The sequence below is a fragment of the Tasmannia lanceolata genome, unplaced genomic scaffold (assembly GCF_043159265.1).
Source record: "Tasmannia lanceolata isolate RefF3 unplaced genomic scaffold, GAP_Taslan_0.1 ptg000023l, whole genome shotgun sequence".
Lineage (NCBI taxonomy): Eukaryota > Viridiplantae > Streptophyta > Magnoliopsida > Canellales > Winteraceae > Tasmannia > Tasmannia lanceolata.
Window position 1 is genome coordinate 18872852 of NW_027518700.1, and position 144179 is coordinate 19017030.

General features: G+C 40.1%; 3 protein-coding genes across 7 annotated transcripts; 1 reads left to right on the forward strand and 2 right to left on the reverse strand.

Moving 5' to 3' along the window:
- Positions 1-7452: 7452 nt before the first annotated feature.
- On the reverse strand, positions 7453-42024 carry LOC143856224 (uncharacterized). The gene is made up of 10 exons (XM_077366371.1): positions 41218-42024; positions 40077-40118; positions 9986-10615; positions 9762-9914; positions 8711-9672; positions 8493-8580; positions 8296-8391; positions 7996-8214; positions 7808-7905; positions 7453-7724 (listed from the first exon to the last, which is right to left on the reverse strand). The coding sequence occupies exons 3-10, from the start codon at positions 10445-10447 to the stop codon at positions 7577-7579; spliced, it is 2226 nt and encodes a 741-aa protein (XP_077222486.1). The 5' UTR covers positions 10448-10615; positions 40077-40118; positions 41218-42024; the 3' UTR covers positions 7453-7576.
- A 1486-nt stretch (positions 42025-43510) lies between these two features.
- LOC143856225 (uncharacterized) lies at positions 43511-105738 on the reverse strand. Of its 5 annotated transcripts, none has more exons than XM_077366372.1 (3): positions 105174-105738; positions 104034-104075; positions 43511-44211 (listed from the first exon to the last, which is right to left on the reverse strand). In XM_077366372.1, the coding sequence occupies exon 3, from the start codon at positions 44194-44196 to the stop codon at positions 43783-43785; it is 414 nt and encodes a 137-aa protein (XP_077222487.1). In that variant the 5' UTR covers positions 44197-44211; positions 104034-104075; positions 105174-105738; the 3' UTR covers positions 43511-43782. The 5 variants fall into 5 exon arrangements, 1 of the variants encoding a protein (XP_077222487.1); XR_013238134.1 differs by lacking the exon at positions 43511-44211 and adding an exon at positions 47097-47306; XR_013238135.1 differs by lacking the exon at positions 43511-44211 and adding an exon at positions 47097-47330.
- Positions 105739-112250: 6512 nt separating this feature from the next.
- Positions 112251-112595, forward strand: LOC143855911 (uncharacterized). The gene has a single exon (XM_077365961.1). It carries the CDS (start codon positions 112251-112253, stop codon positions 112593-112595), a length of 345 nt encoding a protein of 114 aa, XP_077222076.1.
- Positions 112596-144179: the final 31584 nt, after the last annotated feature.

Here is a 144179-nt window from a genome sequence, read left to right on the forward strand (position 1 = left end):
AAAATGTGGTTCCCTAGTGGTCCCGATGTATAAAATGTGGTTCCGTTGTGGGTCCAGGGTAGAAAATATGGTTCCCTAGTGGTTCCGAGGTATAAAATGTGTTTCCGTAGTGGTTCTGGGGTATAAAATGTGGTTCCCGAGTGGTCATGAGGTAAAAAATGTGGTTCCGAAGTGGTTGCGGGTTATAAAATGTGGTTCCCTAGTGGTTCCGGTGTATGAAATGTGGTTCCCTAGTGCTTCCGGGGTAGAAAATGTGGTTCCGTAGTGGTTCTGATGTATAAAATGTGGTTCTGTAGTGGTTGCGGGGTATAAAATGTGGTTCCCTAGTGGTTCCGAGCTATAAAATGTGGTTCCATGGTGGTTGCGGGTTGTAAAATATGGTTCCGTAGTGGTTCCGGTGTATGAAATGTGGTTCCGTAGTGGTTCCGGGGTAGAAAATGTGGTTCCGTAGTGGTTCTGAGGTATAAATGTGGTGCCGTAGTCGTTCCGGGGTATAAAATATAGTTCCCTAGTGGTTCCGGTGTATGAAATGTGGTGCTCTAGTGGTTCCGGCGTATAAAATGTTGTTTTGAAGTGGTTCTAGGAAATAAGATGTGGTTCCCAAGTGGTTCCGGTGTATAAAATGTGGTTCCGTAGTGGTTCCAGCGTAGAGAATATGGATCCCTAGTGGTTCCGGGGTAGAAAATGTGGTTCCCTAGTGGTTCCGGGGTATAAAATGTGGTTTCGTAGTGGTTCCGGGTTATAAAATGTGGTTCCCTAGTCGTTCTTGTGTATGAAATGTGGTTTCGTAGTGGTTGCGAGGTATAAAATATGGTTCCGTAGTGGTTGCGGGTTATAAAATGTGGTTCCCTAGTCGTTCTTGTGTATGAAATGTGGTTCCGTAGTGCTTCCGGGGTAGAAAATGTGGTTCCGCAGTGGGTCCGAGGTATAGAATGTGGTTCCGTAGTGCTTCCAGGGTAGAAAATGTGGTTCCGTAGTGGTTCCGATGTATAAAATGTGGTTCTGTAGTGGTTGCGGGGTATAAAATGTGGTTCCCTAGTGGTTCCGAGGTATAAAATGTGGTTCCCTAGTGGTTCCGAGGTATAAAATGTGGTTCCGTGGTGGTTGCGGGTTGTAAAATGTGGTTCCCTAGTGGTTCCGGTTTATGAAATGTGGTTCCGTAGTGGTTCCGGGGTAGAAAATGTGGTTCCGTAGTGGTTCTGAGGTATAAAATGTGGTGCCGTAGTCGTTCCGGGGTGTAAAATATGGTTCCCTAGCTGTTCCGGTGTATGAAATGTGGTGCCCTAGTGGTTCCGGCGTAGAAAATGTTGTTTTGAAGTGGTTCCAGAAAATAAGATGTGGTTCCCAAGTGGTTCCGGTGTATAAAATATGGTTCGGTAGTGGTTCCAGGGTAGAGAATATAGATCCCTAGTGGTTCCGGGGTAGAAAATGTGGTTCCCTAGTGGTTCTGAGGTATAAATGTGGTTCCGTAGTGGTTGCGGGTTATAAAATGTGGTTCCCTAGTCATTCTTGTGTATGAAATGTGGTTCCGTAGTGGTTCCGGGGTAGAAAATGTGGTTCCGTAGTGGTTCCGAGGTATAAAATGTGGTTTCGTAGTGGTTGCGGGTTGTAAAATGTGGTTCCCTAGTGGTTCCGGTGTATGAAATGTGGTTCCCTAATGGCTCCGGGGTAGAAAATGTGGTTCCCTAGTGGTTCTTGTGTATGAAATGTGGTTCTGTAGTGGTTCCGGGGTAGAAAATGTGGTTCCATAGTGGTTCCGAGTTAGAAAATGTGGTTCCGTAGTGGTTCTGAGGTATAAAATGTGGTGCCGTAGTCGTTCCGGGGTATAAAATATGGTTCCTTAGTGGTTCCGGTGTATGAAATGTGGTGCCCTAGTGGTTCCGGCGTATAAAATGTTGTTTTGAAGTGGTTCCGGGAAATAAGATGTGGTTCCCAAGTGGTTCCGGTGTATAAAATGTGGTTTTGTAGTGGTTCCAGGGTAGAGAATATGTATCCCTAGTGGTTCCGGGGTAGAAAATGTGGTTCCCTAGTGGTTCCGAGGTATAAAATGTGGTTCCATAGTGGTTGTGGGGTATAAAATGTGGTTCACTACTGGTTCGGAGGTATAAAATGTGGTTCCGAGATATAAAATGTGGTTCCGTAGTGGTTCCAGGGTAGAGAATATGGATCCCTAGTGGTTCTGGGATATGAAATGTGGTTCCCTATTGGTTCCAGAGTATAAAATCTGGTCCCGAAGTGGTTCCAGGGTTGAAAATGTGGTTCCCTAGAGGTTCCGGGGTAGAAAATGTGGTTCCGTAGTGGTTTCGAGGTATAAAATGTGGTTCCGGAGTGGTTGCGGGGTAGAAAATGTGATCCCGTACTGGTTACGTGGTATAAAATGTGGTTCTATAGTGGTTGTGGGGTATAAAATGTGGTTCCGTAGTGGTTGTGGGGTATAAAATGTGGTTCCGTAGTGGTTCGGAGGTATAAAATGTGAATCCGAAATGGTTTCAGGGTATAAAATGTGGTTCCGAGGTATAAAATGTGGATCCGCTGTGGTTCGAAGGAATAAAATGTGCTTCCAAGAGTGTAACTTATTGTTCCAATTGTGGTTGTATCATTGTAAATGGTTGTTCATATATTACTTTGTATTCTAATTTTATGAGGGTTTAATATTGGTTCTTATCCTAATAGGGTTTGCGAAAATGGTGGAAAGAATGGCTTCTTTTATGTTACACGTTGATGGGTACTTGAAGGATAAAGTATCATTTGAGTATATTGGCGGGACGAAGATGTCTTTAATTGTGAATCGGAATATAAAATTTGCAGAATTTGAGTCTCTAGTTTACCAAAAAATTCATACCACAGCAACCGGTATCTCACAATCTATAAAATGTCGATATGTCGTGGATCCATATCAAATCGTGTTGTACGACATTCGAAATGACGATGACCTAGCTATGGTGATGATGCTTTTTGAGAATAGCCTCTTCAATTGTATGAGCCTGTACATAACCAAAGAGTACAGAGTAGGAGGAATTAGTTCTGCACCGATCCCCATCCGGAGGTAAAATATTCAGTAAAGTGAAAATTTTTATTCTTTGAACTCTCATTCCATTACACTATTAGGTGATGTGAAATTTGTCATTGCTCAGAAATATGAGGGATCGAATTCAACATTATGAAAATCCTATTTTAAATGGAAATATTTGTGAACCTTCTTCTCCTCCTCTCGAACCGCCATTGAACCTCATAAATAAATCCATCCGTGCAGCGTCAGCAACACCTAATCGAAATGACGTTGGTGCTCCAAAGAAGATACAAATATTGGGCAGAAACCGAGAAGATACCAATATTCCTCGGAATCCGAAAAGATATTCACTGGATTTGAACCAAGACTATGAGGACCCTATTTTTAATGTGACAGAGGAAAATACAACTCAACATATGAGCACTGCCATGTAATCTTGTAATTACTAATTACATTTACTTCGTCAGTTTTATGTTTCTCTCATACAATATGCATTGTAACGTACTCCCTACTGTGCAGGCACGATGCAGAGTTCAGCACGGATTTCCATAGTGATATGCATGTTAGTGATGCCATTGAATGCGAGGATGGTAACAGTATAAAGGGTGATGATTCATTTGGTGATGATGACTTCGTTGAGGACAGTGAAAGCGAAGGTGACTTTGGTAAGGAAGATGAGTGCGAAGCTGTACGCTCCCTCGTTGGTCTACAGAACGTTGTGGGCGACCCGTTGTGTAATACATATAGAAGGGAGCGGTTGGAAGTAGATGAGATGGTTGTAGATGAATTAAATGAGGGACGTATAGGACTTGAGGAGATGAAGGTGGGGGGAATCTTCCCGAATTTGAAAGTATTTAAGAACAAAGTGAAAGAGTACGCAATTGAACGGAAGTTTGTATTCGTCCCAGTAGATTCAAAGCCTACAAAGTATGCTGTTAGATGCAAGGATAAAAGTTGCCCCTTAAGAATCAGTGGGAGAATTTGTTTGGATCATGTTATGGTAAAACGATTTGTGCCAGAGCATACATGCTCAGGTACTATGAGGGGTAATGACCATCCCCTTGTCACAGCAGCTTGGGCAGCAGACACCTGTCTTGGGTTATTTCCCTGCCCAAGAGACGTGAGGCCTACTTTGATAAGAGCATACATCAAGGATAAGTGGGGTATAACCATAAGCTATGTCAAGGCTTTCAATGCGAAGGTCATTATACACGAAAAAATGTGTGGAAATGCCGAAGCGTCTTACCGCATCCTTCCTGCATATGCTGAAGAGATGGAGAGATGCAATCCTGGCACCATTATGTGTGTATATCGAAGTCGTCAGCTATGGACGGGTGGAGATAATACATTTTGTCGTTTATTTTGGTCATTTGGCCCTAGCATTCGCGCCTTCAGTCGAACAATTAGACCACTGATACTAATTGATGGGACACATTTGCGAGGCAAGTATAAAGGAATTTTATTAGCTGCCACTGCAGTAGATGGTGACGGTGGATTATTTCCGTTAGCATATGCAGTGGTTGAGAATGAGATGTATGAGAGCTGGCTATGGTTTCTTCATTTACTCCGCCAAAGGGTGATACCAGCAGAAAAAACAACAACGAATTCACTATTTCCTCTGATAGGATGAAGGGTTTGCCTAGAGCTATAGACGAAGCATTGCTGGGATCATATCATAGCTACTGTATTCATCACCTCAATGCCAATTTCCTGAAGACCTTTAAGAGCCAAATACTTTGCAAACTTTTTTCCAGAGCCGCATATGCTTTAAGGGAAAGAGACTATAAGGAGACGATAGAATGTATTAAAGCGAAGAACGCAAAAGCAGAGAAATGGATATCTGAGATTCCTAAAGAAAAGTGGGCTAATGTATACTTTAAAGGGTCTAGGTGGAAAATGTTGACAACTAATGCAGTGGAGTCCTTCAACAACGTATTAAAGGGCGCACGGGAGTTACCGATCGCGGCTCTAGTCGATCACACTAGATGGAAAGTACAAGAGTACTTCCACCTTCGCCGCAAGGCTGCTTCTGAATGGAAAACGCATTTGACCCATAATGCAGAAAAATGGTTAGCCAGATCATGTCTGTATGGCAGTAAGTTTACACCCCGGCCGTGTAGTTGGAATGAATATGAAGTGATATCGTCAACTACTACAGATCGTGTGGACTTAGAGCAGAGAACGTGTACGTGTGATCTTTTCCAAATTATGGGATTGCCGTGTGGGCATGCCATAGCAGCCATGGGAGTCAACAAGCTGGACAAATATAGGTACTGCCAGGATTGGTTTTTGGCTTCAACTTATCGGACTACATATGACGACGTGATTCACCCTACTTTAGATCGCACACAATGGCCGGAGCCATTCCATGTTTTAGAAGTAGTGTTGCCACCACGAGTAAGAAGACAGCCTGGACGACCCAAAAAAATACGAATGGAAAGAGGCCTACAATTTGGACAACATCACAACTGCAAATCATGTGGGGAACCTGGACACAACAAAAGAACGTGCAAAAATCCCCCCTTGTAAATCTTAAGTTAAATATGACGCCCATCGGTCCATCCGCACCTACCGAAAATACGTATGTTCCATTATTACTCACTCGATATGATTTCTCTATCAAACCCATAATTTTATTGATTGTTGCATGTTTTTCTTGTAGGTCCGGTGTCTCATTCGCACCTCCTTTCTTTGCTTAGGGATGGAGTTGTTGGTTTGTTTGTACAAAGTGACATTGATTTTGGGACTCTTCATACTGCACATAAATATTTACTCACACAGAATTTGTATAAATTAAAGGTTATTATATTTACTCACACAGAATTTGTATAAATTAAACGTTATTATAGACTTGTAGTATTACATTGGTTGTACAGCTGACCGTGACTGTTGTAAAAGTGATCATTAATGTATCATTGGTGTTGGCAATATCATTGGTTTTTACTCACTACCGAAACGTCAGTTGGCCCACATTGTTTGGATCCTCTAAATCGTTCATTTGATGCGCCGTCACATATATAGGGTGTGCTCAAATAATCAGGTCCATCGAATCATCGTAATCCTTCCATCTGTGGACGAACAAAGTGTACGTATGATTACTCGAAAGTCCGAACCCAGCGTTGGACTTCTGAATGATGAGAGCAGAAGTGCAATATCACTTGTCTCCCGTCGGAAGTCCGATAACGTGTTCGGACGTTCGACGGGAGACAAATGAAAGCACACATTGTTCTGGACTTTCTTCGGAAGTCCGAACCTTTGTTCGGATGTCCGACTCGGAAATCCGACCAACCGTCCGGAAATCCGAAGGAACTCCAGTATAGTTGCCATGGTACTGGGCTTCCTTCGGAATTCCGACTCGGAAATCCGAACCAACGTCCGAACTTCCGACGGAAGTCCAGTAGAGTTGACATTGTTCTGGACTTCTTTCGGAAGACCGAAACTATGTTCGGAATTCTGAGACGGAATTCCGAATTTTAGTTCGGCATTCCGAAGGAAGTCCAGTACCATGGCAACTACACTGGAGTTCCTTCGGATTTCCGGACAGTTGGTCGGATTTCCGAGTCGGACATCCGAACAAAGGTTCGGACTTCCGAAGAAAGTCCACTACAACAGCGAATATGGTGGAATTCGCCCTAATATTTTTCTGGGAGTTGATCATATACAAGGCCGAGTGTGCATGTGGTGTACGACCGGGTTCATGTAGGTTATTTCACGAGGATCTACCAATTCAATGGTCTTCATCACATGTGTACATCATTTGTGGCTCAAGATCATAAGTGTAATACATATTAATGATGATCATTTGGGTGGTAAACTCGTGATGTGAAGAACTTAATCTTAAAAGCACATATCTTTTGTGTCGGACTACCTTATAGAAAATGAAACTTTTAAGAGGAGTTCGCCCTAATATCAAAACATTGTACTGCCAATATCAGCAAAAATAATAAATTGCAGATTACATTTATGGACCCATGAGAGACCAATGGCGGGGGGGAAAATTAGCACCTGCCTCTTGCTTTCATTGAACATAGGGACTGAAACAAAAAGTCCCAGCTGTGTCAGTTATGGGTTCAAAATAAAGATACAATCAACATGTAGAAGTTAAAAGAAAAAAAAAAATTTCAGTGTCAACAATGAGTACTACTACTAAAAAATCATATGAGACAATCTCTTCTGTAACATCCACGACTTCTTCAACTTCCACTTCTTTGGCTTCATATTCTTCCTCGTCATCACTACCTTCGCCATCTCATGCAACTGTCTCCAGTGCTTCTCCCATCTCCCCCATTCTTCCTACAACTTCTTCCGCTTCTCCCGATCCTGGTCACTTAGAAGCTTGCTATTGAAGGAGCAGATGTTGAAGCCATTCCTCATCCACGACTTCTTCAAGTTGGCACTAACGTTGAAGAGAGCCAGGATTTGGAACAAGCCTTACCTGCAAACAAGCACAATTATCATAATGAATAACTAGAACATTTTGATGTTTCCCAAGCAAGCCGCCAAGCAATTGAAGTCTAATGCATGTACAACCAACAACAATGACTCCCAGGTAAGAATGTGAACAACTTATAGGGATACTTTCCCATAGACCCCATTCAACATTTCCGAAAGTAGGGAAGCTCGCATAGTCGTAATATCTTTCTGGGTGAAATCGAGGCTAGCGTCACGGGTAATGTATTCCATCTCTTTCAAAACGAACAGCCCACAGTCGTGGCTGCAAAACATGAAGCAAAACCGAGAAGATGAATTAATCGTTTACGGAGGTATCGTAAACTGAAGTAATTGCACGTAACATACCTGTTACCTTGTAGGGACCGATCGACCACTACATCAATGGGGAATGCACTTATATCAATGTCTTTGACCATTCTGAACCATTTAACAAGGTAATCGACCTACAAATCAAGAATTCCGTACATTAGGGCAGTAGTAATAAAAAATTAATTAATAAATGTCATACGAATCACGTAAAGAGTAGTACTCACAAGGGGTTGCACCTTCCTAGAATCCGTGCGACTGTAAAGAGAATCGTAAAGAAGGAAGGTACGATGCCCCATATCCAACACGAGAAGTACCCAATGAACCATATCAATGTTAATTGGAATGAGTACTTTTCGTATCTCTTGAAGAGGGGTGTTCTCTACACGAGTTACGAATTTGGAACATGCATCGGGACGTTCACATCTTTCGTCAAGAATAAGTTGCTGCAACCAGAAAAAGAAATGTTAGAATTGCCCGCAGCTTCAAAAACAAAAACCATTACTTATAAGTGAATTTAACCTCACAGGTAGATGGGTAGCAAGGCAAATGCATGATCCCTTTTCTGTTGTTCGCAAACATTCGTCCCGTAAGTTCAAGTAATCCGTATATACATTAACAATCTACAGAACAGAGCATAGGTCAACGAGAAGGAATTTAAGAAGATGTGTACCAACGCATTATTCACGCTTTACGTTACTAATTGAACCATATAACATCTTACCGGAGATGATATCCACCCTCTACGATCGGTTAGTATAAGCAAGTCTTCTTTACACATGTGGTACCCATCACTGTGAATGACTCTCTCACTGCAAATCGAGTAAAAAGTCACCTACCTCTATGAACCTTTGGTCATATAATTGTACTGAATCAACCTATGTATGAAATTAATTGAAGAAATTAGAATTCCAAAACAATGTAGGTTGTACGAAAATTTACCTAGGTTCTAGTGCCCCCAATGCATCCACCTTCATCGCTGCAGGCCCGGTGATATTGCGAAGAACATACATGCTTTTCCGGTTGCTTATGACATACGGTGAACTGACTGCTCTACTAGGTTGTAACTTCCTTCGACGTTGCTTCACATTTTTTTCAATGCTCCCAATCACTTTTTCATCTTCTTTCTTGTTTGATTTCTTACTCTTACTGAGGTTCAAATCAGGACTGTCAAGCAAGATAACCATTTTAGCTGCAGCATCCCTGACATCCCTAGTAATTAGGCTATCAATAGAGATATGTTCTACGCTATCATCAACTATGTGTTTCCCCATATCATCTACAAAAACACCATCCCCTACTTCCCCCTTCGCAGTCACTATCTCGGCTTCCCCATCCATATTGTCGGCCTCTCGTTCCCTCTTTCTCGTTATTTTCGTTGGGATATTATTCCCTGACTTCAAACCTTCCCTCTTTCTGGAATCTCTCCCGAACAAATGAGTTTTTACCTCCCTCATTTCACGTTCAACTCTGCTTAACCTCTCCAACAATGAACTCTTTATAACAGATTCATCTACTTCGGACTTCTCATGTGCCCCACTTCCTCTGCTGCTACTCCTCCTTTCCATCCCCTGCTCTGCTGCAGTTGGCGCCATTGAATCCCCCACTACACGCACAATTGGACCCATGCCATCCCCCACTGACCTCTTTGTAACGGAGTCATGTACCTCAGACTTCCCATGTTCCCCTCTTCCTCTCCTACTTCTCCTCCTTCGTTCCCTCCTCTGATATGTCACAATTGGCCTCATTGGATCCCTCAGTACAGGCAGAGTTTGACCCATGCAATCCCCCACTGCGACCACAATTGAACCGACTGAATCGCAAGGAATACTACCATCGTCGTGTTGATCATCGAATCGAAGTAGAGATTCTTCCCTTGCCGTAGCTTCGACCCTCCTAACCACCTGGAATACATTCCATATTATTAATTACAAATACGACTGTAAAAATAACACGAAAGACATACAACGACCAACATGAATTATACTCTCACCTCTGAGGCTTTCACCGTCCCATGAAGAATACAGTTAATCAACTGTTGATGCTCCATCTTCTTTGTATTCATCTGAGCGGTCCACTTAAATAGACGCGGATACGCATGAGGAGAATTAGGTGCCCATAACGTGGTATGCTCAAATAGCCATACCTGATATGAAACTAGATTAGATCCGCATAAGATAGAAAGAAAAAAACTATATGCAATGAATGGAAAATTACCTGTAAAAGGATAGAGCAACCCAATATATGTCCCTTTCCACGGAGTGCAGCATGTGAATCTAATGATCTGACGAAGAACTCATGAACGGGATAAGCCCATGCAACATTTCCTATAGTCTGCAGATCAATATACGGGAAGAGGCAAGAACATGCCTTCTGGTCCCTCTGCGCAAACAAGACAGTGCTGCAGAATAACAATATCAAATGCTTCACAGTCGACTTCACGAAGTCTTCTTCGTCTGAATCCATATCGGCATGAATAACCTTGACCACCTCGTCAAAGGTGGCGGTTGGACCCCCAAACCTCCAACCATCCACAGTATCCCTGCTAGAGCAATCAAATTGCGGCCTTTCCCCAATCATACTTAAACCTAATATTTTCGCTACATCACTAACTAGAAATGGGAGTACGGTGCCGCCCAAACAAAAAGCTTTCCGTTTGGGATCCCATTTATTTACCATTGTCGTCAAAATCTTCTTCCGCAACTCGACATCTTCGAGGCCCTCATGCAGAATCAAATATGTAAATGGGGTATCCTTTATGAAATCCCTATGCACATCCCGTAACCGAATATTTTGCAAGGACTCGTGAAAGCGTGACGGACAGCATCTAGATAAGACATATTTCGCCTGCAAAAAATGGCACTATTAAACAGTTGAGCTAGAAACAGGAGGAGATGCAGACGGAAAATCTGTCGAAAGAATTGATGGGAAAGATCAACAATTTTGTTAACTTCGTCTGTATCTGTCGAAAGCAGCAACAATCACTTGAAACACAATATTAGTCTATTCAAACACAGTATTACTCCATTGAAACAACAAGGATAGAGAAACCATATGTAATCACTTTAAACAACACAGGACTCCCCAAGTAACTTGAAACAACTAGACGTAAAGATCATCAACACCATATATGACAACCGTAGCTAATCCCTTCAAATTTAAACAATCAAACATCGGTTCAAACAACATATGGCTCCCCAACTAATAGCAACCATAACAAACCGTACGAGACAAGCAAGACACAGAAATATAACGATAATAACATTTCATCCATCCATCCATAATAACATATGAAACCCGTATATAACATAACATCCATCAACCATTTATAATTAAAAAAAATAAAAATATAACATCCATCTATCCATAAATCAACCACAGCAACAGTCTAATGATCTGGGGGCAATAGACGGCGGACCAAGTTGGTGAGTGAAGAAACCTGCTCCGTGAGTGAGGTGACCGCTGTGCCGAAGTCCTGGCGGAGGGTGGAGACCTCAGTGCGTACCCCAGTCAAAGCTTACTGAGTCGCCAATTGCTCGTGATGATGGGATTGTAGAAGCTGATGAACCGCGGTAAACTGCCCGTCAAGGTACTGACGATGCGCACGAAGCTCTTGCGCAACAAACTCCTGTGATGCAAAACGCTGAGCCGGCTGACGAGGAGGGGGAGCAGGGCCCTGTATATCAAGCCGCATGGCCTTATAGTTTTAGTATTGAACACAGTAGAGGGACTAAGGCGTTCTTCACCACCTTGTATCAACTTCTCATGGTTGAAGACATGCGTGAGAAGCATCCCGAATGGTAGACTAGCCAAGGCCTTCGTCCTCGTGTCCTCCATGAACCTGAGGATATAGCCAAGGTGAAGGGGCGTGCCGCGAAGAAGTCGGTGCATAATAAAAGCCTCAAAAGGCCGGACCATGTCAGCATTGCCTCCGCGAGGCGTGATATTGCTCGTCAGAATCTTGTGTAGGACTTTGCACATAGGGCTGAGGGAATTGTAGGATACGTTGGTTGACCCGTCAGTAGGTGGGCCTTAGCAACCAAGGTCCCCATAGGCGGCGACCGGATCATGTATACAGGCACTAATGTCATCCATGGTTCCGGGCCAAAAGTAGATTTCGTCGCCTGTGGTGGGAAGAGAGACAACTTCACAAAACTTTTGAACTGTCATATGGATGGTTTTATTGTTTACTCTGGATTGGAACACCTTCAAATCTCTGTCGAATCTGTAATTAGCATAGAATTGCTTGACGAGAGTCGGGTACGAGTCACAGTGAATTTCGAGAAAATTGACCCATCTTAAGGCCAGAAATAAGGGTTTCACATTAAAAACTTCGACATCTTTAAAAATGACTTTCCTACCTCGGAGTATGCCCTTCCTTTCTATACGACCGAGGGACCCAACCTCTACATCCGCATCCTCATTGCCCATATCCTCGTCAGAGGCAGGAGGACTAGGGGAGGGCTCACGGATAGCCTTCCCACGCCGTTTGCGGGTGGAAGACCCTTCATCTACATTCACATTCTTCTTTCTTTGCTTCGCGCGCTGCATGACTATAGGGGTTTTGGGTTAGGTCCCTAGTGGGGTTCACAAAGTAAAAGGGGAGCCGCTTTCGGTCCTTATCTGCAGATACCAGGAGAATAAACTTGGAGGGGAAGATACTTCAAGTATAAGATAGTTGAAAAGTTAAAATTAAAGATACTTCGAAGAAAACCATGTTTCAGAAAGTTCGTACAAAACACACTATTTAGAGACTTCGAACCACTTGAAACCAATGTTAGGATAGAGGAACTACGGAACCACATATTAGAAAGTTCACAAATACGATTAGTGGAACCACATATTAGAAAGTTCAAACCACAATAACTGGATAGAGGAAGTACGGAACCACAAATTACACAGTTTGAACCAGTAATACTGGATACAGGGTCCATGGAATACTGGTTCCAACTTGGGCAGAATATGTGGTTTCATGGATCCAACTTCAATGGAATAACAGTTCTAACTTTCAAACCCCTAATTGAAACCCTTCAAACAAATTCAAAACAATGCAACCATTGAAAAGCATTGAAAGCCATGGAAACCCCAAATGAAACCCTTGCAAGCTTAACAACTTCAAGGGAAACTTAAGAGAGAAGCTTCAAGGGTGAAGGCTTAAGGGAGAACAAGTGTAGAAATCTTTTGTAAGTTGTTTTGATATATATAAAGAGTTCTTATTTTGGTGTTACATTTCTTGTTTTTCGTGAAGCTCTACACGTCCCCTTTGCACGTGTATCTCCAAGCCCCCTTACCTTTCTCTTTTGACCTCAACACAATATAATCGATCCATGTTTATTGGGGCCAACAAGTGGTATCAGAGCATAGGGCGTGTTATCGTCAATCGGAATTTCTTACAAAGAGTTATTGTCAATAGAGCACACATATGTGAAAGTTGACTGTTGTTCAAGATCTGAATGTTCCTTCAAGTGTTTGGGTTGAAAGGATTATGGCCCATTTAAAGGTTTAACGAGGAGGTTTTGTTGAAGGTTTTTTTTTTTTGGTTACAATAGAGAACGACTCTCTTCTCTATATCTATTTGTGGTATTTTCATTTCATTGGGTGGTGCAAAATTTATGGTGTGAGAAAGAGAACGATACTCTTCTCTTATTCTCAAGATTGGAAGGAGAAGTGTCCTCTTTTCTGTTTCGGGAAAGAGAACGATTTTCTCTTATTGGCCTGATGAGTGTTGGGAAAAGAACAATTTTCTTCTTTATACCGTTGGTGTTGCAAAAAGGCAACGGTTATGATGTTTGATGCACCATGATGGAAACCATTATTGTGCAAGTTTTGTTCAAAGCATTTCTAATGGAAGCTTCAGAAAAGTTTAAGTTAAAACCTCCCATTTACAGTGTTTGGAAAGAAGGAGCGGACCTCAAACTTTTTTTTTCAAAGCCTCGGTTGAAGTTGAAGAAAGAGATCGTGTGGCGGATTTGAAGAATCGGATCAAGTTGCTTGATGGCGAAATTGTTATGTTCAAAATGAAGATTTCATCAAGCTCAGATGAAGATTATGTTGATGAACACTAGAAACATTTTGGGATTTTCATTTAAGGAGGGGTGTTGGAAATAGTAAATCAAAATTAATATTAGTATGGTTTTGTGGAAAGTCTATGTAGTCTTCTAGGTTATTTATTGTGCATGGAAAATGTAAGTCTTTTTGTGTAGCTAATTTATCATAGAGACAAATGTGGATTTCCTATGTAGTTGCTTACACTTCCTAGATGACTCATGGGAACTACAACTATGGTTTAATGTATTTACTATTTTTAGGAGTCTTTTCAGTCTACAAATATGGAGTAGTGTTGTAGAGATTGCAAGCTTAAGAACTTCAAGGGAAAGTTAAGAGAGAAGCTTCAAGGGTGAAGGCTTAAGGGAGAACAAGTGTAGAAATCTTTTGTAACTTGTTTTGATATATATATATATATATATATATATATATATATATATATATATATATATATATATATATATAAAGAGTTCTTATTTTGGTGTTACATTTCTTGTTTTTGGTGGAGTTAAGAGAGAAGCCTGTGTTTTGGCCATTTTCCACTTTTAACCTCGTGCTTTGGAAGTTACCAACGACACCCCCTCAACTTTCCATGGGTTTTTTTAACGTGATTGAGTGGATGGAGAGGGGGAAATGGCTATACTGCCCCCATCTTCCCCAACTAAAAATTAGGGTTTTCAACTCATTTATTTATCAACACAAACCCTCGATTTAGGGGTTTTATTTCTCTTCATTCACATCATTATCATGATTTGCACAAAAACCCTAATATTTTAGGGCTTTTTTTTGTTTTTATCAATATTTTTTTTTCTCAAAATGTGGGTTTAATGTACCCATGGGGTGGGGTTTCATTGTCTGTGGTGGAGGTGACGGCGGTGGCGGTGGGAAATGGCGTAACCCTAATCCCTCTACTAAAAAATCTCATAAAGTTGAGGGGGTGTCATTGGTAACTTCCAAACCACGGGGTTAAAAGTGGAAAATGGCCAAACAACAAGGGGTGTATATGTATTTTTCCCTTTTTTAAAAAAAATACATTAACTACATGAAAGTTTCATTACAGATGTTGAAGAACAAAAGGGACAAGAAATATTCATCACAATGGCAATTAGAACTTGAAATCATCAAGTTTGTTCGAGGCTAGCATTACCTTAACCAACAAAAAGAAATTCAAGAACAGGAGGGAATCTTAAAAGGGAAAAAATACAGGCAAAGTTGCTCCATGATTAACAGGTTGTTCTGTAACTCAGTATGGATCAGTTTTTCAAAATGCCAATGGGGTGAAAATGCAGCGAAAGTGAATCCTAGTCGACTTGGTTGATGCGGCTGAGTAGTTGGTTGATGCGACTGAGTAATCGGTTGACGGGGTCATAAATCAGGAGAATCAGAGGAGCTTTGATGGACTTTGTAGGACAAAACGCGGACTCGGACAAGAACACAGCCAAGTTAAAAAGAGTTGACTTGGGTGAGTCCATGATGATGTGGGGGAGTTTTGAAACTATGGCATTGATTAAACATTTTATGGAATTGAAGGGGGTAATACAGAACAAGTTTGAGAGGGGGTAATATAGAACGAGTTTCAGATGGTTCTTGTCTACTTCAGTTTCCATTTGCTAGAGTGCTAAATTGTTGCATAGGTTGTCATAACTTTCAGATGGAAAATATTCCTTTTTTTCTTATATTTACTTGAAGGGTAAGCTAATCTTGGAACTGATATTAAGTGAAGACATCTCTCTTAAGAAAGTTTTGGTAAATGCTTCTAAAAGTAAGTAGGTCTGGGAAAGTTGTATTGACTTATAAATCCCTACAATAAAATATTTTCATGATTTAACATTTTAAAAAAAACATGTCCAATATGAAACTCTAAAAGCAAAATTTCTTTTGCATGTATGTGCTTGTGTAGAGAACCTTAAACCATCCCAACTTACAGAAGATCAGATAGCAACTGGGTAGAAATAATAGAAAAACCAGAACCCATTGCAAATACATACATATCTGTGTATTTGCATGTAGGTGCTTTGTAGATAACTAGTGTTGAGTTCATTCAGCAAAAGAGAAGGAACATACAAGGACACAGATTCAAAATGCAATTGCTTCTCAAAAATACTCCCAAATCGTTAGCGAAGGAAAAATGGCGGAAGATTGGCAATGCCCCTTGGGATTTAGATCTCCTCTGATTTTCCTACTCATTATTCCCATTTAAAGCCCTCAACGAAACCCTTTCACACAAAATCAAAGCCCAACCATTCAAACCGTATAAACCCTATATCAAAATATTTTGTTTCTAACAATTAATGGTTCCACCCCATTAAAACCCAAAAATTTCTAAATCCATACAAATGAAACCCCTTGCAAAGCATTTCAAATGCTTCAAAACTACATACTCATGCATATCCCTCTCACAAACTACCAAAGAGGTACTTAAAACAGCTTCAGATACGTGAGATCCAACCCATCACGAAAAAAACCCAATTTAACAAAACCCTACATGAAATGTTTCAAAATTACCTTTGAATAGTTGACGGAGCAGATTTCCGGCGAGAGGTGATGCTTTCCGGCGAGTAGGTGGTGCGTCACCGAGATTCACGCGGACGTACGACGTTGACAACGGTCGTTTCTCCACCGGCGGTGAGAGCTCTCGTCGGAGAAGACGAAGGTAAAAAAAAGTGTGAAAAGTTAAAAACGAAAGTAATATAACAGTTAAAAGGTTAAAACCTAGACTAAGGGTATTTTTGTCTTTATACATTTTCTCTCTCACCTCACACCCCTTTTTAATAATTTCTAGATTACTACCCTTTAATAACAATTTCGAATAAAGTTCGCATTTTTTTCATCATTTGCCCAAGAAGAAAAGAGAAAATATCATTTTTTTTTAAAAAAGAAAAGAAATGAAAAAAGTCAAAATACAATGTGGTTAATCATGTTTGGTCTTGGGGTAAGTCATGTTATGCCTCAATGCAAGTCATGTTAATTTTCAAGATAATAGGAAAAAAAGGGAAGTGATTTCAACATAAACATGTTTTGATACATGCTCGCACCTAGCTTGTTTTTTAGTATTTAAAGAGCTATAAAAAGGTTATTATGATTCCCAAAAAGCAAGAGGGTGAGCCTTGGTGCAATCGTAAGGTTGCTCCATTGTGACCTGATGGTCAGGGGTTCGAGTCACGGAAACAGCCTCTCTGCAAAGCAGGGGTAAGGCTGCGTACATCTAGCCCTCCCCAGACCCCGCAATGGCAGGAGCCTTGTGCACTGGGCCATCCTTTTATGATTCCCAAAAAGCACTTACAAGCCAATTAAATACTAAACAAAAAGGTAGCGTGCACGTATCAAAAATACAATGTGGTCAATCATGTTTGGTCTTGGGATAAGTCATGTTTGTACTGGTATGTCATGATATGCCTGAATGCAAGTCATGTTAATTTTCAAGATAATAGGGAAAAAAAATAGAAAAATAATACAAATTATAAAAAGGGAAGTGATTTCAGCATAAAAATGTTTTGATACACGCGCGCACCTAGCTTGTCTTTTAGTATTAAAGAGCTGTAAAAAGGTTATTATGATTCCCAAAAAGCAAGAGGGCGAGCCTTGGCGCAATGGTAAGGTTGCTCCATTGTGACCTGATGGTCATGGGTTCGAGTCACGGAAACAAAAACAGCCTCTCTGCAAAGCAAGGGTAAGGCTGCGTGCATCTAGCCCTCCCCAGACCCCGCAATGGCAGGAGCCTCGTGCACTGGGCCGCCCTTTTTATGATTCCCAAAAAGCACTTACAGTCCAATTAAATACTAAACGACAAGCTAGGAGCACGCATGTATCAAAACATGGTTGTGATGAAATCATTTCCCTTTTTTAATTTGTATGATTTTTCTATTTTTCCTTTTTTTTCCTATTATCTTGAAATTAACTCTGGCTCTTGATTGTAATCTAGTCTTAGCCCATGCCTTTACTCCTTTGCAGTCATAATTGGGTACACTGATGGTTCTGAGGTCGAGGATCGTGCTCTCCATCGAGGATTGAATCATCTTCCTTAATCAGATGGAGGGGAGTTTTGAAGTGGAAAGCGACTCTTTCAATACAATGTCCGCGGAGATCAACCAAATTCATTGATGAGATTGGAGCTGTTTTTGGGTAGGGTTATCTCCATTTTGCTCATTCCTAGAACCGCTAACTGTTTTGATGATCTTATTGTCTTCAAAAAAAAAAAAACATAATCATTTCAAACCCCCCGAGTCAATCATTGACTAGCTCCATTTTGGCCCTATTGACTCAATCAGAATCTCCTTTGACTCACCTAAGCAAACAAAAACTCGTCCCATCAATCAATGACTCCCCTTAATTGACTCTATTACCTTGGGCAATTTTTTGTATGGGTGCAAGTTATAAACATTGCATAAATCCTCTAAAAGAATTATTTAAGACTAAACAGACCTAGAGGCTTAATCCTAGCTCTTGACTGTAATCTACTTTTACCCCCTTGAAATGTACCAAACAAATCTTCTCTCTAAACCAAAATAACCAAATCCTGCAAAATCTATAAAGATACTTCTACCCCAAAAGACCAATGCCCCACAGCTCTGATGTTTTGGCGTTGCCTTGTACATTGGGTAGAACTACTAGAAAGTTAGAAGCATTAAAGAATTCTTTTTCTGATCAGTTTCTCCATTAAAACAACCTATCAAAATTTTTTGAGAATCCCACTTTGTCGATCTTTTTGTTGAAGAGCAGTCCTCCATCAAATTCCATTGTGCATGATACTAATCATAGATTAGATCACTTAACTACTCAATTCTTCCTTCTCCGTCACACGCTGGTTCATTAATCATAAGCATGAATTCACGTAATATTCGTGTTATCTTCCTAGCAATACATCTTAGACTCCTTAAAGTGACCTTCCCACCAGACTCTGGTTTTCTTCATCATAAAATCCCAGTTCTTTTGCAAGAAAATCAAATTTCATGTAGATACTTTGTATTTCTCCATCCTTCGAATGTGAGGACTCCACTTGGATTATTTCTCTAGCATTCAAGGAGACCAACGTCCGAGCCTCCAATGATCAGAACTTTGATATCAAATCAGCACAAAAAGATTGTAGGAACAAAATTTGAACAAGAACTCATGATATATTCCACCTGCTGTTATTGCACTCGTTCCGAGAGCTTTAGCTGATGCCTCAGTATACATCCCATACAATACTTGCTTATGTAGACCAAAATAATAGTACCACATGGTTTACAAGTGCACAGGACCAAAAATACTGAACTAGGTCCAAAACAAAAACCAAAGTGAGAGGTACCTAAAGATAATCCAGAGAGCAAATAACACCAGGAAGAAGTAGCTATCAAGTGCAAGTGTTAGCGTCGTTCGGTCTAAAACACGATGAGTGTATGAGCACGTGCGCGCGCTTGTGTAAGTATATGTGCGGGCGTGCCAGCCTCTCTCTCGAGGCAAAAGCTCAGAAACTCAATTCGAGGGAGGTCAAAGACCAAAACGTTTTTGGCCACTGGGACTGGATTTTAGGTGATCGAGAAGAAGGGGGGAACGACACCTTCTTCCTTGGGCCCCTCTGCCTTTGCACATGTGGAAAGGACTCTTTAGGTGCAATGCGTGACGCTAAAGGCTAAAAAGAAAAGAGAGGGGGGGGGGGGGGGGGGGGGCGCTACACGCGCATGGTGCGGACAACACTTAGGCTCGAAAGACCGTTTGACTCAATCTACACAGCAAAACAGACACAGATCAGATGCCGGTAAGAAGGATAAACGAATTAAAGAGACAGACTCTATGAACTCTTCCTTAATCCGGGTACAAGCTATAGCTACGGAAAGTAAAAGGATACAGGTACCGGAAAAGTAAAGATAAAGTGCTAATACACGCTTACACTCTTTATAAAATTGTTTGCAACGATCTTGAATTAAATCATTTCAAGTCATTTGAATCGAAAACAAGCCTACAAGGGAGTCGTCCGTTTCAACATCTAAGAATTGATCCTACTAATCCCTTAAGATCATAAATCTGGCAAAGAACACGTTTATGCGATTTATAAGAGACTTAAATGAATTGGTATTTCGGGATTTCAACTGTTCTTTTAAGTGTTTCAATTTGTTTTTTTTAATGGCAAGAGAAAATTCATTGAAAGCGAGACTGAGGAGGTCCCAGAGAGTACAAAATAAAGAAAGGAACAAGATCCGGAAAAAATTACAGAAAACAAAGCAACTAGGGAGGAAGAAAATCAAAAAGCTCAATACAATCCCTAAAGACACCCTCTCTCTTGCTAGCTTGTCAGCCTCTCCATTCGCTGACCGCCTGAAGTGAATGAAGGAAATCAAGGATGATCCAATTCGATCCTAAATCTCATAAAAAAGAGCGTCGAATCTCCAAGGAGCAGAACAAGATCCTTTTAGCCACGTAATAACATTGAGTGAATCCCCTTCCACAACCACTTTATTAAGATCTGTATTATGAAGTAACTTGATGCCATGATGGATAGCACGAACTTCCGTCTCATTAGTGTCAGCCACACCAATAGGACCACTGAAAGCCCAGATTACAACTCCTTCATTCCTCAAAAGACCTCCAATACTCGTTGGCCCCAGATTCCCCAAACTTGAGCCATCAAAGTTAAGTTTGAGAATCCCATGGGAAGGAGGGGCCCAAACTTGGATAACTTTGGGATTGCTACTAGATGCCCAACAGATCTCTTTCCAACCATGCCACAATTCATATGCCGATACAAATCTGAAACCTTTTATGCTCCGTTTGGTTGCCGGGTTTTTTTTGTTCCTGGGAGTTTTGTGGGAGAGTAAGTTAAATTTTGGTCCCATCCCATGTTTGGTTGCCTTTTAGCACTAGGTTTATTTTAATCCCACTCTTGTAATGATTACTTGTGGGGTGAATTTTTTAATCCCACTTTTGTAATGATTGCCTTTTCATCCCATCCCAAGATAACCCCAGGAACAAAAATAAACTCAGGAACCAAAAATATGCTTGAGAAGAATTTTTTTCTACCCAACAGTTCAAGTAACCAAACAAAGGTTTTTTGTTTTCCCACCATATCTCCCAGGGTATTTTTTTCTCCCACATAACCAAACATGGGATTTTTATTTTACCAGGATACTTCCAGGACTTTTTTTTTCCCACCTATCTCCCAGGGTATTTTTTTCTCCCACATAACTCCCGGGAACAAAAAAAACCTGGCAACCATACAGAGCATTAAAGTTTTCACCCAAGTTATGGTTAAGGCAACCACCTAATTGAAAAAAATTTGTGCTCCCTTCTTAAATCCCTTAAAGACCCTAGCATTTCGTTCCTTCCAAAGTACCCAAACTGTAGCTCAAAAGGACACACTCCACAGAGTTTTACCTTTCCTCTTCCATGGACTCTTCCATGGAGCCGCTGCCCAACAATCAAACAGGTCTACGAAAGAATTTGGGAACACCCATGCAATCCCAAAAGTGCTCAATAAACTACGCCAAACCTCCCTGGCCACCTTACAGTGAACTAGGAGGTGGTCCACTGATTCCCCCGCCTCGATGCATAGGGCACAATGATGTATAAGTAACATGTTCCTCTTTCTGAGGAAGTCAATGGTCTGAATTCTGCCGAGGATCGCCATCCACCCAAATAAACAAACCCTCAGCGGAGCTTTTATGTTACACACTTGGGCTACTTTGGAGGGACTGAGGCAAGGTAGAAGTTGGTGGTAAAATGATTTTACCGAGAATTCCCCACCTGAGATCCAAACCCAAATTCTTTTGTCTACACCATCCAACCTAATATAACACCTTTCTAGAATCTGCAGAAGCCTCCCCACCACTTCTAGCTCCCTATCAAAGAAATTCCTTCTAAAAGGAGGGCACCAAACCACACTATTATCAGTTCTACTAAAACAGTCTTTTACCATTACCTCCTTACCTGGTGCTAGAGCGAATAGCTGCAGAAATGACTCCTTCAACGGAACATCAGAACACCACTTGTCCTCCCAAAATCTAACTCTATCCCCAATGTATACTTTGAACTTTACTCCTTCCATAAACGTTTCTTTGAAGCACATCACATCTAGCCATATAATTCTCCTTGGCTTCCTAAACTTGTCCTCCGATTCCCAATGGCCTTTGCATGATCCATATTTGATTTCAATCACTTTCGCCAACAAATTATGTCCCTCCTCCCCAAATCTCCATAACCACTTCCCTAGAAGAGCTTGGTTGGTTTCCTTAATGCCTATAATTACAAGGCCATCAGCCTTGATGGGTTTACATACTTCCTCCCAACTTACAAACGGAATCCCTTTTTTATCATTCACCCCTCCCAAAGGAAACGCCTCTGAATTTTTTCAAGTCTCAGGATGATGCTCATAGGGCATTTGAAAATTGAAAGCTGATAGATGGGTATGTTAGCCAATACTGCCTTAATCAAGGTGAGTCTCCCCCCTGCCCTAGAAACCAAGTTTCTCTTCCAAGTTTCAAGCCTCTTCTCCACTCTATCAACGAGAGGTTCACAACTTTCTTTCTTAGGTTTAGCAACTCCCAAAGGCAACCCAAGATATGTCGACGGTAGAGAGTCAATCGAGCACCCCATAACACCTGCCAATACCCTTAAAGTCTCATCCTGAATGTTAATGCCAAAAACCCCTGACTTGTGGAAGTTCATTCTTTGACCCGTGATCATTTCGTAGCATCTAATGATGGCTTTTAAATTCACCACTTTGAGGAGATCCAGGGAACTAAATAGCAAAGTGTCATCCGCGAATTGTAGATGAGAAACCTCAAGTTGACCATCACCAATATCAAAGCCCTTGATTAGACCTCCCTCTTTGACCTTGTGTAATAATCTAGTCAAAGTGTCTGCTACAATCACAAATAGAAAGGGAGATAGAGGATCGCCTTGTCTCAACCCTCTGGAAGACTTAAAGAACCCTTTTGGTGATCCATTGACAATCACGGAGAACCAACCAAGCTGAGAGGAGATACACTTTCTAATCCAAACCCTCCATTTCGAACCAAAACCCATACGCCCAAGCAAGTAGTTAAGACAGTCCCATTCCACCCCATCATAGGCTTTTTCCATGTCTAGCTTGCACACAATTCCTTCCTTACCCATTTTAGAAAAGAAATCAATAATCTCATTACCAATCAATGAACAATCCATAATCTGCCTCTCATTTATAAATGCACAATGAGAAGGTGATACGATTTCCGGCAACACCTTTTGTAATCTCCCAGCTAGAACCTTGGCTAACACCTTGGTATAAGCAACCAACCAAGCTAATTGGCCTGAAATCGGATATCTTCAGACCACCCTTAACTTTGGGTACCAAGGTTATAACGTGGCTCCTGTGCCCTTATCCAATTCAATCCCCTGATAAAATTGTTGAAAAAAGACATTAAATCCTCTTTTACAAAGTCCCAACACTCCTGAAAAAGCCAAGCTAAAACCATCAGGCCAGGAGCTTTATTTCTTCCCAACAAAAAAACCCCTCTCTGCACTTCCTCCTCTGAAAATGGACGTTCTAGCAATTGTCTACCTTCTTCCAATAGACAAGCAATTGTCTACCTTCTTCCGATAGACAAGCAAACCCCATCCCCTCCAGGACACGACTGTGAAACAACCAATTACTCCAAAAGCTTAACCTGTTGGAGAAGGTGTTATTTAATCTTTTATACTTTAACACTCCCCCTCACGTGTGGCCCCTCGTTTAGGCCTACACGTGGCACATGTGGCCCCTCTTTTGGGTTTGGCCATTGAATGTGGATTTTTGACAACAAGGGGGCTTGAACCTAGGCATTTGCTCTGATACCATGTGAAACAACCAATAATTCCAAAAGCTTAAGCTGTTGGAGAAACTGTTATTTAATCTTTTATACTTTAACAACCACGAATCCTCCTTTCAGAAGCATATAATTCCTGGTAATAGTCAATGATTTATTTGGAATTCTCTCCTTATTGTCAGCCATCTCTTCATTCACTTGCAATGCTTCGATGTGGTTGCCTCTTCTCCTAGCTCTCGCCATGGCATGAAAATAGGCCGTGTTTTTATCACCCTCTTTTAACCATTTCACCCTAGATTTTTGCCTCCAAGATATCCCCTCTTGAAGGACCAATCGATTATGCTCTTCTTTTAAATGACCAACTTCCTCTTCTGCACTAGCTTCAGCAACTTCCTCCTTCTCAACTAACACTTTAATTCGAATTAGAAGTCACTCCTTTCTCATAGATGACTCCTCTCTTTCCAACACTTTCTTAGTTTTTTCTTCACATACCGAAGTTTAGACCCGATGATCACATATGCCGACCAAGATACCAACCCTGTCTTCCTTTAAATGACCAACTTCCTCCTTCTCAACTAACACTTTAATTCGAATTAGAAGCCACTCCTTTCTCACAGATGACTCCTCTCTTTCCAACACTTTCTTAGTTTTTTCTTCACATACCGAAGTTTAGACCCGATGATCACATCTGCCGACCGAGATACCAACCCTGTGTTCCACCCACCAAGCACCCAATTTTTCATCCATTTTGGGATACTCAACCAAGCAAGTATTTCAATTTGTTCATGGAGTAATTTTTGTAACAATCAATGATGCACTCTTTCCACATGTCATCAATTTCAGCCTTAATTCCATCAATTTCGCACCAAGCCAAGTTAAATCCAAATGGTTTAGTCTTGAAGTTTTAATCCTCTTAAAATAATAGAGGGTAATAGCAGAAAACAATTCTAGGGGAGCCATCATTCTGAACTCCAAGAATTCATCCTCCCAGGGGCGGAGCTACATGTACCATAAGCGGGGCAGCTGCCCCCCTTGAGTTGGCCAAACTCCTAAATAAGCCCAGCTCAATTGGTCCAGCCCCATTTAATGTCTATAAGTCTGCCCCCACCCCCTCTTTGAAATGTCTATAAGCCTGCCCCCCCCCCCCCCCCCCCCCCCTTATATATAAATCCTGGCTCCGCCACTGCATCCTCCCAATCCTTTGAGATCATATATCTGTCCAAACCTGGCTCTATTTGGTTGCCAAAACGCTGGCTACACAAGGGGAGGGTTCGGGACTTGCCCGAGGGTTTTCAATAAGTGGTGGGTTCGGGACGGGCGGTTTGGGCTGGGTGGATGGGGCTAGGTGATGAGGACCCGGTCCCACAAGATCCGGCTAGCGAAAAAGAGGAAGAGTACCTATCCAAGGTGGAGTATCCAAAGACACTAAGAAGATCTGAGAGATTAAAGAACAAGAATCAAGTGAAAGCAAAGTGAGGGCTAGTGGCATCCTTGTAAATATAAGAGTCGTGATTGTGGTAGAAATGTAGTAGTTTGAGGTTAATTGTAGGGTTGTTGTTGTAATAAGGGGACCACTTGACATGTGGCGATCATTGATGAACCTCCAAGGGGACCAAATGCCATGTGTCAACTCATGGAGAACCTCCAAGGGACCACATGACATGTGTCATCCCATAAAGAACTTCCAAGAGGACCACATGACATGTGTCATCCCATAAAGAACTTCCAAGAGGACCACATGCCAAGTGTCACTCCATGAAAAACTACCTAATTTGGACCACCATTGGACATATCCTTTTGGCGACACGTAGCATTACAGCTCATCAGGGCTAGCTGTCACTGTGAAGGTTCTAGACACCTCCCTCCATCTATAAATAGAGGAGATGTCTCCCATTTTCGGAAGCTTTGGAGTGGGAGAAAACGAGGAGAGAGAGTAGTTCTCTGATTCCTAATGAGTCTTTGAGAGGGTTAAGAGAAGAGTACTCAAGTGAAGGTGGGAGAAAAGTCTTTGAGAGGCTTAAGAGAAGAGTACTAAAGTGAAGGTAGGAGAGAAGTCCCTTGGAAGATTCAGGTCCTTTTCTCCTCCTCCTTTCTCAGTTGTATGACCTGCTGGGATGAGTCTCTTTCTTTGATTGTCAGTCATTCTTGCTACACAGTTATAGATCTATTCCATTTTTTTGTCTTCTTCTTACATCTTAAAAAGGTATACCAGAACCTAATTCCTATAGCATTTCATTTTTTTACTCGGTGGAATAACCAGATCAGAGACTATGTTTTGTTCTACTTCTAATATCCTAGACAATTGCTTCCTGTTCATTGATTCCAAAGCTGGATTACATCAATTCTAACTAGAATCATCCTAGATCTCCATACATCAGAGCCATTCACTCTCTTGATCATTGCCTTTGAATACTTGTGCCACTTCGAATGTGAGAACTTGAGGCATACTCCGAACCAGCAATAGTGGACTCTGCAACACTTACTGGCTGCGGAAATTGGTCTCTTTCCTGGATGGAAATACGGTTGAAGGGTACTGGCTGCGGAAATTGGTCTCTTTCCTGGATGGAAATACGGTTGAAGGGGGACATTCCAGCTATTGTTCTCTATATGAGAACAAAATTTCTTTAACATTAAAACTGGCAGCTACCACATTTAGCAGTTGAGCTACTCTCACACATATGGCACCACGGAGCGCTCCTGTGGCCGAGTTAGATGAAGAATTACCTAACTCATCTGTTTCAGCTTTGATGGAGCAACTCCAAAGATTGACAGAACAACAAGCTGAACAGTTCCGAACATTAACAGATAACCAAAATCAACAAGCCGAGCAACTCCGGGTGATGGCAGCTCACCAAGAGGAGTTGTCAGCAAGGCTTGACAGGATGAGCGTGCAGGGACATTCTCGCCATTACCCTTGGGGTATGAGGATGGCCGATGGTGGAGACGATGAGGAAGAAATTAAGACTCCTATGAGACGTGGCAGAACGGGTACAATCCCCCAAGGCGGCATCCGCCTCATTTTGACCCTCCATTTGTCCGCCATGATAACCAGTGGGAACACGGTTTAAAAATAGAGATCCCGGAGTTCGATCGTGGGAGAGAACCCGAGGATTTATTGGACTGGGAATCCATAGTGGAGGATACATTAGAACTCAAAGAGGAACGACCGATAAGGTCGTTCTCTTATTTGCGACACGCTTGAGAGGGCGCGCTTTGGCTTGGTGGCAAGCTGAGAAGTTCCGACGGCGCCAACTTGGAGAACCACCCATTTCTACATGGGAAATGATGCAGACGGAACTACGACGGGAATTTTTGCCGTATAATTTTGGCCACGAATTATATCAGCGCCTGCATAAGCTTGTGCAAGGACCAAAGTCTATGAGCGAGTACACCAATGAGTTCCGACAATTGGTTGCCCGTAATAAATTACTTGAGATGGAGGAACAATTGGTATCTAGTTATATTAGTGGCTTGAGGTTATCCATATATGATTCTTTAGTGGCACACTCCTTGCCAAGTGTCACCGAGGCCCAAAGTAACGCACAGGCTATTGAAGAGTCTCAACGATGAAACTCTTATAGTCGTTCATCTTATGGCGGACCCACAGTTTTGCCTAGGGCCAACTGTACTGCTAGCACTACTCTCCCACGAATGGTTCCCACCTCGGCCTCCACTAGTGCTTCACAACGGCCTATTACTAGAGCTCAGACTAGTGGCCCAGCAGCCCCAAATATAATAGTATCCAAGGCGACATTATATCTGAAGGCAACATAGTATCCAAAGTGACAGTGTTGCCGAAGGCAACATAGTATCCGAGGCGACATTGTATCCAAGGCGACAAAGAAAAAAGTATCTGAGGCAACATTGTATCTAAGGCGACATTATATCCGAAGGCAACGTAGTATCCAATGCGACCTTATTGTCGAAGGCAACATACTATCCGATGGAACATTGTATCCGAGGCGACTTTATATCCGAGACAACATTGTATCCGAGGCGACATAGTATCCTAAGCGACCTTGTATCCGAGAGCAAAATAATATCCGAAGGCAACATAGTATCCGAAGAGAAATTGAAGCCGAAGGCAACATATTATCCGAGGCGACGTTATACCTAAGGCAACATTGTATCCAGGGCGACATTGTATTCAAAGCGACCTTCTATCCGATAGGCAACATTATAATATCGCCTCAGATATAATAGTATCCGAGGCAAAATTATAAACGAAGGCAACATAGTATCCGAAGCGACATTGTAGCCAAAGGCAACATAGTATCCGAGGCTACATTATATCAGAGGCGACATTTTACCCGAGGCGACATATTATCCGAAGCGACCTTGTTTCTAAAAGAAAATACTATCCGAGGCTACATTGTCCCAAAGGCAACATTATACCCGAAGGCAACATAGTATCCGACGCGACATTTTAGCCGAATGCAACATAGTATCTGAGACGACGTTATATTCGAGGAAACATTGTATCCGAAGTGACCTTGTATCAGAAAGCAAAATAGTATCCGAGGCGACATTATATCCGAAGGAAAACATAGTATCCGAAGCGACATTGTAGCCGAAGGAAACATAGTATCCGAAGCGACAGTTTAGCCGGAGGCAACATAGTACCCGAGGCGACAATGTATCCGAGGCGACATTATATCAGAAGGCAACATAGCATCCGAAGCGACCTTGTATCCGAAAGAAAATACTACCCGAGGCGACATTATATCCGAAGCCAACAAAGTATCCAATGCGACATTGTAGCCGAAAGCAATATATAATCCGAGGCGACTTTATATCCGAGGCAACATTGTATCCGGGGTGACTTTGTATCCGAAGCGACCTTCTATCAGGAAGCAAAATAATATCCGAGGCTAGATTGTATCTGATGCGACATTATTTCCGAAGGCAACAGAGTACCGGAAGCGACATTGTAGCCGAAGGATACATAGTATCTGAGGCTACATTGTATCCGAGGCGACATTATATCCGAAGTAAACATAATATCTGAGGCGACATTGTAGACAAAGGGCAACATTATATCCGAGGCAACTTTATACCAGAGGTAAGTTTGTATCCGAGGCGACATTGTATCCGAAGCGACATTGTATCCGAGGCGACATTGTATCCGAAAGCAAAATAGTATCTGAGGCTACATTGTATCCGATGCGACATTATATCCGAAGTAAACATAATATCTGAAGCGACATTGTAGACGAGGGGCAACATTATATCCAAGGCAACTTTATACCAGAGGTAAGATTGTATCCGAGGCGACATTGTATCCGAAGCGACATTGTATCCGAAAGCAAAATAGTATCCGAGGCTACATTGTATCCGAGGCGACATTATATCCGAAGGCAACAGAGACCAAAATGACATTGTAGCCAAAGGCAACAAAGTATCTGCGGCTACATTGTAACCAACGCGACTTTATATCAGAGGCAACATTGTATCTGAGCCGGCATTGTATCGGATGGCGACATAGTTTCTGAAAGAAAAATAGTATCTGAGGCTACATTGTATCCGAGGCGACATTATTTCCGAAGTAAACATAATATCTGAGGCGACATTGTAGACGAAGGGCAACATTATATTCGAGGCAACTTTATAACAGAGGTAAGATTGTATCCGAGGCGAAATTGTATCCGAAGCGACATTGTATCCGAAGCGACATTATATCCGAAAGCAAAATAGTATCTGAGGCGACATTATATCCGAAGTAAACATAATATCTGAAGCGACATTGTAGACGAAGGGCAACATTATATCCGAGGCAACTTTATACCAGAGGTAAGATTGTATCTGAGGCGACATTGTATCCGAAGCGATATTGTATCCGAAAGCAAAATAGTATCCGAGGCTACATTGTATCCGAGGCGACATTATATCCGAAGCCAACAGAGACCGAAACGACATTGTAGCCAAAGGCAACAAAGTATTTGCGGCTACATTGTAACCAACACGACTTTATATCAGAGGCAACAATGTATCTGAGGCGGCATTGTATCCGAATGCGACATACTATCCGAAGCGACTTTGTATCCGAAAGCAAAATAGAATTCGAGGCTACATTATATCCGAGACGACATTATATCCGAAGGGAACATAGTATCCGAGGCTACATTGTATCCGACGTAACTTTATATCCGAAGGCGACATAGTATCCGAAGTGACCTTGTATCAGAAAGCAAAATAGTATCCGAGGCGACATTATATCCGAAGGAAAACATTGTATCCGAAGCGACATTGTAGCCGAAGGAAACATAGTATCCGAAGCGACAGTTTAGCCGGAGGCAACATAGTACCCGAGGCGACAATGTATCCGAGGCGACATTATACCAGAAGGCAACATAGCATCCAAAGCGACCTTGTATCCGAATGAAAATACTACCCGAGGCGACATTATATCCGAAGCCAACAAAGTATCCGATGCGACATTGTAGCCGAAAGCAATATATAATCCGAGGCTACTTTGTACCCGAGGCGACTTTATATCCAAGGTAACATTGTATCCGGGGTGACTTTGTATCCGAAGCGACCTTCATTAAGGAAGCAAAATAATATCCAAGGATAGATTGTATCCGATGCGACATTATATCCGAAGGCAACAGAGTACCGGAAGCGACATTGTAGGCGAAGGCAACATAGTATCTGAGGCTACATTGTATCCGAGGCGACATTATATCCGAAGTAAACATAATATCTGAGGCGACATTGTATACGAAGGGCAAAATTATATCCGAGGCGACTTTATACCAGAGGTAAGATTGTATCCGAGGCAACATTGTATCCGAAGCGACATTGTATCCCAGGCGACATTGTATCCGAAAGCAAAATAATATCTGAGGCTACATTGTAACCGATGCGAGATTATATCCGAAGTAAACATAATATCTGAAGCAACATTGTAGACGAAGGGCAACATTATATCCAAGGCAACTTTATACCAGAGGTAAGATTATATCCGAGACGACATTGTATCCGAAGCGACATTGTATCCGAAAGAAAAATAGTATCCGAAGCTACATTGTATCCGAGGCGACATTATATCCGAAGGCAACAGAGACCGAAACGACATTGTAGCCAAAGGCAACAAAGTATCTGCGGCTACATTGTAACCAACGCGACTTTATAACAGAGGCAACATTGTATCTGAGCCGGCAGTGTATCGAATGGCGACATAGTTTCTGAAAGAAAAATAGTATATGATGGTACATTGTATCCGAGGCGACATTATTTCCGAAGTAAACATAATATCTGAGGCGACATTGTAGACGAAGGGCAACATTTATTCGAGGCAACTTTATACCAGAAGTAAGATTGTATCCGAGGCGACATTGTATCCGAAGCGACATTGTATCCAAGGCGACATTGTATCCGAAGCGACATTATATCCGAAAGCAAAATAGTATCTGAGGCTACATTGTATCCGAGGCGACATTATATCCGAAGTAAACATAATATCTGAAGCGACATTGTAGACGAAGGGCAACATTATATCCGAGGCAACTTTATACCAGAGGTAAGATTGTATCCGAGGCGGCATTGTATCCGAAGCGACATTGTATCCGAAAGCAAAATAGTATCCGAGGCTACATTGTATCCGAGGCGACATTATATCCGAAGGCAACAGAGACCGAAATGACATTGTAGCTAAAGGCTACAAATGATTTGCGGCTACATTGTAACCAACGCGACTTTATATCAGAGGCAACATTGTATCTGAGGCGGCATTGTATCCGAAGCGACTTTGTATCCGAAAGCAAAATAGTATTCGAGGCTACATTGTATCCGAGACGACATTATATCCGAAGGTAACATAGTATCCGAGGCTACATTGTATCCGAAGCGACATTGTATCCGAGGCGACATTGTATCCGAAAGCAAAATAGTATCTGAGGCGACATTATATCCGAAGGAAAACATAGTATCCGAAGCGACATTGTAGCCGAAGGAAACATAGTATCCGAAGCGACAGTTTAGCCGGAGGCAACATAGTACCCGAGGTGACAATGTATCCGAGGCGACATTATATCAGAAGGCAACATAGCATCCAAAGCGACCTTATATCCGAAAGAAAATACTATCCGAGGCGACATTATATCCGAAGCCAACAAAGTATTCGAAGCGACATTGTAGCCGAAAGCAATATATAATCCGAGGCTACTTTGTATCCGAGGCGACTTTATATCCAAGGCAACATTGTATGCGGGGTGACTTTGTATCCGAAGCGACCTTCTATCAGGAAGCAAAATAATATCCGAGGCTAGATTGTATCCGATGCGATATTATATCCAAAGGCAACAGAGTACCGGAAGCGACATTGTAGCCGAAGGCAACATAGTACCAGAGGCTACATTGTATCCGAGGCGACATTATATCCGAAGTAAACATAATATCTGAGGCGACATTGTAGACGAAGGGCAACATTATATCCGAGGCAACTTTATACCAGAGGTAAGATTGTATCCGAGGCGACATTGTATCCGAAGCGACATTGTATCTGAGGCGACATTATATCCGAAAGCAAAATAGTATCTGAGGCTACATTGTATCATATGCGACATTATATCCGAAGTAAACATAATATCTGAAGCGACATTGTAGACGAAGGGCAACATTATATCCAAGGCAACTTTATACCAGAGGTAAGATCTTATCCGAGGCGACATTGTATCCGAAGCGACATTGTATCCGAAAGCAAAATAGTATCTGAGGCTACATTGTATCCGAGGCGACATTATATCCGAAGGCAACAAAGACCGAAATGACATTGTAGCCAAAGGCAACAAAGTATCTGCGGCTACATTGTAACCAACGCGACTTTATATCAGAGGGAACATTGTATCTGAGCCGGCATTGTATCGTATGGCGACATAGTTTCTGAAAGAAAAATAGTATCTGAGGCTACATTGTATCCGAGGCGACATTATTTCCGAAGTAAACATAATATCTGAGGCGACATTGTAGACGAAGGGCAACATTATATTCGAGGCAACTTTATACCAGAGGTAAGATTGTATCCGAGGCGACATTGTATCCGAAGCGACATTATATCCGAAAGCAAAATAGTATCTGAGGCTACATTGTATCCGAGGCGACATTACATCCGAAGTAAACATAATATCTGAAGCGACATTGTAGACGAAGGGCAACATTATATCTGAGGCAACTTTATACCAGAGGTAAGATTGTATCCGAGGCGACATTGTATCCGAAGCGACATTGTATCCGAAAGCAAAATAGTATCCGAGGCTACATTGTATCCGAGGCGACATTATATCCGAAGGCAACAGAGACCGAAACGACATTGTAGCCAAAGGCAACAAAGTATTTGCGGCTACATTGTAACCAACACGACTTTATATCGGAGGCAACATTGTATCTGAGGCGGCATTATATCCGAACCGACTTTGTATCCGAAAGCAAAATAGTATTCGAGGCTACATTGTATCCGAGACGACATTATATCCGAGACAACATTGTATCTGAGGCGACATTGTATCCGAATGCGACATAGTCTTCAGAAAGACTTTGTATCCGAAAGCAAAATAGTATCCGAGGCTATATTGTATGCGAGACGACATTTTATCTGAAGGAAACATAGTATCCGAAGCAACATTGTAGCCGAAGGCAACATAGTATCCGAGGCTACATTGTATCCGAGGCAACATTGTATTCGAAGCGACCCTGTATCCGAAAGCAAAATAGTATCCGAGGCTACATTGTAATTGAGGCGACATTATATCCGAAGGCAACATAATATCTGAAGCGACATTCTAGTCGAAGAGCAACATTGTATCCGAGGCAACTTTATATTCGAAGCAACATTGTATCCGAAGCGACATTATAGCCGAAGGCGACATAGTATCCCAAGCGACCTTGTATCCGAAAGAAAATAAAATCCGACGCTACATTGCATCCGAGGCGACATTATATCCGAAGGCAACATAGTATCCGAGGCAACAATATATTTGAAGGAAACATTATAATAGCGCCTCGGATATAATAGAATCTGATGTGACATATGTGAAGGCAACATAGTATACGAGACTATACAGTATCTGAGGCGACATTTTATCCGAAGCGACATTATATCCGAAGGCGACATAGTGTCCGAAGCGACCTTGTTTCCAAAAGAAAATACTATCCGAGGCTACATTATCTCCAAGGCGACATTATAGCCGAAGGCAACATAGTATCCGAAGTGACATTTTAGCCTAATGCAACATAGTATCCAAGGCTACATTGTATCCGAAGCGACTTTATATTCGAGGCAACATTGTATCCGAAAGTGACATAGTTTCCGAAGCAACTTTCTATTCGAAAGCAAAATAGTATCCGAGGCTAAATTGAATCCGAGGCGACAATATATCCGAAGCGACATTGTAGCTGAAAGCAACATAGTATCCGAGGCTACATTGTATCCGAGGCGACACTGTATCCAAGGCGACATAGTATCCGAAGCGATCTAGTATCCAAAAGAAAATAGTATCTGAGGCAACATTGTCTCTAAGGCGACATTATATAAGAAGGCAATGTAGTATCCGATACGACCTTGTTGCCGAAGGCAACATAATCTCCGAGGCGACATAGAATCCTAAGCGACCTTGTATCCGAAAGCAAAATAATATCTGAAGCGACGTTATATCCGAAGGCAACATAGTATCCGAAGCGAAATTGTAGCCGAAGGCAACATAGTATCCGAGGCGACATTGTATTCGAAGCGACCTTTTATCCGATAGCCAAATAGTATTTGTGGCTACCTTGTATCCGAGGCGACATTATATTCGACTACAACATAGTATCCTAAAGGACATTGTAGCCGAAGGCAACATATTATCCGAGGCTACATTGTATCCGAGACAACTTTATATCCGAGGTAACATGGTATTTGAGGCGACATTGTATCCGAAAGCCACATAGTATCCGAGGCGACCTTACAACCGGAAGCAAAACAGTATCCAAGGCGACATTATATTCGAAGGCAACATAATATCCAAGGTGACATTGCAACCGAAGGCAACATAGTATTCGAGGCTACAATATATCCGAGGCGACTTTATCTCCGAGGAAACATAATATCCGAACCGACATTGTAGCAGAAGGCAACATAGTATCCGAGGCTACATTATATCCAAGGCAACATCATATGCGAAGGCAACCTACTAACCAAAACGACATTGTAGCCGAAGGCAACATAGTACCCGAGGCTAAATTGTATCTGAGGCAACATAACCTTGTTTCTGAAAGCAAAAAAGTATCTGAGGTAACATTGTATCAGAGGCGACATTATATCCGACTGCAACATAGTATCCGAAGCGATATTGTAGCCGAAGGCAACATAGTACCCGAGGCGACATTGTATCGGATGGCGACATAGTTTCTGAAAGAAAAATAGTATCTGAGGCTACATTGTATCCGAGGCGACATTGTATGCAAAGGAAACATAATATCCGAAGCGAAATTGTAGACGAAGGGCAACATTGTATCCGAGGCAACTTTATATCAGAGGTAAGATTGTATCCGAGGCGACATTGTATTCAAAGCCGACAATGTATTCGAAGCGACCTTGTATCCGAAAGCAAAATAATATCCGAGGCGACATTATATCCAAAGCGACATTGTAGCCGAAGGAAACATAGTATCCGAAGCGAGATTGTAGCCAGAGGCAACATTGTATCCAACGCGACATTATATCAGAAGGCGAAATAGTATCCGAAGCGACCTTGTATCCGAAAGAAAATACTATCCGTGGTGACCTTATATCCGAAGGCAACATAGTATCCGATGCGACAATGTAGCCGATGGCAATATAGAATCCGAGGCTATATTGTATCCGACGTGACTTTATATCCGAGGCAACCTTGGATCCGGGGCGACTTTCTATCCGAAAGCGACATAAAATCCAAAGCGACCTTCTATCCGAAAGCAAAATAGTATCCGAGGCAACAAAGTTCCCGAAACAACATTATAGCCGAAGGCAACAAAGTATCTGCGGCTACATTGTAACTAAGGCGACTTTATATCTGAGGCAACATTGTATCTGAGGCGGCATTGTATCCGAAGGCGACATACTATCCGAAACGACTTTGTATCCGAAAGCAAGTATTCGAGGCTACATTGTATTCGAGACGACATTATATCCGAAGGCAACATAGTATCTGAAGCGATATTGTACCCGAAGCCAACATAGTATCCGAGGCTATATTGTATCCGACGCAACTTTATATCCGAAGCAACATTGTATTCGAGGCGACATTGTATCCGAAGCGACCTTGTATCCGAAAGCAAAATAGTATCCGAGACGACATTATATCCGAATGCAACATAGTATCCGAAGAGCATTGTAGCCGAAGGCAACATAGTACCCGAGGCGACTTTATATCCAAGGCAACATTGTATCTCAGGCGACATTGTATCCGAAGCGACCTTTATCCGAAAGCAAAACAGTATTCGATGCGACATTATATCCGAAGCGACATTGTAGCCGAAGGGCAACATTGTATCCGTGGCGACTATATATCAGAGGCAAAATTGTATCCGGGGCGACATTGTATCCGAAGGCAACATAGTATCCGAAGCAACATTGTAGCCGAAGCAACATAGTAGCTGAGGCTACATTGTATCCGAGGCAACATTGTATCTGATCCTACATTGTATCCGAGACGATATTGTATCCGAAGGGAACATTGAATCCGAGGCGACTTTGTAGCCCAAGGGAAACATTGTATCCGACGCAACTTTATATCCGAGGCAACATTGTATCCGAGGCAACATTGTATCCTAAGGCGACATTGGATCCGAAGCGACCTTGTATCCGAAAGTAAAATAGTATCTGATGCTACATTGTATCAGAGGCGACATTATATCCGAAGCAACCTTGCATCCGAAAGCAAAATAGTATCTGAGGCAACATTATATCCGAAGCAACCTTGCATCCGAAAGCAAAATAGTATCCGAGGCGACATTATATCCGAAGGCAGCATAGTATCTGAAGCAACATTGTAGCCGAAGGGCAACATTGTATCCGATGCTACTTTATATCCGATGCCACATTGTATCCGGGGCGACATTGTATCTGAAAGCGACATAATATCCGAAGCAACCTTCTATCTAAAAGCAAAATAGTATATGTGGCTACATTGTATCCGAAGGCAACATAGTATCCAAAGCGACATTATATCCGAAGGCAACATAGTATCCAAAGCGACATTGGAGCCGAAGGCAACATAGCATCCGAGGCAACATAGCATCCGAGGCGACATAGTATCTGAAGCGACCTTGTATCCGAAAGAAAATAGTATCTGGGGCTACATTGTATCCGAGGCGACTTTATATCCGAGGTAACATTGTATCCGAGGCGACATTGTATCCAAAGGCGACATAGTATCCGAAGCGACCTTGTATCCGAAAGAAAATAGTATCCGAAGCGACATTGTAGCCGAAGGCAACATAATATCCGAGGTTACATTATATCCAATGCGACTTTATATCCATAATTTCCTCCCACTTAAGGATGTGTCTTTGTGTGTAGTCTAAGCCTCCATATTTGATGAATTTCACTCTTTGATAGTTCCCTACATCACTCGTGTTGATATGCTTGATAATGCTTAAGAGCTCATCCATGCAATCTATATGAACTTTAAATGAATTTGTATAGCAGGAATTTAGCTTCTCCTTAAAGTATTCTAGTTTGCCCATAAAGTTTATCATTCTAACCATCAATTCTCCACTCTTTCCGCCAGTTATCAATTCCAATTTCAATTCCACGAATTTCGTGCCATGCCAAGTTAAGTCTAACTGGTATACTCTTGAAGTTTTGCTCTTTCGAAAATCATAGAGGACAATGGTCAAAAACCAGTCTAAGGAGAGCCATCACTCCAATCTCCAAGAATTGATCGTCCCAATGCTTGAGATCATAATAAATCTATCCAAGCCGCTAAAGATTGAATGTAACTAACTATTGGTTCAAGTGAATCTCACACCATCCTTTGGCAAGTTAATAGGTTTTTGATCTTGAATAAAGATTGACTTGCTTCCGACTACTAATCGTGTATCTCATACCATTCTTTGGCAAGTTAATAAGTTTTTGATCTTGAATAAAGATCGACTGCTTCCTACTACTAGTCGCGTATGTCATGCTTTTCTCATGAGTGAATCCGGCAGTGTTAATCACTTCCCCAATACATCACAGAAGATTTCATGTTGCAACTGTACCCAGTTACATCCATAGGCGATCCCTTCTTCTCGTGTAGACCCCAGTTAGAATCCATTTGAAATTGTTTACAATCTTCTTCAATCAAATCATTTCCCAACATCTTGAATCGAATCTGTGCTAAGAATTTTTCGGGGTGATGGCCCACTGCAATCACTGTATTTTTCTTTTTTGAAACTAATCATTGTATCTTTCTTCTAGATAATAATTATGTCATCCTTTAGCCATGTAGCATGTGATTTTTGTGTCCAACTAACTTCTTCCCAAGTAAGGATGTGCCTTCGTATATTTCCTAATCCTCCATGTATAACTGAGCTTCACTCTCTGATGTCTCTTTTTTCGCTCATTGTGTCAATATGCTTGATCATGCATAAGAGCTCATCCAAGTGATTTGTACAAGTTTTAAATGAATTGGTATTCTAGGATTTTAGCTTGTCCTTAAAGTAATAATGTTTGAACATGGAGTGTAATATTTGAACCATCAATTTTGGACTCTTCTTGGTTACCAATTCAAGTCTCAATTCTAGGGATTTCACACCGAGCAAAGTTAAATATGAATGGTTTACTCTCAAAGTTTTGATTCTTTGAAAATAGTAGAGTACAATGGTGGAAAACAAGTCTATGGAGTGTCATCATTCGAACCTCTAAGAATTGATCTTCCCAACCCTTCGAGATCAAAAATCTGGCCAAGCCGCTAAAGATTGAAGAGAACTGATTGTTTCTCCAAGCGTATCTCACACTATCCTTTAGGATGTAAATAAGTTCATGGTCTTGAGTAAAGTTTGACAGCATCCTACTGCTAGCCGTGCACTTGCCCCCATTACTTTTATAATGGCCGAATCTAGTAGTGTTGATCTCTTCCCAAATACATAATGAAAGATTTCATCTTTGATTGAACCCAGATAAATCTATACATGGTGATCCCTTCCTCTTGTGTCAACAGAATAGTAAACCCTAAGTTGAAATCCATTTGAAATTATTTGCAATTATCATGAATTGAAGCATTTCCTGTCAGACAGAATAGAATTGAGACTGAGAATTTTCCAGTGTGATGGCCCACTGCTCTTTATTTGTATATTTCTCCCTGGTAGTAATTATGCCATCCTTGAGCCATGTAGCATGTGATTTTTATCTCCAAGTAATTCATGACGGATTGTTTTGGTTGCAAGTTGCAACTGTCGCAACAAATTCCTCCGCTTTTTCTTTTCCTCTGAGGCAAAGCATGTTTAAGAAATGACAACATGGAGAGAGTTGGTTTTGTTTGTCTAATCAACTTTCTTGATCTCTAGGACAATTGGTATGATTGATAACTAAAAAATACACTTTGGAATCTAAACTAAGAATTGGGTTCTGTCAAAAAACACTGGAATGAATGGAAGGGAGGATAAACTGAGTGTGGGAATGTCTGAGATCCAACCTCATGGCTGCAACACAGCAATATCCCAAAAAAATCCTCCTTTAAATCCAAGTTTGATAAAACTTGCCTACTTTCTCTCAATCAAGCTTGATTATTTTGAAGTTTCAGTGAAGTTTCAAATGGAAGAAGGGTGGCTGCAATACTTAGATGTCAAAGGGCTTGGTTGATACTAATGATTGCACGGTACCTGAAAATCCGTCAAGGATTGGGCCCCCAACAATATGTTATGGCCTGTACAGTTAAGCCCAAGTCTTAAAAGGAAACAATTGACAAAAATTGAAAAGTTGATATGAACTACACTTTGTAAATGCCTATGGCGATTTGTCTGTGAATGTATGCTAAAGTCTATCCAAATTCTCCCATATACATTGACCATCTTGCATTGGCCTTGGTCTTTGACTGCTCTAGTTGTCTTATCTAGATGAACTCAAACCCATGGAAGAAATAACTCTGTTATCATCAGATGTCTTACAGCAGAACATAACGAAAAATGAATTGACATATTATGAAAAGAGAAAAAAAGAGTAGGCATGTCCACAGAAGTAAAACACAAACCCATGTAAGAAACAACCCTATTATCATCAGATGTCTCACAGCAAAACATAACAAAAAATGCATTGACATATTATGGAAAAAAAAATACTAGGCATGGTGTTGCATTTCGTCCGAAAAGAGACATCAAAGCTATACTTGGATGCATAAAAGAAAATAAAAGGAAGATGGCCAAAAAAGGGTGACATTTTACCTAACTTCACCTTCTAATATAAAGATATGAGGCTAGAATTCACGATAAATATTTTGTAAAAGAAAATTTAAAAGAACAGAAAAAAAATGATAAGGAAAGATAGTGATTGGATAGTAGCACAAAACCTCTGGTGATTGAATCTTGGTGTTCCGTGGGAGAAATTAATCCTGAAACATAAAACAGTGCAAATCATCGAAGAGGTCAAAAACATATATCCTACTAGCAGCATGGAGTCATAAACTGAACCAATTGCAACATCAGACCTGAGTGATAAGATAAAAATCAGATAAAACCCCTTTTTTTAATGATGCTAAAGGTGAGATAAAATCCTAAAAATTCAAACTGACTCTCTCAATTCTGAAACCTAGAAATCCTACATAGAATGAAAAGAAAGAACCAAAAATCAGTGCTGATCAAACAAAAAAATCATTGTTGTTGCAAAATTCAAGAAAGAACCAAAAACCAATGCTGATCAAACAAGAAATTCCCATGAGTTATCAAAGAACAGAAAGAACGAAAAAGGAATTCACCATCAGACGAACCCAAAAATCGGCGTTGCAGAACAAAGGAAAGGAAATGGACATGAAGAAACCCTAATTCCCCAAAACCTGAAAACATCCAAAATTAAATCCCCACAAAACCTGAAAAATAAAATCATCAGAACACACAAATGAGAAAGAAAAGTGCCTCTGAAACTCTCTTTCTCCAGACCAGAAATCAAATCTAACAACCGAAACCCTAACCAGAGAGAGACAGAGAGAGAGAGATCAAGTGTTTCAGAAAACCTAACCCAAAAGGACAAAACAAAGCGATCGGGCAATTCAGAAACCTATAACCCAAAACAAAGAAGATCAAGCGTTTCAGAAAACCTAACCCAAAACGAAGAGATCAAGCGTTTCAGAAACCCACCCTAAACCAAAACAAAGAAGTTCAAGCCTTTCAACAACCGTAGAGGAGATGTTTCTTTTGAATGGTAAATAAGAGATGTTATTACCACGATTACATCTTTTAAACCATTTTCTTCTCCCAAATAACTTCTCAAATCAGTTCAACTCTCTATAATGTCCTTTTTCAGAAGAAAAAAAATCCTAAGAAATTCTACCCATCTCCCCATCATTACACATCTGAAAATACTTCCATGAATCAAAAGGAACAAAATCAATCACAGAAACCGCATTCTGATCACAAAACCAGGTCAAAATAAAAAAAATTAGGTTTCTGTAACCTAAAAACACATGAAATTGAAAGAGAAAAAGGAAACCCTACCTGGAATTCCCGGGATCTTCGGTGCTAAGAGGCACGATTTCTCTGTACAAAGTTGTTCGATTTCTCGTCGCCATGGAGAGAGAAGAAAAAAACGAGAGGGAATAAAGAATTAGGGTTTTGTGTATATAGAGAATGGTCTGATTACAGATCAAACAGATCTGTATACAGATCAAACAGATCTGTATACAGATCAAACAGATCTGTAGATGAATATTCTTCTACATGAGGTTTTTTTCATTTTCTGGGAAAGAAATAAAGCGAAAAAGGGTTAGGGTTTTCGGGAAGGAGGAAAAAAGATGAGATTTGTGCCGGCAATGCTTAAACAATGTTTAACCTGTGCTCTTACTGTACGGACCACACTATAGGATGATCCAAACCGTCCATGTGATGGGCCAATACGTAGAATAGGTTGTGACCAAAAATTCATCTATAGAGGAACTGCATAAGTGAGAATTGAAGAAGATTCTTTGGGGATTTTGAGGCGTTGCAATGGTGACGGAGAGGAGACGAAATGAGAGAGTATCCGATCGTGCTTCATTGATTTTAGGGTTAGGGTTTGACAGAGGCGGAATACGAAATGGATTTTGGCATTTTTTTTAGGGTTTTCTGAGGAACAGGTAGAGAGATAGAGAGCAAAAAAGTATGAGAAAGAGGGGGGAAATCAGAGGAATCGATGAGGATCCGACTGTATATACAGAGGAACAAAGAGGAGAAACGATTCTGATAAAATGATGAGAGAGAGAGAGCGAGATTTTTTTTTTCTTCGGGGATGAACAGAGGCGGAATAGGAAATGGGCTCTTGTCTTGCTGAAGAAGGAAACTGTTAATCCAGCTCAGCACTTGAAAAAAAGGAAACTTTTACAAACCAGCTCAGCGCTCTCACGTGGTGCACAACGACCGACATGCTCAATGAACACGTGTGTAGTTTATAACCGTAGATCCGATAAATTATCATCTCGTGGTTCATAAATCCTCGGTTGTTAAAAAGAGACGGTCAACTGAATGCATATAGGTAGGGGTGTTTTTAGTAAAAATACGGGCTTGCAATATTCAAAGAGAATAGTAGGAATTCTCTTATCCCATTCGGAAAGCGGGGAGATCGTTTTAGAAACCACAACGGCTCTCTTGTCCGAACGTCTTTGCCTCTCCCACCTGGATGACACGATCTAAGCACGCGTGATAAAGGTAACTTCTTCCCACAAGACATTTTATTGGATCACCCCCTTGTAGGATGATGCGCGCCCACTTTTAACGCGATTTAAAGTCAAAAAGCATTAAACTCTACTCCAATTCACGTTACAAGTCCTATGTGGAAGGGGGCCGAAAAAATCATCTCTCTTTTTTAAAGTCAAAAAGCATTATACTCAGAATCAGTTCTGTTGATCTGAGTGGCAACTAATAACTTGATCAGATAATCTAGACCATTGATCCTTTGACCATGGAAAATGACTCGACAAATTATATGGGTAATCTCCTAGTAAGAAAATCCTCATAAAATAGGCAATTACAAGGGGGCGTGTTTCTGTGGGTCCATTGGGTGTGGGTGTGGGTGTGGGTGTGGGTGTGGGCCCACTTGCCAGGCAACAAGAAGACAACGTAACGAAATGTTCTTTTCTAATTTTTCAGTTGTGAAAACCAACAAGTTTTGTGAAAAAAAATAGACTTTTCCAGCAAGTTTGTGAAAAAAGAGGAAATACTTGTCTAACTCTTTATTTATAAACCCAGCGGGCTCAAATCATATGCCCAACAAAGATCACACACTACTCATAAAATTGAGGCTTGCAAATATCAATTATGTAAAGTCATTCCTTGAATGTGATTAATTGGATGACCAGAAGAGAGAAATACTCCTTGAGTTGTGCATTATAAGATTTTAATAAATGTGGCAATGGATCTGTGTAGTAGGATAGTTGTTTTGAGAAACGAACACAATGCTCATCATAAGTCCAAAAGTGACTATTTGTCATAAAATTAAACATGATTTTGAGTCCAGTAATGTTTTTTACTCAAAAATTGATTCTCAAAGCCGAAAACAAACATGGACTAAGTGAATTATATGGTACGCTGATGTTTAAAAAAAAAAAAAAAAAGAATTCGATGGAATCCAATCCAAAAAAATCAATGAAATCAGTGGAATTTTTATTTAATTATAATAAAACTTCTATTTTTAACAACTGGCCCAGATGATTTGCGCAGATCTGACCATTGGATATTAATCATAGAACATGAATTAATATCTTGCTTGTAACTGTATATATTGTTCTACTACTTGAGAAGAATTCCACTCCTTTATGTTCAGTTTTCTTGCATTAGTCTAAGCCACATCCAGTCCATGCCTTTTAATTTTCTTCTCATATTAACATTCCACTTTCTAATAGACCAGCAGTACAGTCCACATTCAGTTTGAAATAAACTCCTACCTCTGTTTTTTTTTTTTTTTAATGGTTCAATTCCTTCCTCTGTTACGACTTGCAAAAACTGAAACTGAACTATAGTGAGCAATTTGTACCTAAACGATGAGAATGAGACGAGCAAAGAAACATACCATAGCAATACATGATATGCTCATGGCATTGGTGGGAGTAGACGGGAGTCGGGTGCAATGACGGCCTCTTGCACAAGTTTCGTAGAGTTATTAGGATCAGGACCCCAAAGGAACTCGCTCATGTTAGGTGTCTCAACAAATGACATGGTGAACTCTCCCACCTTCTCAGCTTTCCCTCTCTTTCCTGCTCTTACAACAAGATTGTTCCTATGATAGGAGAAAATGCCATTACTAAGACGAATTATGTCACCCGGCTCAAAGGCATTGCATTCACAACCCCAGAGTTGGAAGTGAACAGCCGCAGTTTCATCCGCAACCGGTGCGAAGCAAGTTCTTTCTTGCCCTTCTTTGCCTGCAACCTCTTTGTCCAACAATATGAATTGTGTGTTCACAGTGTTTACAGCAGCCGGGACTATATCTTTTAAGCAGGTCATTTACGCTAGCTACGGCTGAAAAGACAGCAAAGAAAATGGCAATGACATTTTTTTTTTTTTAAATTGACATATTTTATTAAGATTAAGATAGCATTTGGGACCAACAGTCCCATCCTGCAATACAAACTATTAAGGTGAACTAGACCGACATGCTGGCACTAGTCCAGACAAGATAAACTAAATAGTAACCAGATTTAGTACAGTAATCCATCAAAATCCAAGTCATCCCATCAAACGCTTCTTTTCCATTTGTCAAAATTTCCAAAGAATTCCATCCTACTCCTTCGCCATCTTCACATTTTTCGATCCAGTCATAACCAAACCCCAAAAAATTGTCTATTGAGACCATTTAAACAGAAAGCCAAAAACCAAAATACCTATGGCCGAAAGCTTTCATGCACAGTCGCTCAATTCCACTGAATTGATTCCAATATCTAGTTTCAATTCCATATCTTCAGGCCAAAAGTCTGAGGTGAACTGCGGAAAGGGGACCTCTTCGACCAGATTCATCCGGATTGATATCAGATTCGATATTTTCCGAAGGCAAAGGTTTTTCTTCGCCTCCCATTCTACTTGTTCAAGGATGGAGGGGGCTTCCACCGAGGCTTTAGCCCTATTATATTGCAAGCTCCGAACCCACTGGCGATGCTGGAACCACTCGGAACAGTCCGGGAACTGTCTCCTTAATCTCTTGAAGGTTCGAGGAGCCTTAGAAGAAGAAGAAGAAACTGCCATTTTTCTTAAACTAAATAAGGATTACCCCTTCCTTCCTTTGCTGAGGAGAGCCAAACGACTAGATAAATTAGTCATCATTACCATTAAGTAATTTAAAGAAATGCCGCCCCTAACTGCGAATACTTTGGCCCTCTTCCAATTCTCAAAAAGACGGTTATATCGAGACTAGAATATCCCAAATGCTAATCGTAAATTCAGTAAAAAGGAGTCGTCACCGCTCAACTATAAAAGAGGCAGAGGAAAAGCCACCAAAACAAAACCCGAGGGAGTAATTATTGAAATATATGTCTTATCCATGATATTTTCCATTAATCATGCAAGAAGCCCCCAAACCCTAACTCCTTGATAATTACTTTGAAGATCCATGTCTACAACATCATCATCGCTACAAAAAGAAAACGGTCGCACCATCTTACCTCTAAATTATCCCAAAATTAATATGAACATTTCCCAAGCTCAACCAGGAAGCTTTGAAGAAATGATATCGGAAAAGCCTTGAAAGGCTCTCCCAGAGACCTTTCCATGAGGCCAGGGGAAGATCGAGATTCTATTTCTTCTTCCAGTATTGAAATAGCCATCTCCCTAGAGACATGCCATACATTACTTCGATGCCTCCTATCCTCTGGCAGGCTTCCAGATCTAACGAGGAAGGCATTGGCTACTGCTAACTCATCGACATAAACCATTCCTCTCATCTTATCAAGAATCGAGTGTAGCACCATGATTTCTATGAAAAGGTTCGGCCTTCGACCTCTTGGGCAAGAAGATGATTCATGGAGCCCTTGATCCTCCATCTCTACTACCGAAAGAAAACCTTAAAACTTACCTTTGTATCGATTCCATCACAGGGTTCCCCAGATTCAAAAGAATTTTAGCGATTACTACTCTTTACTGCTATTTACAACGTAAAATCAGATCCTCTCTTTTTTGGCAAAAGATTTTAGGATCTTTTTCATCCCGCTTTTCCTAGGTCCCGGAGTCAACGCCAGTGCTACCTTCAACAGATGTATTATAAGCTTCAATCATTTGAATTGAACCATCGAGAAAATTCCCAACTGGAAAACTCCATGACTTCAGCTAATGGAATGTGCTTATAGTGATAAAATCTTCATTTTTTTGACAATTTAATTGAAAACCCAAATAAGAAATACCATGAAACATGGTGATTTTGGGTGTAGGTTTTGATAAAACTGCAATTTATCACCTTTAGGGGCCGTTTAGATACGCAGATTTTAGAATCCAGGTTTTTAATTTGAAAACAGTGTAAAAGATGGTTCATGATCAAGCTGTTGCATGTTGTCCTGGCAACGTTTCTTGAATTTTAAGTAAGAAAACCAGGTTTTGATTATTCTGATGCAACGATTAGTACTGAATAACATTGATAGCCTCTACTCGTGTCATCCTACTGGCTTTGCTCATCCGAAATGGATATCTTCCAAATTGGGGAATATCAATGAAGCCCCTTTAGTAGGCTATTCATAATACGAATGAGAGTTCATTACTCTGTTTCATCTAGAACAACATACTTTGGCAATTTTTTCAATCTAACGAATGAGGGGTGCGTTGGATGTTTCATGATTCATGGTTCAATCAACGGTTATATTTGCATTAGCTACGCGCAAACAGGGGAGAAAACACACTTCCAAAATGAATAAAATCGTGTAACCAGAAAAATAGAGAAAGATAGTGCAGGATTCGAGTAATTTAACTACTTATAAAGCATAATAATCTAAAGAAACCCATGACACTATCGTTTCATGTTTATCAAGGCGTAGTATTTTAGCATATAAACCAGATTAGTCTAAGGTAAACGGGATTTGAAGTCCAGTGACGAATAAAAACAGTATTGAGCAATGGTGCATACTATATGTGACTTGGCTTGGTTGAAGCATCTATTATAGGAGTGGCATTTTCGATGAGGATTCCGATGAAGTTATTATGTGATAATTAGGTTGCAGTGCACATTGCTTCTAACTTGGCAATCCAAGAACTTACCAACGATATTTAAGTCAACTGTTACTTCATGCGTGAGAAGGTTCTAAGTGGAGATGCATCTACACCTTTTATAAAATCAGAAGAACAGCTAGCTGACCTGTTTACCAAATTGTTGAATCAGAGACATTGATTTCATTGTTTCCAAGCTGGGATTATATAATGTAAGGTGCCTAGTTTGAGGGGGAGTGTTAGAATATAATATGTTGTGTAGGCATATTTTAGTTAAAACATTTGGCATTGTAAAAACATGTATACAGAGATATACATATACATAGATTCACTTGGGGGAGAGAGAAAACTCCTTTTCTCCTCTCACGATTTCCCCTTCACTCTTCCTGCCCTAGACAATGAGCACAGACCCAATGAAGAACTTTCAAATCCTTGCAAATAACATGAACAAGTATCTGTCATATAAAGCCATGGCCCTTCAACATATGACTCCCCCATTAACACAATGCTTACAATAATGAAATTGTGATATTACTTATGCCGTCCAAACAAGCAAGCAGTCCAGGTTTATGAAAATAAAATGACCACCCTTTTCCATAGAGCATGTGACATGTTGCTCCCTATTTAGGAAAACCACTATACTTGTTGGATTAACTTCAAAAGTGTATAAACAAAATGTGAAAACAAGCATTGTGATGGTCAAAGGTTAATAATTTTCATTTATAACAAAAACTCATCAATACATGAAACCGGCTCACATTGTCAAGATGCCACACCAATAAACAATATAAATTAATCTATGAAAATTGCTACTAACAATAGTACTTGGGACTAAGAAAAAGTGTAAATGCATACTAGAAAAAAAATTCAGTTCAATATGCTTTGGGAAGATAAAATCAAAGACAAACCATGTTATACATTTGCTTTATAAGATTCAAGATGTAGCAACATGCAAAAACTAGAAGTAGCTTTGAGGCTCACAAACAGAAGATAAAATCAATGACATAACATATGGGTGCTTTACCATTCAAAAAAATAAAACATATTGGTGCTCAAGATGCGGACAGTCATCTGAGATTCCTACAAGAAATTCAAGCATAACATATCAAAGACTCCACCACGAGTAGGCCTTCAAACCCATCTCCGATAAATCCCCAGTCCCGTCAGCAAAACCTTGACTTCAGCAGTGTTGGAATAGGAAATACCAGTAGGTTCAAAGCTTTCTACCCTTTAGAGCCTCTGCAATCTCTGAATACTAATCGAACCCAAAATTTACAGTGTAATTAGGACTAGACGCTGATTCGGGCTACTCATTTTCTGATCCAACATGTGATTGAGTCCGGCTACAGGATTAAGGCAAGGCATCGTATAAGCAAGGAGAAAAGGGGTAAAACAGATAAAATGGACAGCCATAACCGGAATAACAAGTATAAAGCTCCTCTAATCTGGTGGTATTGAGATCATAGGAAAGGAACTTGTCCAATCTCTTAAGAAAAACAATGTCGAAATCCGGATGAAATGCTATGGGTTCGAATGATATATCATGATCATTCTCTATTGTTGAGGTTTCGAAATTGATTTCATGCTTTAGGATCCAACCACTCTACCAGTCCTTGAGCATCCAGATTTTCAATGGGTTTTTGAATTTATTGGTATAATGGAGATACCCTCCCGACACAGCTAGACATTCTACAACGCCGGAATTAGAATCAGGCAACGAGATCACCCGAAAGCTCTCTTCCTTCACATCGAAACCAACAATGCAATCCTGATCAGCACTCAAATGAACAATTCCATTAAGAAAAACTCGCGTCGAGTCCCAGAAGTGAAACGATTGTGCGTGCTTAGACTTAACCCACTTACCCGTTTCCGAAGAGAAAATATCAACCCTAATTTTCTGGTCAGGGCTATTCCCCCATTCCAAAAAGCGAATTACTTTGTAGTGAGGGGAGATTCGAGGATCGAAAGCTAAGATGGAAATACACCCAAAACTTGGTTCAAATCCTAGTTTGATTGGCGGAGGAGGAGGACAAGCAAACCATTTATTGGTAAAAGGGTTCCAAACACCATGGATATTTGTAATCTTATGGACAAACAAAAGCAACCCATTTTGGCAATCTTCCAAATTGTATGAAGTGATATGCTCATTGACATTATTAATATTCCTAATAACATGTTTCTCGTTTTCTTCTTTGCCTTGAAGAGGACGAGCATATCTCCACTCAGGTTGAGGCAAGCAACCCCCTTCATAGAAATCATAGAGGAGATTGGACATGGAAAGGGTTGGATTTTGAGAGATGAAATTTGAAATCAAGGTGTGGAATGATTTGGAGAGACACTTGCATCTCACCAAATCCTTTCCAGGCAATCCGGAAAGGATGGCCATTACCAAATCATCACCTAAATAACTACCCATCTTTCTAATTCTCTACCTATAAGGACAGATTTTAAAATCTGAAAGCTTGAAATAGAGTGAGAGAGAAATACCAGAGAGATTCCCAAGTCGTAACAAACCCTAATGATTCCCAAGTCTGAAGGTTTCCTCTTTCCTTTCTATGCAGTTGGAAGGTTTAGATCATTAAAGTAGGTGGACCCCGTAAAAAGTGACTTGGGCCTATCTTCTTCAAAGATCCAAACCGTTAATTTGCTGCACTTGCCAACAAAATCATCATGATACAAACCCTGATCAGCATCTACAAATTGGAGGATAATGATCATCATATTGAGATGATTTATGGGGAATGGTCAATTTACATTGTGGTGAACGGTCTAGACCTGGGCCGCAATGAATCTGCACATGTATTTTTTTTTTTATAAAATAGAGTGGGAGCCACCTTGTTCAAAGATCTAAACCATTCAATTGTTAAGCCCCAACATAAATACGCCTTACAACCATTAAAAAAAATACGCCTTACCACAAAAATCATCTCCATTGGATGATCCGAACTCTTGATCTATAGAGATTTCTATATAATGTAGGTTATCTACAGATTAGAGGGTTAGTATCATTCAATGGAGATGATTTTTGAGGTACGGTCTAGTAATATTTTTGAGCGTTAGTATCTAGGCAGAGTTATGCAAGAGTCTGTGTAGAAGTCGATGTGGATAAAGACTCCCAAACACAGTTTGCATTCAAACATCCTTGAGTAAAGTCTTTCAACCAGTTGAATATGACTGGAAACCATCACCTTACAAGAGATGTAAAGATTTCAGTCACTCACCGGACAAGTGCCTTGTTGCTCCCCCTACCCAAGAGATCAAGCCACCTCAAGCAAGACAAAAATGGATCCAAAAAAAGAAAATGCCAGAAGCAAAAGAAGAAGAAAATCTTCCTAAATGCAATGAACAAAAGGAAGAAAGAGATATCGGTAAAAGCCAAGAGGAGGAGGATGAAACAAAGAACGCTATATTAACATCAAGCACCTTCAGCATGCTAGAGTCCTTGGAGGATGTTATCCCATAACACCCATGCAGGGAACCTATGGGCCCCAATCAAGTAAAGCATAACTTGAACTCATCTTCAAGCACATGTACAGATCTTGAGATCCTAAACCCAAGCCGTGGGTTATTGGGCACTTCCCCTAAACCAACTATAAAAGATGGCTATGCTATACCTGAAGAAGGAATAGAGAGTGAGGAGGACATTGGACTACTCCGACCCTGAAGAGGTCTCCTCATCAGAATCCTCCTCAGAAAAGGAAGAAGATCCAACAAACACAAAAGGTCCCAAATAATCTCAAAAAAGAAAGAAAGAAAGAAAGTATCCTGGGCGGATGAATGTAGTCCACCTGATCCCAGTCGAGCAGGAGGATAGTTGTGAAGAAGAGAATCCAAAACTTGAGGAATCAAATGAATCATGGCAGGAAGTTCTCTAGAAAGATTGGCCAAGACGATCACAACGAGCCCAACATACCCCTACCAAATTAGATGATTATGTAATTCACAAGTATTGAGCATTTAGATCTCGTAAGTGTTGAGCATTGGTTCTCCCTCTCTCGCATGTTCCGAGTAGGGATGGTTTTGTGCCTATTATTGTATCATCTTTCTCTTTATCAAATAAACCGGTAGGGGTCCCGCCAAACCCTAGCTTACCCACCAAAAAAAAACTTTTATAGTAACATTGGAGCCTAACAGGTTTGGATCCTCTAACAAGATGGGCTTCATTGTATTATCCAAAATATATGCTCACCTAAATTATAAGGAGCGGGGTTTTGGAGGTGACAAGGGAGATAGAGTGACCGGTTTTCCGTAAGGTTTTGGGTAAGGTTTTGGGACGCACAGGGGTTGCGTTGGTGTTATAGCCGGTTCGAGCGTGGTTTCGTTGATTGTCAATGCCGTCTTGGTTGAGTTATCCGATCGAGTTTTTGCCGGAAGGGGCATCCAAGATTAGGGGTTCAACTTGGGTCGGGCTCAACCCAAACCCAATGGGTTCAACCCGATTTTGGCTCGGGTTGGGTTGGCATTTCCTCGGGTTGGGTTGAGTAAAGCCAACCCGATTTAATTTCGGCTTGGGTTAGGGTTGAGGGCTTGGCAACCCAACCTCCGCCCTCTAATTTTTTCTTGATTTTCTATGGGATATTGTATTTTTCTATGTGGTCCAAGGTGATCCCGAACCAACTCGACTCAACCCGACCTGAGTTGCACCCTTACGCAAGATTTCCTAAGTGAAAGACACGAAAATGTATGGATAGAGGCTCATTTACACGTGTCCACCAGAAGATTATTTTTTCTGTAATTCCCTCTTGATTTTATCTTAATTTTTGCCTATTGATAATGGCACTGGCATGTTTTGATAATTGCACTAAGTCACCTTGTCTTTTACTATTAACAAGCTGTCAAAGGTTATCACAATTGCCAGAAAAGCTCTAGGAAGCAAATTAAGAAAGAAAAGACAAGGTAGGTAAGTGCTATTACTAAAATAAGGCAGTACTATAAGAGGAATTTTCTATTCTCTCCCCGATGAATTTTATATAATTCTCTTCTCTTTCATGGATACAAACGATAGACATTGGGTCCCGCAGCTACCACATGGAAACTTTGAACAGGGTTGTGATCACTAATCGGATCAACGGGCCTGATCAAGTTGAAATAGCAACAATTGTCTAAGTCCAATTCTAAACCGAGATGATCTTAGCCTTTTGACGAAACAGCCACAGCCGTTTATCTGAATGACACATTACAATTGAAACCCAATAGACCGGAGATCCAATTCGCAATGGGGCTAAGCTTATCTTCCATGGATCATTGGAAAGTTTTTTTTTTTCTCCTTGTATAGAGTTCCTCTTCGCGAACATTCTTTCGTTCTGGATAATTTTTTCCAAAGGAAGCCAATATTGGAAACCCTTTAATTTTAAAATTTTAATAAAGTATTATTATCAAATAGTTTCACCATAAATGATTCTTATAAATGTGTGGAGTCGATTCATAGGTGATAATAGAGTAAAGATGTGCCTTTATGCCGATGATATTTTAATCGTCTGTACGAGTCTAGATGTTAATCCAAATTTCTTGAAGATCCTAATTTAATGTTAGTTATCCTCGAAGATCCTAATTTCTTGATGAGCCGCTCTAATATCCGCCTCATTGGAGTCTGTAATCCAAATGAAGTCTGAGAAAGCCCATATCGTTTTTTTTATTCATAAAGCCTATATCGTTGCACCAGCATTGTCTGAAAGAAGACCACCTACTCCAGCCGACTCGGGTTGCAATAGAGACAAAGTCTGGAATGTTAATTTCTCCTAATTATCTCAATGTTCAAGTTACTTCCATTAAACATAATGTTTGTAACTACGTTCAATGGGCCTCAAATCTGTTGATTTTTTCCTTATGGCGAAAGATAAAGTGAAATATCTTATAGTAGACAAGCCAAAGTCTAACGGGTTGTGAGGCCATGACATTACAATCTTCTCTTTCTTTGCTTCAGTGACACTATTCTCGGCCACACATATTTACTTAGTCTGAAGTCATTAGTCCTGTCTTTGAGTTAGTTGTCTTCTTTAGAGTGCAAAGCTTGTAAGCCCGTTGTGTCTTTTTCTTCTAGAGTCAATAATCAAAGTCTAATGGGGTTGTTTCTATTGCTGATTATGTGGTGAGCGGAAACTGCCCCTCTGATGTGTTCTAGGACATCAGAATGCTTCGAGACTTGAAGGACGAAGAAATCGCCCGTCTTGGAAGCCTATTGAGTACTTTATCAAAATGCTATTTACCCCCCTTCAAAGAAGACGAGTGGATATGGTGTCCTGATGCAGATGGGGTATTCTCTGTTCGGTCTTTTTTCAAAAAGATGATTGAAGGTGGTGAACGTCAATCTAAGAAGGCATGTGTATGGTTATCGATGGTACCCCCTAGAATCGCAACCTTTGCAAGGACATTGGTATCTGGCGGCATTAATACCTTCAATAGATTGAAAAGAAGGGGTCTTCAGTTGGCGAGCAGGTGCGTCTTATGCAAAATGGCGGAGGAGTGCATCGAGTGCCCCTACGCATACGGTTTATGGATGGCAATCATGAGAGCTTTTTGCTGCTGTTGGGTGTTCCAAGGAAAGATATACGATCTCATGTTGAACTGGTACAGAAGCCTTAATGGGCGCCTGGGTGAACCTTTTTGGAAGGCAATTCCCATGGCGGGAGAGGAATAACCGAATATTCCTGAACAAGAAGAGGGGACTCCATCATGTTGCTCTTGAGATTAAACTATCCCTAATAGCCTAGCATGGATTAAGGCAAAGCGCGGATTACCGTATCCTATCAGTACTATCCTCAGGAATTGGTACCAGGTGATGACAGAAATAAAAGGGAGCTCATGTATTATGCCCAAGTGGTCCCTCCCCCTCTCGGATGGCTAAAACTCAATTTTGACGGAAGCTCTTTAGGCAATCCGGGACCGGCGGGGTTTGGAGGGATAATTCGAGATTCGGATGGCAATACCATTATGACGTATTCATCTTCTGCGGGAGTCTGTGATGCAAATGAGGCAGAAGCGAGGGGCCTGCTCTTTGGACTAAAATGGTTTGCATCGAATAATTTAGGACCGCTAATGATTGAGGGGGATTCCTCAAATGTTATCGCATGGGCACTTGGGAGAAGTGGTGGACCGTGGCGTATCTATCAGATTATCGAAGAGATCAGGGACTTAGTTTGGCTCCTAAAACCCCAGCTATCCCATAAGCGCAGATCAGCGAACTCAAATGCAGACGCTTTGGCTAAAGCCGGGGTTTTCTTAGCTGAGCCGAGGATTGCAGTATCTCAATTTGAGGGGATTGTGTTGTAATTTTGGCTCTTTTCTTATGGGTGTATTTCTGGCTATGGCATTCTGTAATGGTTCTGTAAGTAGGACATCTTGTCCCCTTTACTGATTTATAATAAAATTCGTTACCTTTAAAATAAAATAAAAAAGTATTTTTCGGTTGGTTCATTCATAAGTATGTCGCCATAGTTAGATGTGTACCATAGGTGTTTTTGTTAGTTTCACTGAGTGAGTGGTTGGATGTTCTTTGGGGAGCCATAATAGAGACAAAGTCTGAAATGTTAATTTCTCCTAATTATCTCAATGTTCAAGTTACTTCCGTTAAACATAATGGTTGTAACTGCGTTCAATGGGCCAAATCTGCTGATGTTTTTCCTTATGACCAGATATAAAGTGAAATATCTTACAAAACACAAGTCAAAGTCTAATGGAGGTTGCGAGCCCATGACATTACAATCTTCTCTTTCTTTGCTTCAGTGTCACTCTCTTCTCGGCCACCCATCTTTACTTAGTTAGAAGTCAATACTCTAGCTTTGAGTCAGTTATCTCCTTTGGAGTGTGAAGCTTGTAAGCCTGGTGTGTCTCTTTCTTATAAAGTCGATAGTCTTTTTCAGTTGGTTCATTCATATGTATGTCGCCTCTTACTTGGGATTTAAGTATTTTGTTACCTTTGGGTAGCAAATAGAAGAGGAAAGGTAACCCTCCTGAGGCCAAGAATCCCCACCATATCAGTCCTGCCTCCTCCTGAGGCCAAGAATCCCCTGTTGGGATTAATCAGCACAACACACCTGCTACCCTTCGAGGTGCATAATCATATTGGGAACCAACTACATCCCCAGCTGCGACGCTTAGTCTTGCTTACTTTATTCCAACGCCATAGTACTTGATTTGAACAATCAACCCTTATGCCACAAATGGTCTCCTTGGGCACTCGCGGCTAGTACTCACACTGCTAACCACCCAAATCTTCCATCATTCAGATTGAGCTGTCCTTTCAGTTTCAACAAACACAGAGATTCTAAAGCAGCAAGAAACACACAAACATGCCATGTATAGGAAAATACTAATCAATTTTGGATAAAAAAAAACTATCCAATAAACTTGTGCCATGTGTCAAAGGGATGAGAAACATAAGTACTAAAATAACCTTGTAATAAAATTGTTGGAGGGGGTATTTTTGAGATTTTATGAAATATATAAGTTTTGGACGAGAATACCCCCCAAACTAGCCCTTTGAAACACCTATTGGGGGGTATTCTCGAGGTTTTTTTTTTAAAAAAAAACAAATTTTTTAGAGGAGGCATCTGGGCTCGCGGGCCGGGACGTGCCGTACCTTAGCAACGGGTCGTGCCGAGGCGCCCAACCAAGCCCGGCACGGCCCGCGACTTCGTGCCGTGCCAACATGGCACGCGTCACTGTAGCTATACGTGCCGTGCCTCACCGGGCCGCAGGCCGACACGGCCCGTTTGCCACCTTGAGCGACTTTATATCCGAGGCAACAATGTATCTGAAGACGATATAGTATCCTAAGCGACCTTGAATCCGAAAGAAAAATAGTATCTGAAGCTCCATTATATCCGAGGCGACACTATATCAAAAGGCAACATAGTATCCGAAGCGACATTTTAGCCAAAGGCAACAAAATATACGAGCCAACTTTATATCCGAGGCGACATTGTATCCGAAGCGACCTTGTATCCGAAAGAAAATACTATCCGAGGGTACATTGTATCCGAGGCGACATTATATCCAAAGGCAACATAGTATCCGATGCAACATTGTAGCCGAAGGCAACATAGTATCCGAGGATACATTGTATCTGAGGCAACTTTATATCTGAGGCAACATTATATCCGGGGCGACTTTGTATCCGAAGGCCACATAATATCTGAAGCGACCTTCTATCCGAAAGCAAAATAGTATCCGAGGCTACATTATATCCGAAGAAAACATAGTATCCGAAGCGACATTGTAGCAGAAGAAAACATAGTATCTGACAGTTTAGCCGGAGGCAACATAGTACCCGAGGCAACATTGTATCCGAGGCGACATTATATCAGAAGGCGACATAGTATCTGACAGTTTAGCCGGAGGCAACATAGTACCCGAGGCAACATTGTATCCGAGGCGACATTATATCAGAAGGCGACATAGTATCCGAAGCGACCTTGTATCCGAAAGAAAATACTATCCGAGGCGACATTATATCCGAAGCCAACATAGTATCCGATGTGACAATGTAGTCGAAAGCAATATATAATCCGAGGCTACATTGTATCCGAGGCGACTTTATATCCAAGGCGACTTTAGATCCGAAAGAGACATAATATCCGAAGCGACCTTCTATCCGGAAGAAAAATAGTATCTCATGCGACATTATATCCGAAAGCAACAGAGTACCGGAAGCGACATTGTAGCCGAAGGCAACATAGTATCTGAGGCTACATTGTAACCGAGGCGACTTTATATCCGAGGCAACACTGTATCTGAGGCGACAATGTATCCGAATGCGACATAGCATCCATAAAGACTTTGTATCCGAAAGAAAAATAGTATCCGAGGTTATATTGTATCCGAGACGACATTATATCCGAAGCGACATCGTAGCCGAAGGCAACATAGTATCCGAGGCAACATTGTATCCAAAGCGACCTAGTATCCGAAAGCAAAATAGTACCCGAGGCTACATCGTAACTGAGGCAACATAGTATCCGAAGCGACATTGTAGTAGAAGAGCAACATTGTATCCGAGGCGACTTTATATTCGAAGCAACATTGTATCCGAAGCGACATTATATCCAAAGGCGACATAGTATCCCAAGCGACCTTGTATCCGAAATAAAATAATATCCGACGCTACAATATATCCGAAGGCGACATTATATCCGAAGGCAACATAGTATCCGAGGCAACAATATATTCGAAGGAAACATTATAATATCGCCTCAAATATAATAGTATCCAAGGCGACATTATATCTGAAGGCAACATAGTATCCGAAGCGACATTGTTGGCGAAGGCAACATAGTATCCGAGGCGACATTGTATCCTAGGCGACAAAGAAAAAAGTATCTGAGGCAACATTGTATCTAAGGTGACATTATATCCGAAGGCAACGTAGTATCCGATGCGACCTTATTGTCGAAGGCAACATAATATCCGATGGAACATTGTATCCGAGGTGACTTTATATCCGAGACAACATTGTATCCGACGCGACATAGTATCCTAAGCGACCTTGTATCCGAAATTAAAATAATATCTGAAGGCAACATAGTATCCGAAGAGAAATTGAAGCCGAAGGCAACATATTATCCGAGGCGACGTTATACCTAAGGCAACATTGTATCCAGGGCGACATTGTATTCGAAGCGACCTTCTATCCGATAGCAAATTAGTATTCGAAGCGAAATTGTATTCGAAGCGACATTGTAGCCAAAGGCTACATATCATCCTAGGCTACATTGTATCCGATTATAACTGAGGTAACATAGTATCTGAGGCGACATTGTATCCGAAAGCCACATAGTATCCGAGGCGACCTTATAACCGGAAGCAAAACAGTATTCGAGGCGACATTGTATTCAAGGCGACATTATATTCGAATGCAACATAGTATCCGAGGCGACAATGCAGCCGAAGGCAATACAGTATCAGAGGCTACATTATATCCGAGGCGACTTTATATCCGAGGAAACATAATATCTGAACCGACATTGTAGCCGAAGGTAACATAGTATGCGAAGGCAACATAGTAACCAAAGAGACATTGTAGTCGAAGAGCAACATTGTATCAGAGGCGACTTTATATTCGAAGCAACATTCTATCCGAAGCAACCTTGTATCTGAAAGCAGTCTCTGAGGCTACATTGTATCTGATGCGACATTATATACGAAGCCAACATAGTATCCGAAGCGACATCATAACCAAAGTGAAACATTGTTTCCAAGGCGACTTTATATCCGAGCTAACATTTTAGCCGAGGCGATATAGTATCCTAAGCGACCTTGTATCCGAAAGAAAAATAGTATCCGAAGCTACATTATATCCAAGGCGAAATTATATCCGAAGGCAACATAGTATCCGAAGCGACATTGTAGCCAAAGGCAACATAGTTTCCGAGGCAACTCTATATCTGAGGCAACATTGTATCCGAGGCGACATTGTATCCAAAGCGACCTTGTACCCGAAACAAAATACTATCTGAGGGTACATTGTATCCGAGGAGACATTATATCCGAAGGCAACATAGTATCCGAGGATACATTGTATCTAAGGCAACTTTATAACTGAGGCAATATTATATCCGGGGAAACTTTATATCCGAAGGCGACAATATATCCGAAGGAAACATAATATCCGAAGCGACATTGTAGCCGAAGGAAACATAGTCTCCGAAGCGATAGTTTAGCAGGAGGCAACATAGTACCCGAGGCAACATTCTATCCGAGGCGACATTATATCAGAAGGCGACATAGTATCCGAAGCGACCTTGTATCCGAAAGAAAATACTACCCGAGGCGACATTATATCTGAAGGCAACAAAGTATCCGATGCGACATTGTACCCGAAAGCAATATATAATCCGAGGCTACATTGTATCCGAGACGACTTTATATCCAATGCAACATTGTATCCGGGGTGACTTTGTATCCGAAGCGACCTTCTATCCGGAAGCAAAATAGTATCTGAGGCTACATTGTATCCGATGCGACATTATATCCAAAGGCAACAGAGTACCGGAAACGACATTGCAGCCGAAGGCAACATAGTATCTGAGGCTACATTGTAACCGATGTGACTTTATATCCGAGGCAACATTGTATCTGAGGCGACATTGTATCCGAATGCGACATAGTATCTAGAAAGACTTTGTATCCGAAAGCAGAATAGTATCCGAGGCTATATTGTATCCGGGACGACATTATATTCGAAGGCAACATAGTATCCGAAGCGACATTGTAGCCGAAGGCAACATAGTATCCGAGTCTACATTGTATCCGACGCAACTTTATATCCGAGGCAACATTGTATCCGAAGCGACCTTGTATCCGAAAGAAAAATAGTATCTGAGGCTACATTGTAACAAAGGCGACATTATATCTGAAGGCAACATAGTATCCGAAGCAACATTGTAGTCAAAGAACATTGTATCCAAAGCGACTTTATATTCGAAGCAACATTGTATCCAAAGCGACAATATATCTAAAGACGACATAGTATCCCAAGCGACCTTGTATCCGAAAGAAAATAATATCTGACACTACATTGTATCCGAGGCGACATTATATCCGAAGGAAACATAGTATCCGACGCGACAATATATTCAAGGTTTTAAATCTCGATTTCGGTTTCGGTCATCAGCGAAACCGAACGTTTCGGTTTCGGTACCAAATTTCGGACGAAATCTCGTAAAAATTTCACAAAAATTTAGGTGAAATTTCAAAAATTTCCGAAACGTTTCACCGAAATTTTCGAAACGTTTCGACCGAAATTTCTGAAAGTTTCGGCGAAGTTTGGTACTTTTCCGACTCACTGTAAATTTCGTTTCGTTTTCCACAAAAACCGAAATATTTCGGCTGAGACAATGTTTTCGGCCGAAATTTAAAACCATGAATATATTTGAAGGAAACATTATAATATCGCCTCAAATATAATAGTATCCGCGGCGACATTATATCTGAAGGTAACATAGTATCCTAGGCTACATTGTATCTAGGGCGACATTTTATCCGAGGGGACATTATATCCGAAGGCGAGATAGTGTCCAAACCGACCTTGTTTCCAAAAGAAAATACTATCCGAGGCTACAGTATCTCCAAGGCGACATTATATCCGAAGGCAACATAGTATCCGAAGCGACATTTTAGCCTAATGCAACATAGTATCAGAGGCTACATTGTATCCGAAGCGACTTTATATTCGAGGCAATATTGTATCCGAAGCGACAGTGTATCCGAAAGTGACATAGTATCCAAAGCGACTTTGTATCTGAAAGCAAAATAGTATCCGGGGATAAATTGAATCCGAGGCGACAATATCCGAAGCAACATAGTATCCGAAGGGACATTGTAGCTGAAAGCAACATAGTATCCGAGGCTACATTGTATCCGAGGCAACTTTATTTCCGAGGCGACATAGTATCCAAAGCAACCTTGTATCCGAAAGAAAATAGTATCTAAGGCAACATTGTATCTAAGGCGACATTATATCCGAAGGCAACGTAGTATCGGATGCGACCTTGTTGCCGAAGGCAACGTAGGCGACATTGTATCCGAGGCGACATAGTATCCTAAGCGACCTCGTATCCGAAAGCAAAATAATATCCGAAGCGACGTTATATCCGAAGGCAACATAGTATTCGAAGCGAAATTGTAGCCGAAGGCAACATAGTATCCAAGGCGATGTTATATCTAAGGCAACATTGTATCCGGGGCGACATTGTATTCGAAGGAACCTTCAATCCGATAGCAAAATAGTATCCGTGGCTACTTGGTATCCGAGGCGACAATATATTCGAATGCAACATAATATCCTAAAGGACATTGTAGCCGAAGGCAACTTATTAACTGAGGCTACATTGTATCCGAGACGACTTTATATCCGAGGTAACATAGTATCTGAGGCGACATTGTATCCGAAAGCCACACTGTATCTGAGGCGACCTTATCACCGGAAGCAAAACAGTATCCAAGGCGACATTATACTCGAAGGAAACATAGTATCCGAGACGACATTGCAGCCGAAGGCAACATATTATCCGAGGCTACATTATATCCGAGGCGACTTTATCTCCGAGGAAACAATAATATCCGTACCGACATTGTAGCCTAAGGCAACATAGTATCCGAGGCAACATTATACCCGAAGGCAACATAGTAACCAACGCGACATTGTAGCCGAAGGCAACTTCGTATCTGAGGCGACTTTATATCCGAGGCAACATAACCTTGTTTCCGAAAGCAAAATAGTATCTGAGGTAACATTTTAATCCAGGCAACATTATATCCGACCGCAACATAGTATCCGAAACGATATTGTAGCCTAAGGCAACATAGTACCAGAGGCGACATTGTATCGGATGGTGACATAGTTTCTGAAAGAAAAATAGTATCTGAGGCTACATTGTATCCGAGGCGACATTATATCCTAAGTAAACATAATATCTGAGGCGACATTGTAGACGAAAGGCAACATTATATCCGACGCAACTTTATACCAGAGGTAAGACTATATCCGAGGCGACATTGTATCCGAAGCGACATTGTTTCCGAGGCGACATTGTATCCGAAAGCAAAATAGTATCTGAGGCTACATTGTATCCGATGCGACAGTATATCCGAAGTAAACATAATATCTGAAGCGACATTGTAGACGAAGGGCAACATTAGATCCAAGGCAACTTTATACCAGAGGTAAGATTGTATCCAAGGCGACATTGTATCCGAAACGACAATGTATCCGAAAGCAAATAGTATCGGATTCTACACTGTATCCGAGGCGACATTATATCCGAAGGCAACAGAGACCGAAACGACATTGTAGCCAAAGGCAACAAAGTATCTACGGCTACATTGTAACCAACGCGACTTTATATCAGAGGCAACATTGTATCTGAGCCGGCATTGTATCGGATGGCGACATAGTTTCTGAAAGAAAAATAGTATCTGAGGCTACATTGTATCCGAGACGACATTATTTCCGAAGTAAACATAATATCTGAGGCGACATTGTAGACGAAGGGCAACATTATATTCGAGGCAACTTTGTACCAGAGGTAAGATTGTATCCGAGGCGACATTGTATCCGAAGCGACATTATATCCGAAAGCAAAATAGTATCTGAGGCTACATTGTATCCGAGCCGACATTATATCCCAAGTAAACATAATATCTGAAGCGACATTGTAGACGAAGGGCAACATTATATCCGAGGCAACTTTATACCAGAGGTAAGATTGTATCCGAGGCGACATTGTATCCGAAGCGACATTGTATCCGAAAGCAAAATAGTATCCGAGGCGACATTATATCCGAAGGCAACAGAGACCGAAACGACATTGTAGCCAAAGGCAACAAAGTATTTGCGGCTACATTGTAACCAACGCGACTTTATATCAGAGGCAACAATGTATCTGAGGCGGCATTGTATCCGAATGCGACATACTATCCGAAGCGACTTTGTATCCGAAAGCAAAATAGTATTCGAGGCTACATTGTATCCGAGACGACATTATATCCGAAGGGAACATAGTATCCGAGGCTACATTGTATCCGACGCAACTTTATATCCGAGGCAACATTATATTCGAGGCGACATTCTATCCGAAGCGACCATGTATCCGAAAGCAAAATAGTAACCGAGGCGACATTATATTTGAAGGCCGCATAGTATCCGAAGCGACATTGTAGTCGAAGGCCAACATTGTATCCGAGGCGACTTTATATTCAAAGCAACATTGTATCTGAAGCGACATTATATCCAAAGGCGACATACTATCCCAAGCGACCTTGTATCCGAAAGAAAATACTATCTGACGCTACATTGTATCCGAGGCGACAGTATATTCAAAGGCAACATAGTATCCGAGTCAACAATATATCCGAATGAAACATTATAATATCGCCTCAGATATAATAGTATCCGAGGAAAAATTATAAACGAAGGCAACATAGTATCCGAAGCGACATTGTAGTTAAAGGCAACATAGTATCCGAGGCTACATTATATCAGAGGCGACATATTATCCGAAGCGACCTTGTTTCTAAAAGAAAATACTAACCGAGTCTACAGTGTCTCAAAGGCAACATTATATCCGAAGGCAACATAATATCTGACACGACATTTTAGCCGAATGCAACATAGTATCCGAGGCTACATAGTATCCGAGGCGACGTTATATTCGAGGCAACATTGTATCCGAAGGCGACATAGTATCCGAAGTGACCTTGTATCAGAAAGCAAAATAGTATCCGAGGTGAGATTATATCCGAAGGAAAACATAGTATCTGAAGCGACATTCTAGCCGAAGGAAACATAGTATCCGAAGCGACAGTTTAGCCGGAGGAAACATAGTACCCGAGGCGACAATGTATCCGAGGAGACATTATATCAAAGGCAACATAGAATACGATGCGACCTTGTAACCGAAAGAAAATACTACCCGAGGCGACATTATATCCGAAGGAAACAGAGACCGAAACAACATTGTAGCCAGAGGCAACAAAGTATCTGCGGCTACATTGTAACCAACGCGACTTTATATCAGAGGCAACATTGTATCTGAGCCGGCATTGTATCGGATGGCGACATAGTTTCTCAAAGAGAAATAGTATCTGAGGCTACATTGTATCCGAGGCGACATTATTTCCGAAGTAAACATCATATCTTAAGCGGCATTGTAGACGAAGGGCAACATTATATTCGAGGCAACTTTATACCAGAGGTAAAATTGTATCCAAGGCGACATTGTATCCGAAGCGACATTGTATCCGAGGCGACATTGTATCCGAAGCGACATTATATCCGAAAGCAAAATAGTATCTGAGGCAACATTGTATCCGAGGCGACATTACATCCAAAGTAAACATAATATCTGAAGCGACATTGTAGACGAAGGAAAACATTCTAACCGAGGCAACTTTATACTAGAGGTAAGATTGTATCCGAGGCGACATTGTATCCGAAGCGACATTGTATCCGAAAGCAAAATAGTATCCGAGGCTACATTGTATCCGAAGCGATATTGTATCCGAATGCAAAATAGTATCCGAGGCTACATTGTAACCGAGGCGACATTATATCCGAAGCCAACAGAGACCGAAACGACATTGTAGCCAAAGGCAACAAAGTATTTGCGGCTACATTGTAACCAACGCGACTTTATATCAGAGGCAACATTGTATCTGAGGCGGCAATGTATCCGAATGCGACATACTATCCGAAGCGACTTTGTATCCGAAAACAAAATAGTATTCGAGGCTACATTGTATCCGAGACGACATTATATCCGAAGGGAACATAGTATCCGAGGCTACATTGTATCCGACGCAACTTTATATCCGAGGCAACATTATATTCGACGCGACATTGTATCCGAAGTGACCATGTATCCGAAACCAAAATAGTATCCGAGGAAACATTATATCCGAAGGCAGCATAGTATCCGAAGCGACATTGTAGTCGAAGGGCAACATTGTATCCGAAGCGACTTTATATTCAAAGCAACATTGTATCTGAATCAACTTTATATCCAAAGGCGACATACTATCCCAAGCGACTTTGTATCCCAAAGAAAATACTATCTGACGCTACATTGTATCCGAGGCGACATTATATTCGAAGGCAACATAGTATCCGAGTCAACAATATATCCGAATGAAACATTATAATATCGCCTCAGATATAATAATATCCGAGGCAAAATTATAAACGAAGGCAACATAGTATCCGAAGCGACATTGTAGCCAAAGGCAACATAGTATCCGAGGCGGCATTGTATCCGAAGCAACATTGTATCCGAGGCGACATTGTATCCGAAAGCAAAATAGTATATGAGGCTACATTGTATCCGATGCGACATTATATCCGAAGTAAACATAATATCTGAAGCGACATTGTAGACGAAGGGCAACATTATATCCAAGGCAACTTTATACTAAAGGTAAGATTATATCCGAGGCGACATTGTATCCGAAGCGACATTGTATCCGAAAGCAAAATAGTATCCGAGGCTACATTGTATCCGAGGCGACATTATATCCGAAGGCAACAGAGACCGAAACGACATTGTAGCCAAAGGCAACAAAGTATCTGCGGCTACATTGTAACCAACGCGACTTTATATCAGAGGCAACATTGTATCTGAGCCGGCAGTGTATCGGATGGCGACATAGTTTCTGAAAGAAAAATAGTATCTGAGGCTACATTGTATCCGAGGCGACATTATTTCCGATGTAAACATAATATCTGAGGCAACTTTATAGCAGAGGTAAGATTGTATCCGAGGCGACATTGTATCCGAAGCGACATTATATCCGAAAGCAAAATAGTATCTGAGGCTACATTGTATCCGAGGCGACATTATATCCGAAGTAAACATAATATCTGAAGCGACATTGTAGACGAAGGGCAACATTATATCCGAGACAACTTTATACCAGAGGTAAGATTGTATCCGAGGCGACATTGTATCCGAAGCGACATTGTATCCGAAAGCAAAATAGTATCCGAGGCTACATTGTATCCGAGGCGACATTATATCCGAAGGCAACAGAGACCGAAACAACATTGTAGCCAAAGGCAATAAAGTATTTGCGGCTATATTGTAACCAACGCGACTTTCTATCAGAGGCAACATTGTATCCGAAGGCGACATAGTATCCGAAGTGACCTTGTATCAGAAAGCAAAATAGTATCCGAGGTGACATTATATCCGAAGGAAAACATAGTATCTGAAGCGACATTCTAGCCGAAGGAAACATAGTATCCGAAGCGACAGTTTAGCCGGAGGAAACATAGTACCCGAGGCTACACTGTATCCGAGGCGACATTATATCCGAAGGCAACAGAGACCGAAACAACATTGTAGCCAAAGGCAACATTGTATCTGAGCTGGCATTGTATCGGATGGCGACATAGTTTCTCAAAGAAAAATAGTATCTGAGGCTACATTGTATCCGAGGCGACATTATATCCGAAGTAAACATCATATCTGAAGCGACAATGTAGACGAAGGGCAACATTATATTCGAGGCAACTTTATACCAGAGGTAAGATTGTATCCGAGCCGACATTGTATCCGAAGCGACATTGTATCCGAACCGACATTGTATCCGAAGCGACATTGTATCCGAAAGCTAAATAGTATCTGAGGCAACATTGTATCCGAGGCTACATTATATCCGAAGTAAACATAATATCTGAAGCGACATTGTAGACGAAGGGCAACATTCTAAACGAGGCAACTTTATACCAGAGGTAAGATTGTATCCGAGGCGACATTGTATCCGAAGCGACATTGTATCCGAAAGCAAAATAGTATCCGAGGCTACATTGTATCCGAAGCGATATTGTATCCGAATGCAAAATAGTATCCGAGGCTACATTGTAACCGAGGCGACATTATATCCGAAGCCAACAGAGACCGAAACGACATTGTAGCCAAAGGCAACAAAGTATTTGCGGCTACATTGTAACCAACGCGACTTTATATCAGAGGCAACATTGTATCTGAGGCGGCAATGTATCCGAATGCGACATACTATCCGAAGCGACTTTGTATCCGAAAACAAAATAGTATTCGAGGCTACATTGTATCCGAGACGACATTATATCCGAAGGGAACATAGTATCCGAGGCTACATTGTATCCGACGCAACTTTATATCCGAGGCAACATTATATTCGACGCGACATTGTATCCGAAGTGACCATGTATCCGAAACCAAAATAGTATCCGAGGAAACATTATATCCGAAGGCAGCATAGTATCCGAAGCGACATTGTAGTCGAAGGGCAACATTGTATCCGAGGCGACTTTATATTCAAAGCAACATTGTATCTGAAGCAACTTTATATCCAAAGGCGACATACTATCCCAAGCGAATTTGTATCCCAAAGAAAATACTATCTGACGCTACATTGTATCCGAGGCGACATTATATTCGAAGGCAACATAGAATCTGAGTAAACAATATATCCGAATGAAACATTATAATATCGCCTCAGATATAATAATATCCGAGGCAAAATTATAAACGAAGGCAACATAGTATCCGAAGCGACATTGTAGCCAAAGGCAACATAGTATCCGAGGCGGCATTGTATCCGAAGCAACATTGTATCCGAGGCGACATTGTATCCGAAAGCAAAATAGTATATGAGGCTACATTGTATCCGATGCGACATTATATCCGAAGTAAACATAATATCTGAAGCGACATTGTAGACGAAGGGCAACATTATATCCAAGGCATATTTATACCAGAGGTAAGATTATATCCGAGGCGACATTGTATCCGAAACGACATTGTATCCGAAAGCAAAATAGTATCCGAGGCTACATTGTATCCGAGGCGACACTATATTCGAAGGCAACAGAGACCGAAACGACATTGTAGCCAAAGGCAACATAGTATCTGCGGCTACATTGTAAACAATGCGACTTTATATCAGAGGCAACATTGTATCTGAGCCGGCAGTGTATCGGATGGCGACATAGTTTCTGAAAGAAAAATAGTATCTGAGGCTACATTGTATCCGAGGCGACATTATTTCCGAAGTAAACATAATATCTGAGGCAACTTTATAGCAGAGGTAAGATTGTATCCGAGGCGACATTGTATCCGAAGTGACATTGTATCCGAGGCGACATTGTATCCGAAGCGACATTATATCCGAAAGCAAAATACTATCTGAGGCTACATTGTATCCGAGGCGACATTATATCCGAAGTAAACATAATATCTGAAGCGACATTGTAGACGAAGGGCAACATTATATCCGAGGCAACTTTATACCAGAGGTAAGATTGTATCCGAGGCGACATTGTATCCGAAGCGACATTGTATCCGAAAGCAAAATAGTATGTGAGGCTACATTGTATCCGAGGCGACAATATATCCGAAGGCAACAGAGCCCGAAACGAGATTGTAGCCAAAGGCAACAAAGTATTTGCGGCTACATTGTAACCAACGCGACTTTCTATCAGAGGCAACATTGTATCTGAGCCGGCATTGTATCCGTATGCGGCATACTCTTCGAAGCAACTTTGTATCCGAAAGCAAAAGAGTATTCGAGGCTACATTGTATCCGAGACGACATTATATCCGAAGGGAACATAGTATCGGAGGCTACATTGTATCCGACGCAACTTTATATCCGAGGCAACATTACATTCGAGGCGACATTGTATCCGAAGCGACCATGTATCCGAAAGCAAAATAGTATCCCAGGCAACATTATAAACGAAGGCAGCGTAGTATCCGAAGCGACATTGTAGTCGAAGGGCAACATTGTATCCGAGGCGACTTTATATTCAAAGCATCATTGTATCTGTAGCGACATTATATCCAAAGCCGACATACTATCCCAAGCGACCTTGTATCCGAAAGAAAATACTATCTGACGCTCATTGTATCCGAGGCGAGAGTATATTCGAAGGCAACATCGTATCCGAGTCAACAATATATCCGTATGAAACATTATAATATCGCCTCAGATATAATAGTATCCGAGGCAAAATTATAAACGAAGGCAACATAATATCCGAAGCGACATTGTAGCCAAAGGCAACACAGTGTCCGAGGCTACATTATATCCGAAGCGACATTTTGGCCAAAGGCAACAAAGTATCTGCGGCTACATTGTAACCAACGCGACTTTATATCAGAGGCAACATTATATCTGACCCGGCATTGTATCGGATGGCGCCATATTTTCTGAAAGAAAAATAGTATTCAAGGCTACATTGTATCCGAGGTGACACTATTACCGAAGTAAACATAACATCTGAGGCGACATTGTAGACGAAGGGCAACATTATATTCGAGGCAACTTTATACCATAGGTAAGATTGTATCTGAGGCGACATTGTATTCGAAGCGACATTGTATCCGAGGCGACATTGTATCCGACGTGACATTATATCCGAAAGCAAAATAGTATCTGAGGCTACATTGTATCAAAGTCGACATTATATCCGAAGTAAACATAATATCTGCAGCGACATTGTAGACGAAGGGCAACATTATATCCGAGGAAACTTTATACCAGAGGTAAGATTGTATCCGAGGCGACATTGTATCCAGAAGCGACATTGTATCCGAAAGCAAAATAGTATCCGAGGCTACATTGTATCCGAGGCGACAATATATCCGAAGGCAACAGAGACCGAAACGACATTGTAGCCAAAGGCAACAAAGTATTTGCGGCTACATTGTAACCAACGCTACTTTATATCAGAGGCAACATTGTATCTGAGGCGGCATTGTATTCGAATGCGACATACTACCCGAAGCGACTTTGTATCCGAAAGCAAAATAGTATTCGAGGCTACATTGTATCCGAGACGACATTATATCCGAAGGGAACATAGTAATCGAGGCTACATTGTATCCGACGCAACTTGATATCCGAGGCAACATTATATTCGACGCGACATTGTATCCGAAGCGACCACGTATACGAAAGCAAAATAGTATCCGAGGCAACATTATATCCGAAGGCAGCATAATATCCGAAGCGACATTGTAGTCGAAGGGCAACATTGTATCCGAGGCGACTTTATATTCAAAGCAACATTGTATCTGAAGCAACATTATATCCACAGGCGACATACTATCCCAAGCGACCTTGTATCCGAAAGAAAATACTATCTGACGCTACATTGTATCCGAGGCGACAGTATACTCGAAGGCAACATAGTATCCGAGTCATCAATATATCCGAATGAAACATTATAATATCGCCTCAGATATAATAGTATCTGAGGTAAAATTATAAACGAAGGCAACATAGTATCCGAAGCGACATTGTAGCCAAAGGCAACATAGTATCCGAGGCTACATTATATCAGAGGCGACATTTTACCCGAGGCGAAATAATATTCGAAGCGACCTTGTTTCTAAAAGAAAATACTATCCGAGGCTACATTGTCTCAAAGGCAACATAGTATCCGACGCGACATTTTAGCCGAATGCAACATAGTATCCGAGGCTACATAGTATCCGAGGCGACGTTATATTCGAGGCAACATTGTATCCGTAGGCGACATAGTATCCGAAGTGACCTTGTATCAGAAAGCAAAATAGTATCCGAGGCGACATTATATCTGAAGGAAAACATAGTATCCGAAGCGACATTGTAGCCGAAGGAAACATAGTATCCGAAGCGACAGTTTAGCCGGAGGCAACATAGTACCCGAGGCGACAATGTATCCGAGGCGACATTATATGAGAAGGCAACATAGCATCCGAAGCGACCTTGTATCCGAAAGAAAATACTACCCGAGGCGACATTATATCCGAAGCCAACAAAGTATCTGATAAGACATTGTAGCCGAAAGCAATATATAATCTGAGGCTACTTTGTATCCGAGGCGACTTTATATCCAAGGCAACATTGTATCCGGGGTGACTTTGTATCCGAAGCGACATTCTATCAGGAAGCAAAATAATATCCGAGGCTAGATTGTATCCGATGCGACATTATATCCGAAGGCAACAGAGTACCGGAAGCGACATTGTAGCCGAAGGCAACATAGTATCTGAGGCTACATTGTATCCGAGGCGACATTATATCCGAAGTAAACATAATATCTGAGGCGACATTGTAGACGAAGGGCAACATTATATCCTAAGGAAAACATAGTATCCGAAGGAAACATAGTATCCGAAGCAACAATTTAGCCGGAGGCAACATAGTACCCGAGGCGACAATGTATCCGAGGCGACATTATATCAGAAGGCAACATAGCATCCGAAGCGACCTTGTATCCGAAAGAAAATACTACCCGAGGCGACATTATATCCGAAGCCAACAAAGTATCCGATGCGACATTGTAGCCGAAAGCAATATATAATCCGAGGCTACTTTGTATCCGAGGTGACTTTATATCCAAGGCAACATTGTATCCGGGGTGACTTTGTATCCGAAGCGACCTTTTATCAGGAAGCAAAATAATATCCGAGCCTAGATTGTATCAGATGCGACATTATATCCGAAGGCAACAGATTACCGGAAGCGACATTATAGCCGAACGCAACATAGTATCTGAGGCTACATTTGTAACCGAGGTGACTTTATATCCGAAGCAACATTGTATCTGAGGCGACATTGTATCCGAATGCGACATTCTCCGGAAAGACTTTGTATTCGAAAGCAAAATAGTATCCGAGGCTATATTGTATGCGAGAGGACATTATATCTGAAGGCAACATAGTATCCGAAGCGACATTGTAGCCAAAGGCAACATAGTATCTGAGGCTACATTGTATCCGAAGCGACCCTGTATCCGAAAGCAAAATAGTATCCAAGGCTATATTGTAATTGAGGCGACATTATATCCGAAGGCATCAGAGTATCCGAAGCGACATTGTAGTCGAAGAGCAACATTGTATCCGAGGCGACTTTATATTCGAAGCAACATTGTATCCGAAGCGACATTATAGCCAAAGGCGACATAGTATCCCAAGCGACCTTGTATCCGAAAGAAAATTAAATTCGACGCTACATTGCATCCGAGGCCACATTATATCCGAAGGCAACATCGTATCCGAGGCAACAATATATTTGAAGGAAACATTATAATATCGCCTCCGATATAATAGAATCTGAGGCGACATTATATGTGAAGGCAACGTAGTATCCAGACTATACAGTATCTGAGGCGACATTTTATCCGAGGCGACATTATATTCGAAGGCGACATAGTGTCCGAAACAACCTTGTTTCCAAAAGAAAATACTATCCGAGGCTACAATATCTCCAAGGCGACATTATATCCGAAGGCAACATAGTATCCGAAGTGACATTTTAGTCTAATGCAACATAGTATCCGATGCTACATTGTATCCGAAGCGACTTTATATTCGAGGCAACATTGTATCCGAAAGTGACATAGTATCCGAAGCGACTTTGTATTCGAAAGCAAAATAGTATCCGAGGCTAAATTGAATCCGATGTGACAATATATCCGAAGCGACATTGTAGCGGAAAGCCACATAGTATCCAAGGCTACATTGTATCCGAGGCGACTTTATTTTCGAGGCGACACTGTATCCAAGGCGACATAGTATCCGAAGCGATCTGGTATCCAAAAGACAATAGTATATGAGGCAACATTGTATATGAGGCGGTATTGTATTCGAAAGCAAAATAGTATTCGAGGCTACATTGTATCCGAGACGACATTATATCCGAAGGCAACATAGTATCCGAAGCGATATTGTAGCCGAAGGCAACATAGTATCCGAGGCTATATTGTATCCGATGCAACTTTATATCCGAGGCAACATTGTATTCGAGGCGACTTTATATCCGAAGCGACCTTGTATCCGAAAGCAAAATAGTATCCAAGGCGACATTATATCTGAAGGCAACATAGTCTCCGAAGCGACATTGTTGCCGAAGGCAACATAGTATCCGAGGCGACATTGTATCCAAGGCGACAAAGAAAATAGTATCTGAGGCAACATTGTATCTAAGGCGACATTATATCCGAAGGCAACGTAGTATCCGATGCGACCTTGTTGTCGAAGGCAACATAATATCCGATGGAACATTCTATCCGAAGCGACTTTATATCCGAGGCGACATAGTATCCTAAGCGACCTTGTGTCCGAAAGCAAAATAATATCTGAAGGCAACATAGTATCCGAAGAGAAATTGAAGCCGAAGGCAACATATTATCCGAGGCGACGTTATACCTAAGGCAACATTGTATCCGTGGCGACATTGTATTCGAAGCGACCTTCTAACCGATAGCAAAATAGTATTCGAAGCGACATTGTAGCCAAAGGCAACATATTATCCGAGGCTACATTGTATCCGATTATAACTGAGGTAACATAGTATCTGAGGCGACATTGTATCCGAAAGCCACATAGTATCCGAGGCGACCTTATAACCGGAAGCAAAATAGTATCCGAGGAGACATTGTATTCAAGGCGACATTATATTCTAACGCAACATAGTATCCGAGGCGACATTGCAGCCGAAGGCAACATAGTATCAGAGGCTACATTATATCCGAAGCGACTTTATATCCGAGGAAACATAATATCTGAACCGACATTGTAGCCGAAGGCAACATAGTATGCGAAGGCAACATAGTAACCAAAGCGACATTGTAGTCGAAGAGCAACATTGTATCAGAGGCAACTTTATATTCGAAGGAACAGTCTATCCGACGTGACCTTGTATCTTTCATAGTCTTTGAGGCTACATTGTATCCGATGCCACATTATATACGAAGCCAACATAGTATCCGAAGCGACATCGTAACCGAAGGGAAACATTGTTTCCAAGGCGACTTTATATCCGAGCCAACATTTTAGCCGAGGCGATATAGTATCCTAAGCGACCTTGTATCGGAAAGAAAAATAGTATCCGAGGATACATTGTATCCAATGAGACATTATATCCGAAGGCAACATAGTATCTGAAGCGACATTATAGCCAAAGGCAACATAGTATCCGAGGCAACTCTATATCTGAGGCAACATTGTATCGGAGGCGACATTGTATCCAAAGCGACCTTGTACCCGAAACAAAATACTATCTGAGGGTACATTGTATCCGAGGAGACATTATATCCGAAGGCAACATAGTATCCGAGGATACATTGTATCTGAGGCAACATTATATCCGGGGCAACGTTGTATCCGAAGGCGACATTATATCCGAAGGAAACATAATATCCGAAGCGACATTGTAGCCGAAGGAAACATAGTCTCCGAAGCGATAGTTTAGCAGGAGGCAACATTGTATCCGAGGCGACATTATATCAGAAGGCGACATCGTATTCGAAGCGACCTTGTATCTGAAATAAAATACTACCCGAGGCGACATTGTACCCGAAAGCAATATATAATCCGATACGACTTTATATCCAATACAACATTGTATCCGGGGTGACTATGTATCCGAAGCGACCTTCTATCCGGAAGCAAAATAGTATCCGAGGCTACATTGTATCCGATGCGACATTATATCCGAAGGCAACAGAGTACCGGAAGCGACATTGTAGCCGAAGGCAACATAGTATCTGAGGCTACATTGTAACCGATGTGACTATATATCCGAGGAAACATTGTATCTAAGGCGACATGGTATCCAAGGCGACATTGTATCCGAATGCGACATAGTATCTAGAAAGACTTTGTATCCATAGCAAAATAGTATCCGAAGCTATATTGTATCCGAGACGACATTATATCCGAAGGCAACATAGTATCCGAGGCGACATTGTAGTCGAAGGCAACATAGTATTCGAAGCGACATTGTAGCCGAAGGGCAGCATTGTATCCAAGGCGACTATATATCAGAGGCAACATTGTATCCGTGGCGATATTGTATCCGAAGCGACCTTGTATCCGAGGCTACATTGTATCCGAGACATTATATCCGAAGGCAACATAGTATCCGAAGCAACATTGTACCCGAAGGCAACATAGTATCCGAGGCTTCATTGTATTGGAGGCAACATTGTAGCCGAAGGCGACATTGCAGCCGAAGGGAAACATTGTATCCGAGGCGACTTTATTTCCGAGGCAATATTGTATCCGAGGCGACATTGTATCCGAAGGTGACAGTATCCGAAAGCAAAATAGTATCTGATCCTACTTTGTATCTGAAGACAACATAGTATCCGAAGCGACCTTGCAACCGAAAGAGAAATAATATCCGAGGCTACATTGTATCCGATGCGACATTCCAAAGGCAACATAGTATCCGAAGCAACATTGTAGCCGAAGGGCAACATTGTATCCGAGGGCACATTGTATCCGGAGCGATATTGTACCTGAAAGCGACATACTATCCCGAAGCAACATTTTATCTAAAAGCAAAATAGTATCCGAGGCTACATTGTATCCGAGGCTACATTGTATCCGAGGCGACATTATATCCGAAGGCAACATAGTATCCGAAGCGACATGGGAGCCGAAGGCAACATAGTATCCAAGGCTACATTGTATCCAAGGCGACTTTATATCTGAGGCAACATTGTATCCCAGGCGACATTATATCCAAAGGCGACATAGTATCCGAAGCGACCCTGTATCCGAAAGAAAATAATATCCAATGCGACATTGTATCCAAAGCGACCTTGTATCCGAAAGTAAAATAGTCTACCAAGGCTACATTCTATTTGAGCCGACATTATATCCGAAGGCAACATAGTATCCAAAGCGACATTGTAGCCGAAGGCAACATAATATCAGAGTCTACATTGTATCAAAGGCGACTTTATATCCGAGGCAACATTGTATCGAAGGCGACATTGTATCCGAAGCGACCTTGTATCCGAAAGAAAATAGTATCCGAGGCGACATTATATCCGAAAGCAACATAGTATCCGAAGAGATATTGTAGCCGAAGGCAACATAGTACCAGAGGCGACTTTATATCCAAGGCAACATTGTATCTGAGGCGACATTGTATCCGAAGCGACCTTTATCCGAAAGCAAAACAATATTCGATGCGACATTATATCCGAAGCGACAATGTAGCCGAAGGGCAACATTGGATCCGTGGCGACTATATATCAGAGGCAAAATTGTATCCGGGGCGACATTGTATCCGAAGGCAACATAGTATCCGAAGCAACATAGTAGCTGAGGCTACATTGTATCCGAGGCAACATTGTATCCGATCCTACATTGTATCCGAGACGATATTGTATCCGAAGGGAAACATTGAATCCGAGGCGACTTTGTAGCCCAAGGGAAACATTGTATCCAACGCAACTTTATATCCGAGGCAACATTGTATCCGAGGCGACATTGTATCCGAAGGCGACATTGGATCCGAAGCGACCTTGTATCCGAAAGTAAAATAGTATCCGATGCTACATTGTATCAGAGGCGACATTATACCCGAAGCAACCTTGCATCCGAAAGCTAAATAGTATCCGAGGCGACATTATATCCGCAGGCAGCATAGTATCTGAAGCAACATTGTAGCCGAAGGGCAACATTGTATCCGAGGCTACTTTATATCCGATGCCACATTGTATCTGAAAGCGACATAATATCCGAAGCAACCTTCTATCTAAAAGCAAAATAGTATCTGTGGCTACATTGTATCCGAAGGCAACATAGTATCCAAAGCGACAATATATCCGAAGGCAACATAGTATCCAAAGCGACATTGGAGCCGAAGGCAACATAGCATCCGAGGCAACATAGCATCCGAGGCGACATAGTATCCGAAGCGACCTTGTATCCGAAAGAAAATAGTATCTGGGGCTACATTGTATCCGAGGCGACTTTATATCCGAGGTAACATTGTATCCGAGGCGACATTGTATCCAAAGGCGACATAGTATCCGAAGCGACCTTGTATCCGAAAGAAAATAGTATCCGAAGCGACATTGTAGCCGAAGGCAACATAATATCCGAGGTTACATTATATCCAATGCGACTTTATATCCATAATTTCCTCCCACTTAAGGATGTGTCTTTGTGTGTAGTCTAAGCCTCCATATTTGATGAATTTGACTCTTTGATAGTTCCCTACATCACTCGTGTTGATATGCTTGATAATGCTTAAGAGCTCATCCATGCAATCTATATGAACTTTAAATGAATTTGTATAGCAGGAATTTAGCTTCTCCTTAAAGTATTCCAGTTTGCCCATAAAGTTTATCATTCTAACCATCAATTCTCCACTCTTTCTGCCAGTTATCAATTCTAATTTCAATTCCAAGTCTAAATGGTTTACTCTTGAAGTTTTGCTCTTTCGAAAATCATAGAGGACAATGGTCAAAAACCAGTCTAAGGAGAGCCATCACTCCATCTCCAAGAATTGATCCTCCCAATCCTTGAGATCATAATAAATCTATCCAAGCCGCTAAAGATTGAATGTAACTAACTATTGGTTCAAGTGAATCTCACACCATTCTTTGGCAAGTTAATAGGTTTTTGATCTTGAATAAAGATTGACTTCCTTCCGACTACTAATCGTGTATCTCATACCATTCTCTGGCAAGTTAATAAGTTTTTGATCTTGAATAAAGATCGACTGCTTCCTACTACTAGTCGCGTATGTCATGCTTCTCATGAGTGAATCCGGCAGTGTTAATCACTTCCCCAATACATCACAGAAGATTTCATGTTGCAACTGTACCCAGTTACATCCATAGGCGATCGCTTCTGCTCGTGTAGACCCCAGTTAGAATCCATTTGAAATTGTTTACAATCTTCTTCAATCAAATCATTTCCCAACATCTTGAATCGAATCTGTGCTAAGAATTTTTCGGTGTGATGGCCCACTGCAATCACTGTATCTTTCTTTTTTGAAACTAATCATTGTATCTTTCTTCTAGATAATAATTATGTCATCCTTTAGCCATGTAGCATGTGATTTTTGTGTCCAACTAACTTCTTCCCAAGTAAGGATGTGCCTTCGTATATTTCCTAATCCTCCATGTATAACTGAGCTTCACTCTCTGATGTCTCTTTTTTCGCTCATTGTGTCAATATGCTTGATCATGCATAAGAGCTCATCCAAGTGATTTGTACAAGTTTTAAATGAATTGGTATTCTAGGATTTTAGCTTGTCCTTAAAGTAATAATGTTTGAACATGGAGTGTAATATTTGAACCATCAATTTTGGACTCTTCTTGGTTACCAATTCAAGTCTCAATTCTATGGATTTCACACCGAGCAAAGTTAAATATGAATGGTTTACTCTCAAAGTTTTGATTCTTTGAAAATAGTAGAGTACAATGGTGGAAAACAAGTCTATGGAGTGTCATCATTCGAACCTCTAAGAATTCATCTTCCCAACCCTTCGAGATCAAAAATCTGGCCAAGCCGCTAAAGATTGAAGAGAACTGATTGTTTCTCCAAGCGTATCTCACACTATCCTTTAGGATGTAAATAAGTTCATGGTCTTGAGTAAAGTTTGACAGCATCCTACTGTTAGCCGTGCACTTGCCCCCATTACTTTTATAATGGCCGAATCTAGTAGTGTTGATCTCTTCCCAAATACATAATGAAAGATTTCATCTTTGATTGAACCCAGATAAATCTATACTTGGTGATCCCTTCCTCTTGTGTCAACAGAATAGTAAACCCTAAGTTGAAATCCATTTGAAATTATTTGCAATTATCATGAATTGAAGCATTTCCTGTCAGACAGAATAGAATTGAGACTGAGAATTTTCCAGTGTGATGGCCCACTGCTCTTTATTTGTATATTTCTCCCTGGTAGTAATTATGCCATCCTTGAGCCATGTAGCATGCGATTTTTATCTCCAAGTAATTCATGACGGATTGTTTTGGTTGCAAGTTGCAACTGTCGCAACAAATTCCTCCGCTTTTTCTTTTCCTCTGAGGCAAAGCATGTTTAAGAAATGACAACATGGAGAGAGTTGGTTTTGTTTGTCTAATCAACTTTCTTGATCTCTAGGACAATTGGTATGATTGATAACTAAAAAATATACTTTGGAATCTAAACTAAGAATTGGGTTCTGTCAAAAAACACTGGAATGAATGGAAGGGAGGATAAACTGAGTGTGGGAATGTCTGAGATCCAACCTCATGGCTGCAACACAGCAATATCCCAAAAAAATCCTCCTTTAAATCCAAGTTTGATAAAACTTGCCTACTTTCTCTCAATCAAGCTTGATTATTTTGAAGTTTCAGTGAAGTTTCAAATGGAAGAAGGGTGGCTGCAATACTTAGATGTCAAAGGGCTTGGTTGATACTAATGATTGCACGGTACCTGAAAATCCGTCAAGGATTGGGCCCCCAACAATATGTTATGGCCTGTACAGTTAAGCCCAAGTCTTAAAAGGAAACAATTGACAAAAATTGAAAAGTTGATATGAACTACACTTTGTAAATGCCTATGGCGATTTGTCTGTGAATGTATGCTAAAGTCTATCCAAATTCTCCCATATACATTGACCATCTTGCATTGGCCTTGGTCTTTGACTGCTCTAGTTGTCTTATCTAGATGAACTCAAACCCATGGAAGAAATAACTCTGTTATCATCAGATGTCTTACAGCAGAACATAACGAAAAATGAATTGACATATTATGAAAAGAGAAAAAAAGAGTAGGCATGTCCACAGAAGTAAAACACAAACCCATGTAAGAAACAACCCTATTATCATCAGATGTCTCACAGCAAAACATAACAAAAAATGCATTGACATATTATGGAAAATGTTTTCGGCCGAAATTTAAAACCATGAATATATTTGAAGGAAACATTATAATATCGCCTCGAATATAATAGTAACCGCGGCGACATTATATCTGAAGGTAACATAGTATCCTAGGCTACATTGTATCTGGGGCGACATTTTATTCGAGGGGACATTATATCCGAAGGCGAGATAGTGTCCAAAGCGACCTTGTTTTCCAAAAGAAAATACTATCCGAGGCTACAGTATCTCCAAGGCGACATTATATCCGAAGGCAACATAGTATCTGAAGCGACATTTTAGCCTAATGCAACATAGTATCAGAGGCTACATTGTATCCGAAGCGACTTTATATTCGAGGCAATATTGTATCCGAAGCGACAGTGTATCCGAAAGTGACATAGTATCCAAAGCGACTTTGTATCCGAAAGCAAAATAGTATCCGGGGATAAATTGAATCCGAGGCGACAATATATCCGAAGCAACATAGTATCCGAAGGGACATTGTAGCTGAAAGCAACATAGTATCCGAGGCTACATTGTATCCGAGACAACTTTATTTCCGAGGCGACACTATATCCAAGGCGACATAATGTCCAAAGCAACCTTGTATCCGAAGGAAAATAGTATCTAAGGCAACATTGTATCTAAGGCGACATTATATCCGAAGGCAACGTAGTATCAGATGCGACCTTGTTGCCGAAGGAAACATAGGCGACATTATATCCGAGGCAACATTGTATCCGAGGCGACATAGTATCCTAAGCGACCTCGTATCCGAAAGCAAAATAATATCCGAAGCGACGTTATATCCGAAGGCAACATAGTATCCGAAGCGAAATTGTAGCCGAAGGCAACATAGTATCCAAGGCGACGTTATATCTAAGGCAACATTGTATCCGGGGCGACATTGTATTCGAAGCAACCTTCAATCCGATAGCAAAATAGTATCCGTGGCTACATGGTATCCGAGGCGACAATATATTCGAATGCAACATAATATCCTAAAGGACATTATAGCCGAAGGCAACTTATTAACTGAGGCTACATTGTATCCGAGACGACTTTATATCCGAGGGAACATAGTATCTGAGGCGACATTGTATCCGAAAGCCACACTGTATCTGAGGCGACCTTATCACCGGAAGCAAAACAGTATCCAAGGCGACATTATACTCGAAGGAAACATAGTATCCGAGACGACATTGCAGCCGAAGGCAACATATTATCCGAGGCTACATTATATCCGAGGCGACTTTATCTCCGAGGAAACAATAATATCCGTACCGACATTGTAGCCTAAGGCAACATAGTATCCGAGGCAACATTATACCCGAAGGCAACATAGTAACCAACGCGACATTGTAGCCGAAGGCAACTTAGTATCTGAGGCGACTTTATATCCGAGGCAACATAACCTTGTTTCCGAAAGCAAAATAGTATCTGAGGTAACATTTTAATCCAGGCAACATTATATCCGACCGCAACATAGTATCCGAAACGATATTGTAGCCTAAGGCAACATAGTACCAGAGGCGACATTGTATCGGATGGTGACATAGTTTCTGAAAGAAAAATAGTATCTGAGGCTACATTGTATCCGAGGCGACATTATATCCGAAGTAAACATAATATCTGAGGCGACATTGTAGACGAAAGGCAAAATTATATCCGACGCAACTTTATACCAGAGGTAAGACTATATCCGAGGCGACATTGTATCCGAAGCGACATTGTTTCCGAGGCGACATTGTATCCGAAAGCAAAATAGTATCTGAGGCTACATTGTATCCGATGCGACATTATATCCGAAGTAAACATAATATCTGAAGCGACATTGTAGACGAAGGGCAACATTATATCCAAGGCAACTTTATACCAGAGGTAAGATTGTATCCAAGGCGACATTGTATCCGAAACGACAATGTATCCGAAAGCAAAATAGTATCCGAGGCTACACTGTATCCGAGGCGACATTATATCCGAAGGCAACAGAGACCGAAACGACATTGTAGCCAAAGGCAACAAAGTATCTGCGGCTACATTGTAACCAACGCGACTTTATATCAGAGGCAACATTGTATCTGAGCCGGCATTGTATCGGATGGCGACATAGTTTCTGAAAGAAAAATAGTATCTGAGGCTACATTGTATCCGAGACGACATTATTTTCGAAGTAAACATAATATCTGAGGCGACATTGTAGACGAAGGGCAACATTATATTCGAGGCAACTTTGTACCAGAGGTAAGATTGTATCCGAGGCGACATTGTATCCGAAAGCAAAATAGTATCTGAGGCTACATTGTATCCGAGCCGACAGTATATCCCAAGTAAACATAATATCTGAAGCGACATTGTAGACGAAGGGCAACATTATATCCGAGGCAACTTTATACCAGAGGTAAGATTGTATCCGAGGCGACGTTGTATCCAGAAGCGACATTGTATCCGAAAGCAAAATAGTATCCGAGGCGACATTATATCCGAAGGCAACAGAGAGCGAAACGACATTGTAGCCAAAGGCAACAAAGTATTTGCGGCTACATTGTAACCAACGCGACTTCATATCAGAGGCAACATTGTATCTGAGGCGGCATTGTATCCGAATGCGACATACTATCCGAAGCGACTTTGTATCCGAAAGCAAAATAGTATTCGAGGCAACATTGTATCCGAGACGACATTATATCCGAAGGGAACATAGTATCCGAGGCTACATTGTATCCGACGCAACTTTATATCCGAGGCAACATTATATTCGAGGCGACATTCTATCCGAAGCGACCATGTATCCGAAAGCAAAATAGTAACCGAGGCGACATTATATCTGAAGGCCGCATAGTATCCGAAGCGAGATTGTAGTCGAAGGCCAACATTGTATCCGAGGCGACTTTATATTAAAAGCAACATTGTATCTGAAGCGACATTATATCCAAAGGCGACATACTATCCCAAGCGACCTTGTATCCGAAAGAAAATACTATCTGACGCTACATTGTATCCGAGGCAACAGTATATTCAAAGGCAACATAGTATCCGAGTCAACAATATATCCTAATGAAACATTATAATATCGCCTCAGATATAATAGTATCCGAGGAAAAATTATAAACGAAGGCAACATAGTATCCGAAGCGACATTGTAGCCAAAGGCAACATAGTATCCGAGGCTACATTATATCAGAGGCGACATATTATCCGAAGCGACCTTGTTTCTAAAAGAAAATACTAACCGAGTCTACAGTGTCTCAAAGGCAACAGTATATCCGAAGGCAACATAGTATCTGACACGACATTTTAGCCGAATGCAACATAGTATCCGAGGCTACATAGTATCCGAGGCGACGTTATATTCGAGGCAACATTGTATCCGAAGGCGACATAGTATCCGAAGTGACCTTGTATCAGAAAGCAAAATAGTATCCGAGGTGAGATTATAACCGAAGGAAAACATAGTATCTGAAGCGACATTCTAGCCGAAGGAAACATAGTATCCGAAGCGACAGTTTAACCGGAGGAAACATAGTACCCGAGGCGACAATGTATCCGAGGAGACATTATATCAAAGGCAACATAGAATCCGAAGCGACCTTGTATCCGAAAGAAAATACTACCCGAGGCGACATTATATCCGAAGGCAACAGAGACCGAAACAACATTGTAGCCAAAGGCAACAAAGTATCTGCGGCTACATTGTAACCAACGCGACTTTATATCAGAGGCAACATTGTATCTGAGCCGGCATTGTATCGGATGGCGACATAGTTTCTCAAAGAGAAATAGTATCTGAGGCTACATTGTATCCGAGGCGACATTATTTCCGAAGTAAACATCATATCTAAAGCGACATTGTAGACGAAGGGCAACATTATATCCGAGGCAACTTTATACCAGAGGTAAGATTGTATCCGAGGCGACGTTGTATCCAGAAGCGACATTGTATCCGAAAGCAAAATAGTATCCGAGGCGACATTATATCCGAAGGCAACAGAGAGCGAAACGACATTGTAGCCAAAGGCAACAAAGTATTTGCGGCTACATTGTAACCAACGCGACTTTATATCAGAGGCAACATTGTATCTGAGGCGGCATTGTATCCGAATGCGACATACTATCCGAAGCGACTTTGTATCCGAAAGCAAAATAGTATTCGAGGCAACATTGTATCCGAGACGACATTATATCCGAAGGGAACATAGTATCCGAGGCTACATTGTATCCGACGCAACTTTATATCCGAGGCAACATTATATTCGAGGCGACATTCTATCCGAAGCGACCATGTATCCGAAAGCAAAATAGTAACCGAGGCGACATTATATCTGAAGGCCGCATAGTATCCGAAGCGAGATTGTAGTCGAAGGCCAACATTGTATCCGAGGCGACTTTATATTAAAAGCAACATTGTATCTGAAGCGACATTATATCCAAAGGCGACATACTATCCCAAGCGACCTTGTATCCGAAAGAAAATACTATCTGACGCTACATTGTATCCGAGGCAACAGTATATTCAAAGGCAACATAGTATCCGAGTCAACAATATATCCTAATGAAACATTATAATATCGCCTCAGATATAATAGTATCCGAGGAAAAATTATAAACGAAGGCAACATAGTATCCGAAGCGACATTGTAGCCAAAGGCAACATAGTATCCGAGGCTACATTATATCAGAGGCGACATATTATCCGAAGCGACCTTGTTTCTAAAAGAAAATACTAACCGAGTCTACAGTGTCTCAAAGGCAACAGTATATCCGAAGGCAACATAGTATCTGACACGACATTTTAGCCGAATGCAACATAGTATCCGAGGCTACATAGTATCCGAGGCGACGTTATATTCGAGGCAACATTGTATCCGAAGGCGACATAGTATCCGAAGTGACCTTGTATCAGAAAGCAAAATAGTATCCGAGGTGAGATTATATCCGAAGGAAAACATAGTATCTGAAGCGACATTCTAGCCGAAGGAAACATAGTATCCGAAGCGACAGTTTAACCGGAGGAAACATAGTACCCGAGGCGACAATGTATCCGAGGAGACATTATATCAAAGGCAACATAGAATCCGAAGCGACCTTGTATCCGAAAGAAAATACTACCCGAGGCGACATTATATCCGAAGGCAACAGAGACCGAAACAACATTGTAGCCAAAGGCAACAAAGTATCTGCGGCTACATTGTAACCAACGCGACTTTATATCAGAGGCAACATTGTATCTGAGCCGGCATTGTATCGGATGGCGACATAGTTTCTCAAAGAGAAATAGTATCTGAGGCTACATTGTATCCGAGGCGACATTATTTCCGAAGTAAACATCATATCTAAAGCGACATTGTAGACGAAGGGCAACATTATATCCGAGGCAACTTTATACCAGAGGTAAGATTGTATCCGAGGCGACGTTGTATCCAGAAGCGACATTGTATCCGAAAGCAAAATAGTATCCGAGGCTACATTATATCAGAGGCGACATATTATCCGAAGCGACCTTGTTTCTAAAAGAAAATACTAACCGAGTCTACAGTGTCTCAAAGGCAACAGTATATCCGAAGGCAACATAGTATCTGACACGACATTTTAGCCGAATGCAACATAGTATCCGAGGCGACGTTATATTCGAGGCAACATTGTATCCGAAGGCGACATAGTATCCGAAGGGACCTTGTATCAGAAAGCAAAATAGTATCCGAGGTGAGATTATATCCGAAAGAAAACATAGTATCTGAAGCGACATTCTAGCCGAAGGAAACATAGTATCCGAAGCGACAGTTTAACCGGAGGAAACATAGTACCCGAGGCGACAATGTATCCGAGGAGACATTATATCAAAGGCAACATAGAATCCGAAGCGACCTTGTATCCGAAAGAAAATACTACCCGAGGCGACATTATATCCGAAGGCAACAGAGACCGAAACAACATTGTAGCCAAAGGCAACAAAGTATCTGCGGCTACATTGTAACCAACGCGACTTTATATCAGAGGCAACATTGTATCTGAGCCGGCATTGTATCGGATGGCGACATAGTTTCTCAAAGAGAAATAGTATCTGAGGCTACATTGTATCCGAGGCGACATTATTTCCGAAGTAAACATCATATCTAAAGCGACATTGTAGACAAAGGGCAACATTATATTCGAGGCAACTTTATACCAGAGGTAAAATTGTATCTAAGGCGACATTGTAACCGAAGCGACATTGTATCCGAGGCGACATTGTATCCGAAAGCAAAATAGTATCTGAGGCAACATTGTATCCGAGGCGACATTATATCCAACGTAAACATAATATCTGAAGCGACATTGTAGACGAAGGAAAACATTCTAACCGAGGCAACTTTATACCAGAGGTAAGATTGTATCCGAGGCGACATTGTATCCGAAGCGACATTGTATCCGAAAGCAAAATAGTATCCGAGGCTACATTGTATCCGAATGCAAAATAGTATCCGAGGCTACATTGTAACCGAGGCAACATTATATCCGAAGCCAACAGAGACCGAAACGACATTGTAGCCAAAGGCAACAAAGTATTTGCGGCTACATTGTAACCAACGCGACTTTATATCAGAGGCAACATTGTATCTGAGGCGGCAATGTATCCGAATGCGACATACTATCCGAAGCGACTTTGTATCCGAAAACAAAATAGTATTCGAGGCTACATTGTATCCGAGACGACATTATATCCGAAGGGAACATAGTATCCGAGGCTACATTGTATCCGACGCAACTTTATATCCGAGGCAACATTATATTCGACGCGACATTGTATCCGAAGTGACCATGTATCCGAAACCAAAATAGTATCCGAGGAAACATTATATCCGAAGGCAGCATAGTATCCGAAGCGACATTGTAGTCGAATGGCAACATTGTATCCGAGGCGACTTTATATTCAAAGCAACATTGTATCTGAAGCAACTTTATATCCAAAGGCGACATACTATCCCAAGCGACTTTGTATCCCAAAGAAAATACTATCTGACGCTACATTGTATCCGAGGCGACATTATATTCGAAGGCAACATAGTATCCGAGTCAACAATATATCCGAATGAAACATTATAATATCGCCTCAGATATAATAATATCCGAGGCAAAATTATAAACGAAGGCAACATAGTATCCGAAGCGACATTGTAGCCAAAGGCAACATAGTATCCGAGGCGGCATTGTATCCGAAGCAACATTGTATCCGAGGCGACATTGTATCCGAAAACAAAATAGTATATGAGGCTACATTGTATCCGATGCGACATTAAATCCGAAGTAAACATAATATCTGAAGCGACATTGTAGACGAAGGGCAACATTATATCCAAGGCAACTTTATACCAGAGGTAAGATTATATCCGAGGCGACATTCTATCCGAAGCGACATTGTATCCGAAAGCAAAATAGTATCCGAGGCTCCATTGTATCCGAGGCGACATTATATCCGAAGGCAACAGAGACCAAAACGACATTGTAGCCAAAGGCAACAAAGTATCTGTGGCTACATTGTAACCAACGCGACTTTATATCAGAGGCAACATTGTATCTGAGCCGGCAGTGTATCGGATGGCGACATAGTTTTTGAAAGAAAAATAGTATCTGAGGCAACATTGTATCCGAGGCGACATTATACTCGAAGTAAACATAATATCTGAAGCGACATTGTAGACGAAGGGCAACATTATATCCAAGGCAACTTTATACCAGAGGTAAGATTATATCCGAGGCAACATTGTATCCGAAGCGACATTGTATCCGAAAGCAAAATAGTATCCGAGGCTCCATTGTATCCGAGGCGACATTATATCCGAAGGCAACAGAGACCGAAACGACATTGTAGCCAAAGGCAACAAAGTATCTGTGGCTACATTGTAACGAACGCGACTTTATATCAGAGGCAACATTGTATCTGAGGCGGCATTGTATCCGAATGCGACATACTATCCGAAAGCAAAATAGTATTCGAGGCTACATTGTATCCGAGACGACATTATATTCGAAGGGAACATAGTAATCGAGGCTACATTGTATCCGACGCAACTTTATATCCGAGGCAACATTATATTCGACGCGACATTGTATCCGAAGCGACCACGTATACGAAAGCAAAATAGTATCCGAGGCAAAATTATATCCGATGGCAGCATAATATCCGAAGCGACATTGTAGTCGAAGGGCAACATTGTATCCGAGGCGACTTTATATTCAAAGCAACATTGTATCTGAAGCGACATTATATCCAAAGGCGACATACTATCCCAAGCGACCTTGTATCCGAAAGAAAATACTATCTGACGCTACATTGTATCCGAGGCGACAGTATACTCGAAGGCAACATAGTATCCGAGTCAACAATATATCCGAATGAAACATTATAATATCGCCTCAGATATAATAGTATCCGAGGCAAAATTATAAACGAAGGCAACATAGTATCCGAAGCGACATTGTAGCCAAAGGCAACATAGTATCCGAGGCGGCATTGTATCCGAAGCGACATTGTATCCGAGGCGACATTGTATCCGAAAGCAAAATAGTATATGAGGCTACATTGTATCCGATGCGACATTATATCCGAAGTAAACATAATATCTGAAGCGACATTGTAGACGAAGGGCAACATTATATCCAAGGCAACTTTATACCAGAGGTAAGATTATCTCCGAGGCGACATTGTATCCTAAGCGACATTGTATCCGAAAGCAAAATAGTATCCGAGGCGACATTATATCCGAAGGCAACAGAGACGCCAAAGGCAACAAAGTATCTGCGGCTACATTGTAACCAACGCGACTTTATATCAGAGGCAACATTGTATCTGAGCCGGCAGTGTATCGGATGGCGACATAGTTTCTGAAAGAAAAATAGTATCTGAGGCTACATTGTATCCGAGGCGACATTATTTCCGAAGTAAACATAATATCTGAGGCAACTTTATAGGAGAGGTAAGATTGTATCCGAGGCGACATTGTATCCGAAGCGACATTGTATCCGAAGCGACATTATATCCGAAAGCAAAATAGTATCTGAGGCTACATTGTATCCGAGGCGACATTATATCCGAAGTAAACATAATATCTGAAGCGACATTGTAGACGAAGGGCAACATTATATCCGAGGCAACTTTATACCAGAGGTAAGATTGTATCCGAGGCGACATTGTATCCGAAAGCGACATTGTATCCGAAAGCAAAATAGTATCCGAGGCTACATTGTATCCGAGGCGACATTATATCCGAAGGCAACAGAGACCGAAACGACATTGTAGCCAAAGGCAACAAAGTATTTGCGGCTACATTGTAATCAACGCGACTTTCTATCAGAGGCAACATTGTATCTGAGGCGGCATTGTATCCGAATGGGGCATACTATCCGAAGCGACTTTGTATCCGAAAGCAAAAGAGTATTCGAGGCTACATTGTATCCGAGACGACATTATATCCGAAGGGAACATAGTATCGGAGGCTACATTGTATCCGACGCAACTTTATATCCGAGGCAACATTACAGTCGAGGCGACATTGTATCCGAAGCGACCATGTATCCGAAAGCAAAATAGTATCCGAGGCAATATTATAACCGAAGGCAGCATAGTATCCGAAGCGACATTGTAGTCGAAGGGTAACATTGTATCCGAGGCGACTTTATATTCAAAGCATCATTGTATCTGTAGCGACATCCAAAGCCGACATACTATCCCAAGCGACCTTGTATCCGAAAGAAAATACAATCTGACGCTCATTGTATCCGAGGCAAGAGTATATTCGAAGGCAACATCGTATCCGAGTCAACAAAATATCCGTATGAAACATTATAATATCGCCTCAGATATAATAGTATCCAAGGCAAAATTATAAACGAAGGCAACATAGTATCCGAAGCGACATTATAGCCAAAGGCAACACAGTGTCCGAGGCTACATTATATCCGAAGCGACATTGTAGCCAAAGGCAACAAAGTATCTGCGGCTACATTGTAACCAACGCGACTTTATATCAGAGGCAACATTATATCTGAGCCGGCATTGTATCGGATGGCGCCATAGTTTCTGAAAGAAAAATAGTATCTGAGGCTACATTGTAGCCGAGGTGACACTATTACCGAAGTAAACATAATATCTGGGCGACATTGTAGACGAAGGGCAACATTATATTCGAGGCAACTTTATACCAGAGGTAAGATTGTATCCGAGGCGACATTGTATTCGAAGCGACATTGTATCCGAGGCGACATTGTATCCGACGTGACATTATATCCGAAAGCAAAATAGTATCTGAGGCTACATTGTATCCAAGGCGACATTATATCCGAAGTAAACATAATATCTGAAGCGACATTGTAGACGAAGGGCAACATTATATCCGAGGCAACTTAATACCAGAGGTAAGATTGTATCCGAGGCGACATTGGATCCAGAAGCAACATTGTATCCGAAAGCAAAATAGTATCCGAGGCTACACTGTATCCGAGGCGACATTATATCCGAAGGCAACAGAGACCGAAACGACATTCTAGCCAAAGGCAACAAAGTATTAGCGGCTACATTGTAACCAACGCGACTATATATCAGAGGCAACATTGTATCTGAGCCGGCAGTGTATCGGATGGCGACATAGTTTCTGAAAGAAAAATAGTATCTGAGGCTACATTGTATCCGAGGCGACATTATTTCCGAGGTAAACATAATATCTGAGGCAACTTTATAGCAGAGGTAAGATTGTATCCGAGGCGACATTGTATCCGAAGCGACATTGTATCCGAGGCGACATTATATCCGAAGCGACATTATATCCGAAAGCAAAATAGTATCTGAGGCTACATTGTATCCGAGGCGACATTATATCCGAGGTAAACATAATATCTGAGGCAACTTTATACCAGAGGTAAGATTGTATCCGAGGCGACATTGTATTCGAAGCGACATTGTATCCGAGGCGACATTGTATCCGACGTGACATTATATCCGAAAGCAAAATAGTATCTGAGGCTACATTGTATCCAAGGCGACATTATATCCGAAGTAAACATAATATCTGAAGCGACATTGTAGACGAAGGGCAACATTATATCCGAATGCGACATACTATCCGAAGCGACTTTGTATCCGAAAGCAAAATAGTATTCGAGGCTACATTGTATCCGAGACGACATTATATCCGAAGGGAACATAGTAATCGAGGCTACATTGTATCCGACGCAACTTTATATCCGAGGCAACATTATATTCGACGCGACATTGTATCCGAAGCGACCACGTATACGAAAGCAAAATAGTATCCGAGGCAACATTATATCCGAAGGCAGCATAATATCCGAAGCGACATTGTAGTCTAAGGGCAACATTGTATCCGAGGCAACTTTATATTCAAAGCAACATTGTATCTGAAGCGACATTATATCCAAAGGCGACATACTATCCCAAGCGACCTTGTATCCGAAAGAAAATACTATCTGACGCTACATTGTATCCGAGGCGACAGTATACTCGAAGGCAACATAGTATCCGAGTCAACAATATATCCGAGTGAAACATTATAATATCGCCTCAGATATAATAGTATCCGAGGCAAAATTATAAACGAAGGCAACATAGTATCCGAAGCGACATTGTAGCCAAAGGCAACATAGTATCCGAGGCGGCATTGTATCCGAAGCGACATTGTATCCGAGGCGACATTGTATCCGAAAGCAAAATAGTATATGAGGCTACATTGTATCCGATGCGACATTATATCCGAAGTAAACATAATAACTGAAGCGACATTGTAGACGAAGGGCAACATTATATCCAAGGCAACTTTATACCAGAGGTAAGATTATCTCCGAGGCGACATTGTATCCGAAGCGACATTGTATCCGAAAGCAAAATAGTATCCGAGGCAACATTGTATCCGAGGCGACATTATATCCGAAGGCAACAGAGACCGAAACGACATTGTAGCCAAAGGCAACAAAGTATCTGCGGCTAGATTGTAACCAACGCGACTTTATATCAGAGGCAACATTGTATCTGAGCCGACAGTGTATCGGATGGCGACATAGTTTCTGAAAGAAAAATAGTATCGGATGGCGACATAGTTTCTGAAAGAAAAATAGTATCTGAGGCTACATTGTATCCGAGGCGACATTATTTCCGAAGTAAACATAATATCTGAGGCAACTTTATAGGAGAGGTAAGATTGTATCCGAGGCGACATTGTATCCGAAGCGACATTGTATCCGAGGCGACATTGTATCCGAAGCGACATTATATCCGAAAGCAAAATAGTATCTGAGGCTACACTGTATCCGAGGCGACATTATATCCGAAGTAAACATAATATCTGAAGCGACATTGTAGACGAAGGGCAACATTATATCCGAGGCAACTTTATACCAGAGGTAAGATTGTATCCGAGGCGACATTGTATCCGAAGCGACATTGTATCCGAAAGCAAAATAGTATCCGAGGCTACAATGTATCCGAGGCGACATTATATCCGAAGCCAACAGAGACCGAAACGACATTGTAGCCAAAGGCAACAAAGTATTTGCGGCTACATTGTAACCAACGCGACTTTCTATCAGAGGAAACATTGTATCTGAGGCGGCAATGTATCCGAATGTGGCATACTATACGAAGCGACTTTGTATCCGAAAGCAAAAGAGTATTCGAGGCTACATTGTATCCGAGACGACATTATATCCGAAGGGAACATAGTATCGGAGGCTACATTGTATCCGACACAACTTTATATCCGAGGCAACATTACAGTCGAGGCGACATTGTATCCGAAGCGACCATGTATCCGAAAGCAAAATAGTATCCGAGGCAATATTATAACCGAAGGCAGCATAGTATCCGAAGCGACATTGTAGTCGAAGGGCAACATTCTATCCGAGGCGACTGTATATTCAAAGCATCATTGTATCTGTAGCGACATCCAAAGCCGACATACTATCCCAAGCGACCTTGTATCCGAAAGAAAATACAATCTGACGCTGATTGTATCCGAGGCGAGAGTATATTCGAAGGCAACATCGTATCCGAGTCAACAATATATCCGTATGAAACATTATAATATCGCCTCAGATATAATAGTATCCAAGGCAAAATTATAAACGAAGGCAACATAGTATCCGAAGCGACATTGTAGCCAAAGGCAACACAGTGTCCGAGGCTACATTATATCCGAAGCGACATTGTAGCCAAAGGCAACAAAGTATCTGCGGCTACATTGTAACCAACGCGACTTTAGATCAGAGGCAACATTATATCTGAGCCGGCATTGTATCGGATGGCGCCATAGTTTCTGAAAGAAAAATAGTATCTGAGGCTACATTGTATCCGAGGTGACACTATTAGCGAAGAAAACATCATATCTGGGCGACATTGTAGACGAAGGGCAACATTATATTCGAGGCAACTTTATACCAGAGGTAAGATTGTATCCGAGGCGACATTGTATTCGAAGCGACATTGTATCCGAGGCGACATTGTATCCGACGTGACATTATATCCGAAAGCAAAATAGTATCTGAGGCTACATTGTATCCAAGGCGACATTATATCCGAAGTAAACATAATATCTGAAGCGACATTGTAGACGAAGGGCAACATTATATCCGAGGCAACTTTATACCAGAGGTAAGATTGTATCCGAGGCGACATTGTATCCAGAAGCGACATTGTATCCGAAAGCAAAATAGTATCCGAGGCTACATTGTATCCGAGGCGACATTATATCCGAAGGCAACAGAGACCGAAACGACATTCTAGCCAAAGGCAACAAAGTATTAGCGGCTACATTGTAACCAACGCGACTATATATCAGAGGCAACATTGTATCTGAGCCGGCAGTGTATCGGATGGCGACATAGTTTCTGAAAGAAAAATAGTATCTGAGGCTACATTGTATCCGAGGCGACATTATTTCCGAGGTAAACATAATATCTGAGGCAACTTTATAGCAGAGGTAAGATTGTATCCGAGGCGACATTGTATCCGAAGCGACATTGTATCCGAGGCGACATTGTATCCGAAGCGACATTATATCCGAAAGCAAAATAGTATCTGAGGCTACATTGTATCTGAGGCGACATTATATCCGAGGTAAACATAATATCTGAGGCAACTTTATACCAGAGGTAAGATTGTATCCGAGGCGACATTGTATTCGAAGCGACATTGTATCCGAGGCGACATTGTATCCGACGTGACATTATATCCGAAAGCAAAATAGTATCTGAGGCTACATTGTATCCAACGCGACATTATATCCGAAGTAAACATAATATCTGAAGCGACATTGTAGACGAAGGGCAACATTATATCCGAGGCGACATAGTTTCTGAAAGAAAAATAGTATCTGAGACTACATTGTATCCGAGGCGACATTATTTCCGAGGTAAACATAATATCTGAGGCAACTTTATACCAGAGGTAAGATTGTATCCGAGGCGACATTGTATTCGAAGCGACATTGTATCCGAGGCGTCATTGTATCCGACATGACATTATATCCGAAAGCAAAATAGTATCTGAGGCTACATTTTATCCAAGGCGACATTATATCCGAAGTAAACATAATATCTGAAGCGACATTGTAGACGATGGGCAACATTATATCCGAGGCAACTTTATAACAGAGGTAAGATTGTATCCGAGGCGACATTGTATCCAGAAGCGACATTGTATCAGAAAGCAAAATAGTATCCGAGGCTACATTGTATCCGAGGCGACATTATTTCCGAGGTAAACATAATATCTGAGGCAACTTTATACCAGAGGTAAGATTGTATCCGAGGCGACATTGTATTCGAAGCGACATTGTATCCGAGGCGACATTGTATCCGACGTGACATTATATCCGAAAGCAAAATAGTATCTGAGGCTACATTGTATCCAAGGCGACATTATATCCGAAGTAAACATAATATCTGAAGCGACATTGTAGACGAAGGGCAACATTATATCCGAGGCAACTTTATACCAGAGGTAAGATTGTTTCCGAGGCGACATTGTATCCAGAAGCGACATTGTATCCGAAAGCAAAATAGTATCCGAGGCTACATCGTATCCGAAGGCAACAGAGACCGAAACGACATTGTAGCCAAAGGCAACAAAGTATTAGCGGCTACATTGTAACGAACGCGACTTTATATCAGAGGCAACATTGTATCTGAGGCGGCATTGTATCCGAATGCGACATACTATCCGAAGCGACTTTGTATCCGAAAGCAAAATAGTATTCGAGGCTACATTGTATCCGAGACGACATTATATCCGAAGGGAACATAGTAATCGAGGCTACATTGTATCCGACGCAACTTTATATCCGAGGCAACATTATATTCGACGCGACATTGTATCCGAAGCGACCACGTATACGAAAGCAAAATAGTATCCGAGGCAACATTATATCCGAAGGCAGCATAATATCCGAAGCGACATTGTAGTCTAAGGGCAACATTGTATCCGAGGCGACTTTATATTCAAAGCAACATTGTATCTGAAGCGACATTATATCCAAAGGCGACATACTATCCCAAGCGACCTTGTATCCGAAAGAAAATACTATCTGACGCTACATTGTATCCGAGGCGACAGTATACTCGAAGGCAACATAGTATCCGAGTCAACAATATATCCGAATGAAACATTATAATATCGCCTCAGATATAATAGTATCCGAGGCAAAATTATAAACGAAGGCAACATAGTATCCGAAGCGACATTGTAGCCAAAGGCAACATAGTATCCGAGGCGGCATTGTATCCGAAGCGACATTGTATCCGAGGCGACATTGTATCCGAAAGCAAAATAGTATATGAGGCTACATTGTATCCGATGCGACATTATATCCGAAGTAAACATAATATCTGAAGCGACATTGTAGACGAAGGGCAACATTATATCCAAGGCAACTTTATACCAGAGGTAAGATTATCTCCGAGGCGACATTGTATCCGAAGCGACATTGTATCCGAAAGCAAAATAGTATCCGAGGCAACATTGTATCCGAGGCGACATTATATCCGAAGGCAACAGAGACCGAAACGACATTGTAGCCAAAGGCAACAAAGTATCTGCGGCTAGATTGTAACCAACGCGACTTTATATCAGAGGCAACATTGTATCTGAGCCGGCAGTGTATCGGATGGCGACATAGTTTCTGAAAGAAAAATAGTATCTGAGGCTACATTGTATCCGAGGCGACATTATTTCCGAAGTAAACATAATATCTGAGGCAACTTTATAGGAGAGGTAAGATTGTATCCGAGGCGACATTGTATCCGAAGCGACATTGTATCCGAGGCGACATTGTATCCGAAGCGACATTATATCCGAAAGCAAAATAGTATCTGAGGCTACACTGTATCCGAGGCGACATTATATCCGAAGTAAACATAATATCTGAAGCGACATTGTAGACGAAGGGCAACATTATATCCGAGGCAACTTTATACCAGAGGTAAGATTGTATCCGAGGCGACATTGTATCCGAAGCGACATTGTATCCGAAAGCAAAATAGTATCCGAGGCTACAATGTATCCGAGGCGACATTATATCCGAAGCCAACAGAGACCGAAACGACATTGTAGCCAAAGGCAACAAAGTATTTGCGGCTACATTGTAACCAACGCGACTTTCTATCAGAGGAAACATTGTATCTGAGGCGGCATTGTATCCGAATGTGGCATACTATACGAAGCGACTTTGTATCCGAAAGCAAAAGAGTATTCGAGGCTACATTGTATCCGAGACGACATTATATCCGAAGGGAACATAGTATCGGAGGCTACATTGTATCCGACACAACTTTATATCCGAGGCAACATTACAGTCGAGGCGACATTGTATCCGAAGCGACCATGTATCCGAAAGCAAAATAGTATCCGAGGCAATATTATAACCGAAGGCAGCATAGTATCCGAAGCGACATTGTAGTCGAAGGGCAATATTGTATCCGAGGCGACTTTATATTCAAAGCATCATTGTATCTGTAGCGACATCCAAAGCCGACATACTATCCCAAGCGACCTTGTATCCGAAAGAAAATACAATCTGACGCTGATTGTATCCGAGGCGAGAGTATATTCGAAGGCAACATCGTATCCGAGTCAACAATATATCCGTATGAAACATTATAATATCGCCTCAGATATAATAGTATCCAAGGCAAAATTATAAACGAAGGCAACATAGTATCCGAAGCGACATTGTAGCCAAAGGCAACACAGTGTCCGAGGCTACATTATATCCGAAGCGACATTGTAGCCAAAGGCAACAAAGTATCTGCGGCTACATTGTAACCAACGCGACTTTATATCAGAGGCAACATTATATCTGAGCCGGCATTGTATCGGATGGCGCCATAGTTTCTGAAAGAAAAATAGTATCTGAGGCTACATTGTATCCGAGGTGACACTATTACCGAAGTAAACATAATATCTGGGCGACATTGTAGACGAAGGGCAACATTATATTCGAGGCAACTTTATACCAGAGGTAAGATTGTATCCGAGGCGACATTGTATTCGAATCGACATTGTATCCGAGGCGACATTGTATCCGACGTGACATTATATCCGAAAGCAAAATAGTATCTGAGGCTACATTGTATCCAAGGCGACATTATATCCGAAGTAAACATAATATCTGAAGCGACATTGTAGACGAAGGGCAACATTATATCCGAGGCAACTTTATACCAGAGGTAAGATTGTATCCGAGGCGACATTGGATCCAGAAGCGACATTTAGTATCCGAGGCGACATTATATCCGAAGGCAACAGAGACCGAAACGACATTCTAGCCAAAGGCAACAAAGTATTAGCGGCTACATTGTAACCAACGCGACTTTATATCAGAGGCAACATTGTATCTGAGCCGGCAGTGTATCGGATGGCGACATAGTTTCTGAAAGAAAAATAGTATTTGAGGCTACATTGTATCCGAGGCGACATTATTTCCGAGGTAAACATAATATCTGAGGCAACTTTATAGCAGAGGTAAGATTGTATCCGAGGCGACATTGTATCCGAAGCGACATTGTATCCGAGGAGACATTGTATCCGAAGCGACATTGTATCCGAGGAGACATTGTATCCGAAGCGACATTATATCCGAGGTAAACATAATATCTGAGGCAACTTTATACCAGAGGTAAGATTGTATCCGAGGCGACATTGTATTCGAAGCGACATTGTATCCGAGGCGACATTGTATCCGACGTGACATTATATCCGAAAGCAAAATAGTATCTGAGGCTACATTGTATCCGAGGCGACATTATATCCGAGGTAAACATAATATCTGAGGCAACTTTATACCAGAGGTAAGATTGTATCCGAGGCGACATTGTATTCGAAGCGACATTGTATCCGAGGCGACATTGTATCCGACGTGACATTATATTCGAAAGCAAAATAGTATCTGAGGCTACATTGTATCCAAGGCGACATTATATCCGAAGTAAACATAATATCTGAAGCGACATTGTAGACGAAGGGCAACATTATATCCGAGGCGACATAGTTTCTGAAAGAAAAATAGTATCTGAGGCTACATTGTATCCGAGGCGACATTATTTCCGAGGTAAACATAATATCTGAGGCAACTTTATACCAGAGGTAAGATTGTATCCGAGGCGACATTGTATTCGAAGCGACATTGTATCCGAGGCGACATTGTATCCGACGTGACATTATATCCGAAAGCAAAATAGTATCTGAGGCTACATTGTATCCAAAGCGACATTATATCCGAAGTAAACATAATATCTGAAGCGACATTGTAGACGATGGGCAACATTATATCCGAGGCAACTTTATAACAGAGGTAAGATTGTATCCGAGGCGACATTGTATCCAGAAGCGACATTGTATCAGAAAGCAAAATAGTATCCGAGGCTACATTGTATCCGAGGCGACATTATTTCCGAGGTAAACATAATATCTGAGGCAACTTTATACCAGAGGTAAGATTGTATCCGAGGCGACATTGTATTCGAAGCGACATTGTATCCGAGGCGACATTGTATCCGACGTGACATTATATCCGAAAGCAAAATAGTATCTGAGGCTACATTGTATCCAAGGCGACATTATATCCGAAGTAAACATAATATCTGAAGCGACATTGTAGACGAAGGGCAACATTACATCCGAGGCAACTTTATACCAGAGGTAAGATTGTTTCCGAGGCGACATTGTATCCAGAAGCGACATTGTATCCGAAAGCAAAATAGTATCCGAGGCTACATCGTATCCGAAGGCAACAGAGACCGAAACGACATTGTAGCCAAAGGCAACAAAGTATTAGCGGCTACATTGTAACGAACGCGACTTTATATCAGAGGCAACATTGTATCTGAGGCGGCATTGTATCCGAATGCGACATACTATCCGAAGCGACTTTGTATCCGAAAGCAAAATAGTATTCGAGGCTACATTGTATCCGAGACGACATTATATCCGAAGGGAACATAGTAATCGAGGCTACATTGTATCCGACGCAACTTTATATCCGAGGCAACATTATATTCGACGCGACATTGTATCCGAAGCGACCACGTATACGAAAGCAAAATAGTATCCGAGGCAACATTATATCCGAAGGCAGCATAATATCCGAAGCGACATTGTAGTCGAAGGGCAACATTGTATCCGAGGCGACTTTATATTCAAAGCAACATTGTATCTGAAGCGACATTATATCCAAAGGCGACATACTATCCCAAGCGACCTTGTATCCGAAAGAAAATACTATCTGACGCTACATTGTATCCGAGGCGACAGTATACTCGAAGGCAACATAGTATCCGAGTCAACAATATATCCGAATGAAACATTATAATATCGCCTCAGATATAATAGTATCCGAGGCAAAATTATAAACGAAGGCAACATAGTATCCGAAGCGACATTGTAGCCAAAGGCAACATAGTATCCGAGGCGGCATTGTAACCGAAGCGACATTGTATCCGAGGCGACATTGTATCCGAAAGCAAAATAGTATCTGAGGCTACATTGTATCCGAGGCTATATTGTATCCGAAGCGACCCTGTATCCGAAAGCAAAATAGTATCCAAGGCTATATTGTAATTGAGGCGACATTATATCCGAAGGCAACAGAGTATCTGAAGCGACATTGTAGTCGAAGAGCAACATTGTATCCTAGGCGACTTAATATTCGAAGCAACATTGTATCAGAAGCGACATTATAGCCGAAGGCGACATAGTATCCCAAGCGACCTTGTATCCGAAAGAAAATTAAATTCGACGCTACATTGCATCCGAGGCGACATTATATCCTAAGGCAACATAGTATCCGAGGCAACAATATATTTGAAGTAAACATTATAATATCGCCTCCGATATAATAGAATCTGAGGCGACATTATATGTGAAGGCAACATAGTATCCAGACTATACAGTATCTGAGGTGACATTTTATCCGAGGCGACATTATATCCGAAGGCGACATAGTGTCCGAAACAACCTTGTTTCCAAAAGAAAATACTATCCGAGGCTACAATATCTCCAAGGCGACATTATATCCGAATGCAACATAGTATCCGAAGTGACATTTTAGTCTAATGCAACATAGTATCCGATGCTACATTGTATCCGAAGCGACTTTATATTCGAGGCAACATTGTATCCGAAAGTGACATAGTATCCGAAGCGACTTTGTATTCGAAAGCAAAATAGTATCCGAGGCTAAATTGAATCCGATGTGACAATATATCTGTAGCGACATTGTAGCGGAAAGCCACATAGTATCCAAGGCTACATTGTATCTGAGGCGACTTTATTTTCGAGGCGACACTGTATCCAAGGCGACATAGTATCCGAAGCGATCTGGTATCCAAAAGACAATAGTATATGAGGCAACATTGTATATGAGGCGGTATTGTATTCGAAAGCAAAATAGTATTCGAGGCTACATTGTATCCGAGACAACATTATATCCGAAGGCAACATAGTATCCGAAGCGATATTGTAGCCGAAGGCAACATAGTATCCGAGGCTATATTGTATCCGACGCAACTTTATATCCGAGGCAACATTGTATTCGAGGCGACTTTATATCCGAAGCGACCTTGTATCCGAAAGCAAAATAGTATCCAAGGCGACATTATATCTGAAGGCAACATAGTCTCCGAAGCGACATTGTTGCCGAAGGCAACATAGTATCCGAGGCGACATTGTATCCAAGGCGACAAAGAAAATAGTATCTGAGGCAACATTGTATCTAAGGCGACATTATATCCGAAGGCAACGTAGTATCCGATGCGACCTTGTTGTCGAAGGCAACATAATATCCGATGGAACATTCTATCCGAAGCGACTTTATATCCGAGGCGACATAGTATCCTAAGCGACCTTGTGTCCGAAAGCAAAATAATATCTGAAGGCAACATAGTATCCGAAGAGAAATTGAAGCCGAAGGCAACATATTATCCGAGGTGACGTTATACCTAAGGCAACATTGTATCCGGGGCGACATTGTATTCGAAGCGACCTTCTAACCGATAGCAAAATAGTATTCGAAGCGACATTGTATTCGAAGCGACATTGTAGCCAAAGGCAACATATTATCCAAGGCTACATTGTATCCGATTATAACTGAGGTAACATAGTATCTGAGGCGACATTGTATCCGAAAGCCACATAGTATCCGAGGCGACCTTATAACCGGAAGCAAAACAGTATCCAAGGCGACATTGTATTCAAGGCGACATTATATTCTAAGGCAACATAGTATCCGAGGCGACATAGCATCCGAGGCGACATAGTATCCGAAGCGACCTCGTATCCGAAAGAAAATAGTATCCGGGGCTACATTGTATCCGAGGCGACTTTATATCCGAGGTAACATTGTATCCGAGGCGACATTGTATCCAAAGGCGACATAGTATCCGAAGCGACCTTGTATCCGAAAGAAAATAGTATCCGAAGCGACATTGTAGCCGAAGGCAACATAATATCCGAGGTTACATTATATCCAATGCGACTTTATATGCATAATTTCCTCCCACTTAAGGATGTGTCTTTGTGTGTAGTCTAAGCCTCCATATTTGATGAATTTCACTCTTTGATAGTTCCCTACATCACTCGTGTTGATATGCTTGATAATGCTTAAGAGCTCATCCATGCAATCTATATGAACTTTAAATGAATTTGTATAGCAGGAATTTAGCTTCTCCTTAAAGTATTCCAGTTTGCCCATAAAGTTTATCATTCTAACCATCAATTCTCCACTCTTTCCGCCAGTTATCAATTCCAATTTCAATTCCATGAATTTCGTGCCATGCCAAGTTAAGTCTAAATGGTTTACTCTTGAAGTTTTGCTCTTTCGAAAATCATAGAGGACAATGGTCAAAAACCAGTCTAAGGAGAGCCATCACTCCAATCTCCAAGAATTGATCCTCCCAATCCTTGAGATCATAATAAATCTATCCAAGCCGCTAAAGATTGAATGTAACTAACTATTGGTTCAAGTGAATCTCACACCATTCTTTGGCAAGTTAATAGGTTTTTGATCTTGAATAAAGATTGACTTCCTTCCGACTACTAATCGTGTATCTCATACCATTCTTTGGCAAGTTAATAAGTTTTTGATCTTGAATAAAGATCGACTGCTTCCTACTACTAGTCGCGTATGTCATGCTTTTCTCATGAGTGAATCCGGCAGTGTTAATCACTTCCCCAATACATCACAGAAGATTTCATGTTGCAACTGTAGCCAGTTACATCCATAAGCGATCCCTTCTGCTCGTGTAGACCCCAGTTAGAATCCATTTGAAATTGTTTACAATCTTCTTCAATCAAATCATTTCCCAACATCTTGAATCGAATCTGTGCTAAGAATTTTTCGGTGTGAAGGCCCACTGCAATCACTGTATCTTTCTTTTTTGAAACTAATCATTGTATCTTTCTTCTAGATAATAATTATGTCATCCTTTAGCCATGTAGCATGTGATTTTTGTGTCCAACTAACTTCTTCCCAAGTAAGGATGTGCCTTCGTATATTTCCTAATCCTCCATGTATAACTGAGCTTCACTCTCTGATGTCTCTTTTTTCGCTCATTGTGTCAATATGCTTGATCATGCATAAGAGCTCATCCAAGTGATTTGTACAAGTTTTAAATGAATTGGTATTCTAGGATTTTAGCTTGTCCTTAAAGTAATAATGTTTGAACATGGAGTGTAATATTTGAACCATCAATTTTGGACTCTTCTTGGTTACCAATTCAAGTCTCAATTCTATGGATTTCCCACTGAGCAAAGTTAAATATGAATGGTTTACTCTCAAAGTTTTGATTCTTTGAAAATAGTAGAGTACAATGGTGGAAAACAAGTCTATGGAGTGTCATCATTCGAACCTCTAAGAATTGATCTTCCCAACCCTTCGAGATCAAAAATCTGGCCAAGCCGCTAAAGATTGAAGAGAACTGATTGTTTCTCCAAGTGTATCTCACACTATCCTTTAGGATGTAAATAAGTTCATGGTCTTGAGTAAAGTTTGACAGCATCCTACTGTTAGCCGTGCACTTGCCCCCATTACTTTTATAATGGCCGAATCTAGTAGTGTTGATCTCTTCCCAAATACATAATGAAAGATTTCATCTTTGATTGAACCCAGATAAATCTATACGTGGTGATCCCTTCCTCTTGTGTCAACAGAATAGTAAACCCTAAGTTGAAATCCATTTGAAATTATTTGCAATTATCATGAATTGAAGCATTTCCTGTCAGACAGAATAGAATTGAGACTGAGAATTTTCCAGTGTGATGGCCCACTGCTCTTTATTTGTATATTTCTCCCTGGTAGTAATTATGCCATCCTTGAGCCATGTAGCATGCGATTTTTATCTCCAAGTAATTCATGACGGATTGTTTTGGTTGCAAGTTGCAACTGTCGCAACAAATTCCTCCGCTTTTTCTTTTCCTCTGAGGCAAAGCATGTTTAAGAAATGACAACATGGAGAGAGTTGGTTTTGTTTGTCTAATCAACTTTCTTGATCTCTAGGACAATTGGTATGATTGATAACTAAAAAATATACTTTGGAATCTAAACTAAGAATTGGGTTCTGTCAAAAAACACTGGAATGAATGGAAGGGAGGATAAACTGAGTGTGGGAATGTCTGAGATCCAACCTCATGGCTGCAACACAGCAATATCCCAAAAAAATCCTCCTTTAAATCCAAGTTTGATAAAACTTGCCTACTTTCTCTCAATCAAGCTTGATTATTTTGAAGTTTCAGTGAAGTTTCAAATGGAAGAAGGGTGGCTGCAATACTTAGATGTCAAAGGGCTTGGTTGATACTAATGATTGCACGGTACCTGAAAATCCGTCAAGGATTGGGCCCCCAACAATATGTTATGGCCTGTACAGTTAAGCCCAAGTCTTAAAAGGAAACAATTGACAAAAATTGAAAAGTTGATATGAACTACACTTTGTAAATGCCTATGGCGATTTGTCTGTGAATGTATGCTAAAGTCTATCCAAATTCTCCCATATACATTGACCATCTTGCATTGGCCTTGGTCTTTGACTGCTCTAGTTGTCTTATCTAGATGAACTCAAACCCATGGAAGAAATAACTCTGTTATCATCAGATGTCTTACAGCAGAACATAACGAAAAATGAATTGACATATTATGAAAAGAGAAAAAAAGAGTAGGCATGTCCACAGAAGTAAAACACAAACCCATGTAAGAAACAACCCTATTATCATCAGATGTCTCACAGCAAAACATAACAAAAAATGCATTGACATATTATGGAAAAAAAATACTAGGCATGGTGTTGCATTTCGTCCGAAAAGAGACATCAAAGCTATACTTGGATGCATAAAAGAAAATAAAAGGAAGATGGCCAAAAAAGGGTGACATTTTACCTAACTTCACCTTCTAATATAAAGATATGAGGCTAGAATTCACGATAAATATTTTGTAAAAGAAAATTTAAAAGAACAGAAAAAAAATGATAAGGAAAGATAGTGATTGGATAGTAGCACAAAACCTCTGGTGATTGAATCTTGGTGTTCCGTGGGAGAAATTAATCCTGAAACATAAAACAGTGCAAATCATCGAAGAGGTCAAAAACATATATCCTACTAGCAGCATGGAGTCATAAACTGAACCAATTGCAACATCAGACCTGAGTGATAAGATAAAAATCAGATAAAACCCCTTTTTTTAATGATGCTAAAGGTGAGATAAAATCCTAAAAATTCAAACTGACTCTCTCAATTCTGAAACCTAGAAATCCTACATAGAATGAAAAGAAAGAACCAAAAATCAGTGCTGATCAAACAAAAAAATCATTGTTGTTGCAAAATTCAAGAAAGAACCAAAAACCAATGCTGATCAAACAAGAAATTCCCATGAGTTATCAAAGAACAGAAAGAACGAAAAAGGAATTCACCATCAGACGAACCCAAAAATCGGCGTTGCAGAACAAAGGAAAGGAAATGGACATGAAGAAACCCTAATTCCCCAAAACCTGAAAACATCCAAAATTAAATCCCCACAAAACCTGAAAAATAAAATCATCAGAACACACAAATGAGAAAGAAAAGTGCCTCTGAAACTCTCTTTCTCCAGACCAGAAATCAAATCTAACAACCGAAACCCTAACCAGAGAGAGACAGAGAGAGAGAGATCAAGTGTTTCAGAAAACCTAACCCAAAAGGACAAAACAAAGCGATCGGGCAATTCAGAAACCTATAACCCAAAACAAAGAAGATCAAGCGTTTCAGAAAACCTAACCCAAAACGAAGAGATCAAGCGTTTCAGAAACCCACCCTAAACCAAAACAAAGAAGTTCAAGCCTTTCAACAACCGTAGAGGAGATGTTTCTTTTGAATGGTAAATAAGAGATGTTATTACCACGATTACATCTTTTAAACCATTTTCTTCTCCCAAATAACTTCTCAAATCAGTTCAACTCTCTATAATGTCCTTTTTCAGAAGAAAAAAATCCTAAGAAATTCTACCCATCTCCCCATCATTACACACCTGAAAATACTTCCATGAATCAAAAGGAACAAAATCAATCACAGAAACCGCATTCTGATCACAAAACCAGGTCAAAATAAAAAAAATTAGGTTTCTGTAACCTAAAAACACATGAAATTGAAAGAGAAAAAGGAAACCCTACCTGGAATTCCCGGGATCTTCGGTGCTAAGAGGCACGATTTCTCTGTACAAAGTTGTTCGATTTCTCGTCGCCATGGAGAGAGAAGAAAAAAACGAGAGGGAATAAAGAATTAGGGTTTTGTGTATATAGAGAATGGTCTGATTACAGATCAAACAGATCTGTATACAGATCAAACAGATCTGTAGATGAATATTCTTCTACATGAGGTTTTTTTCATTTTCTGGGAAAGAAATAAAGCGAAAAAGGGTTAGGGTTTTCGGGAAGGAGGAAAAAAAATGAGATTTGATTTTAGGGTTAGGGTTTGACAGAGGCGGAATACGAAATGGATTTTTGCATTTTTTTTAGGGTTTTCTGAGGAACAGGTAGAGAGATAGAGAGCAAAAAAGTAAGAGAAAGAGGGGGGAAATCAGAGGAATCGATGAGGATCCGATTGTATATACAGAGGAACAAAGAGGAGAAACGATTCTGATAAAATGATGAGAGAGAGAGAGAGAGCGAGATTTTTTTTTTCTTCGGGGATGAACAGAGGCGGAATAGGAAATGGGCTCTTGTATTGCTGAAGAAGGAAGCTGTTAATCCAGCTCAGTGCTCTCACGTGGTGCACAACGACCGACATTCTCAATGAACACGTGTGTAGTTTATAACCGTAGATCGGATAAATTATCATCTCGTGGTTCATAAATCCTCGGTTGTTAAAAAGAGACGGTCAACTGAATGCATATAGGGAGGGGTGTTTTAGTAAAAATACGGGCTTGCAATATTCAAATTACTTAAGCGGGAAGATCGTTTTAGAAACCACAACGGCTCTCTTGTCCGAACTAGGGGTGTCAACGGATCCACTTCGGGTCGGATCCACCTATGTCACAGTCACGATCCATTCAAATTCCTTATCGGTCGGGCCGGAGTCGGATTGTTCTTCGGATCCTACTTTCCACGTCATGATCACGATCCATTTTAATTCGAACCGTCCATCGGAGTGTCCTATAATGTCCCACTAAGCTAAGTAAACAATTAATTTTTTTAAAAAGTGATAGAATTGCAGTCCACTATTAGTGTGTCTCTATACATTTTCTTCAACTAAATTAAAATTTTATCTATGTTTAATCTATGTGTATAATAATGCTTGTAAACAATAAAACTAATCAAAATTACAACTTAGCTTATGATGCATAAAGAACAAAACCCCTCTCTCTCTTCCTTCGTGAACGTATGAAACGAAACGACTGAAATAAGTGAAATCGCATTCCCATCCGATTCATTAAGTAATAAGAGAGGTTTTGACCAAAATGCCCTTCATAGAACGGTTAGCATTAACAAAATTTGGAGGGTATTTTTGTAAACCATTTCGGATCGTGACTATCCAATGGGCATTTGTGGCATGCCCATACACAATCCAAAATTTTTCGGATCTCAAATTTGATGATCCGAAATATGCCCATGGATCCTATTCATATGTTTAGATCCCGTTCATTAACGTTCGGATTCGGACGATCCATCGGACCGTCTAGATCCATTGACACCCCTAGTCCGAACGTCTTTGCCTTTCCCACGTGGATGACACGATCTAAGCACCCGTGATAAAGGTAACTTCTTCCCACACGACATTTTATTGGATCACCCCCTTGTAGGAAGGGTGTCAATTTTGGCTCGGGTACGGAGGCCCGCTCGAGCTTGGCTCGAAAAAAGCTCGGATTCGAGCTCGGCTCGAATCCTTAATGAGCCGAGCCGAGCCGGCTCATCAGGCTCGTTAAGCTTAACGAGCCGAGCCTAATTTAGGCCAGACTCGGCTCGTTAAGGCTCGTTAAGAATTTAATATATTTAAATATATATTATATATTAATTTATACATTAAAAGGGTTGTCCAGGAAGTGAAAGGGGGGGCAAAATATGTCACTTCATTTTTGGAACCCCATTTGTTACTAGGACCACCCCCCATAGTGTAAAAAAAAGTAGTCAAATTACACTAGTAGGGCTGTCCAGGGAAGATGAGAGGTGTGAACATAATATAATCCGAGCTCGGTAAGGCTCGCGAGCCTGGCCGAGCCTGACCAAGCCGAGCCGAGCCCGAGCCTGGTTCGAGCCCGAGCCGAGCCGAGCTTTTGAGCTTAACGAGCCGAGCCGAGCCTGGCCAAGCTCGGCTCGGCTCGTTTACACCCCTAGTCAAAAAGCATTAAAGTCTACCCCAATTCACGTTACAAGTCTATTGGGGGTGAGGGGGGAGGGGCGAAAAAATCATCTCCCTTTTTACTGGGGCCTACATCTTCCTGGCTTTGAGAATCAGTTCTGTTGATCTGAGTGGCAACTAACAATTTGATCAGATAATCTAGACCATTGATCCTTTGACCATGGAAAATGACTCGACAAATTATATGGGTACTCTCCTAGTAAGAAAATCCTCATAAAATAGGCAATTACAAGGGGGCGTGTGTATGTGGGTCCATTGGGTGTGGGTGTGGGCCCACTTGCTAGGCAACATGAAGACAACGTAACGAAATGTTCTTTTCTAATTTTTCAGTTATGAAAACCAACAAGTTTTGTGAAAAAAAATAAACTTTTCCAGCAAGTTTGTGAAAAAAGAGGAAATACTTGTCTAACTCTTTATTTATAAACCCAGCGGGCTCAAATCATATGCCCAACAAAGATCCCACACTATTCAGAAAATTGAGGCTTGCAAATATCAATTATGTAAAGTCATTCCTTGAATGTGATTAATTGGATGACCAGAAGAGAGAAATACTCCTTGAGTTGTGCATTATAAGATTTTAATAAATGTGGCAATGGATCTGTGTAGTAGGATAGTTGTTTTGAGAAACGAACACAATGCTCATCATAAGTCCAAAAGTGACTATTTGTCATAAAATTAAACATGATTTTGAGTCCAGTAATGTTTTTTACTCAAAAATTGATTCTCAAAGCCGAAAACAAACATGGACTAAGTGAATTATATGGTACGCTGATGTTTAAAAAAAAAAAAAAAAGAATTCGATGGAATCCAATCCAAAAAAATCAATGAAATCAGTGGAATTTTTATTTAATTAGAATAAAAATTCTATTTTTAACAACTGGCCCAGATGATTTGCGCAGATCTGACCATTGGATCTAAATTATAGAACATGAATTAATATCTTGCTTGTAACTGTATATATTGTTCTACTACTTGAGAAGAATTCCACTCCTTTATGTTCAGTTTTCTTGCATTAGTCTAAGCCACATCCAGTCCATGCCTTTTAATTTTCTTCCCATATTAACATTCCACTTTCTAATAGACCAGCAGTACAGTCCACATTCAGTTTGAAATAAACTCCTACCTCTGTTTTTTTTTTTTTTTTGAATGGTTCAACTCCTTCCTCTGTTACGACTTGCAAAAACTGAAACTGAACTATAGTGAGCAATTTGTACCTAAACGATGAGAATGAGACGAGCAAAGAAACATACCATAGCAATACATGATATGCTCACGGCATTGGTGGGAGTAGACGGGAGTCGGGTGCAATGACGGCCTCTTGCACAAGTTTCGTAGAGTTATTAGGATCAGGACCCCAAAGGAACTCGCTCATGTTAGGTGTCTCAACAAATGATGTAGAGCGCCGTTGCTAGGGCGAAATCTCATAGAAACAAAGGTGCCTGTGCAAAGCTCATCATAGATCGAACCATGTCTAACAGTGTTCGATTTCTCCTCTCTGACACACCATTTAACTCTGGTGTTGCAGGTGGAGTCCATTGAGAAACTATTCCGCTTTCTTTTAAGTAGTCCTTAAACTCATCTGAGAGGTACTCTCCTCCCCTATCGGAGCGAAGTGTCTTAATCTTCTTGTTTAGCTGATTTTCTACTTCATTCTTGAACTCTTTGAACTTTTCAAAGGTCTCAGGTTGAGTAAGAATCATCTTTCCTATTTTACCCATTCCATGAACAAATCTTGTCATTATGCCATCTTTATTTTTGTTCCAACCAAGACGCTTCCTTGTTTCAAGGTCCCTCACTCCTCAATCAATTGTTAAATAGAAATTATTTCTCCGGTCAGTTTTCCCGTCTAGTCCACCAGTCATCTTGTCCATCCAAAACTATAACTTCGTGGCAAAATGAAACTCTGGTCCGAATAAAATCAAAAGGAGAATAATACCAATTCACATGAAATCTTATCAATCTCATCAAGCTCTCTTCCTCTGTCCCTCTAACAAATAGTCCACCTCACAACTTCCTTTGCTTCCTTTCTGCACATCAAGAAGGAACAAAAATTTTGTATATAAAAAATAAATTAATAGATCGAAGGAAGCCATTAGAAAAATAGATCCAGGGAAAAACATGATAAAACACCATGTACTAAAACACATTTTTATAAACAAAAAGGTACTTCTGATAGATAGAAGACTTTTATAGGAAATAAGATCACCTATTGCAGTAGTTGAATGATTTTGGATCATGAGATGATTTTTGGCGGAGTTGGGTTTGGTTTTTATTTTGAAAAAAAAAGCAAACTAGCTTGTTTCCAAATTGGAGCTTCCAATTATGGTTAGTTTCCCTTGTTTTTGGGATTTCTCTAGAAACTTTGGATTTTGCATATGAAAATTGAGAACTCTATAAATACAAGATAAAGGAATAGAGTTTGCAAGAGCTGTTCCATAATTTCATGTGCTGAAAATTGGTAGAGACACTCCAAAGTCTTTCTCTTCTTCTTCAATTCCATCAACTAGTTTTGTCTTTTATAAAAAGAAGACAAACATCCAACCAAGCTCCATTGATCTAAATACATATTCCCATATTATTATTTGATTTTGATTAGATTATAAAGTAAACAAAGAGTTGTTTACAAGATCCTATGTGCAATGAAAGGAATCCATGGGTTCAACTTGCGGTTTCGCATCTATTAGATCGTTGTCGAATTTTTGAGAAGTACATCACGCAGATGTTTTTCTTCTCATCAGCAAAATAAGTTATTTATATTTATATTTAATAAATCAAATTAAAATCAATAAGTCCCTAGGAATTCTGGGTTAGAGCAAAATTTTTATTTTACACGGTTTATTCTTCCGCAACGTGTAGCGATTTTGCTTGGGATTTTACAACAAATCTAACAAGTAGTATCAAAGCTAACTAGGGAATAGATTAGGAGGCTAATGAACCAAAGATAGATCATGCAGTGATCTTCTGTGAGTCCAGACGTTTATCCTAGCTATCCGAGGTTCCTAGTCTTTGTGTGTTTTAATAAACAAAGGATGTTAGTCGGAAAACAGCAAAACTGAACCGCATGGTGGATTTCTAGACTGATCACTTTACATGGTTGGAAACTAGACTCGAATACGAATCCAAAAAATCAAGAATCATCAAAATCCGAGAAGCAGTTTAAGAGATATGATTTTTCAAAGTTCGGAAAAAGTTGTTGGAATTCAGGAAATTAATTTCAAAAATTGATTTGGAATTTTTTTTCTCCACCCCAAACGATTTGAAAAGCCTATAACCCAGGCGTAGACTTTTCTAATAATGTCTTGAGGTGTTTTTAGAATTATCAGATCCTTGAGAAAGCATTCGAGTAACTATATCTCACTCAAAGTTTCTTGAATGGTCATGCTATCCGGATTGTGTTCCCGGTATGGAACAATTTTGTTTTCACAAATCAAACGATCTTGTTTTCACGCAAAATTTTGAAAGCTGATTTATTAGACCATATATAAGGGTTTTATGATGTTTTTAACTATAATAAGGACGGTTGTGTGTTGATCAAAATTGAATTAACCCGGTTTTGTGCGAATTGATCGGTATTGGTGAAAGATGGGCAAAAAGGAGATTGGACCTCAATTCATGCATGAGATGCATGATCTTTTTATGAATGTTATGATCTGATGTGATGATTTATTTCATGGTTTGTAATATTAAAGTCCGCAGTGTAATTTAATTATTTCAGTTTTTAATTACTCACTCTGGGCAGTTGGGCGGACGACTGGTTTCCCATGGAGATTGATTATGATGTATAGATTACCTAGCCTAGTGTAGGACACTAGGGTAGTTTATATTTGTTTCTCCAAGACAAATTGAAGATGAGATCATTCTCTTGGTGCTCAATCGATGGATTATGAAAATTGCAGCATGGTGATGCTCCAAATTTACTGGTAGATCGAGGCAGATTCGATCCAACCAAAGAGGGACAAACTTGCTGATGTTGTGGATCTTGTTGTGCTTCAAATAATGAGTCAAATCAGATTACACTCCTTTGGGAATTCTCTTTGAGGCCAGCGAAGTTTTCCTTGTGCCGTTGCACAAAGTTGCCCATAATTCACCCTCAATTTGGCAAGATAGTGTTGTAGGGATTCCCTTATTCAAATAAGGTTAGTGGGAGAATCCCTATGATCCAAGTTGCCCAATTGGGTTTCATGGATGGTGTGTTTCTATTTCCATGGTTTTATGGTTTGCTTTTCATGTGATGGATGGCATGGTTTAGTTCGTGATGTATGTTTTTCTTTTATGCAATGGATGCCAAATCAAACATACGCGATGATGATTGTAACTCCCACATTAAATAACCCTCTTAAAAATATTAAGTTGATAAACGGGGTTAAGTCGAAAGGACAAGACCTCGTGGCCTTCCATAGCCATCTAACCATTGGCTAGTCTAGGAAATAGGATGGTCACATGCCAAAGCAGAAGCAGATCTTGTTTCTTGACTAGAGTAAACCGTTAGATTCCTACTAGGAAATATGAGAATTTGCATGATACATTGGTCACATGCCAAAGCAAAAGCCATTGTAGATTGCATAGTTTTCACATGCGGTGGTTAAAACTTAACCAAGCAAAGGGTATTGACATCCAAAGGATATACATACTGCAATGCTTGGAGGCCAAACATAAATCGGATCTCATAGGATTAGATGAATCCACTTATTCAAAGTTGGTGAATAAGTTTCCGATGCCTATTGGAGAAATTATAAATTTCTCTTGATTCATGAGGTTGAGGGGCCCGTGAATGAGAAGTGCAATGGGTGGTTCCATCGTAGATCAAAATCCCGGATCCGGTGGATATGTCATGAAATTAACTAAAATGGTAGTTTTGCTAATTATGCCTCTTTCCTTTGCGCGTTGATACCATGGCTTCATTCAACCCATTAGCTGAGATCCTAGACGAAAATAAGTTAACTGGTCCAAAATACCTCGACTGGGAAAGGAACCTAATGCTAGTGCTCACAGCCGCTAAAGTTTATTGGGTTCTTACCACTGAGGAGCTTGAACTACCAGGTCCCGATGCGCCTCAAGCAGACCACGATAGAAAGTCTACGTGGCTTGAGGACGATGAGATGGCAAAGTGTTACATCCTTGGCTCTACGTCCAATGTGCTGCAGCAGCAAAATATTGGAATTGCAGCGGCCTCAGATATAATGCTAAATATTAAAGAAATGTTTAGAGAGCAACATCTCACTTTTTCAACTTTTTAAGAGGATTTTGTTTGATCAAATATCAAGGATGGATGCCCTGCATGTGTACATGCACGCCATGTGTCAATGCACGCCCACTCATCATATGAAATCTAGTATATCCTTAGTGTGCATCGTTTCTATACCTAGCATAGATTTTAGGAAAGTTTATTGGAGGAGGCAAGTTTTTATTAAGGTGACCGGGCAAACATGTCCGTACTAATCCCAAAGATCAAAGAGATCCTTGACCTTTACTACTTGCTCCTGTCCTTATCTGTAGAGTTGCCTTTTTAGCAAGGCTGTGCAAATCCTCACCGTAAATTTCATCACGTCACACTCCCATACTGACCCTTGATTTTCTATGTAAGGACCTCAAAACCCTACTTATTGATCCAAAGCCTTCTTCCATCGCATCCCTTTCTTACTTTATTGAATTGGGGAAACAAGTCTGCCAACAATCTTCTCATCATCCAAAATCATTCAGTCATTGCAAAAGGTGATCTTAATTCCTATGAAATGCAGAAGTACAGGTTCGTTTATAAAAATGTGTTTTAACATAGGCTGTTTTGTCATACTTTTCCCTAGATCTATTGTTTAATGGCTTCGTTAGATCTATGTACTTTTTTCTTTTATACCACTTTTTTGTTCCTTCTTGACGTGCAGAAAGGAAGCAAAGGAAGAAGGTGTGATTTGGACTATTTGTTAGAGGGGCAGAGGAAGAGAGCCTGATGAGATTGATAGGATTTCATGTGAATTGGTAAGAAGTGGGTAAGGCAATTGTTCTGCCTTTGATTTTATTCGGACCCGAGTTTCGTTTTGTCGTGAAGTTATTGTTTTGATTGGACAAGATGATTGGTGGACTAGATGGGATAACTGAGGGGAGAAATAATTTCTATTTCACAATTGATGGAGGAGTGAGGGAGCTTGATACAAGGGAGAGTCTTGGTTGGAATGAAAATAAAGATGGCATAATGAAATGATTTGTTCATGGAATGGGTGACATAGGAAAGATGACTCTTAGGCAACTTGTTTACAACGAGCGTGGATTTATAATACTAAATTATAAATTTTCGGCTTAAGTTGAATTATAAGGGTCTAATTTAGATTTGTTTGATATGATTTTCTTCTTGTTTAAGGGCAACTATTTAGAGTTACAAAATAATAAGTAAATTGTCATATTTTGAAGAGGAGCCTGAGGGAACTTGTGATATTTAGATGAAGAATTCGAGGAGTATTTTTTTATGTTATCTTGTAGCATTTTATTTTTTTTAATCTTTGTCAATGAGAGTGTTTAGAGTTGCAAGATATTGGTAAAGAGATTGTAATGAAATGTAGTATTGGGCATTTTCATGAATATTATAGGAAAATAAATTGTGAGATCTTCTTCATGTCTTTTATCCTTCTTCTTGCGCGATGATAAGTTTTCACTGCATTTGATGTAACATATTTTTTGTTAAAATCAGTCTTTTGGTAAAAATAATAATGAATGGCTTGAGTTGGAAAAGTCTGCATGATTTAATCTGATTTGTTTATGGAATAAATTACTACAAGAAATATAGGCTATTGCGTCGAATTTATGTAACGATCACACAAAATGACCTATACTAAATATTGACCAATTAATATAACCGTTGCCCCAAAAATGATTTAGGCGGCAATGTTAGGCCGTATACTAAAAATGCGTATAACGGCGACTTAATATAACCGTCCCCAATGCGACAATTTGGCAGCAACAAACATTATCTATCACCCATATGTTTAGCATAAAAATATATTGAAGGAATCGTTTTTGTGTCCATCACTAAACCTTCACTAATAATAATCCTAACCCTCCGATATTTAGAGCCTATATAATGTGTAGCCCCTCTATAGATCTAAGGTTGGAATCATCTTGTGGAGATGATCTACGGTGTATGCCATATTTACATTGTGGTCTAGTATATGTATGGCTTGAATCATCTTGTTACGTGGGCCCAATATACTTTTCGAAAAATATGGACTTTACTGCACTCACCGTCTAAATCTCTTCATTTAAAACCATGCACGTCATAATGGACGAGCTTGAATTTAAGCTTAAAGTAAATCTACTACGACTTTGCACAAGTAATGAAATTGTTTTCATTCCATCTGTACTTAGTTACAAACACCATACGATACAAGTAGTGACGAAAAAACCAGAGCAACCAAGAAAACTTAAATGATTAATAAAATTTTGTTTCTAGCTTTCATGGATAACGTATAAAAGTCTTTAGAGCATACGAAAGTGAGTTTATTCTACAGTTTTTCTTTAGGCAGGCCAATACATAAGTAGAATGAATGGTAGATATTTGCATATGGAAGTGATTTATTTGTAACTAATAAGAAAATCCACCCAAATAAGATCATATTTTACCCTATCAGAAGCACGTAGGAACTGAAGCCCACCAATTCATTGGGTAATAAGAATTCTAGAAAACGAACCTTATGAAATACGCCTAACGAAAAAAAATATACTGATGAAACAAAGACTCATGTAACAAAAGCCGGCAGATTAGCTTCTTCTTTTGGGAAGAATTGTTATTTCAGGGTATGAAAAGCAGTACCCATATGAGGGCTCCAAAGGGTAGCTAGTGAACATATTGTTCCAAAAGGGAAACATATGATAAACCCAAAATCATAAAATAAAAAAAGATATAAAATAGATATACGAATCTATAACCGAAAATCCCAACAAAAATAGACGAATTCGTAAATCTTAAAGCCAACGCCATGCATGTATGGAATATTTTGCTCCAAAGGGTACGAATGGATATTTTTGTGCAATATAGACACAGTCGTTTAAATCATCACTACCGTCAAATTGGAGAACATGCCATTGATCTGGACCAACCAATTGGTGGACTTCCATAAGTTGCGATCGGATTCTCGAGCGGGGAAGCCCACGTCAAAATACAAAGGGAGTCTATTGACGGTATTAATGGACCCTGATGGTCCAATGGATCCAAATGGTTTGAATATTAAAGGAAAGGATTTGGGCACAATAGCTGGATCTGAACCCTGTTTATTGGATCTGTATCTTAAGGTCCGAAATTATTTCTCAAAATCTGAGTTCCATGTAGAATCCTAGATCCGAAGGCAGGATACTAATGTAATAATATATGTTAATACCCACCAGTACTATTGGAAACATGTAGCAACCGACACCCACCAATTCATTTATTGGGACCAGAGTTTCATTTTGTCGTGAAGTTATTGTTTTGACTGGACAAGATGATTGGTGGCCTAGATGGGATAACTGAGGGGAGATATAATTTCTATTTCACAATTGATGGAGGAGTGAGGGAGCTTGATACAAGGGAGCGTCTTGGTTGGTACAAAAATAAAGATGGCATAATGAAATGATTTGTTCATGGAATGGGTGACATAGGAAAGATGACTCTTAGTGAACTTGTTTGCAATGGGCCTGGATTTATAATACAAAATTATAAATTTTCGACTTAAGTTGAATTATAAGAGTCTAATTTAGATTTGTTGGATATGATTTTCATCTATTGGCCCTGTTTAAGGGCAATTATTTAGAGTTACAAAATAATAAGTAAATTGTCATATCTTGAAGAGGAGCACGAGGGAAATTGTGATATTTTGATGAAGAATTCAAGGAAATATGATGGGTTTTTTTTTATGTTATCTTGTAGCATTTTATTTTTTGTAATCTTTGTCAATGAGAGTGTTTAGAGTTACAAGAGATTGTAATGAAAATGTAATATAGGACATTTTCATGAATATTTTAGGAAAATAAATTGTGAGATCTTCTTCATGTCTTCTACCCTTCTTCTTGAGCTATGATAAGTTTTCACTGCATTTGAAGTAGCATTTTTTAGTTAAAACCAGTCTTTTGGAAAAAATAATAATGGATGGCTTGAGTTGGAAAAGTTTACATGAATATAGGCTATGGCATAAATTACTACAAGAAATATAGGCTATGGCATCAAATATATGTAACGGTCACACAAAATGACCTATACTGAATATTGACAAACTAATATAACCGTTGCCCCAAAAATGATTTAGGCGGCAATGTTTGTCAGTATACTAAATATGCGTATAACGACGACTTAATATTACCGTCCCCAATGCGAAAATTTGGCAGCGACAAACACTATCTTTCAACCATATGTTTAGCACAAAAATATATTGAAGGAATAATATTTGTAATTAAAGCGTCGGTGTGAAGGTTGCTGTCGCTAAAGATTTACATTCGACAACGGTTTATATATAGTCGTTGCTAAATATACATAATCAATGACGGATACGATAATCGTCGATATAGATTATATACTGTGAGGGGTTGACAACAACTGATAAATTTTCGTCGCGAAAAGGTTTTTTTAGCGCAACGATGGAAATATTTCCGTCTCAAAAAAGTCATTGCTTAAATTTTCAGGATGGATATATAAGGAAATAGCGATGGATTAGTGTCCATCACTAAACCTCCACTAATAATAATCCTAACCCTCCGATAATTATTGCTTCTATAATGTGTAGCCCCTCTATAGATCTGAGGGTTGGGATCATCTAGTGGAGATGATCTACGGTGTTTGCCATATTTACATTGTGGTCTAATAAATGTATCTTTTGAATCTTCTTTTTAGGTCGGCCCATTATACTTTTTGAAAAATATGCACTTCACTGCACTCACCGTCTAAATCTCTTAATTTAAAACCATGCATGTCATAATGGATGAGCTGGAATTTAACCTTAAATCAAATCTACTACGACTTTGCGCAAGTAATGAAGTTGTTTTCATTCCATCTAAACTTACGAAAAAACCAGAGCAACCAAGAAACTTAAATGGTTAGTAAAATTTTGTTTTAAGCTTTCGTGGATAACGTATAAAAGTCTTCACAACATATGAATGGTAGATATTTGCATATGGAAGTGATTTATTTGTAAGTAATATGAAAATCCACCAAAATAAGATCATATTTTACTAAAGTATCCTATCAGAAACACGTAGGAACTGAAACCCGCCAATTCATTGGGTAATAAGAATTCTAGAAAAGGAACCTTTTCAAATACGCCTAATGAAAAAAAATATACTCATGAAAAAAGACTCGTGTAACAAAAGCAGGCAGATTAGCTTCTTCTTTTGGGAAGAATTGTTATTTGAGGGTATAAAAAGTAGTACCCATATGAGGGCTCCAAAGGGTAGCTACCGAACATACTCTTCCAAAAAGGGAAACATATGACAAACCCAAAATCATAAAATAAAAATATATATAAAATAGATATATGAATCTATAACCGAAAATCCCAACAAAAATAGAGGAATTCATAAATCTTGAAACCAACGACCATGCATGTATGGAATATTTTGCATAAAGGTACGCATTGATTTTTTTTCCAATATATGCACAGTCGTTTAAATCATCACTACCATCAAATTGAAGAACATGCCGTTGATCTGGACCAACCAATTGGTGGGCTTCCATAAGTTGTGCTCTGATTCTCGAGGGGGCAAGCCCACGTCAATATACCAAGGGGGTCTATTAAGTGTGTTAATGGACCCTGAGGAAAGGATTTGGGCACAATAGCTGGATCTGGACCCTGTTTATTGGATCCATATCATAAGGTCCGAAATTATTTCTCAAAATCTGAGTTCCATGTAGAATCCTAGATCGAAGGCAGGGTACTAATGTACTAATGTATGTTAATACCCTTCATATTTTTATTCATTTATTTGAGGGAAATTTTTTGCAATGTCTAAAATTGGAAATGATATCTGCACAACCATATTGAGATATTTTCACTAACCCATCTTATCTTTTAGGATTTAATGAGCTGTCGAAAAGTTATTAAATTTCCTAATAGGGTCTAACGAGCCAATTAAAGTAGAAAATACAGCTTGGATCGTGCAAATATGAAAATATGGTTGTGCTGATAACATTTCACTTTAATAACCCAACTTTAAATGACTAATTACATTTAAATATACTTGTTTTGTACGGATAATATTTACCACTCTAGAAAAATTATATTAATTTTTTTAAAGAAAACTTTTAAAACACACTTCAGAGCTGTCATATGCATCGTTTATCTGCAAGTAACATTTTTGGCATAGTGTAGATTTTAGAATTTTTTTATTAATGTTATGGATTTGCTTGGATCCATCGCAAAAGGTATTTCACAGATGGCCTTTTGGATGTCAGACTAGATGCTCACTTTTCAACAGCTTTTGTCCTAAATAACGAGGTGGTTGGTCTGACATGTAACAAACCATCTGTTAAGCGATGGATGCAAGCAAAACCCTTAAAGTTAATATTTATACATGGGATTTGCTAGGAATCATTGCAAAAGGCATTTTACTTGTTGGCTTTTAAAAGAGAGAGCAACCACCTCAGATGAATCAAATGAATAAGAGAAAATATGCTGAAAAGTGAATCTAGGTGGCTGGTCTCTCATGCAACAGCCGTGAAATGCCTTCTGTGATGGTCCTAGTCCACGGAACCAGATAAAAATGGTGGGAACCAACAGTTGAAGAATGGGCCTACATCTTGGGGTGGCAGAGGGCTAGATGTTGCATTCATTATCCCCGTCCCCATCTGAACAGAAATTCCCCATCGCCACGTCGGGGATAGTAGGGCATCACGTCCCCACCCCGCAAGGAAAATCCAATCCTCGTCCCTGCCTCGCACGCTACAGGGAAAAAATTTCCATCGTATCCTCGCCCTGCTATAATTACAGTTTCTACATTTTTTTTAATCTAAATAAACACTTATTAAGTGAGATTCCAAACTTCCAAACTAAAATATAACACTTTATGAAGGTATTTTTGTAATATTGATTATATATATGGATATTTATCTAAATTTTATAGACGAGATTGAAGGGTGGGGGCGATGTGAGAGTGATTCCCATCCCCACTTCGGTGAATTTTTTTAAATTGTAGTCCACGTCCCCACTTAAATCGGGAAATGCCCGCCCCAAGGGGCGCGGAGCAGATCCCCTTTTTTGCGGGTTTAACTGCCAAACCTATTTATATCCTCAGAATTTATGTGATGACTGGGCTTCCATGTACACTTGCGGGACATCCACCATTGATATTTGATCCATTTGATCCAAAAGGAGATCACTTTTTCAACTTTTTAAGAGGATGATGTTTGATCAAATATCTAGGATGGATGCCCCCCATGTGTACATGCACGCCCACTCATCATATGAAATATATCCTTAGTGTGCATCATTTCTATCCCTAGCATAGATTTTAGGAAAGTTTGTTGGAAGAGGCAAGTTTTTATTAAGGTGACCAGGCAAACATGTCCGTACTAATCCCAAAGATCTAAGAGATCCTTGACCTTCACTACTTGCTCCTATCCTTATCTGTAGAATTGCCTTTTTAGCAAGGCTGCGCAAATCCTCACTGTATATTTGATCACGTCACACTCCCATACTGACCCTTGATTTCCTATATAAGGACCTCAAAACCCTACTTATTGATCCAAAGTCTTCTTCCCTTCCATCCCTTTCTTAGTTTATTGAATTGGGGAAACAAGTCTGCCAACAATCTTCTCATCATCCAAAATCATTCAGTTATTGCAAACGGTGATCTTATTTCCTATGAAATGCTAGTCCTTGAGTATTCTATTTATCAGAAGTACGGGTTCGTTTATAAAAATGTGTTTTAGTATAGACTGTTTTGTCATATTTTTTCCCTAGATCTATTGTTTAATGACTTCCTTAGATCTATGTACTTTTTTTTTTATACCAATTTTTTGTTCCTTCTTGATGTGCAGAAAAGAAGCAAAGGAAGGTGTGATTTGGACTATTTGTTAGAGGGGGTAAGAGATTGATAAGATTTTATGTGAATTGGTAAGAAGTGGGTAAGGCAATTGTTCTCCCTTTGATTTTATTGGGACCCGAGTTTCATTTTGTCGTGAAGTTATTGTTTTGACGGGACAAGATGATTTGTGGACTAGATGGGATTACTGAGGGGAGAAATAATTTCTATTTCACAATTGATGGAGGAGTGTGGGAGCTTGTTACAAGGGAGCGTCTTGATTGGAACAAAAATAAAGATGGCATAATGAAATGATTTGTTCATGGAATGGGTGACATAGGAAAGATGACTCTTAGTCAACTTGTTTACAACGCGCGTGGATTTATAATACTAAGTTATAAATTTTCGACTGAAGTTGAATTATGAGAGTCTAATTTAGATTTGTTGGATATGATTTTCATCTATTGGCCCTGTTTAAGGGCAACAATTTAGAGTTACAAAATAATAAGTAAATTGTCATATTTTCAAGAGGAGCCCGGGGGAACTTGTGATATTTCGATGAAGAATTCGATGAAATTTCGATGAAGAATTCAAGGAAATCTTACGGGTATTTTTTTATGTTATCTTGTAGCATTTTTTTTTAAAAATCTTTGTCAATGAGAGTGTTTAGAGTTACAAGATATAGGTAAAGAGATTGTAATGAAATGTAATATAGGGCATTTTCATGAATATTTTAGGAAAATAAATACTGAGATCTTCTTCATGTCTTTTATCCTTATTCTTGAGCTATGATAAGTTTTCACTGCATTTGAAGTACCATTTTTTTTGTTAAAACCATTTTTTGGTAAAAATAATAATGAAAGGCTTGAGTTGGAAAAGTTTGCATGATTTAATCTAATTTGGGGCTATGGCGTCGAATTTATGTAACGGTCACACAAAATGACCTATACTGAATATTGACCAATTAATATAACCATTGCCCTAATAATGATTTAGGCGGCAATGTTGGGCCATATACTAAAAATTCTTATAACGGCGACTTAATATAACCGTCCCCAATGCGACAATTTGGCAGCAACAAAAATTATCTATCACCCATATGTTTAGCATAAAAATATATTGAAGGAATCGTATTTGTAATTATAGCGTCGGTGTGAAGGTTGCCTTTGCTAAAGAATCAGATTCGGCAACGGTTTATATATAGTCGTTGCTACTTATACCTAATCAACGACGGATACGATAATCGTCGGTACATATTATATATTGCCAGGGGTTAAAAACAACTCATAAATTTTCGTCGAAAAAAGATTTTTTTAGGGTAATGATGGCAATATTTCCGTCTCAGAAAAGTCATCGCTTAAATTTTCAGGATGGATATATAAGGAAATAATAATAGAATTGTGTCCATCACTAAACCTTCACTAGTAATAATCCTAACCCCCTGATATTTAGAGCCTACATAATGTGTAGCCCCTCTATAGATCTGAGGGTTGGAATCATCTTGTGGAGATGATCTACGGTGTATGCCATATTTACATTGTGGTCTAGTATATGTATGGCTTGAATCATGTTTTTAGGTGGGCCCAACATACTTTTCGAAAAATATGGACTTCACTGCACTCACCGTCTAAATCTCTTCATTTAAAACCATGCACGTCATAATGGATGAGCTTGAATTTAACCTTAAATCAAATCTACTATGACTTTGCGCAAGTAATGAAGTTGTTTTCTATACTTAGTAATAAACACCGTGCGATACAATTAGTGACAAAAAAATGGGAGGAACCTAGAAAACATAAATGGTTAATAAAATTCTGTTTCTAGCTTTCATGGATAATGTATAAAAGTCTTTAAACCATACGAAAGTGAGTTTATTCTACAGTTTTTCTTTAGGCAGGCCAATACATAAGTATAATGAATGGTAGATATTTGCATATGGAAGTGATTTATTTGTACGTAATAAGAAAATCCTCCAAAATAAGATCATATTTTACTAAAGTATCCTATCAGAAACACGTAGGAACTGAAACCCGCCAATTCATTGGGTAATAAGAATTCTAGAAAAGGAACCTTCTGAAATACGCCTAATGAAAAAAAATATACTCATGAAAAAAAGACTGGTGTAACAAAAGCAGGCAGATTAGCTTCTTCTTTTGGGAAGAATTGTTATTTGAGGGTATAAAAAGTAGTACCCATATGAGGGCTCCAAAGGGTAGCTACCGAACATACTCTTCCAAAAAGGGAAACATATGACAAACCCAAAATCCTAAAATAAAAAATATATATAAAATAGATATATGAATCTATAACCGAAAATCCCAACAAAAATAGAGGAATTCATAAATCTTGAAACCAACGACCATGCATGTATGGAATATTTTGCATAAAGGTACGCATGGATTTTTTTCCCAATATATACGCAGTCGTTTAAATCATCACTACCATCAAATTGAAGAACATGCCGTTGATCTGGACCAACCAATTGGTGGGCTTCCATAAGTTGTGCTCTGATTCTCGAGGGGCCAAGCCCACGTCAATATACCAAGGGCGTCTATTAAGGGTGTTAATGGACCCTGATGGTCCAATGGACCCAGATGGATTGAATATTAAAGGAGAGGATTTGGGCACAATAGCTGGATCTGAACCCTGTTTATTGGATCCATATCTTAAGGTCCGAAATTATTTCTCAAAATCTGAGTTCCATGTAGAAACCTAGATCCGAAGGCAGGGTACTAATGTACTAATGTATGTTAATACCCAGAAATACTATTGGAAACATGTAGCAACTGAAACCCACCAATTCATTTATTGGGAGCAGAGTTTCATTTTGTCGTGAAGTTATTGTTTTGAATGGACAAGATGATTGGTGGACTAGATGGGATAATTGAGGGGAGAAATAATTTCTGTTTCACAATTGATGGAGGAGTGAGGGAGCTTGATACAAGGGAGCATCTTGGTTGGAACAAAAATAAAGATGGCATAATGAAATGATTTGTTCATGGAATGGGTGACATAGGAAAGATGACTCTTAGTCAACTTGTTTACAACGAGCGTGGATTTATAACTCTAAATTATAAATTTTCGACTTAAGTTGAATTATAAGGGTCTAATTTAGATTTGTTGGATATGATTTTCATCTATTGGCCCTGCTTTAAGGGCAACAATTTAGAGTTACAAAATAATAAGTAAATTATCATATTTTCAAGAGGAGCCCGAGGCAACTTGTGATATTTAGATGAAGAATTCGAGGAAATTTAACGGGTATTTTTTTATGTTATCTTGTTGCATTTTTTTAAATCTTTGTCAATGAGAGTGTTTAGAGTTACAAGATATTGGGTGTAATGAATTGTAATATAGGACATTTTCATGAATATTTTAGGAAAATAAATTGTGAGATCTTCTTCATGTCTTTTATCCTTATTCTTGAGCTATGAAAAGTTTGCATGATTTAATCTGATTTGTTTCTGGAATAAATTATTACAAGAAATATTGGCTAGGGCATCGAATTTATGTAACTGTGTGGACCCCGATCCTGAGGAGGCGGTGAGGAAACGGGTTCCCCGTCGGTCTTTTGGAACATCCACATGAAGGAGAGCTCTACCAAGGAACTCTCAAAATAGGTGTCACCCTCATAACATAGCACGAGTGGCGATAAATGAGATATGAAATTCCAAGGGTAGGCCCGAGTACTTACTTTAACGGCAACTTAGGAGGAGGTAAAATTTAGGTTACTAACAAGTTTTAATCTTTTGAAAACTCTAACCCAAATTTGAAGATTAAGAGATCAAAAATGAAAATCAAGCACACAAGTTAAATCCTAAGTGCAATGCAAATATAAAGCAAGAGATAAGAGAGAATGCACCCGAGATTTAAAGTGGTTCGGTCCTCAAAACGAGAGGCCTACTCCACTCCACCAACCAAACCCGTTGATGGTTTCACTATTTGATCTTCTTAACTTTGGCGAAGATCGGTGCCGATTACAATTCCAATTGCCTTTAACCTTGGTGGCAATCCTCACCACAGAGAGTGGGCTCCGCTTCTCCGAACACTCGCCCAAATACAATGGTCTTGATAAAGAAAGAAAGAACTAAAAAATCTCTCACAAGGGTTCACAATGTTTGTAGAAGATGTACAAATTGAAGCCTATGATCCAAATCCTAATTCTAGAGGATGAGAGGCATAAACAAGCATGATTCACTCTTTGGATATTCCAATAGGTTTTTAGAGTGTTAGGATTGATAATTGGGAAGTTTAGAATACCCATATATATAGAAAAACCAAATATGACCGTTTGAGGGGCATAGTGGTAAATCTGGCAAAATCCCCAACGGCTATAATTTCTTCCCGTTATAGTGTTCTCGGAGTTCCAAGAAATTCCTCGGAGTTCCGAGAATTTATCTCAGAGTTCCGGGAATACAAACAGAAGTTGGAAAAATGTTACTGGACCATTTCTCGGAGTTTCGAGCTCGAAGCTCCGAGAATTCTCTCGGAGTTCCGAGAAGCGTATTTTCAGCAGTTTTTCAATTCATGTTTCTTATTCATTTGGGCTTCCAACTCTACACCAAGTTGGGATTGTTATGAGCGTTCCAAAGTGTTGGAACACCACAAGGACAATCTCTTAAACATTTAGGGTGTGTGTGTTTTACTTTATTTATGCCTCTAAACACCTAAACTAGGATTGGATCTTTACATTCTAAAATGACTTTGATCTTCAATTGCGATGCTTCAAGTCTTCATGCATCTTGGATCTCCAATGTCTTTGGCCTTCCGAATGTGGTCCAATGAGAGCTTCTTGGCCTCAATCCAAGCAATCTTGTCTTAGCACAATTATGATCTACAACTTAGACATTCAAACATATTAGTGATATAAAATCACTTGTGTATTTGAATCATTAAAAGAAGATGGGAATGCCAAGGTGGGAACCATTGGGCTTACAAGATACCTCTTCATCCGGAGCCAAGGCTCGAAACCAAGACGTACCTACAAAATAACTCAGAGTCGCCATCCAGGGAAGTCAGCACTGGAACCCATAAAAAATAAATCCTCTGTGTAATGGATAACCAGAAATATATGTGGGTCCGTGCGTGATTACAGATGAGGAAGATCCGAAGTGCATCTCAATCCGCCCGAGTGCAAGCACTTGGTCTCTTATGCCATTTATTATTAACTTTGAAGAGTTTTGGGCGAAAATCATGTGAAATGGGAATGAATATCCCCAAGAAAACGTCTACCTAAACATGCATGACCCAGGGATAATAAGCACATACCAAATAAATAAAGGAAGTGTCACCTAAACATAGCTAAGTTATGAGTGTCATGCCTAATGGGTGTCTAAGTTCTGGTGGGCAAACACATGCATGCTACAGCTAAAGGTATAAGGTCTGCACAAGAAAGTAAGAAAACACAACAAAACATTCAATACGATTCGATACCACACATGACACAATTCAACAAACCCTAGACTCTAAACGATTTCGCCTGATTCTTTGGATGGTCTGGTATTCATCCAAAGCCGCCTACGTAGCACTGCCTCCACAAGAATCAAAGCAACGTAGTTCTTCGCGTCTATTCTAAACTATAATGCCTAAGACATCTAGACCTCTATCCTAGACTCAACCTAAAAGACCGGACTAGTTATTTAAAGCTTCTTTAACGCTTATTTAAATTCAAGTGAATTGTGGATTTTAGGACACCCTATATGCCCTAACTAAATGTAAGTTAGCCTTAAACTAATGTAGGTGATTCCTATATCCTATGTGTAACTAGGCTGTAACCCTAGGAAAAACCATGGGCAAACTAACGCATCATAACCTAGTCATCAGTCTGCGAAGAGTATCTCCAATTGACCAGACGGAGGCGTTCCTAGCTAGGACAAATTCCTAACTTTAAAACAAACACAAAACAAACACATAACATATCAAAACACCCTATCTAAGATAAACTCCTAACTCTAGAGGAAGAGCTTTTCAAAAACAGGTTTATTGAGAAGACTTCAAAGATTTTTTATGTTTTTAAAAGGTTTACATGGTTTATTTTTTAAGGTTTGACTGGACTTGGGATGAAAATCCCAAGCTGCTACGTACCTCGTGGAAGAGGATCAAGCCAACGTAATTCAGAAACAAACTTTCCTAACTACTCTCCTAAAACTTTTTTCAATTTTTTAAATGTTTTTGAATTTTTATGTTTCTGGTTTTCAAATATTTTTAAATTTCTGATGTTTTTGAGTTTTAAAATAATTTCAAATATTTTTTTATTTTTAAATTTTCAAGTACTTTTTTTATTTTTAAAAATGTTTTCACCCTTAAAGGGAACATGCAAACATAACAATCAAATTAGGGCAAAGCCCTAAAGCTAAAGGGGAAACCCCGAACGAGCAACTAGTATCAAAGTGAAATGATTTACAACAAGTAAACTAATGCCTCAAAGAGAATGAAAAGTAAGGTCCTAAAAAAAGTAAACTAGTGTCCCAAAGATATGAAAATGATCTAAGATCCCAAGCAGGTAAAGCTCTAATAAGACTGAGTTAGTCTCTAATAAAGGGGAGTAGTAACCACAGTAAAAGATAAACTCCTAACTGATAACACTAAGGAAGGGGTGCAAATAAGCTAAAGCATATCTCACAACTCCATAAAAGTAATGGCAAATAAGTCAAAGACTTTCTACAAGACGAAAATAAACAAGGGTGCTAGTGAGATTGTGCAAGTCTCCTAAACACAGAGGTGGGCTCCAAGTATCCCTATCATTGCCCTTGCAATGAAATAAGAATACGGGTCTAAAAGACTTAGTTAGTCTTTAACTTAACTGGGGGGTTTAACTTGAGACTTCGATAGTCTCCTATGTGTGACTCAATAATGAGACAAAGCATGTCTCCTAAAATGAAAAACTCATGGTATTTGAAAGGTCTAGACATGATTTAGAAGTGATCCTAGAAGTTTAGATGCCTAGGTTGACATGTAGCACGAGTTCCATTCATTTAGCATTAAAAAAAATAAAAAAATAAAATTGAAAGCATTCTACACAACATGCAATTTTCATAAATAAGTCTCTAAAATACAAAGTAAATAATGAAAATTGATCAATATATGATTTGTGACTTGCTAGCATGCTCATCATATCCTAATACAAGCATTAGAATCAATATAAGTTCAAAACAATCTAAAAAAACAAGTGAAATTTCCACCCAACATGTAATTTCACCAAACAAGGGTAAAAAACGCCAAACAATTCAGGAAAATCTTTCAATATATGATTTAAAACTTGTTAGCATACTCATCATATCTAACTATAAGCATCAAAAATGATTTTAGCCCAAATTATCCTTGAAAAGCAATAAAAAGGCAAAATCACAACTAAAGATGCAATTTTCACGAAAATGACCAAAAAATGACAAGTAAATTATGAAAAACATCCAAAAGATGATTCATGACTTGCTACCAAGCTCAAAACATCCAAAACAACCACTAAAAATGATTAGAGCTCATGTTATCCATGATTTTCAAGAAATTGTAGAGTTATGTCTGTGTGAAAAATGAAACTTTACGTTGACTTTTGGACTCCTCAAACATCAAAACCATTAAAAACTCTACAAATCGAAATTGTAGATCTCAGCATAAGAGACATTCTCTCAGTTGACCACTTCATTTGGATCTGGCCAGAAGTGGCCGATAAATGGCCTCTTCCGATCCATCGCCATTAAAAGACATATTAGTGTTTTAACTGAAAGTTCGGGCTCAGTTTTGACATTCAAAACATCATTTTAGAAAATATTGAAGGAACAACTTTTTCTTCTTCGGCTCTAGCCAGATCCGGCTGGAAGTGCCCCAAAAATAGCCGACAATCTGCTGTTACAGCAAACCGTTTTTTCAGAAAACTGAAATTTTGAAAATGATTTTTGACACACCAGACATTGTTTCTGAAAAAATGCACACATTGACAAAGTTTTGGAAAATCTCACAACGAACAACTTTGTCCTCTATGGCTTCGACCGAATCCGGCCAGAAGTAGCTCAGAAGTTACCCGACGTGATAAATTTCTAAAAACTAATAAAATTAACACATTGAATATCTGAAACTTAAAAAAAGCATAACTCTCTCATCTTTTGGCCAAATTTGGGCCGCCCTATGTCGAACTGACCGGATCGACAAGATCTAGAAGATAGAAATATTTGTTTTCGAAAGTTCTGAACATTTGAGGTCAAAAAAGGAAGAATTCATAACTGGACAGCATAAGAATCACCATAGCGAGGAGAATACAGACACATACATTCACAGACACATACACATTCACAAAAGCACATACTCATAAACACACATACATATACATATACTTTCTTACAAGCATGTACTCACAAGCACATATATACTCTCTCACACAAGCATACACTCACTTATTTTTAGGCACATAAGCACATACGTACACACATTCACACACACATATTCACAGACACATACTAACACACACACACACGCTCGTGCAAACTTACAAGCACTCACTAGCACAGACACAGCCATACAACACTCATTAACACATACACACACGCGCAAACTTACAAGCACTCACTAGCACAGACACAGCCATACAACACTTATTAACACATACTTACAGATACATACACCTACACACACATATACACACTCTCCCCGACATACACACATAGATGCACACACACTCACAGCTACACACACACTCACAAACACATGACACAGTTTATGAGGTGCATGTAACATGTGACAATACAAACAGCCATGAGAGAATACTACTTTAAATAAATGCGAGCATATGATTACCTCCCTTAAAGTAATTAAAGGAAGGGAAAATAAGTTGAAGCCAACAACATGGCCAAGTTAGTGTTATTCTTCTTAAAGAAATAAATAAACCAGATAGGATCATTCAAAGACACTTGTCCAACATCGATAGCCATCAACCCTATTGATGGTCAGGTACCACCTGAATTCTTATTCCCAACTTATCTTAATGTCTTATTCACAAAGAGACAAAATTATGAGCATACGAACTGTCTACTCAGTTCTCATAATCATTGCAGGGGATACTGAAACATACACCAAAGTGGTAAACTTACAGGTGATATGTAGTCTAGGCTATTTAAGGTACATCATCCATGCGCAAATTAACCATACATCAAGGAATTTACATTTGAGAAATATGGGAACCACATGATTCAACCACATTTTCCAAGTCACATTAACTTTGTTGCAATCATAAAATTCTACAGGTTTACCCTAACTCCTACATATGCATAAAATCAGACAGGTTGTGCTCGTTACTTCAGAACCTGTACCACTAAATTATTGTATAGGAATATGCTCACGAATTGTTCAAGATAACTACCTAGTATATGTACTGTCTAATTTAACCTGATGAATTGATTAACAATCACCGAAGAACTTTTAATAACATGAATCACATCAAAATAATGATAATAAACGATATTCACAGGGATAGACATTCATAAACATCTAGAGAGGTAAAATAAACTGATTCAAACATTTTGGCAAAATAAATACACCATAGCAAAAATAACTAGGCATTTAAAAGAAGAAAGATCTAGATTAAAATAAGATTATCTGGGAAGATGAATTAAAAAACAAAAATCCATGATGATTTTCAAAGATCAAACCAAATATGTTGAAATTGCAGAGAATACCCCCTTCCAATAAGAATTGCTCCTTAAGCCTCTTTTACTAGCTTGAGTTTTCAGATCTGTAGTTTCAGCTCAGATAATTTCCTCTTTCAGTAATAGGGTTCACATGAAAAATATGGACCTGACGGTGGAATTTGAGAAAATAGGGTTGGGATCTAGATTTTTGTAAAGAGATTTAGAAGATGACAATAAAAATAGGGTTCGATGATAGTAAAAGAAGAAAACACTAGTATTTAAGGCTATTAATTGAAGGAAATATGGTAATTAAAGTGAGAACCAGGTAATCGAAGCTCAGGTGGCCGGATCTGGTTTAACTCTGGCCGGAATCCATGGAAATTGACCGGAGAAGATCAAATGAGCTAGGGTTTGGTTAAGGTTTGAGAGATGAGATCTATGAGGTTATTGTTCTAAGAGGACCAAGCAAAGGAGAAACTGAAGCAATCTACTTGAGAAAGAAAAAGATTGGCCGAGATTTTGACCAGATTTTCGGCCGAAAACCGGCAATTTTCGCCGGAGAAGAAAGGTCGAAGTAAGGGTGTGGGTGAGTACTCTATAGCTCTCTCTCTCTCTCTCTCTCTCCTGGCTAGTTTTTTTAGATGAAAAAAAAAGAAATGAGAACTCCTTGCTCGATCCCTCTCTCTGCCCCATTTTATAGAAAGTGAAAATTTTTTCATTTTTCCTCATAGTAGCCACCCCCTGTACATGCCAACACACACCCCCTTTCTAGGTAATAAAGAGGAAGTCGTATTCTAAATTTCCATTCCTCGGGTCCCCCCCCTCTTTTGGGATAATTCAACCTTCATTTGCTTCATGATATAACCTCACTTTTTCTTCTTTTAGTCAGCCTATATGTAGATGATCCACCCCCCTTTTTACTTTAATTGGTTAGAAAAATGATATATTCAGCCCTCTTTCTCTCCCGGCTAACCCCTATTTAGATAATTAACCCCCCCTTGCTCTTCCCATGGACAACCACTCTTTCTATTAACACACCCCCCATCTAATGTACTTATGGATTTTTAACCCCACAAAGGGGTGGATCAGCTATTGCACATGAAATTGATAATGACACACCCTTATTGGATGTCTTACCCCTCTATTGCACTACACTACACTACGAACTCAACAATTTTTTATTGGATTTTCCTACAATTTTAATGGGGCCTACTTGGGATCCTAACCTACTCTAAGATGAGATTCAGGACACTAAATCAATTATTTAAAGAAATTTTTATTCAAAATAAAGGATTAGGGATCGTTCGAAATGGGGTGTCTACAGATGCCCCTCTTTGGCAGAGTGTGCTTATCACACGAATGGCAAAGCTGACAAGACAACACATTCTGGCCGACCCGACTGTAAAAACAAAATAATTTTATGGGTTTTGATTCTAACATGGTATTCACAAAGGTAAACTAGTAAAATGGCATTTCAACAACGCTAAAACTCTGCAAACATTGGTGAGAAAGCCTCTCTCCGACTCTTAACTCAGCAAAACATATTACAACATATCAGTGAGATAGCCTCTCTTTCAAATCCATTTACTCGGCATAACAAACCATACTGGTGAAACTACTTTCTACCTCAAGCATTCAAAACAATATGTAAACTACTTTCAAACAACCATTCAAAATCAAATAAAAATTACTTTTCACACAAGCATTCAAAATCAAAAGGAAACTACTGGTCACTCAACCTTCATAACCACGAGAAACTACTTTTCTCCAAATCCTTCCATCCGCAGGAAACTACTTTTACCTCTTCTTCGCTCCATATCATGAGAAACTACTTTTCTCCAAAAACTCTATCAATGAGAACTACTTTTCTTCAAAATCTCAATTCATGAGAAACTACTTTTCTCCAAAAACTCTAATCATGAGAAACTACTTTTCTCCAAAAACTCTATCTCTGAGAAACTATTTTTCTCTAAAATCTCTATCTCTGAAAAACTACTTTTCTCTAAAAACTCTATCTTTGAGAAACTACTTTTCTTCAAAATCTCTTCTCTGAAAAACTACTTTTCTCCAAAAACTTTATATCTGAGAAACTACTTTTCCCCAAAAACTCTATCTCTAAGAAACTACTTTTCTCCAAAAACTCTATATCATTGAAAAACTACTTTTCTTTTAAAAATTCTATATCATTGAGAAACTACTTTTCTTCCAAAAATTCTATCTCTAAGAAACTTCATTTCTCCAAAAACTATATCATTGAGAAACTACTTTTCTCTCTTCTCTTCAGATCATGAGAAACTACTTTTCTCTCCAAAATCTTCATTCTTGAGAATCTACTTTTCTCTCTAAAATCCTCATATCATTGAGAAACTACTTTTCTCTCTTCTTTCCATATCCATGAGAAACTACTTTTCTCTCAATCTTCCAATCCAAGGGGAAACTACATTTCGCCCAATCTTCCAATCAAAGGGGAAACTACTTTTCGCCCAATTTTCCAAACCACGGGGAAACTACTTTTCGCCCACTCTTTCAATCAAAGGGGAAACTACTTTTCGCCCAATCTTCCAATCCACGGAGAAACTACTTTTCACCCAATCTTCCAAATCACGGGGAAACTATTTTTTGCCCAATCTTCCAACCAACGGGGAAACTACTTTTCGCCCAATTTGAAAACACGGTGAAACTACTTTTCACCAAGCGATAGTTGTACAGACCATTGCTTAAAATCCATCTGTTTAGCTATCCGGGTAACTCTGACTCCTCTCTTTCAAGGTAGCGAATCACCCAAGATTTATATGGTGCCGCATAAACCAGCTCCATGTAAATCCAGATTCGTATGGTCCTGCCAAACAGTTCCATACAAACCTCTTCACAGATATGCCTGACTCCTAACTCATTAGGTAGCGCACATTGCGGAGCGACAATTATACAGGTCACTACTTGACATTTCATTGTTAATTACCACGGGCGATGATTAGAGATGTCACTACTTGACACTTCATTGTCAATCATCTGGGTATTCGAATATTTAGTGAAACTACTTCTCTCCCTAACATTCAATACTAAGGTGAAACTACTTTTCACCGGACGACAAAACTCATCACTACTTGGCACTTCACCGACTAGCAATCAAAAGATTCTTTTTCTTAAAAAAATGCCCCTTGTTTGGGTTTATCAAAGAAAAAGGTTTTTTAGACCCAAACGGTTTGTAAACATGATTGATGGGTTCATCAATCTTTTATCGATTACATTGATGGAATAGCTTTCTCCCGCCTAGAAAAGAAAATGAGAGTGACTCTTTTAAAGAGATAAAAAGCTGAGGACTAAACTCGAGTAAATTGATAGTATTTTTGGGTATTGACTCTTTTAAAGAGATAAAAAGCATTCTGCTAAGGTTTGAAAACCGTAGGAATAATTTCTAGACTTCGCTGGGGATTGAATTTTCTGAAACATTGACTTTTCAATTAAGGAATTTGACTCAAAGAGTGTTCAAGCTTCTCTTGTCTCTATCTGCAAAGAATATCTATCTCAATTATCTTGTATTGATATCTTTTATGACACAAGTCATAAAAGATGCCCCTAGTATCATGTACTTCCATGACAGGATTCATAGGAGAGCAAAACTAGGATAGGTAAGAAAAGTTCAAGTTTGCATGGGTTCTTTCTTTGGCAAGAGGGTAGGACAATCTCCACAATGGCTGAGTCTGCAAATTCTCTCTTTTATTGCTCACTACTTCAGGCTTGGTTGTCTCTGGCAAGTTTGAACCAAATGTGTCTTGCCCCTTCCTCGATTTCCAAACCAGGATCCACTTTGAATTTTTTTCGCCTTTCAGAAGATGTACTCTCACTCTTCCAGTGCCAAACACTTTGACTTTTGAGAGAAAATGGATAAGAATGAGGAAAAGACTTCCAAAGACTCGGTCAAAGAAGACTCAAATTATTCAAGGGACTTGACTCACTTTTGATTCACCCTTAGATAAAATATGTCATTTTTTATGATAAGGTTAGCCATTGTTAGAGTACTCTCGAAAACCATGTCAAAAGGTTCTAATTTCCTCTATCGGGATTTCCGTCAAGGTTATTACCCCATTTGGATTGCTCAGTTTCGATGCCCCCTAGTTTAGAAGGATATCAAAGCAAGTCTCGCCAACTCTACATGAATTTCGAGATCCTGTCCTGTTTTTAGATTGCTCCTCCATCTTCATGATTTCTCTCTTTGTAGGAAGTCACAATCATTGTTCTTCCAAGTTTTCGGTCTAACAGACCACTTGTCTCAACTTTTGCTTTTCAAATTGTCAGTCTAAATGACCACTTATCTCAACTTTTGCTTTCCAAGTTTTCAGTCTAAATGACCACTTGCCTCAACTTTTGCTTGCACTACTTGCACTCAAACTTTGAAATTCTTCGCAACTGAGGAGCTCCTCTTGCATCTCATGAATTCACTTTTTATGGGAAGTCTTTGCCTTTGACTAGATTGCCTCTTCAAGTTTTTCAATCCAGCAGACTGCTACTCTTACCTTTACATAAGCCAACTCTTTTGGTTGTTGACTTAGCAAATGCATGATTCTAGGCCGCCCTTTCGGGTTTTCAACCTAGTGGGTCTTCAGACTCTCGTTCTTTTCTTCTTCTTTTTTCTGTTTTTGTTCTCATTTGCTTTGAACCTTGCATGTTTCACCAGAAGGACTTTCTAGGTGGGCTTGGGTTCAAAAGGGTAGGATATCTCTTAGGTTCAAACGATTTGGACCGTATCTGGTCTTGTCAGATTGCCTACGTACCCCAAAAATGAAGGATCAGGTCCGGGGTTTAACAAAGAATGGTTTAGCTTTTTTAGCTTCAAAAGATTGACAGGGAATAACTTTGCTTTTATCCCAAAGGTTGACCGAATCTGAATTAATCAGACTGCCTACGTACCCCTGAAGAGGTGGGGATTAGGTCCGCGTAGTTCGGATGCAAAATGCCCCTGGTTTATAATATGGTTAAAAGAATTGTTTGATTTTGCATTTCGGTTCAAAGGGTTTACAAATGGATTTTTAAATGTTAGGATTTTGGCTATAAAGGCTCAAACGTCCAAGGATAGCCTCCTAATGCTTTGACGTACAAGCTCTTGAAGAATAAGGTTCAAAGACGTTGAGTATTTTTGTCGAGTAGTCTGGCAGTATTCTTAAGGAAGACTTCAACCACAATGCTCATCTTGGAGATCTCGAATCCATGTCTAAAATTCCACAACTATCATGAGTCTCCAAATGTTAAAGGCAATTCTTATGTTCAATATATCTCATTGACTCTATCATCTGGGTCTTTGATATTCTGAAGGAGTTGTCTCAGGGACACATTCCTTTCTCCTTTTGCTTTTCTCATGCTTTTGTTTCTTTTGGATACTCTCTTTCCTTTGGACATAAGGATTGTTCCTACTCTCTGAAGACAATAACTTAAAATCCTACCAAGATATACAACTCAAATATTCCTCTTGAGGATCAAGTTCTATGAATATGACTTTGCATTTGAAAGTCTTCTCTCAATGTTCACATCAGCTTCGTTTGATGCTTGATGTTTCACTCTCTAGGATCATGCTTTTCGACTGAATGTCTAAAGCCAATGGGGTCTTGCATTGAACAACGGCAGGGCATTCACCCGGTTTATCCTTATAGGACTAAGCAAGACTACCTCAAACCCCTTTAAACAGGTTTATCAATTCTTCGCGCTCCTCGGGAGATAAAGTTTTGCCAATCCATCTTTCTCGAGTTTTGAATTTTGATACCACTATTAATGGCTTCGATTTCTTCTTCAAGTGGCTATGATCGACGCTCTTCCTCTCGTTTGACCTTTTTAGATCTCGATGGGAATTTCGTCTGCATTCTCATCCGAGAAGGGTGTCTTTAGTTATATTTTAAACATTAGATTTAAAAGTGAATCAAAAGAACATTGATAACATTGAAATCAAACTTTTATTGAATTGAAAGCTTCAAGTACATTGATGACTCATAAACATGCCTCTATGGGCTTTACATCAGATTTGACACAGGACTGAACATTGACTCGATGAGAAAACTGACTGACACAACACACACCTTTTTCTTTTACCTTGACACTACGAGACTCACCAACCTCAACACAGGAGTTGGTATACACTCAACAGAAACTAAATCTTGAAACATGACACTTGGAACATGCTAACTAAACAGAGGAAATGAACTGGCACTGAAGTTCACGAGTAGTACGCCTTCCACCATGATAATGCTGATTAGGGAGTCCGACCCTGGTATAGGAATCTCGAAAAAGGTGGTCCCATGAGGCTCTGTTGACTTGGCCCAAACTGCCCTTGAAAACTTATTTGTGGCATCACTTTCTCTTCCATAACATTCTCAGGAAATTCAGACTCTAACATTTTTTCTTTTCCCTTCAACTTATTCTCTGACTCTGAAGTGACATAAGTGATGCAATCTCTGCGGGGTTGAATAGTTCTCTCAAGTGCCTGATTCACAAAAGCATAGATTTCGGCAACAGCAAAAGTGTATTTCTCTATCCGGTTCTGAATCGCGTGCTTCAGAGCTAAACAATTCTCTGTTATATGGCCGGTATTTCTATAGTACTCACAGTATTGATCTAACCTCCAATACTTGCGTAGTGGGTTAGGAATAGGTTTAACATCCAGGAGCCTCAAGCAACCTTCACTGACCCATTTCTTCATAATGACTATAAGATAACATGGCATCTGAGTGAATTCCCTCTTCTCCTTTGACTCATCTTTTCTTCCTCTACCACTAGCTTCTTAAAAGGTTGGTGAGAAGATCCAACATTCTTAACCTCCTTCGGAGCAATGGAAGGCTTCTTAAGAGGTTGGCGAAGAGGTCCAACACTTTTAACTTCTTTTGGAGCATTGCAAGGCTTTTTCCCATTATGGAAATTAACATATCGGTCAAGGATCAAACTTTGAACTGATGTCTCCTCTGTCATTGTACACACATCAACAAACTGTTTTGGAGCTGAGTCACATCTAATGGACAAATGCTGCATCTGGGTTTTCATCTCTCTTACTTCCTCAGTTAGCATAGCCATCTGTCCAAAGAGTTTGGCCATCCAATTTTTCATTATGACAATTGTTGTTCTCTTAACAGATTCTTCTACAGATCGAGTGTTTGATGGGACAAGTGGGGTCTCAGAAATAGGGCGAATGAGAGATGCAGGATCTAAGATTGGTCATTCAGTAGAAATGGCATTTATCAAAGCTGGTGGCGGGAAAACATGAGTGTTCAGAGGCCCTGGGGTAACATCATTCTTTTTGATAGTGAATCCATCCTTCTCAATCATATCTTGTACTTTATGCTTCAGGGTGAAACATTTATCAGTCGTATGACCTGAACCATGATGATATGCACAATATAAATCCTTTCTCCATTGATGATTTTAGAAATGTGTACTCCTTTGTCATTAAGTGTTAGGCGGGAGCCGGTCGAAGAGGCGCAACGGAAGCCTTAAAACCAGTAAAAACAAAAATTTCGGCCTGATTCCCGCAATCCCACGGACCTAGTTACTAGATGCTATTGGTTAGGAATAAAAATTTAGAAGTATAAGAATACTTTACAAAGGTGTTGTGATTGCCCAACCGACAATCTCTGCAAGATTCACTCCTTGCTTGGTCGGCTCACCCTTCTCAAAGGTGCGGACTCCGGAAGTTGAATTGGCGGATTCCCGGTTATTGATCGGACTTAAGGAGGGATGGAGAACTCTTCTCCGCTTCTTCTAAAAACAATTTTCAGCAGCCATACATTTTTGCTTCAAAAAAAATAAAAATTGCTTGTTTATTGCTTGTTTTTAAGAAGGCAAGAGGCACTTCCATAAAATAATGAATGGGGTGGTTGTTGTTGTGTCGGTCACCATAAAATATGTAGAGATAAAATAAAATATCCATGGAGAGATAACATAAAATATCCATGGTTGCTATCCAGTGACGACTCAAAAAATCTTCAAAGTCTATAACTGATTGTCCCATTTATTAATATTTTGTACTTGTGTGTGTGTGTGCACCATATGATTTGGTGCTCCTCCTCCCTATATCTCATATAGGTGATCATATCCGTCCGTTCAAAAGATAAAATCTAGATCCCGGATCATCCAACGATCCTTATGGGACAAGCAAGTAATGAGTGGGATCGACGCAGGGATCCGACGGCCTATCCTGCGGAACCCATGATGGGCCCCACTACGACTATGCCATGTAGTAACCACGGTCGCACTTAGGTAAGTGGCCCCCACCAGGACATTACCCTGAAGATGACCGTCAGATCATCTAATACCCATAATCGTATCATATACGTATGTCCTACCTCAACTCTTCATTTACTGGGTTGGGCACTACGGGGCGTGGACACTTAGTACCCCCTGGGCCCACCCAATGGTATACCTTTCAGTCTAGTAGCTCGGGCCCACAAATGCATTTGTAAATTCTTCCGAAAATATATCTTATATAATTTGAAAACATTTTGACAAACTATTTATCAAATCACCTGGCCAGGTATTTTCAGAGGCATAAACTAAGACTGAAACTGTAAATGACTTTCCTCTAATTAAAGAGGTAGAGGATTCCTTGTTGGGTATCCCTATTGACCTCGAGGGTCATCCTATGACCCAGCACTATCCGTAAGAAATCCCTAACCAGGAACTACTTTGAGATAGACCAAAGTCACAGAGTGGGCCCACAGATCAATATGACTCCTCAGGTCGAAGGACATATAAGGGTCCTGTTTGAGTAGAATCGCTTTATCCAATTTTCTGTCCACAAGCTATTCTAGAAAAGATCCTATTCAGTGCATGAACCATTCAAAGCACCCATTCTACCTTGCTTAGGGTCCCCTACCCCAGTGACCGAGATAAGTCACCCCAATTCGTGTATGGAGGCAAGATCTGATGCTGGTTGTGTACAGGAGGAGGTGTCCAGCCTCAGCCCCAACCAGGAACCTTTTAGGTCTGCAAAGAAAACGGAGTGTCATATCTCCCCGCTCCATAGGATCTGTGAATCCATGAGCATGACACCTCCTACGATGCTACCTAAGGACAAATGTGTGTTAATGAGCCCGTCACACACATTCCAATATAAGTACCCATGGATGTCATGAAATGATGATATTATTAATAAATATGACTCAATGCATCAAACACTGGCTTTTAGGGCATACATTCTAACATTAAGAAAGGAGGAGGTATCCACAAAATAGTTTTTTAGCAACCTATTAAATGTAGAAACTTGAAAATCCGGGTAGGTTGGCCGAATCAAATGACCGTCAGGAGGAATTTCTTGCAATGTACACCATTCCTCAAAGACTAGACAAACATCATATAACCCAAAATGAAAAACATGTAAGACAGAATCCCAGCATCTAGCCGCTGCACTGAGGCGTTCCTATTCTATTCTTGAGATATCCATGTAATGAAGCATATCGACAATCTGTTCGACTGAGTTGTATAGATGGATGACTTTTTGATTTCTAGGAATCTCGTAAATCCAATTCTCCAACAACTGGTTCGACATGATTACCTAACATTCAAATGATATAGAATGATGAGAAAAAGAAGGGTCAACCCTAAATAGACAAATACAAGGATAATCTCGGCAATAAATCATGTAATGATGGTATAGATAGACTCAGCAAAATCAACTCTTCCATAAATGATCTCAATCATGATCCAAAAGGTGAATCAATGGTAAGGGACATGGATCAGGTTTGATCAAAGGGGGAAGAAAATAGACCATGGCCATGATGATAGCAAATAAGGGCTATTGACCAGATCTAATTCTGAAAGATGGATAGATATATTTGATTAAGATAGATAGAGAAACCCTACTAAAGAGTAGGTCCTTATCTAATAATCAACGGGTAAGACAACAAAGGATATGAGTCCTTGTAATCAAAGAATCAGATGACAGACTATAGCCATAATGATGACAAGTGGAAGCCATCGACCAGATCTTCATCTAAATGATACATGGATATGCTTGATTAAGATAGATAAGGAAATCTTACTAAAGAGTAAACTCCTATCTAATAATCAAAGGGATCAGATAGACCACGGCCATGATAATTGGCAAATAAAAAGCCACAGACCAGATCCGAATCTGAACAATGGACAGATATAATTGATTTGAATTAGATAAGGAAACCTCACTAAGGAGTAGGCCATAATCTAATAATCAATATATATAGATATATATACATATATAACCTAACCAGGGGCACCAGCCCTAAATCTAGTCTAACGGAGTCAAGGAGGTCTCGACTCATAAATGACTGGTGAGTACTAAAATACGGAGTGAATGGCTGCACAAGGCTAACCACTTTCCTATACTAAATGGGTCAAGGCCAGGCTATAACTAGGCTCACATGTGCTAGTCGCACATGTACGTCCTATATACATATATATTTAGTTGTGTAAAAAATATGGCCCCATTATTCACTATGAGGGTGAACTATGCTTATGATCCATGCCCTTGTACATCACGAATGATCTAAGCAATGCACAAAGTTAATGGATCACGCTCATTGGCTGCATAGCCCTGGATATAAGTCTCACCCAGTGCCCCGTACAGGTAATCACCTCCTGCCAGGCCTAACTGTACTTATACCTGGAGGCTGACTCTAATATATATATATATATATATATATATATAGATCAAAAGCAAAAATAAAATAAAATATGAAGTAAAGTGTGTGACCCTTGTTTTATTACGCACCTACTTGGTGCCCCTGGGTTCTAACGAAAAGGTTCACATTTAGCTTTATTTTGGCCCAAATTTCTTCAAAATTAATTAAAATGGCATTTTAATAGAGTTAGGAAATGTTCCAAGAATTTTCCCAGTAGAGTCGCCAGTCTGTGGACCCCGATCCCGAGGACGGTTGGCGTGGACACGAGATCCACGTCGATCCTCTAAGATGTCCACACGTGAAGGAGAGCTCTACAAAGGAACTCTCGAAAGCGTGCCCTCACAGCATGAGTGGCGATGTAAAATGAGATACCTCTTGATACGGGGACTAGCCCGGAACCGAGATGTACCTGAAACAAAGAAGAGTCGCCATCCAAGACAGTAGGCCCTAGATCCCATGCTATACTCTGTCGCAACGGATAACCAGAGATACAAAAGTTCGTGCCTGATGACGAATGGGGAAGGTGTTAGGCACCCCCAATTCGCCCGAGTGTAAACACCAGGTCTCTTATGCCATTTATTTATTAACTTTGAAGAGTTTTGGGCGAAAATCATGTGAAATGGGAACGGATATCCCCGAGAAGACATTTACCTAAGCATGCATGTCTCGGGGACGAAAATAATAAACATACACAAAATAAATGAAAGAAGTGTTACCTAAGCATAGCTAGGTTATAAGTGTCATGCCTAATTGGTGTCTAAGTTTTGGTGGAGAAACACCTGCATGCTACAACTAAAGGTATAAGGTTTGTACTAAAAAGTAAGAAAACACAACAAAACACACAACACGACTCAACACCACACACAACACAATACAACAAACCCTAGACTCTAATGTGAAGTTTGACTCGGATCAGGATGGCCATCCCGGCTGCTCTACGTATCCCGGCCTTGAGAAGAATCAAAGTCAACGTAGTTCGGTGACCTATTCTAAACTACGATGCCTAACCATCTAAGACCGCTATCTTAGACTCGATCAACTAGACCTGACTAGTTTTTAAAGCTTCTTGTGCGATTGCTTAAGTTCAAGTGAATTGTAACTTTTATGATTCCCTATATGCCTTTACTAATGCAAGTTAGCCCTAAACTAATGCAGGTGAGCCCTACATCCTATTTGTAACTTGGATGTATGACCTAAGGAAAATAATGGGCTAACTAAGTGCATCCTAGTCTAGCCATCGGGTCGACTAAGTGTCTCACCGACCACGACTCGAGGCCTCCTAATTCTAGGGACACTCACACGACAAGATACAAAGCATCAACATATACATGACAGACTCTTGACTCTAATACACCCCAAATATCTAGGACAGACTCCTAAACCTAGGGGAAGATCTTTTCGAAAAACTATTTTTGTAGGTTTGAATGCTTTTTGAAATGTTTGATAATGTTTATTTTGAAAGGTTTGACTGGACTTGGGATATGGATCCCAAGCTACCTACGTACCCCGTGGGAGGGGATCAAGCCAACGTAGTTCGGAAATAGACTCTCCTAACTACTCTCTTAATGACTCTATACTTTTCAAATGTTTTAATGTTTTTTATTTCTGTTGTTTTTGAATTTCATGTTTTCAAGCGCTTTTGTTGTTTTTGACATATTTCAATATTTTTGAATTTTTAAAGTGTTTTCACCCTTTTAGCCAAAGGGAACCCATATGTCTGCACCCCGTGATCCGCAGCATGGAAGAGTGTCAGTGCTAAGAGCTGAATCCTTATAGCTTAAAGGGAAATTCCTATCTAAAGACATACTCACAAAATGAATGGTCAGAATCCTAAACATCTATAAGGGCAGGACGGATTCAGAAGATTTACGAAGGTTGGACAGAATCCTATACTTTGCAAAGGTTGGACAGAATCCCATGACTTGATGAAAGGTTGGACAAAATCCTAGCTCCCTATGATGGTAAGACAGACTCCTGAAAGACCGACTCCAATGCTAAAAACTGACTCTCTAGCTATGGACAGACTTATATACTAAAGGACTGACTCCTAGAGCATAACCCTAAGAGGGGAGTGCAAATGAGACTGGGCAAGTCTCCTAGAAGAAGAGTAGAAAAAGAAGGGTGCTAGTGAGACTAGGCAAGTCTCCTAGACACAGAGGCCACTCTGACCAATGAGACAAAGCCTGTCTCTTATAGGAAAAAATAACTAACTCTAATGAGACACTGAATGTCTCCTATGGAGGGCTCCAAGTAATCTTATCATTGCCCCTGCAATGATAAAGGAATAGGGCAACTAAAAAGACTAAGTTAGTCATTAACTTAGAGAGGTGTGTTCTATTTGAGACTTAAATAGTTTCCTATGTGTGACTCACTAGCGAGACAAAGCCTGTCTCCAAAAGTGTATGATTTTTATACGTGAGACATAGCTTGTCTCCTAAAAGAGGGCTCTAGATAACTCTTTCATATTTATGGTACACATCTAAAAGACTGGGCAAGTCTCCTAAATAAAAGAGGGGAGTGCTACTTAGACTGAGCAAGTCCTCTAATGATGGGCTTGGGCTAACGCCTTCATCACCATTTGCAATGAAGGAAGGATTCTATGGTTTAAACACGTCTAAAAGACTTAACAAGTCTTCTAAATGAGAGACGTGAGAGCTACTCGGACTAAACAAGTCCTCTAAGGATGGGCCTTGAGCTAACGCCTTCATCGCCCTTACAATAAAAGGGCTACTAATGTCTAAGGGTGACTAGGAAAAAACTCTAACTAAAGAAGAAGAAGAATGAAAAGAGAGGGCACCACCATAAACCGATAGGTCCCTCTAAGGATGGGCTTGGACTAACGTCTTCATCGCCCCTATAATCACTCATTCTAAAATATATATATACATAACTATACATAATCCGGGTCTTAAACAAATAATGTTAAGACAAACTAACAATGTATTCTTGCCTAAAATTCCCAAAGAATCTGAAATATTCAACATGTAATCATATCTACAATAAAGTTTACTCATATAAACCATAGCATACAACAGTCAACTGATTATGCATTGCATATTCATGAATGTATATTCTTCACTAGGTTTTACTTAATACACAATTGGGAAATATAACATTTCAAAATAACGACTAAGGCACTTTCTAAGAACAAAGCTTCTCACATTCAAGCTAAGAACAACTAACTAAACAAAAACTATTGAAATATGCCTTGCAAAACCTTCATAAGTAATATCAAAATAATTCAATTTTTATGGGAGATAGAATTCAGGTAATAACCATATCGTCACACCCTATCAATGACTTGATCTTTATGTATCCCAAATGACTGATATAAGCAATCACCAAAAATGAATAACATAACTACTCTAGAACACAAATTCACCTAAATACATGTTGCTTAAGAATACACAATCAAACCCTCAAAAGATGATTTCTGACAAAAAAGGCTTTACCAAGAATCTTATGAAACCAGAGTTACTCTTCCAAAGGATTTTCATAGGCATTTATTCTTCCTCAAAATTTTGTCAGGGTAAATAAAATGAACATATTTAACTGAAACCCATATGTGAAATTCCAAAATTGTCAACATATAAAAATA

What these genes read in the sequence shown, in the direction of transcription:
- LOC143856224 (XM_077366371.1), bottom strand. Translation starts at nt 10,447, where the DNA reads ATGGTAAATAAATGGGATCCCAAACGGAAAGCTTTTTGTTTGGGCGGC. An exon ending in GTTGCTCTATCCTTTTACAG is followed by an intron (nt 9,915 to 9,985) that starts GTAATTTTCCAT and finishes GTTTCATATCAG; the next exon opens with GTATGGCTATTTGAGCATAC. An exon ending in TTGGGGGCACTAGAACCTAG is followed by an intron (nt 8,581 to 8,710) that starts GTAAATTTTCGT and finishes CTCGATTTGCAG; the next exon opens with TGAGAGAGTCATTCACAGTG.
- LOC143856225 (XM_077366372.1), bottom strand. Translation starts at nt 44,196, where the DNA reads ATGACCTGCTTAAAAGATATAGTCCCGGCTGCTGTAAACACTGTGAAC.
- LOC143855911 (XM_077365961.1), top strand. Translation starts at nt 112,251, where the DNA reads ATGGCTTCATTCAACCCATTAGCTGAGATCCTAGACGAAAATAAGTTA.